This window comes from Amblyomma mixtum, chromosome 5 (assembly GCF_055824585.1).
Source record: "Amblyomma mixtum isolate Tamu chromosome 5, ASM5582458v1, whole genome shotgun sequence".
Taxonomy (NCBI): domain Eukaryota; kingdom Metazoa; phylum Arthropoda; class Arachnida; order Ixodida; family Ixodidae; genus Amblyomma; species Amblyomma mixtum.
In genome coordinates, this window is record NC_143016.1 from 99,265,272 (window position 1) to 99,387,167 (window position 121,896).

Sequence of the window (121,896 nt, forward strand, 5' to 3'; positions counted from 1 at the left end):
GAGAGAAAGAGGCGATGCAGAGAGCGCGGCAGCCGCCTCGACACGCTAGCTATGCGCCGCTACTGCGCATGCGCAACTGGCGAGCGCGGCGGTGGCACTTCCTGAGCCAGCCGCGCAGCGACGGCGGCGGTGCGCCAGCTGTGCGCTCGTGACGTACGTCTGTGCTCTTCGCGCATGCGCAGTATGGCCTTTCGTCAGCTCCGCGGAATGGCTCGGCGACTCGCGTAGTGTTGCTTTCGCAACAAAAAAAGGAGCATGCGGCTGTTCTTACGTGAGAGCGTCGGTGAATGCGCTTGCTTGGCCTACGCCGAGTCGAGCGGGGGGTGCGCTTCTTGTGCGGAAGGCGCCTCCTACGGTGCACTGGCTTCCGTGAACGGGCGACGGTCGTACCCCCATTGACCGAGGACCGCGCTTCGACCAATTCGCGGGCGTACTTTCCTCTAGTAACCAAAGGTTTGTCTTCCTTACCGTAGACACCCTGATACTCCAGGCCCGCCGTAGTGACGTCGCTGTCATCCAGAGTGGTGGAAGTGCGCTTATTCTTTGTCCGCTTCCCTGTTCTAGTCGTTATTTTCAACCCTTGCTTCTGCGTGCTCTTGTGCTCACTCGAGCCTCCCAACGGCTTCAGGCCTCCGAACTTCGCAAAATGTTTGCCTGCATCTACATCGTCCACTGCTTCGATGTGGCTGTCGTGCAGTTCGTCCTGAACCAAGGCGGTTGCCCAGATGGCAAGAGTGATGAAAACGCACAAGACCAACACGAAGACCAACAGCGGCATACAGTCGAGACCCTTGGAAGGCAGTCCCTTAGCGAGGGACGTGCTGGAAGATCCTCCTTCCGAGTCACCGATGGCCAGTGACGTCATCGAGGGTAGCGCTGGTGATGGCGAGGCCAACGACGCCAGGTGGGGGCAGGAATGGTAGACCTCGAACGGGGCACGCCCAGATGAGATGAGCTCAGCCGTGGAAGAGAGGCTGACGACGGCCGACGCGGGGGGTTGTGCAGAGTAGCCATGTCTCCGGACGGTGTTGAAAAACCCATCGGAGTAAATCGCCTCGTTCTGACCGCGTCGGAAATTTTCGTAGTTGTTCATGGTCGGCAGCGCACCAAGGGACGTCGAAACAGCGGCCTCTGTCTCTTTTTCTTTGTCGACGTTTACCGCGTGACCGGAAGCCACGCGACCTTGCAGGTCAGTTCTGTCTTTTTTTTTTGTTGTTGTATAACTGCTGAACTGGAGATATTCGCATTTTAACGACGTCTGCGAGGGGCATTTCGAAATGAAGGCGAGGACATCCGTGGATAGCTTATCATCACCAGATACCACATCGTGAAATTATTTCAGCGCACCTGCAGGTTTCTGGACCGAACACAACTAAAACAAATAAAAAGAAAAGCCATTTTCGCGCTTGTCGCACCTGTTATTCGCTTTCTCAGACTCCTCAATTTTTATTTATGAGCTGGTTGAGATAAGTCTGGTTGAATTTTTCTCCGGTTTGGTTCTGCACCTAATCCTGGCCAAAATCCCGCCGTGAGTATCCTCCATCGCTTCAGAGGCAACATCAACATTGCCAGAACTTTTTCACTTCAAAAAGAAAAGACGAAAACGTTTTCGTTTTTAGTTTTTTGCTGAAGCCCGCTATGAGCCATTGTCCAACATTACTAGATAGGGTCCCTATTTAGAAACATTGCCCTTGTGGGTATGCGCCATTTGCTTTAGACCAACAACAACGACCAACAGATAATTTCACCTATTTATAGGCCTCAATCACGTTTCCGCTAAGCAACGACGCTTTTATACGCAACTCCTGTCGCCAGCACTCAGCGCATGCGCCGTATCTGGTGAAACAGTGCAACGGCACAGGGCCAAAGGGAAGAAAGGGACGAACACAGCGCCGTATGCATAAGCAGTCTGTCTTGCTCCACTCCTTCTCTCACTTCCTCCAGAGCTCGTGCCGGCGCATGCGCGGACGCTTGACGTTGACTGCCCTGACTGTCACGCATAGGGCGGGAGCCTTCGCCTCAGAGGGACACTGATGGCATCCTGGTGCAGTTATTGTTCTGGGTAAAAAGTGTATTCTTTGGCTTCCTGTTCAAAGGAACCACAGAATAATTTTTTACTCGGAATAATATTCGCATAGCGACGTCAAAAGTGTCTCTTTAAACGCCAGTCAAGTGTCCTGATGCAGTTTATATGGCGAGGTGTTCCATCTGCATCATACGGTCTGAGTCTGTCATGCCAATCCCGGATTAGGTAGCATTTGTCAGCCAACGACCGAGGGGGAGGGAGGCGGCTCTGACCAGCTCGCACGTCGAGCAAGTCGGCTTCTCCACCGAGCAAGGGCAGTGAATGGGCTCCCGGTGTAAGGACCCCGACCATGTCAACCTCTCGCTCCTAAATGTCTTAATAAAGCAATTTCACCACATCTGGTTCCTTCTGGGTATGTTGACGTTTTACCGGCAGTAAAGGACGCAGTTTATCGCCGAGGAAGCAACATTTAGAAATTTTCCTGCCTGTCGATTATAACTCGTTACGACATACCCAAAAACTCGAGTTGCCACTGTTTTGGAGCGAATGGCGATGCAGAGTAGCCTCTGGGATACGAGCCCTTAAATCGTTTCCCGCGTACGCATTTCACTTGCGAAGTCGCCTGGTGGTGGCGACACCTCTGTTTCGTTATTTGGACTTCTCTTTCTCATAAAAGTTCCATTTTCGATGAGAGCGATCTCTTTGTAAATAGAACGCAGTATCCTCTCCAGCTCTCTTCGGTGGGTGGGTAGGCGAACGCCGAACATATGGCCGAACATGCACCCACCTCCGCCAACTTTCACCCTCCAGAAAAATTATGTTTGAATGTGCGTCGGCTTATATAAAAACATCCGTTACAGCGAAATCATCAAAGTAGTCACCGAAGGTAATCCAATTGGCAGCTTCCTGGCATCGGGTTCCATAATTGTCCTGTCATTCTCTTTAAATTGCTTAGTATACCTGGCAACACACTGTGAGGGACCGACCAGTCATGAACCAAGCCGACTAATAGGGATGAAGCATAATTTACCAGAGCGCATGTGCACACAGCATAAAGCTGGGCTAATTGATGGGGTGAAGCACATTTGGCAGGTTCTCTCAGATCATGAACGGCAGTTTACCACTGTCCCTCAAGAAAAAAGTACATAACAGTTGTATCCTACCGACACTCCCCTATGTGGCAGAAACGTGGAGGCAAACTAAAAGGATTCAACTTAAGTTAATGACAACATAGAGATCTATGGAAAGGAATACGAGAAGTGTAAAGGTTACGAGACAGGAAAAGGGCAGACTGAGTCAGAGAAGAAACGCGGGTTAATGACATCCTTGTTGAAGTCAAGAAGAATTTCGTTTAATGCGCTCCGGCCTTCTGCCAAACTCGTATCATCACGTTGACAGATAAGCAGAGTGCGAAATTCTCGCCGGGGCCCTATCATCTTCGGAAAAGATCCGTGTGTGAGAACTCCGGCGTTATGTCTTTCTTATGCGGATGAGAAGGAGAGAACTTATGCTTATATATTTATGCGCAAAGCTTATGCGTAAAAAAACATGTGCCACATATATGTTGATTTTGTAGAAGAGAGGCAGGCCCGCTGGTTTCTTCCTACCCCCTGAACACAAACCTGATTTCAGTACTCAAGTTTTATTGCCAACTACTGTGACAACAGAGGGTACTGCGTGATAACGACCGCGGCGAGAAGCATCTCAAAAAAGTTTGCAGTAAATTGTTTAGTGGCAGAAGAAGACATTTTTTCTATTTCGAACTTGCCATGCGGAATAAAAAGAGGCTGTCGATAAGCTAATGCAGGTTGCGGAGGCTGTTCTTTTCCAGAAACCTGAGCAGACTCCTTCTCTTAGTGTTGTCCGTTATCCGCAAGGAAAGGTGTTCCACCTGGTAGCCATAAGTCCAACTTACACTAATCGTCGTCTTCTTGAGTACTGCGTTCCTGGGCACATCCAGAAAAGGTGGCGAATGTCCACCTCAGCGGCCAGCGTGGAACATTTGGGACATTGGCTATAGGCACTGCATCATCCTCAGAACTCATTAGGCATGTCTCCGACGGGGTAAGGGCCACCACGGCCCTTATCTTCTAAGTGATACCTCCTCCGATCTTGTAAAAATATAAAGGAGGGGGTAAAGGCGCGGGCGAATAATGGCACGTGTACTCTTCACAGTGGACAAGATGGGAAGAGCGGAGCGGAGATCAGAAGAGAGGCCAGTGGAGGAGGCATTGCTATTTTGGGCTTGGTGTGTAGCGGCGTCTGCTTTCCTCTCGTCAACATCCCGAATACTTCCTTGTGTCCGATGTATCTGAATGCGTTGCATTTTTCATTACCTTTACATTGAGGGCATGTATCTCCTGAGTGATGCTTAGCGTCTTCGTCATTCTTGAGGCTTTGAACAGCCGCCGAGGAGCCCGTGCCGATATGGGCGTCTCATCTAGACGCTGTGTTTTTTATACACGCCATCGCGTCACGGATAGCGTAGCGCTCCCTCACAAGCGGGTCTGGATGGTCCGAAACGTACTCCCGATGTGTGATTACCTAAGAATGTGTATGGCTTGTGTTTAGATGCCAACCGGGCAGGTATATTCCAGCCAGGCGAATACCGGCACGAGCACGAGACAGCCTTCCGAGAGTCAGAGGAATCTTTGTCCGCAACCGCCTCCAGAGAGTGGATGTAGCGAATTTTCAATGGAGTTGACCTGTAGAACAAGAGGGTCCGATACAGGTCTTGGATGTTCATCACTGAAGTTTTGATGATTTTCACTGCAGCCGCAGCGAGCCTGGCACAAGCGCGCAGCAGCGCAGCGAAGCTAACCGGCCTAACCACTGCATGTGGCTACTGCCTACAACAGCTTGTAACCGCCGTGCATCCAGCCTTTTCTATGACTGATGCGTCCGTATAGAAGCTGTATACACGTTCTTGGATTTATATCAACCACTGTTTGAGTTATCGGCTTGAGTTATCGCCCACGAAGGAAGTCCATCATTTTCTGTGGTTGTGCTGTCACTTCATTGTATGCAGCTGCTACAGGCGTATGGTACTTTCCCTTCAGATGTCTTGTTACCTCTCGCTATGTTCAACTGCGCATATTCTTGTAAAATCGGAACAGGCCTGAGTTTTGGCAAGGCCGCGATGGCGCGCATTGCATTCCTATTTATTGTTTCTAGCGCCGCACAGCGCCGTCTTGTCAGTCAGTAGAACTGAGTCCGGTATAGTATCCCAGGTTGAAGTATCGAACGTACAAGACGTCTGGCAGACTGTACAGACTTGTTTTATACGTTGGCTGATTCTACGCATGCCTACTGCTCGGGCCAAAGAGCGGCAGTCCGATCTCGCGCGCCAGTTTCAATAGAAGAGGAAGACTGCCACCGCTACTGTAAGGGCGGACGAGACAATCGAAAAAGATGCCTCGCAGGAACAACTCGATGAGGAACGGCCCGTCATCCGACGTCCCACGAATCGTGCCGACTCCAAGCGCCTTCTCCTTCACGGGACTTGGTTCATCGGAGCCGGTCGCATCTACGGGCTTCCACCTCGCGTTGTCAGTGCCTCCAGAGCCGCCCCTCACCGATAGATCTGGGGTGGTAGAGGCCCGAAAGGCGCGCCACTCGCCGTCGGGCTTGCTGCCTCCGGTGCCTCCACCAACGCCGCTAGCCTCCGCATGGATCCCAGCCGAACCCTACGAGTGCACTGAAGACGAGTCTCTGCACCTGCTACCCACCATGCCCAGCGAACCGCTCCTCAGGCGGCGCACCACTGGCGAGAAGGGCACCGGTGTCCTGGCCTGCTTGCTTGTCACGCTAGGCATGTGTGCTTTCGCCTGGCTCGTAGCTTCGGGCTCTCTAGCCGAGCAGGCCGGCATTGCTGGCCGGGAGCCGGACAGTGCCATGGACGTGGTCACCGAGCCGCCAGCCGTGCTTCACCTGGAAGAAAACTCTGCGGCCATGCCGTCAGTAGCCATCAAACCAGGCGGCGGAGTCGTCGACGTGATTCGAACGCGGACTGTGAGGGCGACGACACGGGGCAGGGGTGGTCCCACGACGTCACAGGAGGCAACGCAGGATGCAAAGGACGAGATGTCCGGCTACAGCTGGCCCGCCCGCACAGTCGAGGACCTTACACGAGGAAGCACAACGTCAATCACTGGCCACGTGACGCTGGAGGCAGACAAAGCGCGAGGGGAAGCGGCTGCGAAGGGCGAGGATAAGTCCGAGACCCGTCCAACGTTTGATGACGGCTTCACAACTCGTGCCAAGCATCCACGGAAATCCTCGCGCAAGTGGAAGCGACGGCACCTCTATCCGAGGCGTCATGTAAGAAAGTAGAGCTTCGATGTCTTCTATATATTTAGATGGCTCAAGAGTTGCTTAAAGTTTACGCTACGGTTTGGTACAGCCCTTTCAATATTTGAACTGTATGAAGAGGCGGATTACATGACACAGATGCGGCGAGTTGGTTACAAAAATATGCTTCATGTTTGGAAAAAAAAAATCCTATTAAAAAGTTGATTTGACATTCACGAAAATTTTGTTTATGAAGATATATTTTTGGATTGCATGGTCGTCAAATTTAATTATCTTTGCTAATTTTTTTATCATGAGGCAGAGGAAAACGCTGTTCTGTTTATTTGGTCTATATTATATACTGTATATGCTGACATTGCAAACCTGGAGTCATCCTTATTATCAGCATTGTGCAATCTATTCCGCAGATTACTTAATTTAAATCCGGCTCGTCGTAGAACATTAACCATGTGGCCTTATGGTAAGCATCGGCCTCGCATTCGGGTGGTGCTGGGTTCGGTTCCCTGTGCCGCCGGATCCACACCAGTTTTCTAATGGGTGCAAGATTTCCCCCGAGCTGGTGACCGGCTTTTCTGGCGTGAAATTCTTGGGAAAAAGCTCTTGGGCCAAACCATTGCGTCACCACAAGGATTAACGGAAATCTGCCTCGTGCAGAAAACCCCATAAGCGGGCTTTACCGCATGAGCGTATTTAAGTTGTTTGGCGGCGGAACGAACCACTGTCCCGTCAACGCAACGGTTTAGCCCAGGACCCATTTTTTTTTCAAGCATTTTACCCACAGAAAAGCCCAGCACCGGGCAGGGGGAAATCATGTACCCATTAGAAACCCAGTGGGTGCCTGGCGTTTGTCAATTCGTCCGTTTTACTTTAGTTTCGCAGAACAGGCATGTGCTTCGATAAGGTCGGGAAGCAAGCCGTGTTCTAACCTATTGCTAGGGCCATGATGTCCTGGCAGTATGAAAGTCCTAAACTGGCAAGCATTTAAGCTAAAAACTCGAAAACAGGCCCTATCAAAAACATTCATGCCATACTCTTTTTTTATTTTGAGGAACAAACTGAAATACTATCAATCGTCAAAATTGCACTCAAATGTTCATAATCATACTGCTACAAAAAATACTAAAAAGGTAACAGTATAAAGATGACCACTTGAGTAAATTTGAGTAAGAAATCCGCTTTTGTTCTCCGCAAGCACATCCTTGCGCTTCGAAAAACATCCACGCTACACGAGGTTAGTGGTGCGAACCGGAATGATGAGAGTTGATGAGGGCATGAGGGCTCAGTGCTTCATTTCATCGCTGCTGAATCGCCTGCTCGCTTAGCGCTCGTAGCTGTCCCGGGTCAGCAACCGAGAACCAGCTGTTTTTTCACCTTGATTTTTTTCTTGTCCTTCGGTCATTTTTTGTGCAGATTCACCGAGAATCCAAGGAGTGAGCCCGTGGCGCTGATGCTACGAATCCATTTAGCACCAATAACGACCGCATATCTCATCTAGAACTTCACGGGAATAAATGCACTTATTTCTGTTCTTCTATGTAATCAGCGTTTCTTAACTCATTAGATTCAGTAAAGACCATGAAATAAACACATCGGACATCCAGATATTAGTTCCAAGAGCTGTATTTTGAGATAATCCTTGCTAATCAGTTTATCTCAATTCCTGCTTCAGGCAAGATCTTTATCAAACCCAATTCAGCGAAAAGTGCGAAAGTGCAAAGATCGGATACGACTGCATGGCGTCGAGATCTTGCCTTGACTATGATGTCGCAGTTCTTGAAGTCAAAAGTTATGAAATAGGATACCATCAGCAGGTAAGGTAACAGGAAAGAAATCAGAAGACATCACTGAGAGACAGGCAGAGTATTCCGACACCGACCATTCCGTTGTGCTGGAATGCTTCTGCTACAAGTCTGAACATATGACCCTGCGGTAACCATCTCACAATATGGAAAGAAAAGGAGGGAGAGTTTATTGGAAAAGATCACACAACCATAATTTGGAACAGGATAACTGCTGCGTGCCAGAAACATTACTATGATTAAGCGTTAAAATAATTCCTAGGTACTTCTGGCACAGAGCGCATTACTGTATTACCTATAACAGAGCTTGATATTGCGCATGAGTGGCATCGGTGATAAGCAACTAACAAAGTTCTGTTAACGTTTAAGTACATGAACCATGTTTTACATCATTTTTCTATGGCGCGTAACTCATTTTGAATAATGAGGACATATAATGCCAAGGCACTTCTGATACAGAGGGTATTACTGTGTTACCTGCAAGAGAGCTTGATGTTGCGTATGAGTGGCGTCGGTGAAAAGTACCTAACAAGTTCTGCTAATGTTTAAGTACATTAAGTAACGTTTAAGTACACCCAAACCACGCCGCAGAGAAGGGAGGAAGGTGGGAGTAAAAAAAGAATGTAATGATTGGTAAATTGTTTTTTTTTGAGAAAGGAAGTCGCAGTATCTGTCTCACATGAAGGTACCGTATTTGCCGGTGTATAAGACGCGGCTTTTTTTCGAAAATCTTGCTGGCGCGTCCTATACAAGGGTGCGTCTTATATGCGAATTTTTCATCTTTTTTTGCGAGTTCATCGATTACTCCGGTTCATGCTCAAGCTTTTTTCACCTAAAAAATATCACTACCAATAACGCGGTTGTAACACGGTTAATACTTCAATACCGGGACCGCCGTGCGCGACATTCTAGGTGATCTTTATCATGAAACGGCGGGGATGACGACTTCCGGGATCACAAACGCGCGGCTGTTTCGGAGTCCCCAAGCAAAAGTAATGAGAAGCGCCAAAAGATGGTGACAATCACGCTTCTCGCCATTGTCAAGACAAGCCGGCGTTCTTTTTTAGTCACCCTTTGCAACTTTTTTTGCTCCGTGTACGTAGTGCATGTTTCAGCCGAGTTGCTTCCAGAAATGGGTGAACCTTTTGATAGCGCATCTGAAGATGAAGACTTCGAAGGTTTCAAGTAGAAATAAAATGTTGTTATGGACATATGGGGAGCTATATCTTTTTTCTTTCTTTTTTGCTAAAATATGGACGGGTATGGCGTGAGTGTTGCCTTTTTCGATCACTTAGCGTTGCTTAAGAATTTCTCACAGGTACGGTGCATTTCGCGATAGTCACGCAAGCGTGTTTAATTAAGCCTCACTAGCCTAACTGGGTAAACTGGGGTGCGTCTTATACACGGGTGCGTCTTATATACGAACTTTTTCAGTGACAGCTTGCATATATGGCGGGTGCGTCTTATACAAGGGTGCATCTTATACACCGGTAAATACGGTAATGAAAATTGGAATCGAGGAAAGGAAATGACACAGTAACTGTCTCACATATCTCGGTGGAGACCCGCAGCCCCCGATTGCAGGTAGCCGGTTGGAATGCCTTCCGCAAGCTAGGCCCGAACTTAACAAGTTTATGCTGCACGAAACGCTGAATCGGTTTCGTTTGGTTTGGTTTATGGGGGTTTAACGTCCCAAAGCGACTCAGGCTATGAGGGGCGCTGTAGTGAAGGGCTCAAGAAATTTCGATTCCCTGGGGTTCAATAGAGAGTTTTAGTATAGCGTATGAGCGCTTACGTACGCTATACGCAAGCATTTAGCGAGAGGTTACTGTGGAAGTCGCAAGAACACTTTTAGTTTACCGTAGAACCGCACGAACGCAACGATAGCTAAGGCCGCGGTGGCGCCATCTGGTGTGATAATGTGAAAACATTTTGTGTCGTATTTTTCGCGGTTAGCCAATGCATTGGCCAAGCTGATCCAAGTCGTATCACGTAGATAGCCGGTTGCATGGCGTCCCCGATGAGTCGCGCACTGCGCAGTTGAGGCAGGGCCTAGCATTTCTTTAATTTTCTTTAGGTAATCGAACCGAGCAAGGTTTTTTTAAGAGCGTCATGGTATGTGGATGGATGGATGGATGGATGGATGGATAGGAGCGCCCCCTTTGAAACGGGGTGGTGGCAATTGCCACCATGCTCAGCTTTTCTTTATTTATTATTTTTTTTGTTTACTGTGTTGGCAATTCTCATTAATATTCTCCATCAACTTTGCCTACGGTTTCCTACTATTCTAACCTTATGCCACATCTCTGCTTTTCAGCCACCAATCCTCCAATCGCTTTTTGCTGACTTCCACTGCAGATTTATTTACATGACCATTGTTATCTTTAAACCCTAGGGCCTCAGAAAGAGTGACTGTGCCTGCATCGACATCCGGATGGATACCATCACATTTGATTATGAGGTGTTCAATTGTTTCCACAGATCTACCACACACTGCACATGTGTCATCTTCTTCGTTAAATTTCTTTTTGTAGCTGCGCGTTCTAAGACACCCTGATCTAGCTTCAAAAAGTAGGGCACTGCCTCTTGAGTTATCATAGAAAAATTCTTTCCTGATCTGCCTTTTCCAGAATCGATATAGTTCTACACTATGTTTCTTTTCCATTGAATTCATCCAATTTTTAACTTCCGCGTTTTTAACCTGTCGTTTAATGCTCTCTTTCTCCGTCCTCATGACCGGCATACTTACTGGTTAGTTTTCTAGTTCTTTTCCGCCACTGTGAGTCAACGTTCTTTCTGTATAAATATTTAAATACCTTAGCTGCCCATCTGTTATCGTCCAATTTCCTCAGGCGTTCTTCATATAGTATTTTACTCTTAGCTTCCCGTGCCTCGAACGATGCCCAGCCCATATCCCCTTGTACTGCCTCGTTTGTGGTTTTGCCGTGGGCACCTAGTGCTAATCTTCCAACAGCTCTCTGATTTACGTCTAATCTCGACTGAACTTCTGCCCTTAAGCACAGAACCGCATTGCCGAAAGTAAGTCCCGGCACCATTATTCCTTTCCAAATACCTCTTAGTACTTCATATTTGTTGTACCCCCATAATGCCCTATGTTTCATTATCCCGGCGTCTCTTCGTCCTTTTGCCCTAAGAGCCTGTTCATGCTTTTCCGTGTATATCTGCCCTTCATTTAGCCATATCCCGAGGTATTTGTATTCGGCCACTTTGGGTATTTCGTGGCCTTGTATTGTAAGCACCTGATCAGTTGTATCGTTAAAAATCATCACACCTGATTTAGTTGCGCTAAAACTGAATCCTAGAGCGTCTCCTTCGTCTCCACAGCAATTAACCAAAGTTTGTAAATCTTCCTGGCTATCTGCTAACAGTACAATATCGTCCGCATACATTAAACCCGGGAGTCGCTGCTCAACTACATTTCCGCCTAATCTGTACGATAGATTATAACCCAGATTACTTTCTTCTAGCCTTCTTTCCATATTTATCACGTAAAGCATGAACAGCAGCGGTGATAGAGGGCAACCTTGCCTTAATCCTTTGTGCACCCCTACAGTTGTGGTACTTTTTTTCCCTTCCCATGTAATTTCAACTTCATTATCTCGGTAGATTTCCTGTAGAAAATCAATTACCTCATCGCCAATACCTAAATCTTTCAATATGCTCCACAGGAGTTCCCTGTTCACGTTATCGTATGCACCGCTTATGTCTAGAAAGGCTATAAACAGAGGTCTATTTTCCGCCTTAGCTATTTCTATGCATTGGGTAAGCACGAACAGGCTATCATCTAACCGCCTACCCCTTCTGAACCCATTCTGAAGTTCCCCGAGTATCCTATTCCCTTCTACCCATGACTGCATTTTTAATTTCACCGCCTGCATTGCCAGCCTGTACATAACAGATGTTATCGTAATCGGACGGAAGGATTTTATGTTCATCTTATCTCCTTTCCCTTTATAAATCAAATTCATTTTACTCTGTCTCCAGCTGTGCGGAATTTGCTGATTTGTTATGACTGCCTCCAATGCTTTTATCAGCGCGTCCTTGCTTCTTGGGCCAAGTTCATTAATCAGCTTAATTGGAATTTCGTCTATCCCTGCGGATGTGGTTTTAGGAATATTCGCTTCCGCCTTTTCCCAGTTAAGACTAGTCAGTTCTAAGCTGTTCTCTTTTGTGCTGTCCTGTGTTGCCGCCTCACTTGGGGAGATTACCCCATTGGCGTCGCTAAAAGACGCAGCTATAAATGACGTAATGTAGTCCACAGCATCGTCTCCCTCCAAACATTTTCCCTCAGCATCTATAATCTGTTCCTGCTTTCTTTGATTTGTTTTTCCCAACCAGCTTATATGGTTCCAGAATTTTCTTGGCCCCCCTTTATTTGCCTCGCGAACTTCAGCCAGCCATTTATCAGAGGACTGCTTTATTTTAGCCTGGACTAGGACCTGAACTTGCTGTTTCTTTTGTCGATAAGATTCCCATTTTTTTCCTATTTCTTCTACAGATAACTGCGCCCTCTTTGCTTCTCTGTGTTCCCTTGAAGCCACCCGTCGTTGTTCGATGGCCTCCTTAATTTCCATATTCCACCAGCTTCGTGGCTTCCTCTTTCCTCTCCAGCGGTTAACTCCTTTCACTTGTTTCATTTTTGTAGCGATGAGCAGTTCCAACTGATTATAATCCCAATTTCCCATGTGGCGTTTCTCAATTATTTCTTCTATATCGGCTGATATTAGCGCTATTTGTTCATCATTTAATTTTGCGTTGTCTTTTGGACTTCGTTGCATTTCTCTTTTGACTAGGGCTCCCAACTGTAGACTAATACGTTTATGATCACTTCCTAGGCTGTCCTTCCCCTCTTCGTCTATTTCCATTATTGCGAGCTTGCTATAGATGCCCTGCGACATTAGACAGTAGTCAATGGTTGTTTGCCTGTTACGGGATTCCCACGTGATTTGTCCCTCACATTTAGTTTCTCTATTGACAATAACTAAGTTGTGCCGCTCACACAAGTCTAGCATTAACTTCCCGTTACAATCTGTGTATCCATCCAGATCCTCGATGTGGCCGTTCATGTCTCCAAGCAAAATAATATCGACACCGTCTCCAATCTGCTTTATATCGTCATTGAGGCACTTAACTAGATCCTTAACTAGATATGTACTACTATTCTCTCGGACCCCTAGTGCCCTACAGCCGAAACAGCCGAAACGGCTACTTTTGGCAAGGCTAAGACTATCTTGGCATAAAAATCCAAATCAAGCCAATCCACAGTCGGCGGTGTTTTGATAGGGTTAGGAACGGCGGAATCGTTACACAGAATCCAAAATAGGGCAAGTTTATCACTTATTCGTTCTGCTGTCGGCGAGAGGAGGCATAGCGAATATCACACGTTCCATTTAACGGCAACGAATGTGCCTAAAAACCCAATAACATGACATCTCTCCAAAGCGGGCGACGTGGGCGCCGCCATGTTGACAACGCTATTTTTCTTGGCGTACGCAAGAGCACGCACGCTAAATTCGAAAAATAGCGTTCGTAACGCGAACGTACGTAAGCCATCGGTTTGAAATAGCGTTTGGCGCATGCGCAGTACGACTGACGCTATTTTATAGCGTACGCTATGCCTTTGCGTATGTCTACGTACGCTATACTAAACGTGCACTGACATCGCACAATACACAGGCCTCTAGCATTTCGCCTGCATCGAAATTCGACCACTGCGGCAGGGATCGAACCCAAGTCTTTCGGGTCAGCAGTCAAGCGCCATAACCACTAAGCCACCGCGACGGTTAAACGCTGAATCGTATGACACCATCCGGAACATTCTGCGGCAAATGGTTGGCATGATAATTTTTTTCCGACGCGCGGTGCCGACTACTGCGAAGTCCGCCGACGGCTTTTCGACCGGACGAGCTTTACACGCTGTCGCGTATTAAGGCCGCTTACGCTGCGCACCGCACGGGCGGCATGCACAGTGTGTGCTGCACGCAGTACTTGGCTAACTGTGTATACTGGTGGCCAATCGCAAGCAGACGCTTTGCTTTGGCAAGTGTAGCATGACTGTTCAAGCACCTAAACCTTTTCATAACGTTTCGAAGCGCCATTTAAAGAATCTGGCTTTTTTAGTAGGTGCGTAATTGATATGAGCGGGAAAATTGAGGCTGAGGTATACCGCAGTGCGTATAGGCAGAGACAACATTTGCAATGTACGTATTTGTTCGACCTGGCGTGCAATTGACCATTGCAGTCATATGTAAAGGCGTATTGACTTCCGTGATGGCTGCGCAGTTTATGACAACCTCTTATTTCAGAACGTCCCGCCAACGGAATAACGATATATGTGCATATGTGCTGAACGAATATTTTTTACTTTGAGTGGTTAGCTCCAAACGTATTTCTTCAAAAGGACTGAAAGAGGTGATTTCGGAAAAGAAGATCCCGAAACCGGCACCCCGCATGTTCTTTCTTCAGTCCACAGCGTCTTCATAAGGCTGCTGCACAGCCTAGTCTTCAATGGAATCTTCGGGTGTAACTGCATGTTGCCGAACCTGAAAAAACGAATGCCACATAAATAATGCCACACTGCTTGAATGCATTGTCATTTGTAAATTCATGTAAAACGTAAGTCCCTATTAAGCATGGAGACTAACTTCCTATGGTCCATGCTTGAAACTTAAAAATAAAACAGCCTATGTCACGTGATACACGCGTGAATTATTCCGAACAACTGAGTGGTATTTTCTGTGTGAGTCTCCAAAAAATGGGCGTATGTGTGGATAAAGCAGTCTACAATATGACGAACATTGTAAAGAATGCAATTCTCGGTGACAAGTCACCGGTGATGCAGGCCAATTACACAAAAGAAAAATAACAGCTCCGTGATTTTTACTTCACTTTCCCTGAAGAGAAGGCAGTAGCTACGTATTGCCTATCGGGAAGCGCACCGCTAGCTGCGCAGAAAAAAAAAACGTCGTAAATCAACCATTGATTAGCTAGAAAGAAGCCTATTGCATCTGGTCACAATGTAAACACGTGATTGCGGGGTTTATATGTTATGACGCCAAAAGGTATTTCGTCGGCTGCAGCAAATCGTTACTTTCCTGACGCAGCGTTGCAGACTATAATGCCTGTCTATTATACAGCTGTCAAGGTAAAAACTTTCCTGGTGAAGAAAAATCTATAGCGCTGAAAGGAGCGGAAACAAAGAAGAAGCTTTTCCTTTCGTTTGGTGCCCTGCCATTGGTCACTGCTCCCGCGGACGTAGCCTGTGGGGAGTGACGTCGGACTGGTCGTGTCAGGACCACAAACATGATGCCAATTATTTGCATAAACGCTGCCCACGCTCATGCAGCACTGGAACACCAGCTCAAATACTGACAAATTCATATATATATATATATATATATATATATATATATATATATATATATATATATATATATATATATATATAGAGAGAGAGAGAGAGAGAGAGAGAGCACGAAGAGCGTTCGACATATGCTTCCCGAGCTTCATCGGTCGCACTTCCGCCTTGAGAGAAAAACTTTGCTGTGGTTGTTCGACGCATTGGTGAAGCATGCTCACTGTCACACAGCCGGATTGGATACGGCAGAGGCCGCGGGGTGGGCGGTTACGGCACCGGCCTCGGATTGGCGGCGGCTGTGATCGGTCGTTTGCTTCCCCACCTCCAGTTGGTTACGTCACGATTAACGTCATTCACGGCCAAAGGGAATGAAAACAAAATGAAGGGTATATATTGAATAAAGCCCCACTTGAGTTCATCGTCTCCACCATGCGCATTTTAATAAATTCTTTAGGCCCTGAGGGAAAAATTAAATCCGAAGCCCTTAGAGTAACAGCGCCGAAAGAGATTTTTACGTTCACCTGAAGCCCATGAACTTTTGTTGCCAAGTGCACCTGCCAGCGACTTTTTTCACGCCATGAGACAGCTTAGACGAGTATGGGGACATTCAAGGCCCAAACTGGTCCTCCCTACTCTGGTCGAAACACCTTCAAAGCCTTACCTTTAAGCCATTGCCTAAGTTCCCGTAGAGCGATACGTTTAATTGGGAGTGGTATCCCCCTGAGCTCACTTTTTTTTTACCTGGCTATGCATACGCAATAGTACAATGGTGGCATGACCCACTGAGGGCCTATCTTATACACAAGAGACACAATCGCCCTTCATGAGGACGCTTTTGGTTGAGGAGCTAAAACTCAACACTGCTTTTGAGCATAGGGAGCATAGGTCCGATTCGGCATATACGGGCATGTGGGCAGAACTTAGGCGACACAGAAGGAGTACTTGGGAGGGAAGGATCTCTAATGCTAACAAATTGTACCTTTAAAGGTTGGTTAAGCGTTTTCTGATAGTTGAAGAAAAAACAAGCGTCTGTGTCTACGCAGTGATACGCAAAGAGGACCTCATTCCGCTGAATGGCTCCATCAACGCTGCCGTGTCATGAAGTTTTTTTTAGAATGGGAAGCGTCAGACCGCCAGGCATCCGTTCCCTCACCAATCACTGGACTGTATTCAAAATGCACAACGACTGTTGATGTGTGTGGTATGAAGGCGTATACTACAGACTGATCCTCTTGCAACATAATAGTGTAAGAATCTTTGGCTGCTGCATGCCCAGACATTCTGAACAATCACATTTTTCAACGAGAAATAATTGTGAATCAAATTTTTCTAACTTGTATGTTTTCGTTACAAAAATCGATAGATCCGCGGATCTTACATCGGGAGGCTATCAGTTTTTGCTACTATAACGTTTTTGCTACCGTCAAAAGCGTTCCCGATTGCTTTTCCATGGAGGTCTTAACTACGTGGCGCGAGAGGTGGAGAAACTTTGAAAGAAAGATTTTTTTACGCATGCGAAGAATACCTTCTATATTTCTATAACATTACCTTATAAAATTCCATGTTGTCTCAAAACTAAAACTGACCTCTAATAATCCCGGACTTAAGTCGGACTTATCCACACAAGCCGTCGAAAATCCCGTTCTTTGAGCACTATATATGTTTGCCGTCGACATAAATGCTCTCCCACACGCTGAACTCATAGCAATGTTGTTCTTTCGCAAGTACCCTTACCCGCCGACGTCGCTTGTGAAGGCGCTTGGTTGAACCACTCCGCGTCGGACGACGGCCCGCTTTGTTTCGAGGCAGGCGGCGCCCCCGGCGAACGCGCCTCTCGGGGCGCGCCACTGTGGTGTCTTCAACCTCCGTTGTCCACGCTGCAGTCAGGTCACCGATGTACTCGCCATCGGCCTCAACAGACCACTGCCTGTCATCATCGTTGTCGACGGGCCGACCCTCACGGACTGCCGTTGCGATGTCGACGTCGTCCGGTGTTGGTGAAGTGCGCCTGCTTTTAAGTGGCTCCCTGGGTATTACCGTGATTTTCCAATCTTCCGCCCGCATTCTTTCACGACCGCTCACGCCCTGCGCTGACGGCACCCCTGCTCTGTTTCCCAAGTGAAGGCTGGCGTCTGCGTCGTCCACCGCGTCGATATCGTAATCCTGCAGTTCACCCTGAACCGCCGACGCCGCCCAGATCGCCAGTCCTATGAAGACGCACATGGCCAACATGGCGACCAACACGGCCGCATTGTCAATGCCCAGGCCCTGAAGACCCTTGATAAGAGGGACGCTCAAAGGCCTCCGAGCACGCTCGTCTTCGTAGTAAGCGGCGGTCGACGACGACATCGGTGGTGTCCCCTGTGATTCCGTGGATGCCGACACCCATTCCAGGCCGGAGTGGTAGCCCTCGAACGGCACCTCCAGGGGCGAGGCCAGCTCAGCTGTGGAAGCCGCGTTGAAGTGAGCCGGCTCCGGCGAGTCGTAACCCCCGTGGTCCGAGTAGAAAAAGCCGCGAGGGTAAAGAGCCTGGTTGTGGACGTACCGCAGATTTTTGTCGTTGTCCATGGTGAGCGGCGCAAAGCAGGGGAGCTATCTGCTTCTTCGTCGATGTGAGTCACGTGATGGTAAATTTCGCGGGAAGGCATGATGATGATGATGATGATGATGTCCTCGGGCTGAATGGCACATACCCACGGCGGGGGATTGGCCGGGGTGCATAGCGGATACACACGCACTCGTGTACAGGGAATGGAGTATAATTAAATCTAAAATTTTGGGACGCAGAGCTAGAATTTGTACAAAACAAAAAATACGGAGAAAGAAAAGTTGTGAATTCACATTCTAGCAGAGGAATCTACCAGATGAAATTATATAATCGTGAATAGAATCGAACACTGGTTTTAGGGCATATCCCTTGGCGCTTGCCCCGAAGGATAAGAGAATCGGAATAGATAGAGAAAGCCCAAGCCGAGCGAGGGGGATCTCCAAGTAAATTCTACGGAGAGCAGCGAGCATCCGGCAGGAGAGGAAAAAATGTTCTATCGACTCAATTTCGCCACAAGACTCACAAAGGTTGGATATCGAAAGCCCCGATCGGCATAAATAAAGATTTAGCCGCGGTATCCTGCAGCGCAAAAGGGTCATGGACACCTCACATTGCCTCGAACTGCACATCCGCACACTCCAAGGAAATGCCAGGTGTTGAAAATCCGCTGCAGCGAGGAGAGGCTCATGGCTCAAGGTATGGAAACGCTGGAATTGCTGAAAGCGTGCTAGAGTCAAGTGAACAGTATTTGGGATGAAAGGGACAATAGGACCATCAAGGGCAGACTTTGCTAAAAAATCTGCCCTCTCATTAGAAACAATGCCACAGTGCCCAGGGACCCAGTGAAAGCGAACTTCTGAAACATGTGGAGGAATAAAAAATTGAAGGGAACGGCTCATAAGAGTATCACTCGAGGTTTCGAGCGCTGCCAAAACAGAAAGGTTGTCTGAGAGTATAATAACCCGAGTGATACCGCAGGGAATCCTTATTAAGGCCATCTCAATAGCCAGAAACTCAGCTACAAAAATAGGGGTATAGTCAGGGGCCCGAAATGAGTAGCTCCAATCAAGAGCCCTTGAGTAAATACCAATAGCGGCCTTTTCATTTTGCTGGGAGGCATCTGTATAGACGGCAATATGGTTAGGAAAATTGTCTAGGTACTCCTCTATGAGCCCATTTAACATATTGGCGGGCAGGTTCTTAGCATTCCTTGGGAGGGTGTTATCAAAGAAGACTGCCGTGTCAGCCCGCCTGTGATTGACTAGTACTAAAGATCTACCAGTTCTCATCTGCTTTGTTTTTGTCTTTTTTAATGATACGTGACAATAGAATTTGCTGTTTGGCTTGTAAATACAGAGAGATAAATGAAGAAAAATTGAAAAGGGAAACGATATCTGATTTGAAACTGCTAACAGAACGTGCACAGCATATTCTTATTCTAAAGGGGAAAAATAAAGAAAGGATGTGGAAAGAAACAATAGAAAATGAGGACCACGATGCGGCGCACTTAGGCTGAAATACAGAGGAATGGTGTTCAATGGTCGCCGCGCATCACTGGCGGCAGCTATATTTTTTTTTAAATTTGGGATAATAATGAGGATTGGAAATTACCTGCAGCAAATTTACATGCACCTCACATAATTTAATGTCCTTCACGAAAAAAAGAAAGAATCAGTTTGCAGGTGCGAGACTCCAGCAGAAGCACATGAAGGCAGTCAGGTGAAGGAGCGGGAGCGTAAACAGCGTTTGATGACAAGTACCATCCTTAGCTGGCAACTCTTCTATAAAGCCAATCGCTTTATTCAAGAGTGAAAATGAAGTGCCCGAAAATTTTGGCAGCTGGATTTCTAGCTGCGTTGACTGCAGCTATAGACACCCCAGAAGAGGTTAGAATGGAAGAAGACGGAGGAGGTGGGAGAGTCGACGGGACTCGAGAAAACAAAGTATTGTAGATTTGCGTAAGTAGCAAGCCATGCTAGATACGAGGATTCAGAACGCAGTCAGAAAAAGAAGTTTCGGGCACTTGTAATCAGGGTTTTTGCGATTGTGCGTTCTAATGGGCTGATATTATCTGATATTTAGAGCTCATTTCCTGCTATCCCTGTCTGGGCAGTCACCTCCAGCATTGGGAATAAGACGGGGTGAGAAGCCGCGTCTGAGTTTCTGTGCGGTCGGAGGGATGTGACGAACGTTGAAGGGAGCTAAACTCCGCCTGTATATATGACGAAGTGTGTGACGATGTGGCTCTGATGAGGGCATTACGGTATGAATAATGGCCATAGAAGAGACAATACAAATGTCATACGTCAAACTCAAGTCCACAGCTAAGCGTAGTGGGGGACAATTTGCACTGCAAAGGGGGGTGAAGGTGACGATGATGATATCAACAGACTAAACAAAAAAAAATGAAGGGGGCGATCAGACAACCGATCAAAAAATTCTCTTAATGCAATTGGATTCAGTCTCGATGTATTCTTTGATGTTTTTACTATAATGAATCGTTTTACTCTAAGCCGAGGCTTCACACATGCAACAGAATATATTTTTCTGGCGGTTTCAAGTGGGTGGAGGTAACTCGTCGGGTAGGTAGCGGGTGACCATTTTGAAGAGTGAAGGTTCGCGGGTGACTTCTTTTTTATTTTTTTGACGCTGCTGCAATAAAAAATCACTGGACATCATTACAGGAAGGTCTCGCCGTCTCCAGTCTTGTCATTGTTCCAGGGATCTGTGGTATTTTTTATCATCGTCTGCTTTGGTTCTAGCAAAGTCCCAATTTTCTGCAGCAACGCAACGCTGCATCCTCGCCAGCAAATTCACCCGCCTGGCGTACGCCTCTCAACAGAGGCGGAAAATATACACTAGGTGGGTTATTGTGCCGCCTGTGCTACGCCTTTCAAGCGTTCATGCAAGTCGTGTCTATCGGCGCTAATATATTGACCATAATTATCCCCTCTCTGAAGGAAGAGGCACCTCCATCTATTATTAAATAAACAAACAACTCCATAAAATCTGGCTTATGGGAGTAGGTCGCTCTCCTTGTGTTTGGCTAAAGCCACGGACGTAGCATTCGGACTAAAAATGAAGAAGAAGAAGCCTTGTTCAACACAGCCTGCTTGGTACACAGGGTTCCGCAAGCCCGACTCTCCATGGACAGGTGGACTGGAGCTACCATTGCTTACTGGATGAAAAAGCCGAGGGTAGCATCGGCACCATTAATACCGAGGGACCCACCGCTGACTTTCGAGCAGAGCGGCTGGAATCCGGAAAGCAGCCAAATCAACCTCCCGGATCTAGCTTCGAACCTGGTAACCTTCACGCTGTTGCCTACCGACCTGGACGATGCGGCCAGGACACGAAGAGGTGTCGAAGAACCGAGCCCTCCTTCCTGCTTCCGTCTCGTCCTGGGCACGTGTCTCGTTATCGGCGTCCTGTCCGCGGTGACCGTCACCCTCAGCTGGCTCGACTGGCCGTTTCTACCAGAGGACGCTGGAAGTTCTTCTCCTGAGCGTCAGAGCGCCTCAGCGCCTACTTCGGGCTCGAGGAGAGCCGCTGATAGCGACCATGAGGAGATGCGAGCCGCCTCTGCAATCTTCAGTCGTGAAAATGACACCTGGACGCCGAGCTCGAACAAAACCCTGCAGACTCAAATCAGCAACGTCTCCTCGTGATGTATCGCGAATCTTGTCCATGAAAGTCGTCATTAAACCCCTGTATTCGTTCATATTTCCTCATGACTGAACACGAGATCGAGGTATGCCAATCATTGTGCAAAACGTATGAAAGCTCAACATTTCGTGGTGCCATAGTGTGCAGGAATTACACTTTCTCGCAATCTTGGTTTTAATATTTGCTCGTACATAAAACATGCTACGTCCAACAGTGTCTTCCTCAATGGACTTTTATCTACGAGATTAATGTTCTAAAGATCCCTAGTGTTTAAGATAGACCTAAAGCCAAAAGAGGGGCAGCTTGGTGTCTCTATCGGTTCATTCAAGTTTCTATTTAGAAGTGTCCGCCAAAGGGATTTCTTCTTCTATACATACTACTTGTAGACTCCGCGGTGGATCAGGGGTTATGGTGCTCGGCTGTTCACCCGAGAGACGCGGATTCGATCCCGGCCGTGACGATCGCATTTCGATGGGGGCAGCATGTACTGTGCGATGTAAGGTCATGCTAAGGAACCCCAGGTGGGTCGAAATTATCCAGAGCCCATTAACACGGCATCCCTCATAGTTAGTTTAGGCATGCTTTGTTGTTGTTGTTGTTGTTAGCCACATACAATGGCACATGCCCACACAGTGGGATCGATCGGCCAAGAAGTGGGGTGCACAGAGAATTTTTCAGGCGAATTTTTTCACAGAAGAAAAGAAAATGAATGCTGGGGAAGAGAGAGGTAAACAAAAAGATGAAATATCGAAATAAAACTGGAAATGCGTTGTCTAATACACGCGTGTCTCTTTTCTTTAAACATAACTACTGTTTTTCATTTTTCTCTCATCTATCCTTAAAACCTGTTTTGAAATTTTTCTTTACAATTGGAAGTTCCCACATCATAAGAAAGAACCACTGGAAAGAACTCAGCAAATGCGCCATTTCCTAAACATAGTTTCTCCGCAGCGCATATCTGTAAGAAGGCCGCTCATTGCCAACATTTGTCTACCAAACACACTCTGCCTCATTACGATCCCACGCCCATTTCCTTCTCGCAGCCCGTACTTTTGGTTACACCTGGCAGAAAATTTTCTCCACGCACAATGAAATTATTTTCGCTTCTTGTCCTTACGTGCATTTTTATATTCTCTTCTTTCAGACTACAACTGTGGTTCGACGACGAAGAAGGATCCACATGGCGAGTCACTACGCATCTTCGGGCACCTCCGGAATTCAGCATTCATCGTCGGATACGTACTACAGTCCTTCGACTCAAGGAGGTCAGAAGACGCCTAAGCCTTTTTCGGGGCAGGACACTCTGCACACCGCCCAAAGCGGGTTCTCGCAGTGGTCCTACAATGCGCAACAGCCAGCAGTTCACTCAAGCCTACTTCAACGCACCGGGCCGCAAGAGTACCGCAGCAGTCACGGCGACCCATACGCTACACCACAAAGTACAGGTCCCTTTTACGTCCTGTACAGTGACTCGGATCAAATTCCCTCCTTTGTTGACGCCGATCTACACTATCCCCGCGGTTACCAACCGGGTATGCACGCTTATCGCGGAGACCATTCGTTGTGCGCGCATCACGCCGGCGTTTGCTACGAAGTCCAAACTCCTCGCGACATCCATCCGCAGTCGGGATACGCAGGCGGACAAGGGACGAGGCTGTTCACCATGGAGTGCGTGCAGTTTTGTTGCTTCGTGCTTATGCTGTTCGTCTGCACCTTCCTGCTCATCCTGCTGATCATTCGCCTGATGACCGAAAGGGCGAAACCATCTACGGGTGCCCTCGCAACCGTCAACATTCTGGACTTTACTCGGCCGCATACGTAGTTTGTAAACCCCACGTTACCGAACATTAATGCGTTCAAGGCATGAACTTCTTGAGATGAAATTTTCATCAAATTTTCTGGCAAAGCTCAGCAAATGCATGTAGACACCGAAATATTCGAGGGCAAAGAAAGTATCGCGCAAGTCGTATCAGGCGCGAGTGCCGCATTTTTCCTTGCCTGTCTTGAAAACCAAATGGTGCAAAACCAAAAAGGATTTCCGCTGCATCGCATGCAGAGTGTTAGTCACAAAAGTGACGTGGGATGTGGGTGAGGATCTTTCTGTTGGCAAGGCGCTCCACCCGTACCCAACAATTCTGGACAAAAGCATTTTTAAACGGGAAAGCGTTTATGAACGCAATTTCTTCATATCATGTAGGATTTCATTATAGCGCTCAATATGGAGGAAAAATTCTAGAGGCCCGTGTACTGTGCGATGTCAGTGAGCGTTAAAGAACCCCAGGTGGTCGAAATTTCCGGAGCCCTCCACTACGGCGTCTCTCATAGCCTTAGTCGCTTTGGGACGTTAAACCCCATAAACCAAACCAAACCAATATATCCGCTGCCTACCAGACGACAGCCTTCAGTTTTTTTCGCTATTAGCGTGTTTGCCAACCTCAAAAGCGTTCATCATTGTTTTCCTAAGGCAGTCTTAACAGCTCGATGGGTAGCTTCTTTCGTGTAGCCTAGTTTTTGCCTAACACAGAACAAATGCGTCGGCGTCTGCGTGTTTTAAGCCTGTTTCACATGCAAGCGAAAATGCTAGCGAATCCTGTAGCCGCGGCGGAAAAACCTGTTTTCAGTCGTCGCGGCGAGTAGTAGTAGTAGAAAACTTTATTGGCAAGCAAAACAAAATGCTCGAGGAGAAATGTACAATGGGTGGTGTCTTCATTTCAAGACTCCACTGGCCTTGGCTGCCGCTCTAGCCTGCGCAACGAGTGAGCGCTGCTGATCAAGCTCTGAGCTGAGCAGAGAGGTCTCCCATTGCTCCTTCGTTCTATGTGTTGTGATGTCCGGGGGTTTCGGGCCCTTACATCCCCATGTAATGTGGTATGCATCGGGCCGGTCTTCGCACCACGGGCATTCTCCTTCATAGCGCTCGGGGAAAATGATGTTGTATTTGTGAAGATTGGGGAATGTATCGGTCTGGAGTTGCCTCCAGTCCCGAGATTCTTGAGCGTTAAGCTTTTTATGCGGAGGGGGAAAGTGCTGTCGTTGTGATCTTAGAAAGTGGAGTCGCGTGTTGTAGGTGACGGGAACTTCGGTAAGAGAGCTTGGGTCGGGGTTGGAGCCCGCTCGGTTGGTATGTCCTCGAGCTAGTGCGTCCGCGACCTCGTTGCCCTCTAATCCCGCGTGACCAGGCACCCACGTTATCTGATGCTTGAGGGAGGAATTAGCGCTCATAGAGTTGGTTACTATGCCCAACAGCCTTTTAGGTATTCTGCCTGCAAGTAGGAGCCGACAGGCTGCTTGGGAGTCTGTCATGACGTGCACACCCTGGTCACGGGCGTCGCCGTACTGGATCGCCAGTATAGGATTGCTGCCACTTCTGCTTCCACGATCGTCGTGTGTTTCAAAGAGGCGCTGACAACCTCGTTGTGGGAGGAGTTCACAGCAACTGCCGTTGCCCGCGTGGCCTCGCTGTGTGTTGCTGCGTCGACGTACACCGTGTGGGGGCTGCGTGCCGCCGTCCGCTTCACGTAGTCGATTCTGGCTGAGCGTCTGCCCGAGCCGGCTTCGCTCGACATGCTTTTGGGAATCGGGGCGACGTGCACCCGCGAGCGAAATGTTGTTGGGAGGTTGGTCGTGCTCTGTATTATCTGGACGTCTGCCGGGTAGCCCACCCGCTCCAGAGTCTGCCTACCGGTGTCCGTGCGAAGGAGGCGTGCACGTTGCGAGAGGAGAACAGCCTCCTGGATCTCCTCGAACGAGTTGCATAGGCCGAGGGCCTCTAGCTTGGCGTTTGAAGTGTAGATAGGAAGGCCCAGCGCATGTTTGTATGCAGTACGCAACATGGAATTGACTTTGGTGAGTTCTTGTCGAGTTAATTGCAGGTACGGTAGGCCGTAGGAAATGCGGCTCACCACAAGTGCCTGGACGAGGCGCAGCGTGTCCTCCTCCCGCATGCCTGTCCGGTTGCGTGCCACCCTCCTGATCATTTTGGCGACTTGCTGTGTTGTGGTGGATAAGAGCTTGATAGCGTGGGTGGATTTCCTATTACTCTGGAGCCATAAGCCGAGGATGCGGATCTGACGGGTCTCCCGGACGGGGACGCCGTGTAGGAGGACCTGAATGTCTCCTGGATACTTGTAGTTACGTCCTTCTATGCGGATGATCTCTGACTTTTCCGGCGCACAGCATAGTCCGCACTGGGCGGCTGCGTTCTCGACACAGGTGGCAGCTTTCTGCAGAGTTTCTTCTTTGGCCGCCAGAGAGCCTTTGGTAGTCCAGATTGTTATGTCGTCGGCGTACAGTGTGAATCCGATGTTCGATACGGTTTGAAGGCTGCGAGCCACTCCAACCATGGCGATATTGAAAAGGAGAGGGGAGATGATCGAACCCTGAGGCGTGCCTTTGTGCGGCATGTCCTGGGGTTCCGAGCGTGTGCCTCCTATGCCGATCGTAGCTGTTCTGTTGGATAGGAAATTTTGGACGTAGTGAAAGACACGTTCCCCACAATTTAGGTTGTTCAGTTCTGTGAGGATGGCATCGTGAGACACGTTGTCGAAGGCACCTTTGAGATCAAGGGCCATCACAAGGTGCTCCCCTCCGCTGGGAACGTGCGCCAGTACCTCCTCCTTGATTAGAAGGAAAGCGTCTTGAGTAGATAGCCCGGATCGGAAGCCTATCATGGAAGGAGGGAAGAGGTTGCTGTCTTCGATATAGTTCTGCAGACGAGTTTGGATCACCCTCTCGTATAGCTTGCCCAGACACGGCGATGAGCGGCGAGGTTCCAACAAGTTGTAAATTTTCGCCGCGACGCGCCGCTCAATCGCTCAGGCGCTTCCAGCCTTTACGCGACGTCTGAAGCTGCCACCAGCGTGCTCCACTGAAGCATGCGATCGCACGTAGGCCGTCTATTATTAATGCATAAGCATTTTTAGATCTGTAGCAGAAATGCGCTGAGTATAAAAAGAACAAGATGATACAGGACTGGACGAAGCGCCGCTATCAACTGAATTTTAATATGCAAAATGAGAAATATAAAGGAAGCGCAAGCATTGTACGGCTAAATTTGCGGCTTCGTGTCATGACAAGGTTGTCCGCACGACTACGTCCGAACGAATCGGTTCATGTGAACAAGAATGGTACCATCGGATAGAGCATCAAAAAATCTCGTACGGGAAACCGGGGGTTGAGGTTGGGGGGGAAGGAGGTTGAGGTGGGTTAATTAGTTCATTAGAGCCAAAAATCTCCAAAAAGTGGGCGGTGCCCGAGAAAAAGTGGCGCCAAATTTGAAAACGCCGGAAGTGTGGCAGTACGTGACCGGAAGTGTGGGCGGAGCCAACGCGTGGCGCCAAATTTGAAAACGAAGCGTGCCGCGAAGTTTAAAAACTCAGATGGCATCGATGGAACTTAAGACAATTGTGGTATCGATAAGGTATCGATAAGGTATCGCCAATGCTCACGCTTTCTCCAGTGCGGCGACGCATTGATCTCTAACGTTTTTCCAAGGTTCCAGCCAGCGATTCTTCAGCCCAGCGTAGGGCGTATACCGCAGTAGCAGCGACGACTGCATTGTTCCGCTCTCCATCTATAATAACTTCTTAAAAATCGCTGTAACAAAAGATTTTATTCTGACACCAGTATAAAAGTGAGTACACAATGCGCTTTTATGATGGCTCAAGTTGCGAGTCAATTGGTCGACTGAGCAGGCGGCTTCAGTTATGCGTGGTCTTCATAATGTTAACAAATAGGCTACGTGATTTAATACAAGTTGCGACTATTAAAAAGAAACGAATTTTTCTGCCAGTGTGAAGGCGGCCGTGTTGTCGTCGGCAGGGATCAAGCAGCTAACTTCATCGCCATCTCGACAAATCTGCCGAGAGCAGCAATAGAGCTCCGAAGTGCCAGATAAATATAAGCGCACTTATGACGTGCATTTCAACTGCGTATATTTTGAAATATTTAGCCTGCAAATGTGACAGGGCTCAAAGAAGGTCGATTACGATGTGACATCTTTGGCGTGCCGTTCCCTCTTCTGTCGCCATCAGGATCTCATTTCTCGCCGTAAGCAGACGTTGGAACTGCTTGCTTGCGAACCTGTAATAAAAAAGCAACGTATATTAAATTAACCATATTTGACTGCAGTTGCGAACGCATTCACAGAAATTTCTGTATGCATTTCTGCTTGGGAGAAATTTAGTAACGCCAAAATTAGAAAATCCTCCTGTGCTCCCTGGTTTCAGGGGCTGTTGGCTTTCTTCACACATCTGAGCTAATTATGCGCGGATATTGTGAAGCGCTCGATTCCTCCGCAAAGTTCAAAACAATAAGTTGCTGTTCTGGTCTGCTTAGCGTATCTGTTCTGTCTTGCTGACCTGCGCATTATCGTCTAGATGATAATTCGCCAGAGTTTCGAATCTCGCTAAGCAGAGGGAGGCATGCCTATTTTGATATCGCGAACGGACCAATTTCCATCCCCAGAACCTCAGCAAAGTACACCTGGGGTTTGACGTCTCGAAGCGACACATGAAATATGAGGAACGCTGGAGTGAACGGCTCCAGGTTGATTTAGACCGTCTGGGTTTTTGTTTTTTTAACTTGCGCTGACATCGCGCATAGCATGGGCGTGTTCGCATTGCACCTCAACTGAAATGCAGCCGGCGTGGACGAGAATCTCGAAAAAAATTCAACATACAAACTATGTGGATCGTGGTGCTGCCGTATACAGTCTAACGCCTCTACAACGAACGCCTCTACAGCGAAACGGCCTGTATTACGAAGGATTTCGTTTGTCCCGGCCGATTTCCTCTTTCCTATGTATTGTGAACGCCTCTACAGCGAAGACCATTGCAATGAATTTGCCTGTAAAACGAAGGAATTTAGGCGCCCCTAACTACTGATTTGTTGCTTTACAAGGAAAATACGCAGCGGCACCGCGGTTGCTCTCCGCAGCCGTGCCAAAGTCGCGGTGCACACGGAGAGCACCGCTCCACATGGCAACAAAACCACGCGGGAAAATTACCGACCTCTTTCATTAAATATCTCTTGAATTCCAGTTATATAAATATTTTCTTTTGCTGAACGTGCTTAGGCTTTCTCTATTGCGTGAGATACGGCGGGCGACCTTGACAACGAAGTGACCTGTATAACGAAGGACTTTGAAGGTCCCGACCGTTCGACTGTACCACGAATGTTTCAAGACGTATTCGAGTCGCAAGGAAGACAAGTTCAGTGAAAGCCACTGCATAACGACGTCACTTAAAAATAAAAACTCAACCTGAACTATAATTTGAAGGCTATCGAAGGGTGCTCCATTCTAGTTCATCCTCATCAGGAATACTGGAAAAACACGGCATCATGGAATTCATGGCGTGCCTTTTGAGTGCCGCACTCGAGTTGTAGGAAAAATTGCCGGTGGTTTAGCTGTGGGTAAACCTGAAGGATTGCGAAAGCAACGAGGAGAGAGAGAGGCGATGGAGAGCGCGCGGCAGCGGCTTCGGCAGGCTAGCTATGCGCCGCTACTGCGCATGCGCAACTGGCGAGCGCGGCGGCGGCACCGCTGAGCCACCCGCGCAGCGACGGCGGCGGCGCGCCAGCTGTGCGCCGTGTGACGTCACTGGTCCTCGCGCATGCGTAGTAAGGCCTTTCGTCAGCTCCGCGGAATGGTTCGGCGGCTCACGCAGTGTTGCTTTCGCAACAAAGAAAGGAAAACGCGGCTGTTCTTACTTGAGATCGTCGGTGAATGCGCTTGCTTGGCCTCCGCCGAGTAGTAGAGCGGGGAGTGTGCTTCTTGTGCGGAAAGCGCCTCCTACGGTGCACTGGCTTCCGTGAACGGGAGACGGTCGTACCCTGATGATCCGAGGACCGCACTTCGACCAATTCGCGGGGGTACTTGCCTCTAGTAATCAAAAGTTTGTCTTCCTTACCGTAGACACCCTGATACTCCAGGCCCGCCGTAGTGACGTCGCTGTCATCCAGAGTGGTGGAAGTGCGCTTACTCTTTGTCCGCTTCCCAGTTCTGGTCGTTATTTTCAACCCTGGCTTCTGCGTGCTCTTGTGTTCACTCGAGCCTCCTGACGGCTTCAGGCCTCCGAACTTCGCAAAATGTTTGCCCGCGTCTACATCGTCCACTGCTTCGATGTGACTGTCGTGCAGTTCGTCCTGAACCAAGGCGGTTGCCCAGATGGCAAGAGTGATGAACACGCACAAGACCAACACGAAGACCAACAGCGGCATACAGTCGAGACCCTTGGAAGGCAGTCCCTTAGCGAGGGACGTGCTGGAAGATCCTCCTTCCGAGTCACCGATGGCCAGTGACGTCATCGAGGGTAGCGCTGGTGATGGCGAGGCCAACGACGCCAAGTGGGGACAGGAATGGTAGACCTCGAACGGGGCACGCCCAGATGAGATGAGCTCAGCGGTGGAAGAGAGGCTGACGACGGCCGACGCGGGGGGTTGTGCAGAGTAGCCATGTCTCCGGACGGTGTTAAAAAACCCATCAGAGTAAATCGCCTCGTTCTGACCGCGTCGGAAATTTTCGTAGTTGTTCATGGTCGGCAGCGCACCAAGGGACGTCGAAACAGCGGCCTCTGTCTCTTTTTCTTTGTCGACGTTTACCGCGTGACCGGAAGCCACGCGACCTTGCAGGTCAGTTCTGTCTTTTTTTTTTTTGTATGACTGCTGAACTGGAGATATTCGCATTTTAACGACGTCTGCGAGGGGCATTTCGAAATGAAGGCGAGGACATCCGTGGATAGCTTATCATCACCACATACCACATCGTGAAATAATTTCAGCGCACCTGCAGGTTTCTGGACCGAACACAACTAAAACAAATAAAAAGAAAAGCCATTTTCGCGCTTGTCGCACCTGTTATTCGCTTTCTCAGACTCCTCAATTTTTATTTATGAGCTGGTTGAGATAAGTCTGGCTGAATTTTTCTCCGGTTTGGTTCTGCACCTAACCCTGGCCAAAATCCCGCCGTGAGTATGCTCCATCGCTTCAGAGGCAACATCAACATTGCCAGAACTTTTTCACTTCAAAAAGAAAAGACGAAAACGTTTTTGTTTTTTGTTTTTTGCTGAAGCCCGCTATGAGCCATTGTCTAACATTACTAGATAGGGTCCCTATTTAGAAACATTGCCCTTGTGGGTATGCGCCATTTGTTTGAGACCAACAACAACGATCAAAAGATAATTTCACCTATTTATAGGCCTCAATCACGTTTCCGCTAAGCAACGACGCTTTTATACGCAACTCCTGTCGCCAGCACTCAGCGCATGCGCGTTATCTGGTGAAACAGTGCAACGGCACAGGGCCAAAGGGAAGAAAGGGACGAACACAGCGCCGTATGCATAAGCAGTCTGTCTTGCTCCACTGCTTCTCTCACTTCCTCGAGAGCTCGTGCCGGCGCATGCGCGGACGCTTGACGTTGACTGCCCTGTCACGCATAGGCCGGGAGCCTTCGCCTCAAAGGGACACTGATGGCATCCTGGTGCAGTTATTGTTCTGGGTAAAAAGTGTATTCTTTGGATTCCTGTTCAAAGGAACCACAGAATAATTTTTTTACTCGGAATAATATTCGCATAGGGACGCCATAAGTGTCTCTTTAAACGCCAGTCAAGTGTGCTGATGTAGTTTATATGGCGAGGTCTTCCATCTGCATCATACGGTCTGAGTCTTGTCAGGCCAATCCCAGATTAGGTAGCATTTGTCAGCCAACGACCGAGGGGGAGGGAGGCGGCTCTGACCAGCTCGCACGTCGAGCAAGTCCGGCTTCTCCACCGAGCAAGGGCAGCCAATGGGCTCCCCGTGTAAGGTCCCCAACAATGTCAACCTCTCGCTCCTAAATGTCTTAATAAAATAATTTCACCACCACCATCACATCTGGTTATTTCTGGGTATGTTGACGTTTGACCGGCAGTAAAATACGCAATTTATCGCCGAGGAAGCCTCATTTAAAAATTTTCCTGCTTTTCGATTAAAACTCGTTACGGCATACCGAAAATCACGAGTTGCCACTGCTTTGAAGCGAATGGCGATGCAGAGTAGCCTCTGGGATACGAGCCCTAAAATCGTTTCCCGCGTACGCATTCACTTGCGAAGTCGCCTGGTGGTGGCGACACCTCTGTTTCGTTATTTGGACTTTCCTTTCTTATAAAAGCTCTATTTTCGATGAGAGCGATCTCTTTGTAAATAGAACGCAGTATCCTTTTCAGCTTTCTTTGGTGGGTGGGTAGGCGAACGCCGAACATATGGCCGAACATGCACCCACCTCCGCCAACGTCCACCTTCCAGAAAAATTATGTTTGCATGTGCCTCGGCTTATATAAAAACATCCATTACAGCGAAATCATCAAAGTAATCACCGAAGGTAATCCAATTGGCAGCTTTCTGGCATCAGGTTCCATGGTTGTCCTGTCATTCTCTTTAAATTGCTTAGTATACCCGGCAACACACTGTGAGGGACCGACCAGTCATGAACCAAGCCGACTGGATGAAGCATGATTTACCAGAGCGCTTGTGCACACAGCATAAAGCTGGGCTAGTTGATAGGGTAGAGCACAAATCTGGCAGGTTCTCTCAGGTCATGAATGGCAGTTTACCAATATCCCTCAAAAGAGAAGTATAAAACAGCTGTATCTTACCGGTAATCACCTATGAGACAGAAACGTGGAGGTTAACGAAAAGAGTTCAACTTAAGTTTAGGACAACACAGAGTTCTATGGAAAATAATATGAGGTGCAACGTTACGAGACAGGAAGAGGTCAGAGTGGGTCAGGGAACAAACGCGGGTTAACGACATCTTTGTCGAAATCAAGAAGTGTTTCGTTTAATATCAGTTCCTTCCTTCTATCAAACACGTATCATCACGTTGACAGATAAGCAAATCGAGTGCGAAATTCTCGAAGCGGGCCTTATCACATCCGAAAAAGATCCGAGTGTGAGAACACCAGTCTTTCTTATGCGCTTGTATGCATGCGAAGGAGTGAACCTATGCCTACATGCTTATGCACAAAGCTTATGAGAAGAAAGCAGTGCCACATCTTGATTTTGTAGAAGAGAGGCAGGCTCGCTGGTCTCTCTTAACCCCCTGAATACCAACTTGATTTCAGTACTCAAGTTTTATTGCCAACTACTGTGACAACAGAGGGTACTGAATGGTAACTACCGCGGCGAGAAGCATCTCAAATATGTTTGCCGTAAATTGTTTAGTGGTAGAATAACAGACTTTTTTTTCTATTTCGAACTTGCGATGTGGAATAAAAAGAGGCTGTCGATTAGCTAAAGTAGGTTGTTGAGGCTGTTCTTTTCCAGAAACCTGAGCAGACTCCTGCTCTTAGTGTTGTCCGTTATCCACAAGGAAAAGTGTTCCACCTGGCAGCCATAAGTCCAACTTCCAGCAATCGTCGTCTTGAGGCCTGCATTCCTGGGCACATCCACAAAAGGTGGCGAATATCCACCTCAGCAGCCAGCGTGGAACATTTGGGACATTTGCTATAGGCACTGCATCATCCTCAGAACTCAATCGGCATGTCTCCAACGGGGTAAAGGCCACCCCGGCCCTTATCTTCTAAGGGATACCTCCTCCGATCTTGTTAAAATATGAAGGAGGGGGTAAAGGCGTGGCAGAATAATGGCACGTGTACTGTTCACACCGGACGACAAGATGGGAAGAGCGGAACAGAGATCATAAGAGAGGCGAGTGGAGGAGGCATTGGTATTTTAGGCCTGGTGTGTAGGGGCGTCTGCTTTCCTCTGGTCAACACCCCGTATACTTTCTTGTGTCCGGTGTATCTGAATGCGTTTCATTTTTCATTATCTTTAAATTGAGGGCATGTATCTCCTGCGTGATGCTTAGCGTCTTCGTCATTCTTGAGGCTTTGAACAGCCGCCGAGGAGCCCGTGCAGATATGGGCGTCTCATCTAGACGCTGTGTTTTTTATACACGCCATCGCGTCACGGATAGCGTAGCGCTCCCTCACAAGCGGGTCTGGATGGTCCGAAACGTACTCCCGTTGTGTTATTACCTAAGAATGTGTATGGCTTGTGTTGAGATGCCAACCGGGCAGGTTTATTCCAGCCAGGCGAATACCGGCACGAGCACGAGACAAGCCTTCCGGGAGTCAGAGTAATCTTCGTCCGCAACCGCCTGCTCAGAGGGGCTGCCGGCAATTTTCAATGGAGTTGACCTGTAGAAAAAGAGGGTCAGATACGGGTCTTGGGTCTTCATCACTGAAGTTTTGATGATTTTCACTGCAGCCGCAGCGAGCCTCGCACAAGCGCGCAGCAGCGCAGCGAAGCTAACCGGCCTAACCACTGCATGTGGCTACTGCCTACAACAGCTTGCGGCCGCCGTTCTTCCACCCTTTTCTATGACCGATGCGTCCGTATACAAGCTCTATACACGTTCTGGGATTTATATCAACCACTGTTTGAGTTATCGACTGTGCTTTTCGATGGAACTTGGTCGCCATGTATGCAGTGGATGCCCACGAAGGAAGTCCATCATTTTCTGTGGTTGTGCTCTCACTTCATTGTATGCAGCTGCTACAGGCGTATCGTACTTTCCCTTCAGATGTCTTGTTACCTCTCGATATGTTCAACTCCGCATATTCTTGGAAAATCGGGATAGGCCTGAGTTTTGGCAAGGCCACGATGGCGCGCATTGCGTTCCTATTTATTGTTTCTATCGCCGCACAGCGCTGTCTTGTCAGTCAGCGGAACTGAGTCCAGTATAGCATCCCAGGTTGAAGTATCGAACGTACAAGACGTCTGGCAGACTGTACAGACTTGTTTTATACGTTGGCTGATTTTACGCATGCCTACTGCTCGGGCCAAAGAGCGGCAGTCCGATCTCGCGTGCCAGTTTCAATAGAAGAGGAAGTCTGCCACCGCTACCGCAAGGGTGTATGGGGCATTCGAAAAAGATGCCTCGCAGGAACGACACGATGAGGAACGGCCCCTCATCCGACGCCCCATGCATCGTGCCGACTCCAAGCGCCTTCTCCTTCCCAGGCCTTGGTTCATCGGAGCCGGTCACATCTACGGGCTTCCACCTCGCGTTGACAGTGCCTCCAGAGCCGCTCCTCACCGATAGATCTGGGGTGGTAGAGGCCCAAAAGGCGCGCCACTCGCCGTCGGGCTTGCTGCCTCCGGTGCCTCCGCCAACGCCGCAAGCCTCCGCGTGGATCCCAGCCGAACCCTACGAGTACACGGAAGACGAGTCTCTGCACCTGCTACCCACCGTGCCCAGCGAACCGCTCCTCAGGCGGCGCACCAGTGGCGAGAAGGGCACCGGTGTCCTGGCGTGCTTGCTTGTCACGCTAGGCATGTGTGCTTTCGCCTGGCTCGTAGCTTCGGGCTCTCTAGCCGAGCAGGCCGGCATTGCGGGCCGGGAGCCGGACAGTGCCATGGACGTGGTCACCGAGCCGCCAGCCGTGCTTCACCTGGAAGAAAACTCTGCAGCCATGCCGTCAGTAGCCATCAAACCAGGCGGCGGAGTCGTCGACGTGATTCGAACGCGGTCTGCGAGGGCGACAATGGGCCGGGTTGGTCCCACGACGTCACAGGGGACTGCACAGGAGTCGACGCAGGATGCAAAGGACAGGATGTCCGGCTACAGCTGGCCCGCCCGCACATTCGGGGACCTTACACAAGGAAGCACAACGTCAATCACTGCCCACGTGACGCTGGAGGCAGACAAAGCACGAGGAAAAGCGCCGGCGAAAGGCGAGAATAAGTCCGAGACCCGTCCAGCGTTTGATGACGGGTTCACAACTCGTGCCAAACGTCCACGGAAACCCTCGCGCAAGTGGAAGCGACGGCACCTCTATCCGAGGCGTCATGTAAGAAAGGAGAGCTTCGATGTCTTCTATATTTTTGCATGGCTCAAGATTAGGTTAAAGCTTACGCGACGTTTTAGTACAGCCCTTTCAATATTTGAACTATATGAAGAGTTGGATTAGACGACTCAAATGCGGCGGGTGGGTTGCAAAAATATGCCCCATGTTTGGAAAAAAAAATACTATTTCAAAGGAGATTTGATAGTCACGAAAATTTTGTTTATGAAGCTATAGTTTTGGAGTGCATGGTCGTCAAATTAAATTAGCGTTGCTACTTTTTATATCATAAGGCAGACGAATACGCATTTCTGTTTATTTGGTCTGTATTATACTTTATATGCTGACGTTGCAAACATGGAATCAGCCTCATTATCAGCATTGTGTAATGGAATCCGCAGATTAACTAATTTAAATCCACCTTGTGGTAAGCATCGGCCTCGCATTCGGCACGTGCTGGGTTCGATTACCTGTGCCGCCGGGTGCACATCTGTTTTCTAATGGGTGAAAGATTTCTCCCTACCTCGTGATCGCCTTTTCTGGCGTGAAATGCTTGGGAGAAGGGTCTTGGACCAAACCGTTGAGTCACCACAAATTCTTGTGGTGACTGAACGTAAATCTGCCTCGTGCAGAAAAGCCCATAAGCGGGCTTTACCGCATTAGCGGGTACAAGTTTGGCGGCGGAACGAACCACTGACCCGTCAACGCAACGGTTTGGCCCAGGAACCTTTTTCGAAGCATTTCATCCTCAGAAAAGCACAGCACCAGGCCGGACGAAATCATGTACCCATTTGAAACCCGGTGGGTGCCTGGTGTTCGTCCATTTGTCCGTTTTACTTTAATTTCGCAAAACAAGTACGTACCTCTATAAAATCGTGAAACAAGCCTTGTTCTAACTTATTACTGAGGCCAGGATATACTACTGCCAGTATAAAAGTCCTAAGTTGGCAGTCATTAAAGCTAAAAATTTGAAAACAGGCCCTATTAAAAGCATAGGTGACATGCTTTTTTGTTATTTTGAGGAACAAACTGAAATACTATCAATCGTCAAAAATGTACTCAAATGGTCATAATCATACTGCTACTAAAAATACTAAAAAGGTAACAGTATAAAAATGAGCACTTAGTTAATTTGAATAAGAAAGCCGCCTTTGTTCTCCGCAAGCATAGCCCCTGCGCTTTGAAGAACATCCACGCCACACGAGGTTAGAGGTGCGAACCGGAATCATGAGAGTTGATGAGGGAATGAGGGCTCAGTGCTTCATTTCATCGTTGCTGAATCGTCTGCTCGCTTGGCGCTCGTAGCTGTCTCGGGTCAGCAACCGAGAACCAGCTGTTTTTTCACCTTGATTTTTTCTTGTCCTTCGCTCATTTTTTATGCAGATTCACCGAGAATCCAAGGAGTGAGCCCGTGGAGCTGACGCTACGAATCCATTTAGCACCAATAACGACCACATATCTCATCTAGAACTTCACGGGAATAAATGCACTTATTTCTGTTCTTCTATGTAATCAGCGTTTCTTAACTCATTAGATTCAGTAAAGACAATGAAATAAACACATCGGACATCCAGATATTAGTTCCAGGAGCTGTATTTTGAGATAATCCTTGCTAATCAGTTTATTTCAATTCCTGCTTCAGGCAAGATCTTTATCAAACCCAATTCAGCGAAAAGTGCGAAAGTGCACAGATAGGATACGACTGGCGTCGAGTTCTTGACTATGATGTCGTAGTTCTTGAAGTCAAAAGTTATGAAATAGGATACCATCTGCAGGTAAGGTAACAGGAAATAAATCAGGCTGACGAAGAAGACATACTGAGAGACGGGCAGAGTATTCCTACGTGGACCGTTCTGTTGGTCTCGAATGCTTCTGCTACAAGTCTGAACAAATAACCCCGCGGTAACCATCTCATAATATGGAAAGAAAAGGAGGGAGAGTTTATTGGAAAAGATGACACAACCATAATTTGGAACAGGATAGCTGCTCCATGCCAGGAACGTCACTATGATTAAGTGCTAAAATAATGCCTACCATGCTTTACACCATTTTTCTATGGCGCGAAACTAATTTTGAATAATGAGGACATATAATGCCTAGGTACTTCTGATACAGAGGGTATTACTATATTACCTATAAGAGAGCTTGATATTGCAGATGAGCGGCATCGGTGAAAAGCAAGTAACAAAGTTCTGTTAACGTTTACGTACATTAACTATGCTTTACACCATTTTTCTATGGCGCGAAACTCATTTTGAATAATGAGGACATATAATGCCTAGGCACTTCTGATACAGAGGGTATTACTGTATTACCTATAAGTGAGCGTGATATTGCACATGAGTGGCATCGGTGAAAAGCAACTCACAAAGTTCTGTTAACGTTATTAAACGTGCTTTACACCATTTTTCTATGGCGCGTAACTCATTTTTAATAATGAAGACATACAACGCCTAGGCACTTCTGATACAGAGGGTATTAGTGCATTACCTGTGAGAGAGCTTGATGTTGCGTATGAGCGGCGTCAGTGAAAAGCAACTAACAAGTTCTGCTAACGTTTAAGTACATTACCAAGCTTTACACCATTTCTCTATGGCATGTAACTCATTTCGAATAATGAGGGCATCAGAAGTATTAATAATAGGTCGAGAAATAATAGTCATCTTCAAAAGACGTATGTTAGAAGACACGTCACTGTAGGGTGGCCGCTAATAGTATAGGCTTCGAAAAGAAGGGGGCCAAGAACAAGGCCTTGAGGTACACCAGAAATCAGAGGGTAAATAGCGAAGGATGGATTACTCGAAAAAACTAACTGGTGCCACATGTAACCAATTATAAAACACGATTAACATTTAGGCGCAAAAGTTTCGAGGAAGACTTGGTTGTAGGGACACAGTCAAATACTTCTAAGTCTAAAAATGTAGTGTACATATCTATGGTCTACCAGAGAGCTGATATCGTTAATGAATCAGGAGGAAAATGGCGCAAAAAAAAACGTGAACAGAAGAGACAAACACGACAGGATCAGCGCTGACAGTGGCGCACGACAGCATGACAGTGGCGCTGGTCCTGTCGCGTTTGTCTCTTTTCTCCACGTTTTTTTGCGCCGTTTTCCTCGTGAATCAGGAAAAAACTAGCCCAAACTAGTGTTCTTCGGTAATGAAAAGCGCCAGTTGTTGTTCATCGCAAGTAAAATTCATAAGAAATCCGTGCTGACTTTAATGAAAGAAGTTGTTAGAGAAAAAGAACTTCAGCACGTGGGAAAAGATGACGTGTTCCATGAGTTTAGACAAATGCTACAAAATTGTTCGGTAATCAAGACATCGGAAGACAAGAACTGGATGATCATAACCACTTTCTAATCTAGCGGCACCATACCAAATGAAGGTGTCTGCTGAAAAACGCTCGACAAAGTTGCACTATAGTTATTTCTTTAGTATTTTTAAGTACTTTCGCTTTGAATTCATTTCCAACAGATTACGTTAGTTTCAAAGAATTATTTCATTTATAAATGCCAACGTTGTTCCTGGCAACGCGGACACACTTGCGAGCATTCCTTGGGCACGACAGTATGAAGCATTGATGGCTTTCACCTTAATACTTTCCCCTCCTCGAGGTTTGCAGCTTTCGAATCCAGACCAGTCGGAGGCCGCATTGGTCAGTTCCGACTAGGACACACAGATCCGGGTTGTGACAAGAGCCCTAGAAGTCGCCGAATGCCACGGGCCCTTGGCCACTTGATGGGGCTATATATAACCCCACACCGTCGCTACATTTGTCGGCGGAAATAAAGTTTATCCTCCTCCTGTACGCAACGCATTTTAGAGCGCCCGTTCCTGCGTTTCGCGGCGTCGCCGTCGCAGTCGCCGTTGTCCGTTGTAACCAGCAGTGGACACCTGAGCTAGAGCTTGGAAAGCAGAGGGTAAAATGGGTAAATTGGTTTTTGGGGAAAGGAAATGGAGCACTATCTATCTCACACATCTAGGTGGACACCTGAACCAGAGGGAAGGCGCATAACTGCCCTCTTGGAACAGTGGACAACTCAATCATGCTTTAAGCTATGTGACGGTAGTGACAGATGTGCGCTGTATGCGTTGGCATTGACAACGTTGTGCCAGAAACGCGGCGCTGAAGCCATAGGACTTCGGCATTCGTTCTGTTTTGGCGTGACAAATTTTTTCCGACGCGCGGTGCCGACTACTGCGACGTCCGCGGACGGCTTTTGGACCGGACGAGCTTTATACGCTATCGCGTAATAAGGCCGCTTACGCAGCGCGCTGCACAGGCGGCCTGCACAGTGTGTGCTGCATGCAGTACTTGGCTAACTGTGTATACGTACTGGTGGCCAATCGCAAGCAGACGCTTTGCCTTCGCAAGTGTAGCGTGATTGTTCAAGCACTTAAACCTCTGCATAACGTTTTGAAGCGCCATTTAAAGAATCTGGCTTTTTTAGTGGGTGCGTAGCGGAAAAATTGAAGCTGAGGTATACCGCAGTGCGTATAGGCAGAGACAACATTTGCAATCTATTCGTTCGACCTGGCGTGCAACTGACCATTGCGCTCATATGAAAACGCGTGTTGACTTCCGTGGTGGCTACACAGTTGTTGCCGACCTCTTATTTGAGATCGTCCAGCCAAAGGAATAACGATATATGCGCATGTGTGCTGAACGAATGTTTTTTTACTTTGAGTGGTTAGCTCCAAACGTATTTCTTCAAACGGACTGAAAGAGGTGATCTCGGAAAACAAGATCCCGCAACGGGCACCCCGCATGGTCTTTCTTCGGTCCACAGCGTCTTCAAAAGCCTGCTGCACAGCCTAGTCTTCAATGGAATAGTCTGATGGAACTGCATGTTGCCGAACCTGAAAAACGAATGCCACATAAATAATGCGACACTGTTTGAACGCATTGTCATTTGTATATTCATGTAAAGAGTAAGTCCCTATTAAGCATGGGAACTAGCTTCCTATTGGCCATGCTTGAAACTTGAAAATAAAACAGCCCGTGTCACGTGATACACGCGTCAAGTATTCTGAACAATTGACTGGAGTTTTCTGAGCGAGTCTTCAAAAAATTGGCGTACCCCCTTTGCCAAAAGTAACCGATCAACAGGTTCTTGATTCTCAAACGTATAACGGAGCATTTACAGCAGCCCTAAAGACCGAACGGTGCCAGAATGCAAGGACAAGGTCTCACCTTTCTTTACACAGCTAGAATCAGGGCTCAAGGGCTGCCATGAGTGCTTCGCTACGCGGCTAAGAAACAAACCCCCTTTGCCGGGTTACTTTTGGCAAAGACTGTACGTATGGATAAAGCACTCAACAAGATGACGCACATTGTAAAGAATGCAATGCTCGGCGACACGACACTGGTTATGCAGGAAAATTACACAAGACGAAAATAAAAACTTCGTGATTTTTACTTCACTTTCACTGAAGAAGAGAAGGTAGTAGCTATGTATCACCTATCGGGAAGCGCGCAGCCAGCTGCACAGAAAAGGTCCACAAAAGGTCCACAGAAGGTGCACAGAAAAAAAAAGGTCCTAAATCAACCATTGATTAGCTAGAAAGAAGCCTATTGCATCTGGTCACAATGTAAACATGTGATTGTGTGGTTTAAGTTACTGACGCCAAAAGGCGTTTCGTCCACCTCAGAAAATCGTTACTTTCCTGACGCAGCATTGTACACTATGTAATTCCCGTCTATTATACAGCTGTCACGATAAAAGAAAAAAAAAACTCTCCCGGTGACGAAAAATCTATAATGCTGAAAGGACCGGAAACAAAGAAAAAGCTTTTCATTTCGTTTGGTGCCCTGCCATTGGTCGCTGCTCCCACTGACGTAGGCCGTGGGGAGTGACGTCGCATTGGTCGTGTCAGGACCACAAACATGATGCCACTTATTTGCATAAACTCTGTCCACGTTCATGGAGCACTGGAAGACCAACTCAAACACCGACGAATTCATATATATATATAGCACGAAGAGAGTTCGACATATGCTACCCGAGCTTCATCGGTACCACTTCCTTCACGGCTCCCTTCCCACTTCCTTCTCAAAAAAACTGTGGTGTGGTTGTTCGACGAGTTGGTGAAGCATGCTCACTGTCACACTGTCGGATTGGATACGGCAGAGGCCGCGGGGTGAGATTATCGACGGCACACCGGTCCCGGATCGGCGGTGACTGTGTTCGGTCGTTTTCTTCCACACCTGAAGTTGGTTACGTCACGATTAACGTAATTCACGACCAAAGGGACCGAAAGCAAAATGAAGGGTGCTTGGGTTCATCGTCTCCACCATGCGCATTTTAATAAATTGTTTGGGCCCTGTGAGAAAATTAAATTCAAAGCCCTTAGAGTAACAGAGCCGAAAGAGATTTTTACGTTCACGTGAAGCCCGTGAACATTTGTTGCCAACAGCACCTGCCAGCGACTTTTTTCACGTCATGAGACAGCTTAGACAAGTATGGGGACATTCAAGGCCCCAATCTGGTCCTTCCCTCTCTGATCCATACACCTCCAAAACATTACTTTTGAGCCATGGCCTTTGAGCCTTGGCCTAAGTTCCCGTACAGCGATACGTTTATTTGGGAGTGATATCCCTCTAAGCTCACTTTTTTTTACCTGGCTGTGCAGACTCAAGAATACAATGGTGGCATGACCCACTGAGCACCTATCATATACACAAGACACGCAAACGCCCCTTATAAGGACGCTTTTGGCTGAGGAGTTAACACTCAACAACGCTTTTAAACATGGGGAGCATAGCTCTTCTTCATATCGCAAGAGGAAAGTTAAATTCAGGTCCAACAATCATGTTTAATCCTCAGAGTCATTTCTGGGCACCCTGTCTGTACACACACACAAAAAGAATGTTACTCTGAATTGCAGCTACTGAAAAACCCAACTTCAATCTTTTGCACACCCGCCGCGGTGGCTCACCAGTTCCGCATATATAAGGACATGTGGGCAGAACCTAGGCGACAGAGGAGGAGTACTTGGGCGGGGAGGATCTCTAATGCTACCAGACTGTACTTTAAAAGGTTGGTTCAGCGTTTTCTGATAGTTGAAGTAGTAGTAGTAGTAGAAAACTTTTATTGAGATCTTTTAAGAGATTCCCGGATTCGAAGCCTCCGTCGTCTTTCGTGGCGCCGGCTACTTGAGGCTTCTCTTCAGCAAGGTTGGGCCCCTAGTCCAGGGCTCCACTGAGTCGCGCTGCATCAGTAGCGTGCCGCACTAAGGCCCTTTGGGCCGCGAGCTCGCTGCTGGTGAGCCGGCTCTCCCATTGCTCCGCACTCGGGAATTCGTGTTGGTGGAATGCTTTATTTCGTTCGCACTCCCATGTGATGTGGTATAGTGTGGGTGTGTCGCCGCACCAGGGGCAGTTTTCTCTGTATTGTGTTGGTGACATCTTGTTATAGATGTACAAGTTGGGGAAGGAGTTTGTTTGTAGCCTACGCCAGCCGACTGCTTCCTAAGAAAAAACAAGCGTCTGTGTCTACGCAGTGATACGCAAAGAGGACCCCATTCCGCTGAATGGCTCCATCCACGCTGTCGTGTCATGAAGTTTTTTTTAGAATGGGAAGCTTCACTCCGCCAGGCATCCGTTCCCTCACCAATCACTGTACGGTATTCAAAATGCAGAACGACTACTGACGTGTGTGGTGTGAAGGCGTATACTACAGACTGATCCTCTTGCAACGTAATCTTGTAAGAATCTTTGGCTGCTGCATACCCAGAAATTCTGACAATCGCATTTTTCGACGAGAAACAATTGTGAACGCAATTTTTTTCACATGTATGTTTTCGTTATAAAAATCGATAGATCCGAAGATGTTACCTCGGAAGGCTATCAGTTTTTGCTATTATAACGTTTCTGCGACCGTCAAAAGCGTTCCCTACTGGCTTTCCATGGGAGTCAACTATATGGAGCGAGATATGAAGAAAGATTTTGCTACGCATGGGAAGAATGGGCCATTACCTTCACTATTTCTATAACATTAACTTGTAATATTCCATAGTTGACTCAAAGGTAAACCTGACCTCCAAGAATCCCTGACTTGAGTCGGACTTGTCCACACAAGCCGTCGAAAAAAACATTTACATTGTGAGACAGCGAACCTGTTTCCCTTCCTTGTCCTCCGCCGTTCTTCCGAGCGCTATGTTTGCCGTCCACATAAATGCTTTCCCGCACGCTCAACTCATAGCAATGTTGTTCTTTCGCAAGTATCCTTACCCGCCGACGTCGCTTGTGATGGCGCTTGGTTGAACCACTCCGCGTCGGACGACGGCCAGCTTTGTTTCGAGGGAGGCGGCGTCCCCGCCGAATGCGCCTCTCAGGGCGCGCCACTGTGGTGTCTTCAGCCTCCGTAGTCCACGCTGCAGTCAGATCGCCAGAGTAGTGGCCATCGGCCTCAACAGACCATTGCCGGTCATCATCGTTGTCGTCAGGCCGACCCTCACGAATTGCCGTTGCGATGTCGACGTCGTCCGGTGTTGGTGACGTGCGCCTGTTTTTAAGTGGCTGCCTTGGTATTACCGTGATTGTCCAGTCTTGCGCCTGCATCATCTCACGACCGCTCACGCCCTGCGCTGACGGCACCCCTGCTCTGTTTCCCAAGTGAAGGCTGGAGTCTGCGTCGTCCACCGCGTCGATATCGTAATCCTGCAGTTCACCCTGAACCGCCGACGCCGCCCAGATCGCCAGTCCTATGAAGACACACATGGCCAACATGGCGACCAACACGGCCGCATTGTCAATGTCCAGGCCCTGAAGCCCCTTGATGAGAGGGACGCTCGAAGGCCTCCGGGCACGCTCGTCTTCGTAGTAAGCACCGGTCGACGACGACATCGGTGGCGTCCCCTGTGACTCCGTGGATGCCGACACCCATTCCAAGCCGGAGTGGTAGCCCTCGAACGGCACCTCCAGGGGCAAGGCCAGCTCAGCTGTGGAAGCCGCGGTGAAGTGAGCCGGATCCGGCGAGTCGTAACCCCCGTGGTCCGAGTAGAGAAAGCCGCGAGGGTAAAGAGCCTGGTTGTGGACGTACCGCAGATTTTTCTCGTTTTCCATGGTGCGCGGCGCAAAGCAGGGAAGCTATCGCCTCTTTTTCTTCGTCGATGTGAGTCACGTGATCGTAAATTTCGCGGGAGTGCCTGATGATGATGTCCTCAGGCTGAATCTGACTACCTTGCTAAAGCTTTCAGTATTTTCTTTTTATACTTCATTATTTTTCGAATTATTCTCTTTTCTCTCTTTCACTCTCTCTCCAATGCAAACTCCTTTATATATATATATATATATATATATATATATATATATATATATATAATGATTATTATTATTATTTATAATTATTATTATTATTATTATTATTATTATTATTATTATTATTATTATTATTATTATTATTATTATTATTATTATTATTATTATTATTATTATTATTAGTTTTTTGTTTTTTCATCCTCTCTGTGCCCTTCTTGTGGTAGACTCCCCAGGTGCTCCTCTCCCGTGTGCTTTCCTTTTGCCTTTACTACGTACAGGTGAATACCAACCTTTACCACCCGATTCTTGGCCGATCCCCCAGAGTGGGTATGTGCCATTCTGTCATAGGCTACAACAACAACATCAACATACCCACGGCGGGGGATTGGCCAGGGTGCATAGCGGATACAAACGCACTCATGTACAGGGAATGGAGTATATTTAAATTTAAAATTTTGGGACGCATAGCTAGAATTTGTACAAAACAAAAAATACGGAGAAGGAAAAGTTGTGAATTCACATTCTAGCAGAGGGATCTACGAGATGAAATTATATAATCGTGAATAGATACACACACTGGCTTCAGGGCATATCCCTTGGCGCTTGCCCTGAAGGATAAGAGAATCGGAATAGATAGAGGAAGCCGAAGCCGAGCGAGGGGGATCTCCAAGTAAATTCTACGGAGAGCAGCGAGCCGCCGGCAGGAGAGGAAAAAATGTTCTATAGACTCAATTTTGCCACAAGACTCACAAAGGTTGTATATCGAAAGCCCCGATCGGCATAAATAAATATTTAGCCGCGGTATCCTGCAGCGCAAAAGGGTCATGGACACCTCACATTGCCTCGAACTGCACATCCGCACACTCCAAGGAAATGCCAGGTGTTGAATATCCGCTGTAGCGAGGAGAGGCTCATGGCTCAAGGTGTGGAAACGCTGGAATCGCTGAAAGCGTGCTACAGTCAAGTAAACACTATTTGGGACGAAAGGGACAATAGGTCCATCAAGGGCAGACTTTACTAAAAAAATCAGCCCTCTCATTAGAAACAATGCCACGGTGCCCAGGGACCCAGTGAAAGCGTACTTCTGTAACATGTGGAGGAATAAAAAATTGAAGGGAACGGCTGATAGGAGTATCTCTCGAGGTTTCGAGCGCTGCCAAAACAGAAAGGTTGTATGAGAGTATAATAACCCGAGTGACACCGCAGGGAATCCTTATTAAGGCCAACTCAATGGCCAGAAACTCAGCTACAAAAATAGCGGTATAGTCAGGGGCCCGAAATGAGTAACTCCAATCAAGAGCCCTTGAGTAAATACCAACAGCAGCTTTTTCATTTTGCTGGGAGGCATCTGTGTAGAGGGCAATACGGTTAGGAAAATATTCTAGGTGCTCCTCTATGAGCCCATTTAACGTATTGGCGGGCAGGTTCTTAGCATTCCTTGGGAGGGTGTTGTCAAAGAAGACTGCCGTGTCAGCCCGCCTGTGGTTGACTATTACTAAAGATCTCATTGATACAGAAATATTTGACAGCAGGGAGTTAGTGAACACCACCTTAGGGAGCTTATACCGAGGCCAGGGAGTACCAAAGAAGAGAGTTGGCATACCAGTTCTCATCTGCTTTGTTTTTGTCTTTTCTAATGTTACGTGACAGTAGAATCTGATTTTTGTTTTGTAAACAGAATGAGATAAATATAGAAAATTTGAAAAGGGAAGCGAAATCTGATTTGCAACTGCTAACAGAACGCGCACAGCATATTCCTGCTCCAAAAAGAAAACAAGAAAGAAAGGATGTGGAAAGAAACAAGAGAAAATAAGGTACGATGCGGCTAATTAAGTAAGCCTGAAATAGAGAGGAATGGTGTTCGAAGAAAGTTATTTTTATCGCTGTCGCCGCATCACCGGCAGCGGCTTTTTTTTTTGTCAAAAAAAAAAAGTGGGATAAGAATGAAGATTGGAAATTACTTGCAGCAAATTTACATGCACCTCATATAATTTAATGCCCTTCACGAAAAACAGAAAGAATCAGTTTGCAGGTGCGAGACTCCAGCAGAAGCACACGAAGGCAGTCAGATGAAGGAGCGTAAACACCGTTTGATGACAAGTAACATCCTTAGCTGGCAACTCTTCTATAGAGGCAATCGCTTTATTCAAGAGTGAAAATGAAGTGCCCGTGAATTTTGGCAGCTGGATTTCTAGCTGCGTTGACTGCAGCTATAGACACCCCAGAAGAGGTTAGAATGGAAGAAGACGGAGGAGGTGGGCGAGTAGATGGGACTTGAGAAACCAAAGTATTGTAGATTTGCATAGGGAGCAAGCCATGTGAAACACGAGGATTCAGAACGCAGTCACAAAAAGAAGTTTCAGGCACTTGTAATCAGGGTTTTTGGATTTTGCGAACTATGTGTGCTCTGATATAGCGAAGTGGCCGGAGACGCGTTAATTGTTGGAATTAAATTTTGGGGCTGTCGGTATAACGTTTTGTAATTGTGCGTTTTAATGGGCTCATATTAACGGATATTTAGAGCTCATTTCCTGCAACACCTGTCTGGGCAGTCACCTCCAGCATTGGGACTGAAGACGGGGCCAGAGAATGCACAGCCTCGTCTGGGGTTCTGTGAGGTCGGAGGGATTTGACGAACGTTTAAAGGAGCAAAACGCCACCTGTGTGTATGAAGAAGTGTGTGACGAAATGTATGAACTGTGTATGACGAAGTGGCTCTGATAAGGACATTACAGTTTGAATAATGGGCATAGAAGAGACAATAAAAATGTCATACGTGAAACTCAAGATCACAACTAAGCGTAGTGGGGGACAATTTGCACTGCAAAGGGGGATGAAGGTGACGATTATGATATCAACAGACTAAACAAAAAAAATGAAGGGGGTGATCAGACAACCGATGAAAAAATTCTCTTAATGCAATTGGATTCAGCCTCGATGGATTCTTTCATGTTTTTACTGTAAATAATCGTTTTACTCTAAGCCGAGGCTTCACACATGCGAGAGAATGTATTTTTCTGGCGGTTGAAATGTAACTCGTCGGGTCGGTAGCGGGTGACGATTTTGAAGAGTGAAGGTTTGCGGGTGACTGCTTTTTTTTTGACGCTTCTGCAATAAAGAATCAATCGACATCAATACAAGAAGGCTTTGCCGTCTGCAGTCTAGTCATTGCTGCAGGGATCTGTGGTATTTTTGTCATCGTCTGCTTTGGTTCTCGCAAAGTCCCAACTTCGTGCAGCAACGCAACGCTGCATCCTCGCCAGCAAATCCACCCGACTGGCATACGCCTCTCAACACAGGCGGAAAATATTCACTTTTTGGGTGCTTGTGCCGCCTGTGTTACGCCTTTCAAGCGTTCATGCAAGTCGTGTCTATCGGCGCTAATATATTGACCATAAATACCCCCTGTCTCGAGGAAGAGGCACCTCCATCTATTATTAAATAAACAAACAACTCCATAAAATCTGGCTTATGAGAGTAGGTCGCTCTCCTTGTGTTTGGCTAAAGCCACGGACGTAGCATTCGGACTAAAGACGAAGAAGCCTTTTTCAACACAGCCTGCTTGGTACACAGGGTTCCGCAAGCCCGACTCTCCATGGACAGGTGGACTGGAGCTACCATTGCTTACTGGATGAAAAAGCCGAGGGTAGCGTCGGCACCTCTAATACCGAGGGACCCACCGCTGACTTTCGAGCAGAGCGGCTGGAATCCGGAAAGCAGCCAAATCAACCTCCCGGATCTAGCTTCGAACCTGGTAACCTTCACGCTGTTGCCTACCGACCTGGACGATGCGGCCAGGACACGAAGAGGTGTGGAAGAACCAAGCCCTCCTTCCTGCTTCCGTCTCGTCCTGGGCACGTGTCTCGTTATCGGCGTCCTGTCCGCGGTGACCGTCACCCTCAGCTGGCTCGACTGGCCGTTTCTACCAGAGGACGCTGGACATTCTCCTCCTGAGCCTCACAGTGCCTCAGCGCCTACTTCGGGCTCGAGGAGAGCCGCTGATAACGATCAAGAGGAGATGCGAGCCGCCTCTGCGATCTTCACTCGCGACAATGACACCTGGACGCCGAGCTCGAACGAAACCCTGCAGACTGAAATTAGCAACGTCTCCTCGTGATGTATCGCGAATCTTCTACGTAAAAGTCGTTATTAAACGACTGTATTTCTTCATATTCCTTCATGACTGAACATGAAATCGAGCTTTGCATTTATTGTGCAAAACGTATACATGAAGGCTCAACACTGGTCTTCTGTGGTGCCATAGTGTGCAGGAATTGCACTTTCTCGCAATCTTGGTTTTAATATTTGCTCGTACATAAATCATGCTACGTCAAACAGTGCTTCCTCTTCCTCGATGGACTTTTATCTACGAGATTAATATTATAAGGATCCCTAGTGTTTAAGATAGACCTAGAGCCAAAAGTGGGGCAGCTTGGTATCTGTATCGGTTCATTCAAGTTTCTATTTAGAAGTGTTCGCCGAAGGCCGCTCTTCTGGTATACATACTACTTGTAGACTCCACGGTGGATAATTGTCCAGAGCCCATTAACACGTACGGCGTCTCTCATAGTTAGTTTAGGCATGCGTTGTTGTTGTTGTTAGTCTCATACAATGGCACATGGCCACACAGTCGGATCGATCAGCCAAGAAGTGGGGTGCACAGAGAATTTTTCAGGCGAATTTTTTTATGGATGAAAAGAAAATTAATGCTGGGGAAGAGAGAACTAAACAAAAAGAAGAAACATCGAAAAAAAAAAACTGGAAATGCGTTGTCTAATACACGCGTCCCTCTTTTCTTTAAACACAACTACTGCTTTTCATTTCTCTCTCATCTATCCTTAAAACCCGTTTTGAAATTTTTCTTTACAGTTGGAAGTTCCCACTTCATAAGAAAGAACTCAGCAAATACATCATTTCCCAAACATAATTTCTCCGCAGCGCACATACGTAAGAAGGCCGCCCATTGCCAACATTTGTCTACCAAACACACTCTGTCTCATTACGATTTCACGCCCATTTCCTTCTCGCAGCCCATACTTTTGGTTACACCTGGCAGAAAATTTTCTCCACGCCCAATGAAATTATTTTCGCTTCTTGTCCTTATGTGCATTTTTAGATTCTCTTCTTTCGGACTACAACTGTGGTTCGACGACGAAGAAGGATCCTCATGGAGGGTCACTACGCATCTTCGGGCACCTCCGGAATTCAGCATTCATCGTCGGATACGTATTGCAGTCCTTCGACTCAAGGAGGTCAGAAGACGCCTAAGCCTTTTTCGGGGCAGGACACTCTGCACACCGCCCAAAGTGGGTTCTCGCAGTGGTCCTACAATGCGCAACAGCCAGCAGTTCACTCAAGCCTACTTCAACGCACCGGGCCGCAAGAGTACCGCAGCAGTCACGGCGACCCATACGCCACACCACAAAGTACAGGTCCCTTTTACGTCCTGTACAGTGATTCGGATCAAATTCCCTCTTTTGTTGACGCTAATCTACAGTACCCCTACGGTTACCAACCGGGTATGCACGCTTATCGCGGAGACCATTCGTTGTGCGCGCATCACGCCGGCGTTTGTCACGAAATCCAAACTCCTCGCGACATCCATTCGCAGTCGGGATACGCAAGCGGACAAGGGACGAGGCTTTTCACCATGGAGTGTGTGCAGTTCTGTTGCTTCGTGCTTATGCTGTTCGTCTGCACCTTCCTGCTCATCCTGCTCATCATTCGCCTCATGACCGAAAGGGCGAAACCAGCTACGGGTGCCCTCGCAACCGTCAACCTTCTGGACTTTACTCGGTCGCATACGTAGTTTGTAAACGTCACGTTACCGAAACGCGGTTAGCCAATACATACATTAATGTGTCCAAGGCATGAACTTTCAAATTTTCTAGCAAAGCTCAGCAAATACCTGTAGACACCGAAATATTCGAAGCAAAGAAAGTATTGCGTAAGTCATATCAGGCGAGAGTGCCGCATTTTTCCTTGCTTGTTTTGGAAACCAAATGGTGTACAACCACGGAGGATTCTGGTGTGGGCTAGTTGGTTCATGCTTAATAAACAGATTCACAACAGCGCTATGGAACGAGGACAGAAGGAACACGCCATCCTGTGTTTTTCGTGTTCCTTCTGTCCTCGTTCCGTAGCGCTGTTGTGAATCTGTTTATTAACCACGGAGGATTTCCGCTGCATGTCAAGCAGAGTGTTTGTCACAAAAGTGGCGTGGGATGTGGCTGTGGATCTTTGTTGGCAAGGTGCTCCACTCATAGCCAGCAATTCTGGACGAAAGCGTTTTTGAGCGAAAAACAGTTTATGAACGCAGTTTTTTTTATTTAAATTAAGATTTCAGTATACACTACATATCCGCTGCCCACCCGACAGCACTCTTCCCTTTTTTTCGCTATTAGTGTTTTTGCGGTCGCCAAAAGCTTTCCCCATTGGTTTTCTACACTAAAAAAACCTGCACCCTCCCGAAAGGGTGCAAAGTATGCTTGTCACACCCATAGTAAGGGTGGGATCGTTAGAGTTGCACCCTTTTTACGATTGCTTAACAGTTTCATAGGTTTTGATAGCTTTAAAAGGCGCTGATCATTTTTTTTTTGGGGTGCACTCTTGAAGGGAAGCTAAACATTTCCTACGAAGAGCTGCCGACGGCCTAACTTTGCACTACAGTTACGGCATCTCCAACTATAATTGCAATACACATATGTCTTTCGCGGTGTTTCTGGACCTCCTTGCTGTGGAGTCACATATCTGATGTCTACATGATGTTTATGGCGTTATTTTGCTGAATTTTTTTTAAAGAGAAAAAAGTTGGAGGACGCTTAATCTTGGCCTTCAAGAATGGGACGCGACAGCGTGTCGCAGCCTGCCAGGGAGTCCGCGGAACGCCATCGACCGTTCGGCGTGACGCCCAGCCGGTTGGACAAATCGCTCGGAGTCTCTACGAGGCCTCTCAACAAACCCGATGCCACGAACGCCGACATAGCTTCGCCGCTGAACGAACGGTCAGCAAGCCTCAAGCTTCGTGGTGGTGGTGGTGGTGTGACATTTTTTATTAACAGCCTTTATGTTAGGCGTTCAATAGGGCCTGGGCTAAGGTGACGAGGGCGCATTGCAGGGGGCGCCGGGGATCCCATGGACGAGCCCACCGACGGAGCAGGCGGTCAGGGCTTACAGACACACTGTCGACAAATATGCTGCCGACGCAGCAAAAATTAGACTTAGCTGATTTACCACCACCACACCCATCCTAATCGATCCGTGAAGCTCGCATTCTTCGCGAAATACAGTTTAATCTCCTACGTACACCAGCTTCGTGGTGAACGCGCCTTGGATGTGCGCTGCGTTGTTCGCCGTTCACCGCGTGATTCCTACGTCCCCGCACGGCCTCACTGCCCCCGAACAAGACGAGCGGGAGGCGCTAGGAGGCGCTGCCGTCGCGCGCTATCGGTTGAGGCCGGTTGGGGCAGTGGCGTACATTGCGAGGAGAAGGCTTTAGTGGGCGCCGTCTGATGGCGCTACGTGCGCGCCAAGCGTTTAGCCAAACGAAGAGGAAAAGTAGCGGGTTCTGGGATTTTTCGCTCACGGCCAACGCCGCCGACGACGACACCGGCTTTTCTGCGACACGTCGCGTTAAAAGGGCTTGCTAAGGGAGGCGAACTTTCAGCAAACCCACTCGCACAGTAACACGATGCTATAATGCGGCACGTATTTTTTGCAAAGAAACACACAGGTATGAGCGTAACAGCGATGAGTCATACAAAGCTACTGCGGAGACAAATTCAACAAGGAATACAGCACTGCTGTGCGCAATACTTACTTGCCATAACGCGCATACTATCTCCAAGTTTATATATGCCATCTCAGCAAACCCCTATTTGGAGTCAGTGATGCTTAGCACTTCAGCTGAAATAATACAGTTAACTATCACATTATGAGGGCGCAAATCGCAGTCATAGCTGCTCGCATCAAGGCTGCAGCTGTCATTCAATGGAAAGCTCGAATAGCTCGCATTTTAAAATTTCGCTTCATTGAACTACTGGAGTGTTGTTCGACAAGTCAAAGAACAAATGTACACATTCACACACCCTTGCACCCGAAGGAGCTACAACAGCCTTGCACCCGTGCACCTTTGAAGGTTGCATGCGTGTATTGAAGCTGCTAACGTGCTCAACGCACCCTTTAAAAAACAAGGAAAATAAGGGCGTGGAAAGGGTGCAGTTATTAGCGCTGCACCCTTAAGGGTGCAATTTTTTTTACTCTGCATGGCAGTCTTAACCGCTCGATGTGTAGCCTACTTCGTATAGCCTAGTTTTTGCCTAACACAGAACATGTGCGTCGGCGTCTGCTCGTTAGATCTTATCACTTCTTAAATATCGCTGAAACAAAAGAGTTTATTCTGGCACCAGTAGAAGAGTACACAATGCGCTATTATGATGGCCCAAGTTGCGAGTGAATTGGTCGCCTGAGCAGGCCGCATCAGTTCACATTGTTAACAAATGGGCTACGTGATTTAATACAAGTTGCGACTAATAAAAAGACTGGAATTTTTCTGTCAATATGAAGGCGGCCGTGTTGTCGTCTCGAGTGATGAAGCAGCTAAGTTCATCGCCATGTCAACAAGGCTGCCGAGAGCAGAAATAGAGCTCCGAAGTGCCAAATAAAATATAAACATACTTATGACGTGCGTTTCAACTGCGTATATTTTCAAATATTAAGCCTGCAAAAGTGACATGGCTCAGAGCGGGTTGATTACGATGTGACATCTTTAACGTGCCGTGCCCCCTTCTGTCGCCATCACGACCTCATTTCTCGCCTCATTCAGACGTTGGAACTGCTTGCTTGCGAACCTGTAATAAAAAGCAACGTGTATTAAAGTATCAATGCTTGACTGGAGTAGCGCACGCATTCAGAGAAATTTCCGTACTCATTTCAGCTTAGGAGAAATTTAGTAATGCCAAAAATTAGAAACATTTCCTTTGCTCATTGGTTGCAGGGGCTGTTGGCTTCCTTCATACGCCTGAGTTCTACGTAATGCATACTACCTGGTCACCTCATGATGCGCGGATATTGTGACGCGCTCGATTTCTCCGCAAGGTTCAAAACAATAAGCTTCTGCTCTAGTCCGCTTAGCGTATCTGTTCTGGTCTTGCTGACCTGCGCATTGTTCTCTGCATGATAATTCGCCGGAACAGAGCGTCGAGTCTCTCGTTAGACAGAGGGAGACATGCCTATTCTGATATCGCGAAACAGACCAATATTCATCGCCAGAAGCTCAGCAAAGTGCATCTGGGGTTTAACGTCTCGAAGCTACACATGGACTACGAGGAACGCCAGAGTGAACGGCTCCAGGTTCATTTAGAACATCTGAGGTTATTTAATTTGCGCCGACATCGCGCATAACACGGGAATTTTACTTGAATTGAAATGCTCCACGCATGGCCGAGAATCTCAGAAAAGAAATTCATCAGACGAACCCTGTGGATCGTGGTGCGGCCATGTTGCGAATGTTTCAAGACTTATTCGAGTCGCAATGAAAACGAATTCAATGAAAATCATTGTTATAGAATTTCGCTGAAAAATAAAAGCTCGACCTGAACCATAATTTGAAGAATGTCGAAGGGTGCTCCATTTCCAGTTCATCCTCACTAGAAATACTGAATAAACATGGCATCGTGGTATTCATTGCATGCCTTGTGAGTGCCGCAGGTGAGTTGAAGGAAAAAATAAATGCAGCTGTTCTTACGTGAGAGCGTCGGTGAATGCGCTTGCTTGGCCTCCGCCGAGTAGTCGAGCGCGGTGTGCGCTTCTTTTGTGGGAGGCGCCTCCTACGGTGTACTGGCTTCCGCGGACGGGCGAAGGTCGTACCCTGATGATCCGAGGACCGCGCTTCGACCAATTCGCGGGTGTACTTGCCCCTGGGAACCAAAGGTTGTTCACGGTCGTGTTCCTTATTGTAGACGCTGCGATACTCCAGGCCCGCCGTGGTGACGTCACTGTCATCCAGAGTGGTGGAAGTGCGCTTCCTCTTTGTCCGCTTCCCAGTTCTGGTCGTTATTTTCAACCCCTGCTTCTGCGTCCTCTTGTGCTCACTCGAGCCTCCTGGCGGCTTCAGGCCTCCGAACTTCGCAAAATGTTTGCCTGCGTCTACATCGTCCACTGCTTCGATGTGACTGTCGCGCAGTTCATCCTGAACCAGGGCCGTTGCCCAGATGGCAAGAGTGATGAACACGCACAAGACCAACACGAAGACCAACAGCGGCATACAGTCGAGACCCTTGGAAGGCAGTCCCTTAGCGAGGGCCGTGCTGGAAGATCCTCCTTCCGAGTCACCGATGGCCAGTGACGTCATCGAGGGTAGCGCTGGTGAGGGCGAGGCCAACGACGCCAGGTGGGGGCAGGAATGGTAGACCTCGAACGGGGCACGCCCAGATGAGATGAGCTCAGCCGTGGAAGAGAGGCTGACGGCGGCCGACGCGGGGGGTTGTGCAGAGTAGCCATGTCTCCGGACGGTGTTGAAAAACCCATCGGAGTAAATCGCCTCGTTCTGACCGCGTCGGAAATTTTCGTAGTTGTTCATGGTCAGCAGCGCACCAAGGGACGTCGAAACAGAGGCCTTTTTCCCTCTTTTTCTTTGTCGACGTATACCGCGTGACCGGAAACCACGCGATCTCGCAGTTCAGTTCTGTTTCTTTTCTTGTTCGGAATGAAGGTGAGGACATCTGTAGATAGCTTATCGTCACCAGATACCAGATACCACATCCTGAAATAATCTCAGCGCACCTGCAGGTTTCCGCACCAAGCACAACACAAACAAATAAAAATAAAAGCCATTCTCGCGCTTGTCGGGCCTGTTATTCGTTTTCCCAGATTCCTCAATTTTTATTTATGAGCCGCTTGAGGTAAGTCTAGATGAATTTTTCTCCTGTTTGGATCTGCACCTAACCTTGACCAATCCCCAACCGTGGGTATGCGCCATCGCTTCAGAGACAACATCAACATTGCCAGAGTTTTTCACTTCGAACAGAAAAGACGAAAACGTTTTTTTTTTTTGTTTTTGTTTGCTGAAGCCAGCAACGAGCCCTTGTGCAACGTTACTAGATAGGGTCCCTATCTAATAACATTGCCCTTGTGGGTATGCGCCATTTGTATGAGACCAACAACAACGACCAACGATATTTTCACCAATTTATAGGACACATTTACATTTCCTCTAAGCAACGACACTTTTATACAGAACTCCTGACGCCAGCGCTCCGCGCATGCGCTGTATGCGTAAGCAGCGTGTCTTCCGCTCTGCTCCACTCCTTCTCTCACTTCCTCCAGAGCCCGGGCCGGCGCATGCGCGGACGCTTGACTTTGACTGCCCCGACTGCCACGCATATAGGCTGGGAATATTCGCCTCAAAGGGAGACTGATTACATCTCTGTGCAATTATCGTTCTGAGTGAAAAATGTGTTCTTTGGCTTCCCGATCAAAAGAACCGTAGATAAATTTTGCTCAGAACAATATTCGTATAGAGACGTCATACGTGTTTCTTTAAGCGCCACTCAGTGTCCTGATGCAGGTTCTGTGGCGAGGTCTTCCATCATATGGTCTGGGCCTGTCAGGCCACTCCCAAATTAGTGCGCATTTGTCAGCCAAACAACGAGGGGTGGGAAGGGTGGCGGCTTTGACCAGTTCACAGCTCGAGGAGCAACTTCGGCTTCTCCACCGAACAACGGCACCCAACAGACTCACGGAGTAAGGATCCCGACCATGTCAACCCCTGGCTCCTAAATATCTTAACAAAACAATTTCGGCACGTTCCCATTTGGTTCTTTCTAGGTATTTTGACGTTTGCTCGGCGGTAAAAGACGCTGTTTATTGCCGATGAAGCTACATTAAAAAATTTTCCTGCCAGTCGATTCAAACTCCTTACGTCATACCGAAAAGCACGGGTTGCCACTGTTTTGAAGTGAATGGCGATGCAGCGTAGCCTCTGGGATAAGAGTTCTAAAATCGGTTGACGTACAGATTTTACTTGCGCAGTCACCAGATGCCTGTGGCGACACCTCTGTTTCGTTATTTAGACTTTTTTTGCTTATAAATGCTCCGTTTTCGATGACAGCGATCTCTTTGTAAATAGGACGCAGTACCCTCTTCAGCTGTCTTCGGTGGGTAGGTAGGATGACGCCGAACATGCGGCCCAACATGCACCCACCTCCGCCAGCTTTCATCCTCCAAAAAATTAGGTTTGCAGGTGTGAAGCCTCGGCTTATATAAAAGCATACATTACAGTGAAAGTATCAAAGTAATCACCGAAGGTGCTCCAACTAGCAGATTTCTGGCATCAGGTTCCATGATTGTCCTGTCATTCTCTTTAAACTGCTTAGTATACCCGGCAACACAGTCATGAACCAAGCCGACTTACAGGGATGAAGCATGATTTACCAGAGCGCTTGTGCACACAGCATAAAGCTGGGCTAGTTGATGGGGTGGAGCACATTTGGCAGGTTCTCTCGGATCATGAACGGAAGTTCACCAATATCCCTCAAGACAAAAGTATATAACAGCTGTATCCTACTGATACTCCCCTATGTGGCAGAAACGCGGAGGCTAAGGAATATGAGAGGTGTAACGTTACGAGACAGGAAGAGGGCAGAGTGGGTCAGGGAAGAAACGCCGGTTAATGACATCTTTGTCGAAATCAAGAAGTATTTCGTTTAACGCGATCCGGCCTTCTATCAAACACGTATCATCAAGCTGACAGATAAGCAAAGTGAGTGCGAAATTCTCGAAGCGGGCCTTATCACCTTCGGAAAAGATCCGTGTGTGAGAACTCCGGCGCTATGTCTGTCTTATGCGCTTGTGCGCATGAGAAGGATAGAACTTATGCATGTATACTTATGCGCAAAGCTTACGCGTAAGAAAGCAGTGCCACATCTTGTTTTTGTAGAAGAAAGGCAGGCCCGCTGGTCTCTCCCCACCCCCTAAACACGAACCTGATTTCAGTACTCAAGTTTTATTGCCAACTACTGTGACAACAGAGGGTACTGCGTGATAACGACCGCAGAGAGAAGCATTTCAAAAATGTTTGCAGTAAATTGTTTAGTGGCAGAATAAAACTTTTTTTTCTATTTCAAACTTGCCATACGGAATAAAAAGAGGCTGTCGATAAGCGAAAGCAGGTTGTGGAGGCTGTCCATTTCCAGAAACCTGAGCAGACTCCTGCTCTTAGTGTTGCCCGTTATCCCCAAGGAAAGGTGTTCCACCTGGCAGCCATAAGTCCAACTTCCAGTAATCGCCGTCTTCTTGAGTCCTGCGTTCCTGGGCACATCCACAAAAGGTGGCGTATATCCACCTCAGCGGCCAGCGCGGAACATTCGGGACCTCTTTTTTCGCCACTGAATCATCCTCAGAACCCCATCGGCATGTCTCCGACGGGGTAAGGGCCACCCCGGCCCTTATCTTCTAAGGGATACCTCCTCCGATCTTGTTAAAATATGAAGAAGGGGGTAAAGACGTGGGTGATCAATGGCACGTGTACTCTTCACAGCGGACCACAAGATGGGAAGAGCGGAGCGGAGATCAAAAGAGAGGCCAGTGGAGGAGGCATTGCTATTTTGGGCTTGGTGTGTAGGGGCGTCTGCTTTCCTCTGGTCAACATCCTGAATACTTTCCTGTGTCCGATGTATCTGGATGCGTTTCATATTTTCTTATCCTTACAATTAGGGCATGTATCTCCTGAGTGATGCTTATGTCTTCGTCATTCTTGAGGATTTTAACAGCCGCCCAGGAGTCCGTGCAGATATGGGCGTCTCATCTAGACACGGTGTTATTTATACACTCCATCGCGTCACTGATAGCGTACCGCTCCATCACAGGCGGGTCCGGATGGTCCGAAACGTATTCCCGATGTGTGATTACCTCAGAATGTGTATGGGTTGTGTTGAGGTGCCAACCGGACAGGTTTATTCCAGCCAGGCGAATACCGGCACGAGCACGAGACAAGCCTTCCGGGAGTCAGAGGAGTCTTTGTTCGCAACCGCTTCCCCATCGATAGTTCAGAGGGGCTGTAACCATTTTTCAGCAGAGTTGACCTGTAGGGCAAGAGGGTCAGGTACGGGTCTTGGGTCTTCTTCATTGAAGTTTTCATGATTTTCACAGCAGCCGCTGGGAGCCTCGCGCGAGCGCGCAGCAGCGCAGCCAAACTAACCGGCCTAGCCACTGCACGTGGCTACTGCCTACAACAGCTTGAAGCCGCCGTTCTTCCAACCTTTTCTATGACCGATGCGTCCGTATAAAAGCTGTAAACATGTTTTTGGATTTATATAAACCACTGTTTGAGTTATCGGCTTTGCTTTTCGATGGAGCTTGGTCGCCTTGTTTGTAGTGTATGCCCACGAAGGAAGTCCATCATTTTCGGTGGTTGTGCTGCCACTTCATTGTATGCAGCTGCTACAGGCATATGGTACTTTCTCTTCAGATGTCCTGTTACCTCTCGCTATGTTCAACTGTGTATATTCTCGGAAAATCGAGATATGCCTGAGTTTTGGCAAGGCCGTGATGGCGCGCATTGCGTTCCTATTTATTGTTTCTAGCGCCGCACAGTGCCGTCTTGTCAGTCAGTGGAACCGAGTCTGTTATAGTATCCTGGGTTGAAGTATAGAACGTACAAGACGCCTGGCAGACTGTACAGACTTGTTTTATACGTGGGCTGATTTTACGCATGCCTACTGCTCGGGCCAAAGGGCGCGGGTGACCATTCCGATCTCGTGCGCCAGTTTCAAAAGAAGAGGAAGACTGCCACCGCTACCGTAAAAGCGTACGGGGCATTCGAAAAAGATGCCTCGCAGGAACGACACGATGAGGAACGGCCCGTCATCCGACGCCCCATGCATCGTGCCGACTCCAAGCGCCCTCTCCTTCCCAGGCCTTGGTTCATCGGAGCCGGTCGCATCTACGGGCTTCCACCTCGCGTTGTCAGTGCCTCCAGAGCCGCCCCTCGCCGAGAGATCTGGGGTGGTAGAGGCCCAAAAGAAGCGCCATTCGCCGTCAGGCTTGCTGCCTCCGGTGCCTCCGCCAACGCCGCAAGCCTCCGCGTGGATCCCAGCCGAACCCTACGAGTACACGGAAGACGAGTCTCTGCACCTGCTACCCACCATGCCCAGCGAACCGCTCCTCAGGCGGCGCACCACTGGCGAGAAGGGCACCGGTGTCCTGGCCTGCTTGCTTGTCACGCTAGGCATGTGTGCTTTCGCCTGGCTCGTAGCTTCGGGCTCTCTAGCCGAGCAGGCCGGCATTGCTGGCCGGGAGCCGGACAGTGCCATGGACGTGGTCACCGAGCCGCCAGCCATGCTTCACCTGGAAGAAAACTCTGCGGCCATGCCGTCAGTAGCCATCAAACCAGGCGGCGGAGTCGTCGACGTGATTCGAACGCGGACTGTGAGGGCGACGACACGGGGCAGGGGTGGTCCCACGACGTCACAGGAGGCAACGCAGGATGCAAAGGACGAGATGTCCGGCTACAGCTGGCCCGCCCGCACAGTCGAGGACCTTACACGAGGAAGCACAACGTCAATCACTGGCCACGTGACGCTGGAGGCAGACAAAGCACGAGGGGAAGCGCCTGCGAAGGGCGAGAATAAGTCCGAGACCCGTCCAACGTTTGATGACGGCTTCACAACTCGTGCCAAGCATCCACGGAAACCCTCGCGCAAGTGGAAGCGACGGCACCTCTATCCGAGGCGTCATGTAAGAAAGTAGAGCTTCGATGTCTTCTGTATTTTTAGATGGCTCAAGAGTTGCTTAAAGTTTACGCTACGTTTTGGTACAGCCCTCTCAATATTTGAACAGCATGAAGAGGCGGATTACATGACACAGATGCGGCGAGTTGGTTACAAAAATATGCTTCATGTTTGGAAAAAAAAAATCCTATTTAAAAGGAGATTTGACATTCACGGAAATTTTGTTTATGAAGATATATTTTTGGATTGCATGGTCGTCAAATTTAATTATCTTTGCTAATTTGTTTATCATGAGGCAGAGGAATACGCTGTTCTGTTTATTTGGTCTATATTATACTGTATATGCTGACATTGCAAACCTGGAGTCAGCCTTATTATCAGCATTGCGCAATCGATTCCGCAGATTACTTAATTTAAATCCGGCTCGTTGTAGAACATTAACCATGTGGCCTTATGGTAAGCATCGGCCTCGCATTCGGGAGGTGCTGGGTTCGGTTCCCTGTGCCGCCGGGTACACACCGGTTTTATAATGGGTGCAAGATTTCCCCCGAGCTGGTGATCGGCTTTTCTGGCGTGAAATGCTTGGGAAAAAGCTCTTGGACCAAACCATTGCGTCACCACAAGGATTAACGGAAATCTGCCTCGTGCAGAAAACCCATTAATCGGGCTTTGCCGCATGATAGGATTTAAGTTGTTTGGCGGCGGAACGAACCACTGACGCGTCAACGCAACGGTTTAGCCCAGGACCCATTTTACAATTAAGCATTTCATCCACAGAAAACCCCAGCACCAGGCAGAGGGAAATCATGCACCCATTAGAAACCCAGTGGGTGCGTGCAGGTGTTCGTGCATTTGCCCACTTTACTTTAATTTCGCAAAACAAGCTGGTACTTCTCTAAAATCGTGTAACAAGCCTTGTTTTAACTTATTACTAAGGCTAGGATATACTGGCAGTATAAAAGTCCTAAGCTGGCAGTCATTTCAGCTAAAAACTTGGAAACGGGCCCTATTAAAAACATACGCGACATGCTCTTTTTTTATGTTGAGGAACAAACTGAAATACTATCAATCGTTAAAAATGTACTCAGATGGTCATAATCATACTGCTACTAAATATACTAAAAAGGTAACAGTATAAAGGTGACCACTTAGTTAATTTGAATAAGAAAGCCACTTTTGTTCTCCGCAAGCACAGCCCTTACGCTTTGAAAACCATCCACGCCACACGAGGTAGGTTAGAGCTGCGAACCGGAATCATGAGAGTTGATGAGGGAATGAGGGCTCTGTGCTTCATTTCATCGCTGCTGAATCGTCTGCTCGCTTAGCGCTCGTAGCTGTCACGGGTCAGCAACCAAGAACCAGCTGTTTTTTCACCTTGATTTTTTCTTGTCCTTCGGTCATTTTTTATGCAGATTCACCGAGAATCCAAGGAGTGAGCCCGTGGAGCTGACGCTACGAATCCATTTAGCACCAATAACGACCGCATGTCTCATCTAGAATTTCAAGGGATTAAATGCGCTTATTTCTGTTCTTCTATGTAATGAGTGTTTCTTAACTCATTAGATTCAGTAAAGACGATGAAATAAACACATCGGACATCCAGATATTAGTTCCAAGAGCTGTATTTTGAAATAATCCTTGCTAATCAGTTTATTTCAATTCCTGCTTCAGGCAAGATCTTTATCAAACCCAATTCAGCAAAAAGTGCGAAAGTGCACAGATAGGATACGACTGGCGTCGAGTTCTTGACTATGAGGTCGTAGTTCTTGAAGTCAAAAGTTATGAATTAGGATACTGGATAGGATTTGTGGGTCTGGCAGCGGCATGGCGAACGGTTCTTGCAAACACGTGTGCTTCATTTTGCAGATAGCCGCAAGCATCGCTGGACCATACTTCCTGAGCAATGCTTCTTCTTCAAGCTTCCTTCATGGAACATGCACGCTCACGGGCCCTCCATTCAGTTCCTGCTGTCAACCGATAGATGGCAATGCAACCATAACCTCATCTTCCGTCGATCTCGCTTGTCTCGACCACGCATGGCACAACCCCGGAACGTCATCGACACGGACCCGATGGGATATAAAAGCAACACACCGGCCAATCCTCTTCAGTGGGTCTGGCAGCGGCATGGCGAACGGTTCTCGCAAACACGTGTGCTTCATTTTGCAGATAGCCGCAAGCATCGCTGGACCATACTTCCTGAGCAATGCTTCTTCTTCAAGCTTCCTTCATGGAACATGCACGCTCACGGGCCCTCCATTCTATTCCTGCTGTCAACCGATAGATGGCAATGCAACCATAACCTCATCTTCCGTCGATCTCGCTTGTCTCGACCACGCATGGCACAACCCCGGAACGTCATCGACACGGACCCGACGGGATATAAAAGCAACACACCGGCCAATCCTCTTCAGTGGGTCTGGCAGCGGCATGGCGAACGGTTCTTGCAAACGCGTGTGCTTCATTTTGCAGGTAGGCCACAAATACGCTTTCAAATGTTATAGGAGCGATAATCGTTTTTTATTGCTGCTGCCAGACCCTCAGCACTTTGTGTGTATTTTTTCTTGCCTACTGCATTCGTTAAGAATTTTGTTGCAACTGTCCGGCGATGTCGAGACAAATCCAGGCCCAAAGTCAGAGGAAATGCTAACGGAGCTGCTAGCTGGACAAGCACGAATCAGCGCAGAGCTTTCCGCGCTCAACTCTAGAATGGCTACCTTTGAACAGCGTATTACGCACATAGAGGCGTTGGCTTCAACTGCTAACGACGCTCTTCAGCGTGTTCATGATTTTGAGATAACTGTTGAGAATCTTAAAGATGTCATTACCAAACTTGACCGCAAAAATGATGACCTGGAAAACCGATCCCGTAGGAATAACTTAATCATCTATGGCTTGAAGGAACCATCAAATGAAACTTCTGAGGGGCTATTGGCTTCTGTATCGGAGTTACTGTATTCCAAACTTGGAATCCAATGTGAAGGTATTGAACGCTGTCACAGGCTTGGCAAGCAAACAACTGAAAAGACGAGACCTGTCATTTTTAAACTGCTAGACTTTAGAACCAAGCTTTCGATCCTTAAAAGCGCCAGAAAACTAAAAGGATCTGATACGCACATTAGCGAAGACTTTTCTGCGCGTGTACGGCACATTAGGAAGGCTCTCTGGGACAACTCGGTTGATATCCGCAAAGAAGCAGATAAGTATAGGTTACAATACGATTCCCTGATAGTCGACAGTGTTCGTTACACTTGGGATGATGTTTCCAAAAGGCTTGTCAAGGCTGCACGTGCTGCAGTGCCTAGGGACACAGAGTGACTCGTTAATGAGCAGAAAGGTAGAAATGAGCAGAAAGAAAAGCAGAAACTGACTCTTTTGAACTTAAATGCTAGAAGCTTGCTTAATAAGATTGAAGATTTCAATTGGCTTGTAGAATGTTACACTCCGTCAGTTATTTGCGTAACAGAAACATGGTTGGACAACTCCATATCAGATGTAGAATTTTTGCCTCCAGATTACTCGGTTATCAGAAACGACAGGCAGTTTGCTAGAGGAGGGGGCGTAGCTCTGTTCATTAGAAAAGGCATCGAAATTTTTGTATTGCCAGAACTTCCGAATACTGAGTCTGTTTGGTGCCGGCTAAACATTTCTGGTTTCGTGACAGTCGTGGGTGCTGTGTACCGCCCGCCCGGTTCGGAAAATATTTTCTCGCACATTACAGAATACATAGCGGAACACAGGCTCCACAAGTATAAAATGACCATTACAGGTGATTTCAATGCTCCTTGTATCGATTGGAAATTGTTAATTTCAACAGGTCGTGACAAGGTTGTTTGTGAATCCCTAATCAATATGGCTATATCATATGATTTAACACAAGTCGTTGAATGTCCAACTCGAGTAAACTCTGTTCTTGACCTTGTTTTTGTTAATGAACAGTTGCTGCAATACGGATTTCAGTGTGATGTAGTCGACGGACTGTCAGATCACAAGTGTGTTTTCATGCAATTTAATGTGGTTTGTGAGCCCCATAAGCCGAATTTCAATATTGTTAAAGATTTTACCCGTGCCAACGACCGTGCTATTACTGAACTGCTAGCGTCGTCTTTCGGAGATTTCGTGACAGACAGTGAAACGTGTGGTGTTGATGCTTTGTTAGAGCAGTTTTATAATTTAGTACATAGCTGTGTGCTTCATTTCGTCCCCACAAAATGTGTGAAACATAACCCGAAGCATCCGTGGTACACAAGAGACATAATTCATCTCATAAGACGCATCAAGCGCTTGCGCAAGCGCAGCCGGCCAGGAAACGAAAGCCGCGATTCACTACTACTTTCACTCAAGTCGGAGCTAAAGACAAAAATGACACAAGCTAAACACTTTTACTTCAACACAACATTGTCAACATTCATGAAATAGAACCCATCGAAATTTTGGAAAACAATATTACCCTCTTCCCATGACTCTGTATCTTTCATTATCAACGAGCAGCCTTGCACTGATCCCGTAACCATTTCTGAAGCCTTCAATAGCTACTTTCACTGTCTTTCATCTTGATGATGGTACCAATCCTCCCTTCATTCATAGCTCGGAACACCAGTTACCCAGCCTCCAAGTAAGTTACCCTGGGGTTCACATCTGTTAGTAAAAATTGACACAACTAAAAGTGCGGGACCAGACGCCATACCTAACATGTTTTTAAAGAGGTACTCGGAATGGAGTGCCCGTTACCTTACAGTGATTTTCAACAAATCACTGGACACATCCTCCGTTCCCCGGGCTTGGAAAATTGCCAATGTCATCCCGGTGTTTAAATCTGGCGATAAACAACGAATTAGTAATTACCGACCGATCTCCCTAATTTCCACTTGCTGCAAGCTTCTTGAGCACATTATTCACAAGCACCTTGTTCAGTTCTTAACTTGTCATAATCAACTGTCACACTGTCAGCACGGTTTTCGATCTGGTTTTTCCACGGTCACTCAGCTCATTGAATTTACTCACGACATCGCTTCCGCTTTAAATAACCGTGATCAAATCGATGCAATATTTATAGATTACTCCAAAGCATTTGACACGGTCTGCCATAATAAGCTTCTTCGTAAACTACGCACCATGTTTAACGGCAATAAGTTACTGGACTGGATAACCGACTACTTACACTTAAGATCCCAGTTCGTCACTTTTAACCATGCACAGTCATCGTCAGTCACTGTAACTTCAGGTGTGCCCCAAGGGTCGGTGCTTGGGCCTCTACTCTTTATAATTTTTATTAATGATGTAGCTAATGTTAATAACGACACCGCAGTGAAGTTACGCCTATATGCCGATGACTGTGTGCTTTACCGCAACGTTGCTAACGCCGATGATCAACAGGAACTAAAGAAAGTGTTTTCATTGTTCTGTGAATGGAGTAATGCATGGCAAATGAAAATTAATTTCACTAAAACAGTTGCAATGACCTTTGGTAACAAAAAGAATCCGCTGCATTTCTCTTACAGTAACAACGGTAACTGCTTGACCCACGTCAGCGAGTTCAGATACCTGGGCGTTATATTTTCGCATAACTTAAAATGGAATGCTCACATAAATAACATATCTGGGAAAGCACTTCGCAAACTTGGTTATCTCAAACGGACCTTAAAAAATGCCACGAAGGAATGTAAATTAACTGCTTACAAATCACTAGTTCGACCCTGGAGTACGTCTCAATTGTCTGGTCCCCTCATTACGCGCGCGACATTGACCGTTTAGAATCAGTTCAAAAAAAAGCAATAAGATTCATCTTCAGCCGGTATGATCGCAAGTTTTCACCTTCTTCCCATATGCACAGTTTATCTTTACAAACTTTAGAACATAGGCGCACACGTGAACGCATCATTATGCTGCACACGATCGTCCACACATCATCTGGCATTCAGGCACCCTTCACATTTGTGTCATCAAGCGCACGTGCAACCCGACGGAACCACCCATTAAACATTGTTCCCTTCAAACCACATATAGATTGTTTTAAATTTTCTTTTTTCCCTCTAACCGTTGAAATTTGGAATGGATTGGACGGCTCACTTCGTTCATTGCCAATTGAAGAGTTTGTTGTTCAGTTGCCTGTCAATTTGACCCGTTGATCTGTTTTTAATATTTCTGTGTTATCTATTTCTATGCTACCCATGTTATTTGTTTTTTCTCATGTATTCACCCACTCCTGCTATGTCTCTCCTCAGAGACAGCAGTATTTATAAATAAATAATAAATAAATAAAATACCATCTGCAGGTAAGGTAACAGGAAATAAATCAGGCTGACGAAGAAGACATACTGAGAGACGGGCAGAGTATTCCTACGTGGACCGTTCTGTTGGTCTGGAATGCTTCTGCTACAAGTCTGAACAAATGACCCCGCGGTAACCATCTCATAATATGGAAAGAAAAGGAGGGAGAGTTTATTGGAAAAGATGACACAACCATAATTTGGAACAGGATAGCTGCTCCATGCCAGGAACGTCACTATGATTAAGTGCTAAAATAATGCCTACCATGCTTTACACCATTTTTCTATGGCGCGAAACTCATTTTGAATAATGAGGACATATAATGCCTAGGTACTTCTGATACAGAGGGTATTACTGTATTACCTATAAGACAGCTTGGTATTGCAGATGAGTGGCATCGGTGAAAAGCAACTAACAAAGTTCTGTTAACGTTTACGTACATTAACCATGCTTTACACCATTTTTCTATGGCGCGAAACTCATTTTCAATAATGAGGACATGTAATGCCTAGGCACTTCTGATACAGAGGGTATCACTGTATTACCTATAAGAGAGCTTGATACTGCACATTAGTGGCATCGGTGAAAAGTAACTAACAAAGTTCTGTTAACGTTTACGTACATTAACCATGCTTTACACCATTTTTCTATGGCGCGTAACTCATTTTGAATAATGAGGACATATAATGCCTAGGCACTTCTGATACAGAGGGTATTACTGTATTACCTATAAGTGAGCTTGATATTGCACATGAGTGGCATCGGTGAAAAGCAACTCACAAAGTTCTGTTAACGTTATTAACCATGCTTTACACCATTTTTCTATGGCGCGTAACTCATTTTTAATAATGAGGACATACAACGCCTAGGCACTTCTGATACAGAGGGTATTACTGTATTACCTCTAAGAGAGCTTGATATTGCACATGAGTGGCATCGGTGAAAAGCAACTAACAAAGTTCTGTTAACGTTTACGTACATTAACCATGCTTTACACCAATTTTCTATGGCGCGTAACTCATTTTGAATAATGAGGACATATAATGCCTAGGCACTTCTGATACAGAGGGTATTACTGTATTACCTATAAGTGAGCGTGATATTGCACATGAGTGGCATCGGTGAAAAGCAACTCAAAAAGTTCTGTTAACGTTATTAACCGTGCTTTACACCATTTTTCTATGGCGCGTAACTCATTTTTAATAATGAAGACATACAACGCCTAGACACTTCTGATACAGAGGGTATTAGTGCATTACCTGTGAGAGAGCTTGATGTTGCGTATGAGCGGCGTCAGTGAAAAGCAACTAACAAGTTCTGCTAACGTTTAAGTACATTACCAAGCTTTACACCATTTCTCTATGGTATGTAACTCATTTCGAATAATGAGGGCATCAGAAGTATTAATAACAGATCGAGAAATAATAGTCACCTTCAAAAGACGTATGTTAGAAGACACGTCACTATAGGGTGGCCGCTAATAGTATAGGCTTCGAAAAGAAGGGGGCCAAGAACAAGGCCTTGAGGTACACCAGAAATCAGAGGGTAAATAGCGAAGGATGGATTACTCGAAAAAACTAACTGGTGCCACATGTAACCAATTATAAAAAACGATTAACATTTAGGCGCAAAAGTTTCGAGGAAGACTTCGTTGTAGGGACACAGTCAAATACTTTTAAGTCTAAAAATGTAGTGTACATATCTGTGGTCTACCAGACAGCTGATATCGTTAATGAATCAGGAGGAAAATGGCGCAAAAAAAAACGTGAACAGAAGAGAGAAACACGACAGGACCAGCGCTGACAGTGGCGCACGACAGCATGACAGTGGCGCTGGTCCTGTCGCGTTTGTCTCTTTTCTCCACGTTTTTTTTGCGCCGTTTTCCTCGTGAATCAGGAACCAACTAGCCCAAACTAGTGTTCTTCGGTAATGAAAAGCGCCAGTTGTTCATCGCAAGTAAAATTCATAAGAAATCCGTGCTGACTTTAATGAAAGAAGTTGTTAGAGAAAAAGAACTTCAGCACGTGGGAAAAGATGACGTGTTCCATGAGTTTAGACAAATGCTAGAAAATTGTTCGGTAATCAAGACATCGGAAGACAAGAACTGGATGATCATAACCACTTTCTAATCTAGCGGCACCATACCAAATGAAGGTGCCCGCTGAAAAACGCTCGACAAAGTTGCACTATAGTTATTTCTTTAGTATTTTTAAGTACTTTCGCTTTGAATTCATTTCCAACAGATTACGTTAGTTTCAAAGAATTATTTCATTTATAAATGTCAACGTTGTTCCTGGCAACGCGGACACACTTGCGAGCATTCCTTGGGCACGACAGTATGAAGCATTGATGGCTTTCACCTTAATACTTTCCCCTCCTCGAGGTTTGCAGCTTTCGAATCCAGACCAGTCGGAGGCCGCATTGGTCAGTTCCGACTAGGACACACAGATCCGGGTTGTGACAAGAGCCCTAGAAGTCGCCGAATGCCACGGGCCCTTGGCCACTTGATGGGGCTATATATAACCCCACACCGTCGCTACATTTGTCGGCGGAAATAAAGTTTATCCTCCTCCTGTACGCAACGCATTTTAGAGCGCCCGTTCCTGCGTTTCCCGGCGTCGCCGTCGCCGTTGTCCGTTGTAACCAGCAGTGGACACCTGAGCTAGAGCTTGGAAAGCAGAGGGTAAAATGGGTAAATTGGTTTTTGGGGAAAGGAAATGGAGCACTATCTATCTCACACATCTAGGTGGACACCTGAACCAGAGGGAAGGCGCATAACTGCCCTCTTGGAACAGTGGACAACTCAATCATGCTTTAAGCTGTGTGACGGTAGTGACACATGTGCGCTGTATGCGTTGGCATTGACAACGTTGTGCCAGAAACGCGGCGCTGAAGCCATAGGACTTCGGCATTCGTTGTGTTTTGGCGTGACAAACTTTTTCCGACGCGCGGTGCCGACTACTGCGACGTCCGCGGACGGCTTTTGGACCGGACGAGCTTTATACGCTATCGCGTAATAAGGCCGCTTACGCTGCGCGCCGCACAGGCGGCCTGCACAGTGTGTGCTGCATGCAGTACTTGGCTAACTGTGTATACGTACTGGTGGCCAATCGCAAGCAGACGCTTTGCCTTCGCAAGTGTAGCGTGATTGTTCAAGCACTTAAACCTCTGCATAACGTTTTGAAGCGCCATTTAAAGAATCTGGCTTTTTTAGTGGGTGCGTAGCGGAAAAATTGAAGCTGAGGTATACCGCAGTGCGTGTAGGTAGAGACAACATTTGCAATCTATTCGTTCGACCTGGCGTGCAACTTTCCATTGCGCTCATATGAAAACGCGTGTTGACTTCCGTGGTGGCTACACAGTTGTTGCCGACCTCTTATTTGAGATCGTCCAGCCAAAGGAATAACGATATATGCTCATGTGTGTTGAAGGAATATTTTTTTACTTTGAGTGGTTAGCTCCAAACGTATTTCTTCAAACGGACTGAAAGAGGTGATCTCGGAAAACAAGATCCCGCAACGGGCACCCCGCATGGTCTTTCTTCGGTCCACAGCGTCTTCAAAAGCCTGCTGCACAGCCTAGTCTTCAATGGAATCGTCTGATGGAACTGCATGTTGCCGAACCTGAAAAACGAATGCCACATAAATAATGCGACACTGTTTGAACGCATTGTCATTTGTATATTCATGTAAAGAGTAAGTCCCTATTAAGCATGGGAACTAGCTTCCTATTGGCCATGCTTGAAACTTAAAAATAAAACAGCCCGTGTCACGTGATACACGCGTCAAGTATTCCAAACAATTGACTGGAGTTTTCTGAGCGAGTCTTCAAAAAATTGGCGTACCCCCTTTGCCAAAAGTAACCGGGCAACAGGTGTTTGCTTCTCAAACGTATAACGGAGCATTTACAGCAGCCCTAAAGACCGAACGGTGCCATAATATAAGGACAAGGTCTCACCTTTCTTTACACAGAATCAGGGCTTAAGGGCTGCCATGAGTGCTTCGATACGCGGCTAAGAAACAAACCCCCTTTGCCGGGTTACTTTTGGCAAAGACTGTACGTATGGATAAAGCACTCAACAAGATGACGCACATTGTAAAGAATGCAATGCTCGGCGACACGACACTGGTTATGCAGGAAAATTACACAAGACGAAAATAAAAACTTCGTGATTTTTACTTCACTTTCACTGAAGAAGAGTAGGTAGTAGCTATGTATCACCTATCGGGAAGCGCGCAGCTAGCTGCACAGAAAAGGTCCACAAAAGGTCCACAAAAGGTGCACAGAAAAAAAAAGGTCCTAAATCAACCATTGATTAGCTAGAAAGAAGCCTATTGCATCTGGTCACAATGTAAACATGTGATTGTGGGGTTTATGTTACTGACGCCAAAAGGCGTTTCGTCCACCTCAGAAAATCGTTACTTTCCTGACGCAGCATTGTACACTATGTAATGCCCGTCTATTATACAGCTGTCACGATGAAAGAAAAAAAAACTCTCCTGGTGACGAAAAATCTATAATGCTGAAAGGACCGGAAAAAAAGAAGCTTTTCCTTTCGTTTGGTGCCCTGCCATTGGTCGCTGCTCCCACTGACGTAAGCCGTGGGGAGTGACGTCGCATTGGTCGTGTCAGGACCACAAACATGATTCCACTTATTTGCATAAACTCTGCCCACGTTCATGCAGCACTGGAAGACCAACTCAAACACCGACGAATTCATATATATATAGCACGAAGAGAGTTCGACATATGCTACCCGAGCTTCATCGGTACCACTTCCTTCACGGCTCCCTTCCCACTTCCTTCTCAAAAAAACTGTGGTGTGGTTGTTGGACGAATTGGTGAAGCATGCTCACTGTCACACTGTCGGATTGGATACGGCAGAGGCCGCGGGGTGAGATTATCGACGGCACACCGGTCCCGGATCGGCGGTGACTGTGCTCGGTCGTTTTCTTCCACACCTGAAGTTGGTTACGTCACGATTAACGTAATTCACGACCAAAGGGACCGAAAGCAAAATGAAGGGTGCTTGGGTTCATCGTCTCCACCATGCGCATTTTAATAAATTGTTTGGGCCCTGTGAGAAAATTAAATTCAAAGCACTTAGAGTAACAGAGCCGAAAGAGATTTTTACGTTCACGTGAAGCCCGTGAACATTTGTTGCCAACAGCACCTGCCAGCGACTTTTTTCACGTCATGAGACAGCTTAGACAAGTATGGCGACATTCAAGGCCCCAATCTGGTCCTTCCCACTCTGATCCATACACCTCCAAAACGTTACTTTTGAGTCATGGCCTTTGAGCCTTGGCCTAAGTTCCCGTACAGCGATACGTTTATTTGGGAGTGATATCCCTCTAAGCTCACTTTTTTTACCTGGCTGTGCAGACTCAAGAATACAATGGTGGCATGACCCACTGAGCACCTATCATATACACAAGACACGCAAACGCCCCTCATAAGGACGCTTTTGGCTGAGGAGTTAACACTCAACAACGCTTTTAAACATGTGGAGCATAGCTATTCTTCATATCGCAAGAGGAAAGTTAAATTCAGGTCCAACAATCATGTTTAATCCTCAGAGTCATTTCTGGGCACCCTGTCTGTACACACACACAAAAAGAATGTTACTCTGAATTGCAGCTACTGAAAAACCCAACTTCAATCTTTTGCACACCCGCCGCGGTGGCTCACCAGTTCAGCATATATAAGGACATGTGGGCAGAACCAAGGCGACAGAGGAGGCGTACTTGGTGGGCGGGGAGGATCTCTAATGCTACCAGACTGTACTTTAAAATGTTGGTTCAGCGTTTTCTGATAGTTGAAGAAAAAACAAGCGTCCGTGTCTGCGCAGTGATACGCAAAGAGGACCTCATTCCGCTGAATGGCTCCATCAACGCTGCCGTGTCATGAAGTTTTTTTTAGAATGGGAAGCGTCAAACCGCCAGGCATCCGTTCCCTCACCAATCACTGGACTGTATTCAAAAGGCAGAACGACTGTTGACGTGTGTGGTATGAAGGCGTATACTACAGACTGATCCTCTTGCAACGTAATCTTGTAAGAATCTTTGGCTGCTGCATACCCAGAAATTCTGACAATCGCATTTTTCAACGAGAAACAATTGTGAACGCAATTTTTTTCACATGTATGTTTTCGTTATAAAAATCGATAGATCCGAAGATGTTACCTCGGAAGGCTATCAGTTTCTGCTATTATAACGTTTCTGCGACCGTCAAAAGCGTTCCCTACTGGCTTTCCATGGGAGTCAACTATATGGAGCGAGATATGAAGAAACTTTGAAAGATTTTGCTACGCATGGGAAGAATGGGCCATTACCTTCAGTATTTCTATAACATTAACTTGTAATATTCCACAGTTGACTCAAAGGTAAACCTGACCTCCAAGAATCCCTGACTTGAGTCGGACTTGTCCACACAAGCCGTCGAAAAAAACATTTTCGTTGGGAGACAGCGAACCTGTTTCCTTTCCGTCTTCTCTCCCGTTCTTCCGAGCGCTATGTTTGCCGTCCACATAAATGCTTTCCCACACGCTCAACACATAGCAATGTTGTTCTCTCGCAAGTATCCTTACCCGCCGACGTCGCTTGTGATGGCGCTTGGTTGAACCACTCCGCGTCGGACGACGGCCCGCTTTGTTACGAGGGAGGCGGCGTCCCCGGCGAATGCGCCTCTCAGGGCGCGCCACTGTGGTGTCTTCAGCCTCCGTAGTCCACGCTGCAGTCAGATCGCCAGAGTAGTCGCCATCGGCCTCAACAGACCATTGCCGGTCATCATCGTTGTCGTCAGGCCGACCCTCACGAATTGCCGTTGCGATGTCGACGTCGTCCGGTGTTGGTGACGTGCGCCTGTTTTTAAGTGGCTGCCTTGGTATTACCGTGATTGTCCAGTCTTGCGCCTGCATCATCTCACGACCGCTCACGCCCTGCGCTGACGGCACCCCTGCTCTGTTTCCCAAGTGAAGGCTGGCGTCTGTGTCGTCCACCGCGTCGATATCGTAATCCTGCAGTTCACCCTGAACCGCCGACGCCGCCCAGATCGCCAGTCCTATGAAGACACACATGGCCAACATGGCGACCAACACGGCCGCATTGTCAATGCCCAGGCCCTGAAGCCCCTTGATGAGAGGGACGCTCGAAGGCCTCCGGGCACGCTCGTCTTCGTAGTAAGCACCGGTCGACGACGACATCGGTGGTGTCCCCTGTGACTCCGTGGATGCCGACACCCATTCCAAGCCGGAGTGGTAGCCCTCGAATGGCACCTCCAGGGGCAAGGCCAGCTCAGCTGTGGAAGCCGCGGTGAAGTGAGCCGGCTCCGGCGAGTCGTAACCCCCGTGGTCCGAGTAGAAAAAGCCGCGAGGGTAAAGAGCCTGGTTGTGGACGTACCGCAGATTTTTCTCGTTGTCCATGGTGCTGTTGTTGTTGTTGTTGTAGCCTACGACAGAATGGCACATACCCACTCTGGGGGATCGGCCAAGAATCGGGTGGAAAAGGTTGGTATTCACCTGTACGTAGTAAAGGCAAAAGGAAAGCACACGGGAGAGGAACACCGGGGGAGTCTACCACAAGAAGGGCACGGAGAGGACGAAAAAAAAATCAACGAAACTGAAAACAAATAATAAGAATAATAATAATAATCATAATATATATATATATATATATATATATAAAGGAGATTGGATTGGAGAGAGAGAGAGAAAGAGAGAAAAGAGAATAATTCGAAAAAAAATGAAGCATAAAAAGAAAATACTGAAAGCTTTAGCAAGGAAGTCGATGAGATTCCAGCAAGAAATTTTGAACAGCGGCACAGACAGACCTGTGGCTGAACCCAAGTGTGGTGGCACCAAATGATAGCAAGTGTGGGCTGCTCAAACTGAGGCCAAGTTGCTGTAAGGGCAACTCCAGCAGTCTTCTTCTCAAAGAGGTGAAACGACGACAATGGAGCCAAAAATGATCGATAGATTCAGGCTCACGGCAAAATGCACAGAGGGGAGATAGCGCCAAACCAGATCTGTGCAGATAGAAATTTAGAGGGGGGATGCGGCAGCGCAACCGCGTCAGAGATACTTCTAGCTGCCGAGATGGACAAATTTTCCTGCTCCATGAATATTTCAGATGCTGATATTCCACCGATGTTAAAAGAGTTGTGTCTTGCACACTTAATAACGCTCGACGCCGGAACCTAGATGCTGTGATATACGCTGTAGCCGGGATGATGGGCAACACAGGGCCGCCTAGGGAAGCCTTTGCAAGGTTATCCGCGATCTCATTGACAGTCACGCTGCTGTGGCCGGGTACCCATATCAAGTGAACAAGGCTCAAATGCGAAGGAAGAAGCGATAAAAAAGTGCTTAAAGTGGGACAGTCAACATGCGACGCGAGGGACGAACACAAAGATAAAGAATCGGAAATGACTGCCACTGCAGAAATAGAAGGATCAAGCTTGCGCAGAGCAAGAACTACTGCCAGAAACTCAGCTTGAAAAATAGGGGTGTAATCCGGAAGGCGCAGCGAAAAGGACCAGTCTAAACTCGGACAGTAAATTCCCACCCCTGCCTTTTCGTTGCACTGAGAGGCATCGGTTGCTATTGCAATTTTTGTAGGTAGGGACCTTAAGTGATCCTCTAATAGACCATTTAAAATACGGGGTGGTAAAAGTTTCGCGTTTTGAGGAAAAATGTTGTCGAAAACAATGTGGACAGAGGACCCACTGCTTAATGCTGGAAGGATGTTGTAAATCTGCACGTTTAAAGGCTCAAGCAGCCTTTGCACGAACACAACCTGTGGGGTATGAAAACGAGGCCAGTGGACACCAAAAAAGGAGGTCGGCTGGCAACAGAAAATGCTTTGCGAACGGTGAAAATGGGATTCAAAGATTTTGAGGAAAGTCTGCACAGTTAGAAAGTGAAATCGGGTTAACAGAGGAGGAATGCGGGCCTCAAGGTACAGCACATTGGTAGCCACGAATTTGGGGACGCCAAGGCACATCCGAAGCACCTCCCTCTCCAAAAGGATGAGAGGACGAAGTTTGTATGAAGCCGAGCCTGAAAACAACACAGAGCCAAATTCTAAAATTGGCCTAACATACAATACGTAAATCATTAGGAGCGTATCCCTGCGCATGCCGTACCTGTGACTACATAACCTCCGTAACATGCCTGCGGCACGAGTCCCTTTTACAGCAACATGGTCGATGTGAAGCCGCCAGGTGAGTTTGTCATCATAAATGACGCCCAGGTATTTTAGGGATTGAACTTGAGGAATTGGTTGAAATTTGCATGAAAGAGAGAGCACGACAGGATCCTGTAGAGGAAAAACAAGGACGGCACACTTGTTAACATTTAATGAGAGGTGTAAACTGCTCAACCAGAGCTCAAGAGAACTCAAATATGATTGCAACTGATCATAGAGGGAATGTATATCAGGCGCAGCCGCAAAAAATGCTATGTCGTCCGCGTAGACATAAGTGCGAACATGGTGGTGGAGAGGAATGGAGCTCATGAGAATATTGAACAGCACAGGCGAAAGGACAGCTCCCTGCGGAACATGCGCGGCGCAAAGCAGGGAAGCTATCGCCTCTTTTTCTTCGTCGATGTGAGTCACGTGATCGTAAATTTCGCGGGAGGGCTGATGATGATGATGATGTCCTCAGGCTGAATCTCATTGACTACCTTGCTAAAGCTTTCAGTATTTTCTTTTTATACTTCATTATTTTTCGAATTATTCTCTTTTCTCTCTTTCACTCTCTCTCCAATCCAAACTCCTTTTATATATATATATTATTTATAATTATTATTATTATTTGTTTTTTGTTTTTTCATCCTCTCCGTGCCCTTCTTGTGGTAGACTCCCCAGGTGCTCCTCTCCCGTGTGCTTTCCTTTTGCCTTTACTACGTACAGGTGAATACCAACCTTTACCACCCGATTCTTGGCCGATCCCCCAGAGTGGGTATGTGCCATTCTGTCATAGGCTACAACAACAACAACATCAACATACCCACGGCGGGGGATTGGCCAGGGTGCATAGCGGATACAAACGCACTCATGTACAGGGAATGGAGTATATTTAAATTTAAAATTTTGGGACGCAGAGCTAGAATTTGTACAAAACAAAAAATACGGAGAAGGAAAAGTTGTGAATTCACATTCTAGCAGAGGAATATACAGATGAAATTATATAATCGTGAATAGATACTCACACTGGTTTCAGGGCATATCCCTTGGCGCTTGCCCCGAAGGATAAGAGAATCGGAATAGATAGAGGAAGCCCAAGCCGAGCGAGGGGGATCTCCAAGTAAATTCTACGGAGAGCAGCGAGCCGCCGGCAGGAGAGGAAAAAATGTTCTATAGACTCAATTTCGCCACAAGACTCACAAAGGTTGTATATCGAAAGCCCCGATCGGCATAAATAAAGATTTAGCCGCGGTATCCTGCAGCGCAAAAGGGTCATGGACACCTCACATTGCCTCGAACTGCACATCCGCACACTCCAAGGAAATGCCAGGTGTTGAAAATCCGCTGTAGCGAGGAGAGGCTCATGGCTCAAGGTGTGGAAACGCTGGAATCGCTGAAAGCGTGCTAGAGTCAAGTAAACAGTATTTGGGACGAAAGAGACAATAGGTCCATCAAGGGCAGACTTTACTAAAAAAAATCAGCCCTCTCATTAGAAACAATGCCACGGTGCCCAGGGACCCAGTGAAAGCGTACTTCTGTAACATGTGGAGGAATAAAAAATTGAAGGGAACGGCTGATAGGAGTATCTATCGAGGTTTCGAGCGCTGCCAAAACAGAAAGGTTGTATGAGAGTATAATAACCCGAGTGATACTGCAGGTAATCCTTATTAAGGCCAACTCAATGGCCAGAAACTCAGCTACAAAAATAGGGGTACAGTCAGGGGCCCGAAATGAGTAGCTCCAATCAAGAGCCCTTGAGTAAATACCAACAGCAGCTTTTTCATTTTGCTGGGAGGCATCTGTGTAGAGGGCAATATGGTTAGGAAAATATTCTAGGTGCTCCTCTATGAGCCCATTTAACGTATTGGCGGGCAGGTTCTTAGCATTCCTTGGGAGGGTGTTGTCAAAGAAGACTGCCGTGTCAGCCCGCCTGTGGTTGACTATTACTAAAGATCTCATTGATACAGAAATATTTGACAGCAGGGAGTTAGTGAACACCACCTGAGGGAGCTTATACCGAGGCCAGGGAGTACCAAAGAAGAGAGTTGGCATACCAGTTCTCATCTGCTTTGTTTTTGTCTTTTCTAATGTTACGTGACAGTAGAATCTGATTTTTTGTTTTGTAAACAGAATGAGATAAATGTAGAAAATTTGAAAAGGGAAACGAAATCTGATTTGAAACTGCTAACAGAACGCGCACAGCATATTCCTGCTCCAAAAAGAAAACAAGAAAGAAAGGATGTGGAAAGAAACAAGAGAAAATAAGGTACGATGCGGCTAATTAACTAAGCCTGAAATAGAGAGGAATGGTGTTCGAAGAAAGTTATTTTTATCGCTGTCGCCGCATCACCGGCAGCGGCTTTTTTTTTTTTTGTCAAAAAAAAAAGTGGGATAAGAATGAAGATTGGAAATTACTTGCAGCAAATTTACATGCACCTCATATAATTTAATGCCCTTCACGAAAAACAGAAAGAATCAGTTTGCAGGTGCGAGACTCCAGCAGAAGCACACGAAGGCAGTCAGGTGAAGGAGCGTAAACACCGTTTGATGACAAGTAACATCCTTAGCTGGCAACTCTTCTATAGAGGCAATCGCTTTATTCAAGAGTGAAAATGAAGTGCCCGTGAATTTTGGCAGCTGGATTTCTAGCTGCGTTGACTGCAGCTATAGACACCCCAGAAGAGGTTAGAATGGAAGAAGACGGAGGAGGTGGGCGAGTAGATGGGACTCATGTGCCATTCAGCCCGAGGACATCATCATCATCATCAGATGGGACTCGAGAAACCAAAGTATTGTAGATTTGCATAGGGAGCAAGCCATGTGAAACACGAGGATTCAGAACGCAGTCACAAAAAGAAGTTTCAGGCACTTGTAATCAGGGTTTTTGGATTTTGCGAACTATATGTGCTCTGATATAGCGAAGTGGCCGGAGACGCGTTAATTGTTGGAATTAAGTTTTGGGGCTGTCGGTATAACGTTTTGTAATTGTGCGTTTTAATGGGCTCATATTAACGGATATTTAGAGCTCATTTCCTGCAACACCTGTCTGGGCAGTCACCTCCAGCATTGGGACTGAAGACGGGGCCAGAGAATGCACAGCCTCGTCTGGGGTTCTGTGAGGTCGGAGGGATTTGACGAACGTTGAAAGGAGCAAAACGCCACCTGTGTGTATGAAGAAGTGCGTGACGAAATGTATGAACTGTGTATGACGAAGTGGCTCTGATAAGGACATTACAGTATGAATAATGGGCATAGAAGAGACAATAAAAATGTCATACGTGAAACTCAAGATCACAACTAAGCGTAGTGGGGGACAATTTGCACTGCAAAGGGGGATGCAGGTGACGATTATGATATCAACAGACTAAACAAAAAAAAATGAAGGGGGTGATCAGACAACCGATGAAAAAATTCTCTTAATGCAATTGGATTCAGCCTCGATGGATTCTTTCATGTTTTTACTGTAAAGAATCGTTTTACTCTAAGCTGAGGCTTCACACATGCTAGAGAATATATTTTTCTGGCGGTTGAAATGTAACTCGTCGGGTCGGTAGCGGGTGTCGATTTTGAAGAGTGAAGGTTTGCGGGTGACTGCTTTTTTTTGACGCTTCTGCAAAAAAGAATCAATCGACATCAATACAAGAAGGCTTTGCCGTCTGCAGTCTAGTCATTGCTGCAGGGATCTGTGGTATTTTGTGATCGTCTGCTTTGGTTCTCGCAAAGTCCTAACTTCGTGCAGCAACGCAACGCTGCATCCTCGCCAGCAAATCCACCCGACTGGCATACGCCTCTCAACACAGGCGGAAAATATTCACTTTTTGGGTGCTTGTGCCGCCTGTGTTACGCCTTTCAAGCGTTCATGCAAGTCGTGTCTATCGCCGCTAATATATTGACCATAAATACCCCCTGTCTCAAGGAAGAGGCACCTCCATCTATTATTAAATAAACAAACAACTCCATAAAATCTGGCTTATGAGAGCAGGTCGCTCTCCTTGTGTTTGGCTAAAGCCACGGACGTAGCATTCGGACTAAAGACGAAGACGAAGAGGCCTTTTTCAACACAGCCTGCTTGGTACACAGGGTTCCGCAAGCCCGACTCTCCATGGACAGGTGGACTGGAGCTACCATTGCTTACTGGATGAAAAAGCCGAGGGTAGCATCGGCACCATTAATACCGAGGGACCCACCGCTGACTTTCGAGCAGAGCGGCTGGAATCCGGAAAGCAGCCAAATCAACCTCCCGGATCTAGCTTCGAACCTGGTAACCTTCACGCTGTTGCCTACCGACCTGGACGACCCGGCCAGGACACGAAGAGGTGTCGAAGAACCGAGCCCTCCTTCCTGCTTCCGTCTCGTCCTAGGCACGTGTCTCGTTATCGGCGTCCTGTCCGCGGTGACCGTCACCCTCCACGGGCTCGACTGGCCGTTTCTGCCAGAAGACGTTGGACATTCTCCTCCTGAGCGTCACAGTGCCTCAGCGCCTACTGCGGGGTCGAGGAGAGCCGCTGATAGCGACCAAGAGGAGATGCGAGCCGCCTCTGCAATCTTCACTCGCGACAATGACACCTGGACGCCGAGCTCGAACGAAACCCGTGGAGACACAAATTAGCAACGTCTCCTCGTGATGTATCACGAATCCTCTACATAAGAGTCGTTATTAAACGACTGCATTCCCTCATATTCCCTCATAACTGAACATGAAGTCGAACTATTCCAATGATTGTGCAAAACGTATGAAGGCTCAACATTGGTCTTTCGTGGTGCCATAGTATGCAGGAATTGTACTTTCTCGCAGTCATGGTTTTAATATTTCCTCTTACATAAAACATGCAATGCCCTGCCCAACAGTGTATCGCCTTCCTCAATGAGCGGTAGCATTTCGATGGGGGCGGAATGCTAGAGGCGCGTGTACAGTGCGATGTCAGTGCATGTTAAAGAACCACAGGTAGTCGAAATTATCCAGAGCCCACCAACACGACGTCCCTCATAGCCTGACTCACTTTGGGACGGTAAACCCTTCAAAGCAAAACATTGAGAAACCAAGTGTCTAAGTCAGCAACTCCAGTAACGAGTAGGAAACACGTTAGAGTTACGAACAAGGTTAATTCAAGGACCGGTACGTGTATTCGCCAACTGCAGCCTGTCTCGCCACAACCGTGGGGCTCTAATCCAATGCTCCATAACGACTATGCCAAGACGTCCTTTTGAATGTGTCATTATAGTCACCTTCTTTCCTTTTTCGTGTAAATAACTGCGCTCTAAATCACTACCTAATGTGGGGCCTGTGTTAGACCATTGAACGTCCGTAATGTTTCTAGCTAAAGTTAGATCAAGGGAGGTATCCACGCTGACGCTACTGCCTATACGTGTGCATACGTGGGGGTTATTCAGGATGGATAGCCATAGATTATGTATTCTTTCCCATATTTTAATCCCTTTAGGGGTAGCTGAACTATATCTCCATGCCATGCTGTTGCGCATTACGGTCGCCGACAATCAGCAGCTGTGCTTGGGCTGCAAGTATAAGGGTTTTGACCATCAGGTTGGTCAGGCCCGTGCCCTTGTTCTTCGGGGAGCAATGCACGTTTACAGGTTTAGGACGAAAAGGTTTGCGTCCCCCTTCTTCTTAGGTATTATTTCCACTAGTGTGTAGTCTTCTTTAGTGTGCTCTAGTGTGGGTTGTATAACAGTGATGTTGCGATGCTCAAAGGAGGCAGTAAACGAGCCCGACGGCGCCGTCGCGTCGCAACCCTGTGGCAGGTATGCCATAAAACCCGGAAATTTCGCTGCGCCACCACCTTCCTGGAGTGCTAATATATCCGGTGGACTATTGAAGCTTTTAATGCGTAGCTGCAGGTTCCCTCGCTTATGACGAAAGCTCCTGCCGTTCAATTGCCAGATCTCAATTAGTTGGCGAGGAGCCATGTTGACGAGTTTTGATAGGAGATTTGATCACGGCGGTGGGGGGCGCCATCGCAGTGGAGACTGCCTCCTTTAGGGCCTTCAGGTCGTTCGCTAATTGCTGCATCCAGGCGGTGACCTGGAGCTTCAGAAGCGAAATCGCTGGACAGAGAGTCCATGCGACCTGTTGTGGTATTAACATCTGTGCGCAGTTCTTCCGCTCTGCCGTGGGGCAGTTGGGCACTGCTCTCCTGGCTCGACGCGCCCGACGACTGCGCGGTGTCATTTACCGATGTCCCTGCCATGCGTTTGGTGTCCTCGACTTCCTTAGGGGAGGCCGGGTGTCTTGTAGTGCTGCGCGCGTCAACCTCCATCGCGTTGTGGTTGCCAACATCTGGGGAGGCGCATCGCTCAGGAGTTATGCACGCGCACACGAGAAGAAGTGTAGAGGTAGTGTTACCGTGACCTTGATTTGCTTTAATGAGACGCTTTATCTCAGCCATCTCTTTCCTGAGTTCCGCGTTTTCTTTTTCTCGCGCCTGTAGCTGCGCCTTTAGTTCCTTCTCTCTGGCGGTATAACGTTGCTGGGAGGCCATTTCCGGCCAGCCGAACTTTTTAATTCGAACGACTCGAGCTGCTTTCCCGGCTGGAGCTTCTGCTTCTTCCGCTGCTGTCCAACGCTGGGTAGTGCCGGAAAGGAGCTCGAACGGTCTCGGGACTTGTTGCTGCTGCCCCCTCTGGATCGGCCTAATGATGAGGACGTCGATCAGGTTCTGGATCGCGACTGGCGGCCGGCACCCGGACACTGGGCGCCGTTGCCCCGTTCTCTTCTTTCTTCTTTTTGTTCAACACTTGTTGTTGGGCTAGTTGGTAATACATACTTCTGAAGGAACCAGCGCACAAAACACAACGGACAAGAAAAAGGCGGAACACGACTGTCCGTCGTGTTCCGCCTTTTTCTTGTCTGTTGTGTTTTGTGCGCTGGTTCCTTCAGAAGTTCTTTTTGTTGTTTGGTTTTTGCGGCACCACTCGGCGCAGCTTACAGTTCCCTTACAAAAATGCTCCCTGAGATAGTGTTGAAGTTCTCACGAGCGTACTCAACATGCCATGTTGAATTTTTGTTCGGATGGCCTAGTGTTGGTGAATTATTGAGGCCGAGTTGAAACTCTACGGAAAAGTTGCCACCGTGCTAGAGTTGAGCCTTCTCAATAAAATTTCCGCATCGCTTTCATGCTGAATTAATGTTGAAATTACTGGGATGAATCAGCACATCATTCTGATTCTTGGCTGTGGTAAAAAATGGCTGAGGCTTAGCTAAGGTTAAGCCTACTCAGATGCGAAGCATATTGATGGCTAGGCTTGGTAATACATGGCTTTCCTTGGTAGAATACTTGGTCATTTTAATACAACCACTAGAAGTGTAGCACGCCGCTTAGCCAGACGTTCATCCCGCTCTTCATCGGTCTCTGCGGCACGCTGAAGCTTTCGCTTCTCGTTCAAATCAGCCCTGCTTCTAGGCGGCACCCCAACACCTGGCCGCCTCGTAAGTGCCCGGAGAGCGAGGCAAGCTCAGCTTTATACCGCTGCTGTAGCGTCACGTGGTCAGCTGCAGCGCCTCTGATGTGGAGCCTCCACCGCCGCGGCCGACCGCGCGAGCCGGCAGCCCATCTCTCCTCTGCTGTGACGTCATGTTGTCACGTGGTCAGCCGCCGCACCTCTGATGTGGAGCCTCCACCGCCGCGGCCGACCGCGCGAGCCGGCAGCCCATCTCTCCTCTGCTGTGACGTCATGTTGTCGCGTGGTGTCACGTGGTCACGCTAAAGGTCAATGGTAGCTCCACCACCGCGCTCGACGGGCTGTAGTGTAGCTCTAGTAATATGCTTCGCATAAAAAACAAAAAACCCTAGGAATACATTCTCATTGCGCCAGATGGACCACTACCCATGGAATTTCCGGCGGTATATTCACAATTATTGCTGCAATTTCTCGTTAACGTGACGCTGACATCCCCAGTCGTGCAGGGCTCCACACATACGCATAAACTCAGGCGCTCGCGCGCGCGCGCGCGCGCGCGCGTGTGTGTGTGTGTGTGTGTGTGTGTGTGTGTGTGTGTGTGTGTGTGTGTGTGTGTGTGTGTGTGTGTGTGTGTGTGTGTGTGTGTGTGTGTGTGTGTGTGTGTCTGTCTGTGTGTGTGTGTGTGTCTGTGTGCGTGTGTGTGCGTGTGTGCGTGCGTGTGTGCGTGCGTACATATATATGAGTTGCATGCTGCCAAACATGAAAAAGAAAGCATGCGCTCTTGGTATCCCATCGCTGCATACTTTAATCCACACTATGTTACGAAGCTCAAGCACGTTCAACTCAAGAACTCAGCAACAGCCGAAACAGATACCAAGCTTGGCTCCCTCTGTTAGCATCTCGCTGAATTAAGCGCATGAAGACATACATTGACCGGCCGCATTTTTGTTTAGTTTATAGGCATGCGCTGTTGTTGTTGTCGTTGTTGTTATCCTCATACAAACGTACATGCCCACCCACACAGGGGGATCGGCCAAGAATTGGGGTGCAAAGAGAATTTTTCAGGCGAATTTTTTTCATGGACGAAAAGAAAATGAATGCTGGGGAAGAGAAATGTCGCAGTCGTGGCCTAGTGGTCTGGGCGTCCGCTTCGGCTGCGGGTGGTGGTTGGTTCGAAAACCACCGCCGGACACCCACCGGTAAAAATGGGTGCAAGCCACCCCGTGCCCGGCACCCGAATTCCACAGGGGTGTGAGCTTGGAGGAGGCTCCGCCAATTCCGCTGCGCCCTTTAGGGGGCAAACCCAGTTTCGAGCACTCAGTCTGTAAAGGTGGTTCGTGTTTCACTGCAAAGCGAAGAGTTCGACTCAAAACTCGTACGCTCTAACCAGCGTGTCTCAAGACGTACCGGTTCAAACACTACTGTAAGCGATCCTTCGTTCCGAAGAGAAAACTTCAGACAAGAAAAAACGAAATAAAACGGGACATGCATTGTCTAATACCTGCGTCCCTCTTTCTTTCCTTTAAACACAACCACTGCTTTCTTTTTCATGTCTCTCTCATCTATCCTCAAAACTTGTTTTGAAATTTTTCGTTAGGATTCGAAGTTCGCATTTCATAAGAAAGAACTCAGAAAATATATCACTTCCCCAACATACCTTCTCCACAGCGCATATCTGTAAGAAGGTCGCTCATTGCCAACATTTGCCTACCAAACACATTCCGTCTCATTCCGATTTCACACCGATTTCTTTCTCACAGCCCATACTTTGGTTACACCTGGCAGACAATTTTCTCTAAGCGCAATTAAATTATTTTCGCTTCTTGTCCATTTGCATTTTTATATTCTCTTCTTTCAGACTACAACTGTGGTTCGACGACGAAGAAGGATCGTCATGGCGGGTCACTCATCTGGTAGATTCCTTTGCTAGAATGTGTATTCACAACTTTTCTTTCTCCGTATTTTTTGTTTTGTACAAATTCTAGCTCTGCGTCCCAAAATTTTAAATTGAAATATACTCCATTCCCTGTACATGAGTACGTTTGTATCCGCTATGCACCCTGGCCAATCCCCCGCCGTGGGTATGTGCCATTCAGCCCGAGGACATCATCATCATCATCACTACGCATCTTCGGGCACCTCCGGATTTCACCATTCATCGTCGGATACGTATTACAGTCCTTCGACTCTAGGAGGTCAGAAGACGCCTAAGCCTTTTACGGGGCAGGACACTCTGCACACCGCCCAAAGCGGGTTCTCGCAGTGGTCCTACAATGTGCAACAGCCAGCAGTTCACTCAAGCCTACTTCAACGCACCGGGCCGCAAGAGTACCGCAGCAGTCACGGCGACCCATACGCTACACCAGAAAGTACAGGTCCCTTTTACGTCCTGTACAGTGACTCGGATCAAATTCCCTCCTTTGTTGACGCCGATCTACACTATCCCTGCGGTTACCAACCGGGTATACACGCTTATCGCGGAAACCATTCGTTGTGCGCGCATCACGCCGGCGTTTGCAACGAAATCCAATCTCCTCGCGACATCCATCCGCAGGCGGGATACGCAGGCGGACAAGGGACGAGGCTGTTCACCATGGAGTGCGTGCAGTTTTGTTGCTTCGTGCTTATGCTGTTCGTCTGCACCTTCCTGCTCATCCTGCTGATCATTCGCCTGATGACCGAAAGGGCGAAACCATCTACGGGTGCCCTCGCAACCGTTAACATTCTGGACTTTACTCCGTCGCATACGTAGTTTGTAAACGCCACGTTACCGAACATTAATGCGTTCAAGGCATGAACTTCTTGAGATGAAATTTTCATCAAATTTTCTGGCAAAGCTCAGCAAATGCCTGTAGACACCGAAATATTCGAAGGCAAAGAAAGTATTGCGCAAGTCGTATCAGGCGCGAGTGCCGCATTTTTCCTTGCCTGTCTTGAAAACCAAATGGTGCAAAGCCAAAAAGGATTTCCGCTGCATCGCATGCAGAGTGTTTGTCACAAAAGTGACGTGGGATGTGGGTGCGGATCTTTCTGTTGGCAAGGCGCTCCACCCGTACCCAACAATTCTGGGCAAAAGCGTTTTTAAACGGGAAAGCATTTATGAACGCAATTTCTTCATATCATGAAGGATTTCAGTATAGCGCTCAATATGGAGGAGAAATTCTAGAGGCACGTGTACTGTGCGATGTCAGTGCACGTTAAAGAACCCCAGGTGGTCGAAATTTCCGGAGCCCTCCACTACGGCGTCTCTCATAGCCTTAGTCGCTTTGGGACGTTAAACCCCATAAACCAAACCAAACCAATATATCCGCTGCCTACCAGACGACAGCCTTCAGTTTTTTTCGCTATTAGCGTGTTTGCCATCCTCAAAAGCGTTCATCATTTTTTTCCTATGGCAGTCTTAACAGCTCGATGGGTAGCCTCTTTCGTGTAGCCTAGTTTTTGCCCAACACAGAACATGTGCGTCGGCGTCCGCGTGTTTTAAGCCTGTTTCACATGCAAGCGAAAATGCTAGCGAATCCTGTCGCCGCGCCGGAAAAACCTGTTTTGAGTCGGCGCGGCGATGAGCGGCGAGGTTCCAACAAGTTTGAAATTTTCGCTGCGACGCGCCGCTCAATCGCTCACGCGCTTCCAGCCTTTACGCGACGTCTGAAGCTGCCACCAGCGTGCTCCACTGAAGCATGCGATCACACGTAGGCCGTCTATTATTAATGCATAAGCATTTTTAGATCTGTAGCAGAAATGCGCTGAGTATAAAAAGAACAAGATGATACAGGACTGGACGAAGCGCCGCTATCAACTGAATTTTAATATGCAAAATGAGAAATATAAAGGAAGCGCAAGCATTGTATGGCTAAATTTGCGGCTTCACGTCGTGACAAACTTGTCCGCACGACTACGTCCGAACGAATCGGTTCATGTGAACAAGAATGGTACCGTCGGATAGAGCATCAAAAAATCTCGTACGGGAAACCGGGGGTTGAGGTTGGGGGGGAGGGAGGTTGAGGTGGGTTAATTAGTTCATTAGAGCCAAAAATGCCCAAAAAGTGGGCGGTGCCCGAGCAAAAGTGGCGCCAAATTTGAAAACGCCGGAAGTGTGGCAGTACGCGACCGGAAGTGTGGGCGGAGCCAACGCGTGGCGCCAAATTTGAAAACGAAGCGTGCCGCGAAGTTTAAAAACTCAGATGGCACCGATGGAACTTAAGACAATTGTGGTATCGATAAGGTATCGATAAGGTATCGCTGATGCTCACGCTTTCTCCAGTGCGGCGACGCAGTGATCTCTAACGTTTTTCCAAGGTTCCAGCCAGCGATTCTTCAGCCCAGCATAGGGCGTATACCGCAGTAGCAGCGACGACTGCATTGTTCCGCTCTCCATCTATAATAACTTCTTAAAAATCGCTGTAACAAAAGATTTTATTCTGACACCAGTATAAAAGTGAGTACACAATGCGCTTTTATGATGGCTCAAGTTGCGAGTCAATTGGTCGACTGAGCAGGCGGCTTCAGTTATGCGTGGTCTTCATAATGTTAACAAATAGGCTACGTGATTTAATACAAGTTGCGACTATTAAAAAGAAACGAATTTTTCTGCCAGTGTGAAGGCGGCCGTGTTGTCGTCGGCAGGGATCAAGCAGCTAACTTCATCGCCATCTCGACAAATCTGCCGAGAGCAGCAATAGAGCTCCGAAGTGCCAGATAAATATAAGCGCACTTATGACGTGCATTTCAACTGCGTATATTTTGAAATATTTAGCCTGCAAATGTGACAGGGCTCAAAGAAGGTCGATTACGATGTGACATCTTTGGCGTGCCGTTCCCTCTTCTGTCGCCATCAGGATCTCATTTCTCGCCGTAAGCAGACGTTGGAACTGCTTGCTTGCGAACCTGTAATAAAAAAGCAACGTATATTACATTAACCATATTTGACTGCAGTTGCGAACGCATTCACAGAAAATTCTGTATGCATTTCTGCTTGGGAGAAATTTAGTAACGCCAAAATTAGAAAATCCTCCTGTGCTCCCTGGTTTCAGGGGCTGTTGGCTTTCATCACACATCTCAGCTAATGATGCGCGGATATTGTGAAGCGCTCGATTCCTCCACAAAGTTCAAAACAATAAGTTGCTGTTCTGGTCTGCTTAGCGTATCTGTTCTGTCTTGCTGACCTGCGCATTATCGTCTAGATGATAATTCGCCAGAGTTTCGAATCTCGCTAAGCAGAAGGAGGCATGCCTATTTTGATATCGCGAACGGACCAATTTCCATCCCCAGAACCTCAGCAAAGTACATCTGGGGTTTGACGTCTCGAAGCGACACATGAAATATGAGGAACGCTGGAGTGAACGGCTCCAGGTTAATTTAGACCATCTGGGTTTTTGTTTTTTTAACTTGCGCTGACATCGCGCATAGCATGGGCGTGTTCGCATTGCACCTCAACTGAAATGCAGCCGGCGTGGACGAGAATCTCGAAAAAAATTCAACATACAAACTATGTGGATCGTGGTGCTGCCGTATACAGTCGAACGCCTCTACAACGAACGCCTCCACAGCGAAACGACCTGTATTACGAAGGATTTCGTTTGTCCCGGCCGATTTCCTCTTTCATATGTATTGTGAACGCCTCTATAGCGGAGACCATTACAACGAATTTGCCTGTAAAACGAAGGAATTTAGGCGCCCCTAACTACTGATTTGTTGCTTTACAAGGAAAATACGCAGCGGCACCGCGGTTGCTCTCCGCAGCCGTGCCAAAGTCGCGGTGCATACGGAGAGCACCGCTCCACATGGCAACAAAACCACGCGGGAAAATTACCGACCTCTTTCATTAAATATCTCTTGAATTCCAGTTAAATATTTTCTTTTGCTGAACGTGCTTAGGCTTTCTCTATTGCGTGAGATACGGTGGGCGACCTTTATAACGAAGTGACCTGTATAACGAAGGACTTTGAAGGTCCCGAGCGTTCGACTGTACCACGAATGTTTCAAGACGTATTCGAGTCGCAAGGAAGACAAGTTCAGTGAAAGCCACTGCATAACGACATCACTTAAAAATAAAAACTCAACCTGAACTATAATTTGAAGGCTATCGAAGGGTGCTCCATTCTAGTTCATCCTCATCAGGAATACTGGAAAAACACGGCATCATGGAATTCATGGCGTGCCTTTTGAGTGCCGCACGCGAGTTGTAGGAAAAATTGCCGGTGGTTTAGCTGTGGGTAAACCTGAAGGATTGCGAAAGCAACGAGGAGAGAGAGAGAGTCGATGGAGAGAGCGCGGCAGCGGCTTCGGCACGCTAGCTATGCGCCGCTACTGCGCATGCGCAACTGGCGAGCGCAGCGGCGGCACCTCTGAGCCACCCGCGCAGCGACGGCGGCGGCGCGCCAGCTGTGCGCCGTGTGACGTCACTGGTCCTCGCGCATGCGTAGTAAGGCCTTTCGTCAGCTCCGCGGAATGGTTCGGCGGCTCACGCAGTGTTGCTTTCGCAACAAAGAAAGGAAAATGCGGCTGTTCTTACTTGAGAGCGTCGGTGAATGCGCTTGCTTGGCCTCCGCCGAGTAGTAGAGCGGGGAGTGCGCTTCTTGTGCGGAAAGCGCCTCCTACGGTGCACTGGCTTCCGTGAACGGGAGACGGTCGTACCCTGATGATCCGAGGACCGCGCTTCGACCAATTCGCGGGGGTACTTTCCTCTAGTAACCAAAAGTTTGTCTTCCTTACCGTAGACACCCTGATACTCCAGGCCCGCCGTAGTGACGTCGCTGTCATCCAGAGTGGTGGAAGTGCGCTTACTCTTTGTCCGCTTCCCAGTTCTAGTCGTTATTTTCAACCCTTGCTTCTTCGTGCTCTTGTGCTCACTCGAGCCTCCCGACGGCTTCAGGCCTCCGAACTTCGCAAAATGTTTGCCTGCGTCTACATCGTCCACTGCTTCGATGTGACTGTCGTGGAGTTCGTCCTGAACCAAGGCCGTTGCCCAGATGGCAAGAGTGATGAACACGCACAAGACCAACACGAAGACCAACAGCGGCATACAGTCGAGACCCTTGGAAGGCAGTCCCTTAGCGAGGGCCGTTCTGGAAGATCCTCCCTCCGAGTCACCGATGGCCAGTGACGTCATCGAGGATAGCGCTGGTGAAGGCGAGGCCAACGACGCCAAGTGGGGGCAGGAATGGTAGACCTCGAACGGGGCACGCCCAGATGAGATGAGCTCAGCCGTGGAAGAGAGGCTGACGACGGCCGACGCGGGGGGTTGTGCAGAGTAGCCATGTCTCCGGACGGTGTTGAAAAACCCATCGGAGTAAATCGCCTCGTTCTGACCGCGTCGGAAATTTTCGTAGTTGTTCATGGTCGGCAGCGCACCAAGGGACGTCGAAACAGCGGCCTCTGTCTCTTTTTCTTTGTCGACGTTTACCGCGTGACCGGAAGCCACGCGGCCTTGCAGGTCAGTTCTGTCTTTTTTTTTTGTATGACTGCTGAACTGGAGATATTCGCATTTTAACGACGTCTGCGAGGGGCATTTCGAAATGAAGGCGAGGACATCCGTGGATAGCTTATCATCACCAGATACCACATCGTGAAATAATTTCAGCGCACCTGCAGGTTTCTGGACCGAACACAACTAAAACAAATAAAAAGAAAAGCCATTTTCGCGCTTGTCGCACCTGTTATTCGCTTTCTCAGACTCCTCAATTTTTATTTATGAGCTGGTTGAGATAAGTCTGGCTGAATTTTTCTCCGGTTTGGTTCTGCACCTAACCCTGGCCAAAATCCCGCCGTGAGTATGCTCCATCGCTTCAGAGGCAACATCAACATTGCCAGAACTTTTTCACTTCAAAAAGAAAAGACGAAAACGTTTTTGTTTTTTTGTTTTTTGCTGAAGCCCGCTATGAGCCATTGTCCAACATTACTAGATAGGGTCCCTATTTAGAAACATTGCCCTTGTGTGTATGCGCCATTTGTTTTAGACCAACAACAACGACCAACAGATAATTTCACCTATTTATAGGCCTCAATCACTGTTCCGCTAAGCAACGACGCTTTTATACGCAACTCCTGTCGCCAGCACTCAGCGCATGCGCCGTATCTGGTGAAACAGTGCAACGGCACAGGGCCAAAGGGAAGAAAGGGACGAACACAGCGCCGTATGCATAAGCAGTCTGTCTTGCTCCACTCCTTCTCTCACTTCCTCCAGAGCTCGTGCCGGCGTATGCGCAGACGCTTGACGTTGACTGCCCTGACTGTCACGCATAGGGCGGGAGCCTTCTCCTCAGAGGGACACTGATGGCATCCTGGTGCAGTTATTGTTCTGGGTAAAAAGTGTATTCTTTGGCTTCCTGTTCAAAGGAACCACAGAATAATATTTTACTCGGAATAATATTCGCATAGCGACGTAAAAAGTGTCTCTTTAAACGCCAGTCAAGTGTCCTGATGCAGTTTATATGGCGAGGTGTTCCATCTGCATCATACGGTCTGAGTCTGTCATGCCAATCCCGGATTAGGTAGCATTTGTCAGCCAACGACCGAGGGGGAGGGAGGCGGCTCTGACCAGCTCGCACGTCGAGCAAGTCCGGCTTCTCCACCGAGCAAGGGCAGCCAATGGGCTCCCGGTGTAAGGACCCCAACAATGTCAACCTCTCGCTCCTAAATGTCTTAATAAAATAATTTCACCACCACCATCACATCTGGTTCTTTCTGGGTATGTTGACGTTTGACCGGCAGTAAAAGACGCAATTTATCGCCGAGGAAGCCTCATTTAAAAATTTTCCTGCTTTTCGATTAAAACTCGTTACGGCATACCGAAAATCACGAGTTGCCACTGCTTTGAAGCGAATGGCGATGCAGAGTAACCTCTGGGATACGAGCCCTTAAATCGTTTCCCGCGTACGCATTTCACTTGCGAAGTTGCCTGGTGGTGGCGACACCTCTGTTTCGTTATTTGGACTTCTCTTTCTTATAAAAGTTCCATTTTCGATGAGAGCGATCTCTTTGTAAATAGAACGCAGTATCCTCTCCAGCTCTCTTCGGTGGGTGGGTAGGCGAACGCCGAACATATGGCCGAACATGCACCCACCTCCGCCAACTTTCACCCTCCCGAAAAATTATGTTTGAATGTGCGTCGGCTTATATAAAAACATCCGTTACAGCGAAATCATCAAAGTAGTCACCGAAGGTAATCCAATTGGCAGCTTCCTGGCATCGGGTTCCATAATTGTCCTGTCATTCTCTTTAAATTGCTTAGTATACCCGGCAACACACTGTGAGGGACCGACCAGTCATGAACCAAGCCGACTAATAGGGATGAAGCATAATTTACCAGAGCGCATGTGCACACAGCATAAAGCTGGGCTAATTGATGGGGTGAAGCACATTTGGCAGGTTCTCTCAGATCATGAACGGCAGTTTACCACTGTCCCTCAAGAAAAAAGTACATAACAGCTGTATCCTACCGACACTCCCCTATGTGGCAGAAACGTGGAGGCAAACTAAAAGGATTGAACTTAAGTTAATGACAACATAGAGATCTATGGAAAGGAATACGAGAAGTGTAAAGGTTACGAGACAGGAAAAGGGCAGAGTGAGTCAGAGAAGAAACGCGGGTTAATGACATCCTTGTTGAAATCAAGAAGAATTTCGTTTAATGCGCTCCGGCCTTCTGCCAAACACGTATCATCACGTTGACAGATAAGCAGAGTGCGAAATTCTCGACGGGGGCCCTATCATCTTCGGAAAAGATCCGTGTGTGAGAACTCCGGCGTTATGTCTTTCTTATGCGGATGAGAAGGAGAGAACTTATGCTTATATACTTATGCGCAAAGCTTTTATGTAAAAAAGCATGTGTCACATGTTTATTTTGTAGAAGAGAGGCAGGCCCGCTGGTCTCTTCCCACCCCGTGAACACAAACCTGATTTCAGTACTCAAGTTTTATTGGCAACTACTGTGACAACAGAGGGTACTGCGTGATGACGACCGCGGCGAGAAGCATCTCAAAAAAGTTTGCAGTAAATTGTTTAGTGGCAGAAGAAGACATTTTTTTCTATTTCGAACTTGCCATGCGGAATAAAAAGAGGCTGTCGATAAGCTAATGCAGGTTGTGGAGGCTGTTCTTTGCCAAAAACCTGAGCAGACTCCTTCTCTTAGTGTTGTCCGTTATCCACAAGGAAATGTGTTCCACCTGGTAGCCATAAGTCCAACTTCCACTAATCGTCGTCTTCTTGAGTACTGCGTTCCTGGGCACATCCAGAAAAGGTGGCGAATGTCCACCTCTGCGGCCAGCGTGGAACATTTGGGACATTTGCTATAGGCACTGCATCATCCTCAGAACTCAATCGGCATGTCTCCAACTGGGTAAAGGCCACCCCGGCCCTTATCTTCTAAGGGATACCTCCTCCGATCTTGTTAAAATATGAAGGAGGGGGTAAAGGCGTGGCAGAATAATGGCACGTGTACTCTACACACAGGACGACAAGGTGGGAAGAGCGGAACGGAGATCATAAGAGAGGCGAGTGGAGGAGGCATTGGTATTTTAGGCCTGGTGTGTAGGGGCGTCTGCTTTCCTCTGGTCAACATCCCGTATACTTTCTTGTGTCCGATGTATCTGAATGCGTTTCATTTTTTCAGGGCATGTATCTCCTGAGTGATGCTTAGCGTCTTCGTCATTCTTGAGGCTTTTAACAGCCGTCGAGGAGTCCGTGCATATATGGGCGTCTCATCTAGACGCTGTGTAATTTATACACTCCATCGCGTCACGGATAGCGTAGCGCTCCATCACAAGCGGGTCCGGATGGTTCGAAACGTACTCCCGATGTATGATTACTTCAGAATGTGTATGGCTTGTGTTGAGATGCCAACCGGGCAGGTTTATTCCAGCCAGGCGAATGCCGGCACGAGCACGAGACAAGCCTTCCGGGAGTCAGAGGAATCTTTGTCCGCAACCGCCTCCTCAGAGGGACTGTAGCCAATTTTCAATGGAGTTGACCTGCAGAACAAGAGGGTCATATACGGGTATTGGGTGTTCATCACTGAAGTTTTGATGATTTTCACAGCAGCCGCAGCGAGCCTCGCACAAGCGCGCAGCAGCGCAGCGAAGCTAACCGGCCTAACCACTGCATGGGCTACTGCCTACAACAGCTTGTAGCCGCCGTTCATCCACCCTTTTCTATGACTGATGCGTCCGTATGCAAGCTGTATACACGTTCTTGGATTTATATCAACCACTGTTTGAGTAATCGACTTTGCTTTTCAATGGAGCTTGGTCGCCGTGTATGTAGTGTATGCCCACGAAGGAAGTCCATCATTTTCTGTGGTTGTGCTGTCACTTCATTGTATACGGCTGCTACAGGCGTATGGTACTTTCCCTTCAGATGTCTTGTTACCTCTCGCTATGTTCAACTGCGCACATTCTTGGAAAATCGGGATAGGCCTGAGTTTTGGCAAGGCCGCGATGGCGCGCATTGCGTTCCTATTTATTGTTTCTAGCGCCGCACAGCGCCGTCTTGTCAGTCAGCGGAATTGAGTCCGGTATAGTATCCCAGGTTGAAGTATCGAATGTACAAGGCGTCTGGCAGATTGTACAGACTTGTTTTATACGTTAGCTGATTTTACGCATGCCTACTTCTCGGGCCAAAGAGCGGCAGTCCGATCTCGCGCGCCAGTTTCAGTAGAAGAGGAAGACTGCCACCGCTACTGTAAGGGCGGACGAGACAATCGAAAAAGATGCCTCGCAGGAACAACTCGATGAGGAACGGCCCGTCATCCGACGTCCCACGAATCGTGCCGACTCCAAGCGCCTTCTCCTTCCCGGGCCTTGGTTCATCGGAGCCGGTCGCATCTACGGGCTTCCACCTCGCGTTGTCAGTGCCTCCAGAGCCGCCCCTCACCGATAGATCTGGGGTGGTAGAGGCCCAAAAGAAGCGCCACTCGACGTCAGGCTTGCTGCCTCCGGTGCCTCCGCCAACGCCGCAAGCCTCCGCGTGGATCCCAGCCGAACCCTGCGAGTACACGGAAGACGAGTCTCTGCACCTGCTACCCACCATGCCCAGCGAACCGCTCCTCAGGCGGCGCACCACTGGCGAGAAGGGCACCGGTGTCCTGGCCTGCTTGCTTGTCACGCTAGGCATGTGTGCTTTCGCCTGGCTCGTAGCTTCGGGCTCTCTAGCCGAGCAGGCCGGCATTGCTGGCCGGGAGCCGGACAGTGCCATGGACGTGGTCACCGAGCCGCCAGCCATGCTTCACCTGGAAGAAAACTCTGCGGCCATGCCGTCAGTAGCCATCAAACCAGGCGGCGGAGTCGTCGACGTGATTCGAACGCGGACTGTGAGGGCGACGACACGGGGCAGGGGTGGTCCCACGACGTCACAGGAGGCAACGCAGGATGCAAAGGACGAGATGTCCGGCTACAGCTGGCCCGCCCGCACAGTCGAGGACCTTACACGAGGAAGCACAACGTCAATCACTGGCCACGTGACGCTGGAGGCAGACAAAGCACGAGGGGAAGCGCCTGCGAAGGGCGAGAATAAGTCCGAGACCCGTCCAACGTTTGATGACGGCTTCACAACTCGTGCCAAGCATCCACGGAAACCCTCGCGCAAGTGGAAGCGACGGCACCTCTATCCGAGGCGGCATGTAAGAAAGTAGAGCTTCGATGTCTTCTGTATTTTTAGATGGCTCAAGAGTTGCTAAAGTTTACGCTACTTTTGAATATTTGAACAATATTTGAACAGCATGAAGAGGCGGATTACATGACACAGATGCGGCGAGTTGGTTACAAAAATATGCTTCATGTTTGGAAAAAAAAAAATCCTATTTAAAAGGAGATTTGACATTCACGAAAATTTTGTTTATGAAGATATATTTTTGGACTGCATGGTCGTCAAATTTAATTATCTTTGCTAATTTTTTATCATGAGGCAGAGGAATACGCTGTTCTGTTTATTTGGTCTATATTATACTGTATATGCTGACATTGAAAACCTGGAGTCAGCCTTATTACCAGCATTGCGCAATCGATTCCGCAGATTACTTAATTTAAATCCGGCTCGTTGTAGAACATTAACCATGTGGCCTTATGGTACGCATCGGCCTCGCATTCGGGAGGTGCTGGGTTCGGTTCCTTGTGCCGCCGGGTACACACCGGTTTTATAATGGGTGCAAGATTTCCCCCGAGCTGGTGATCGGCTTTTCTGGCGTGAAATGCTTGGGAAAAAGCTCTTGGACCAAACCATTGCGTCACCACAAGGATTAACGTAAATCTGCCTCGTGCAGAAAACCCATTGCACGTTAAAGAACCCCAGGTGGTCGAAATTTCCGGAGCCCTCCACTACGGCGTCTCTGATAGCCTTAGTCGCTTTGGGACGTTAAACCCCATAAACCAAACCAAACCATTAATCGGGCTTTGCCGCATGATAGGATTTAAGTTGTTTGGCGGCGGAACGAACCACTGGCCCGTCAACGCAACGGTTTAGCCCAGGACCCATTTTACAAGCATTTCATCCACAGAAAACCCCAGCACCAGGCAGAGGGAAATCATGCACCCATTAGAAACCCAGTGGGTGCGTGCAGGTGTTCGTGCATTTGCCCACTTTACTTTAATTTCGCAAAACAAGCAGGTACTTCTCTAAAATCGTGTAACAAGCCTTGTTTTAACTTATTACTAAGGCTAGGATATACTGGCAGTATAAAAGTCCTAAGCTGGCAGTCATTCCAGCTAAAAACTTGGAAACGGGCCCTATTAAAAACATACGCGACATGCTCTTTTTTTATGTTGAACAAACTGAAATACTATCAATCGTTAAAAATGTACTCAGATGGTCATAATCATACTGCTACTACTTAGTTAATTTGAATAAGAAAACCGCTTTTGTTCTCCGCAAGCACAGCCCTTGCGCTTTGAAAAACATCCACGCCACACGAGGTAGGTTAGAGGTGCGAACCGGAATCATGAGAGTTGATGAGGGAATGAGGGCTCTGTGCTTCATTTCATCGCTGCTGAATCGTCTGCTCGCTTAGCGCTCGTAGCTGTCACGGGTCAGCAACCGAGAACCAGCTGTTTTTTCACCTTGATTTTTTCTTGTCCTTCGGTCATTTTTTATGCAGATTCACCGAGAATCCAAGGAGTGAGCCCGTGGAGCTGACGCTACGAATCCATTTAGCACCAATAACGACCGCATATCTCGTCTAGAACTTCACGGGAATAAATGCACTTATTTCTGTTCTTCTATGTAATCAGCGTTTCTTCATTAGATTCAGTAAAGACAATGAAATAAAAACATCGGACATCCAGATATTAGTTCCAAGAGATGTATTTTGAGATATTCCTTGCTAATCAGTTTATCTCAATTCCTGCTTCAGGCAAGATCTTTATCAAACCCAATTCCGCGAAAAGTGCGAAAGAGCAAAGGTCGGATATGACTGGCGTCGAGTTCTTGCCTTGACTATGATGTCGTAGTTCTTGAAGTAAAAAAAAAATGGCTGAGGCTTAACTTGGTTAAGCCTGGAGAATGCGAAGCATCATCGTGTCGCGTAATTTGGAGGCGCACAACCACAGCGACGGCGCGAGGTGGGCCCCCGTTTCTCCACTGTCGTGACGTCATCGTGTCACGTGATTTGGAGGCGCACAACCACAGCGACGGCGCGAGGTGGGCCCCCGTTTCTCCACTGTCGTGACGTCATCGTGTCACGTGGTGTGACGTCATGTATCACGTGATTTGGAGGCGCACAACCACAGCGACGGCGCGAGGTGGGCCCCCGTTTCTCCACTGTCGTGACATCATCGTGTCACGTGGTGTGACGTCATGTATCACGTGATTTGGAGGCGCACAACCACGGTGAAGGGCTGAAGTGGTAGCTAAAGTAGTATGCTTCGCATAAAAGTTATGAAATAGGGTACCATCATCAGGCAAGGTAACGGGAAATAAATCACGCTGACGAAGAATACATCACTGAGAGACAGGCGGAGTATTCCGACGCTGACCGTTCAATTGTGCTGGAATGCTTCTGGTTCAAGTCTGAACAAATGACACAGCGGTAACCATCTCATTACATGGAAAGAAAAGGAGGGAGAGTTTATTGGAAAAAATAACAACCATAATTTGGAACAGGATAGCTGCTGCATGCCAGAAACATTACTATGATTAAGTGTTAAAATAATGCCTAGGCACTTCTGATACAGAGGGCATTACTGTATTACCTGTAAGAGAGCTTGATATTGCACATGAGTGGCATCGGTGAAAAGCAACTAACAAAGTGTTAACGTTTAAGTACATTAACCATGCTTTACACCCTTTAAATACCCGTGCCACACGCGCATAAGAAATGGCAGTAAATGCTTAAGGCTTTAAGTTTATTAATGCCATTATTTTCGGAGTTGGTGCTACACGTCCACTAATTTTAATGCCATTATCGAAAGTGACGATGACGATAACGCTTGCAAGGTAGTCAAACATTCCTAATGAGCAGAATATATCGGGAATGATGTTCAAGTGTAATGTAAAAGCGATTTTCCAGAAAATACGGCCGTTCCTGCTTTACAAGTCGAAAAAGTAGCCATAAACTCGCATGTCAGCACATAAGTCGAGAGTACCAGTCAATAAGGTTGGTTAAAATGGCGCTCTTCGCATCGAAAATGCGGTTTAGGTACCTCGTCTGGCTGAAAGTTAAGAATTAACCATTTTATAGTGAGCTAGGCAGTTGTAACTGACAAAGCTGCATGCTTTTCTGCGTGTGGAATGGGAACGAGAGTACACATTGCACGGGCGAATGAGTTCTGGCGAACTAATACCCGTGCCACACGCGCACAAAAAATGGCAGTAAATGCTTAAGGCCTTAAGTTTGTTAATGCCATTATTTTTGGACTTGGTGCTACACGTACACATTCAATGTCATTATCGAAAGTGACGATGACGATAACGCTTGCAAGGTAGTCAGAAGTTTCAACTGAATATAAACATTCCAAATGAGAACAATATATGGGAAATGTTGTTCAAATGAAATGCAAAAACGATTTTTTAGAAAGTACGGCTGTTCCTGCTTTACAAGTCGAAAAAGTAGCCATAAACTCGCATGTCAGCACATAAGTCGAGAGTATCTGTCAATAAGGCTGGTTAAAATGGCGCTCTACACGTCGAAAATGCGGTATGGATGCCTCATCTGACTGAAAGTGAAGAATTAACCATTTCCTACTGGTTAGAAAGTTGTTACTAACAAATCTGCGTGCTTTTCTGCGTGTGGAATGGGAACGAGAGTACACATTGCACGGGCGAATGAGTTGTGGCGAACTCAGTAGGTCGCGAATGGCAGCAAGGCTAATGCCATTAAATTTACGCGTGTGGCACCGCACGAATGCCATTAGAACTTAAGGCAGTAAGCACTTAATGGCATTAAATCTGCCCGTGTGGCACGGGTATAAGTAGGTCGCGAATGGCAGTAAGGCTAATGCCATTAAATTTATGCGTGTGGCACCGCACGAATGCCATAAAACTTAAGGCAGTAAGCACTTAATGGCATTAAATCTGTCCGTGTGGCACGGGTATAAGGCGCGTAACTCATTTTGAATAATGAGGACATGTAATGTCTAGGCACTTCTGATACAGAGGGCATTACTGTATTACCTGTGAGAGAGCTTGATGTTGCGTATGAGTGGCATTGGTGAAAAGCAACTAACTAGTTCTGCTAACGTTTAAGTACATTACCAAGCTTTACACCATTTCTCTATGGCGCGTAACTCATTTTGAATAATGAGGACATCAGAAGTATTAATAATAGGTCGATAAATAATAGTCGTCTTCAAGACATTTCACTATAGGGTGGTCGCTAATATAGGCTTTGAAAAGACCAAGAACAAAGCCTTAAAGTACACCAGAAATCAGAGGGTAAATAGCAAAGGATGGGTTACTCGAAAAAACTAACGGTGCTGTGTGTAACCAATTATAAAACCCGGCTAACATTTAGGCGTGAAAGTTTTAGGAAGTTTTAGGAAACGGTTGTAGGGACACTGTCAAAGACTTTTAAGTCTAAAAACGTAGTGCACATATCTATGGCCTACCAGAGAGCTGATATCATTAATGAAAAGCACCAGTTTTTTATCGGAAGTAAAATTCTTAAGAAATCCGTGCTGACTTTAATGAAAGAAGTTGTTAAAGAAATGAGCTTCGGCATGTGGGAAAAGACGTGCTCCATGAGTTTTGACAAATGCTAGAAAATAGTTGGGTAATCAAGACACGAGAAGTCAAGAACTATGGATGATCGTAACCACTTTCTAATCCAGCAGCACCACACCAGATGAAAGTGCCGGCTGAAAAATGTTCGACAAAGTGACACTATAGTTATTTCTTCAGTATTTTTTAGGTACTTCCGCTTGGAATTCATTTCCAACAGATTACGTTAACTTCAAAGAATCATTTCATGATTTCATGACAGGAGCCACAAAGCCCCTTACTCTGCATACAAAGCATAAAGACCTCATGCTTTATCTACGTCACAGGGCCCCTTTAACGGAGCACAATTACGCGTGCAAATAATTGGAAACTTTGTTTTACGTTCTGAATTTTTCATAAAGCTATTATTTTAGGGCAAGCAAGAGTTAAAGATATCTGTACGTTTCTAAAGATCTTAAGATGACGTAGACGAGTAATGCATGTGCCGGCCGACAGCGTCGCATGGTCGTTTCATGAGCGCAAAAAGGCAGTGATTTCGAACGGGCTTTATTAAATGCAGACTCAATATTGAGCCGAAATATTTCGGAATCGGCGTGTCTAGTGGAAGCAGTAAAAATTAAAACCAGGCAGCTTCATTTTCTTTTCACAACCCCTTTAATGAACAGAAGACTTCGAAGAATTGTGCCACATAGCATTGGCTCGCTACGAACTGTTGAGGATGCCACCCCCATAAAATGTACATTCAGTGCTCCTTACAACGGGGTCCCAACAGGAGAATATCGCAGCATTTATTCTTATACCCGCTATTGAACAAGCGCTTCAAAATACCTTGCGTGAAGCCTGGTACGTATGCCAATACTCAAATGGGCACAAGCCATGCAAAAGCTAGCAGGCACACTGCGAACCAGTTCACTACAGTTTTGCACCCATAACTTGAAGCACAAGACGAAACAGCATACCCATACATCAGCACGCGCTCTTAGAAACAAGCGGGTTGCAGTGCTTCTATGCCCCGCTCATTATCCAGAAAAGCTCAAACAGCACATGGTGGCTGCAGCTGCGCTGTTTAAAAAGCAGATGTGTGCTTAAGCGGGTTGCAGTGCTTCTATGCCGCGCTCATTATCCAGAAAAGCTCAAACAGCATATGGTGGCTGCAGCTGCGCTGTTTCAAAAGCAGATGTGTGCTTAACACAATGTGCATATAGCGATGAAATATTGACTCAAATTCACTTAGTTTCTCCTTCAAGTGCCACCTGAACAGAGCAGTGAAGAGGTGGTTCTTGCATGCAGATACAATAACCTAACGCTATTAGAAAAATCAACGAAAGCAACGAGTGCGCTCAAAGTAGGAACTATTTCAATGAAACATCTTCATCAACAAGCGCAGGGTACATGAGCGAGCCTCATAATGAAATGTAAGCCATATCTTGTCGAGGTGACCTTTACTCAGCTGGAACCAAATGGTCCCAGTTGGTTCCAAATAGAACCAAGTGGGAATCATTCCATACGCCTGTTTAACTGGTCAAGATTTTCACCCGTCTAACTGACACTCAAATTTTTTGTTTACTGGTATACTTGAAATCTGAGGAAGTGGAATCTTAACGTTTGATATTTATTCAAATGGTTTAGCAAATATTGGTTGGTTCCTAACATTAAAAATTTGGAGTTACCTATCCCAATTGGACTATATGACACCAATTGGAAGCTCGGAATCAACTTGAATAACCAGTTGGATAATCCAACTGGACCAACCAATTGCTTTGCTATTTCCTATTGAATCCAATTGGATCTGCAATCAGTTCAATCTGGATCCAATTGAAATTCCCAATTGGTCCCACTGGCTTTTTTTGACTGGGGTACCATGGCTAGCATGCGGTCCAGTTCATAGATTCTAATATTTTAAAGTTTATAGAATACCGTACCAACTATGCCCCCACCATACTCCTCTGGTACCCATTAAGCTCACTCTTTACACTATTACAATACGCGGTCGTTGGTCTGGCATGACAGACCGGTGTGTCAGCAACGATATCTGCATACCGACCTGCCCACTGACCATCGATCAGCGCAGTGTGACTGATCCTACCTACACCAAAGAAAAACTACATTACTTTTATCGACTGCTACTTCAATTGCCTGTAAAAGTACAGGGGTCAAGAGACTCGCTGTCCACATTGCAGCAACGATAGCAGACGACATTGCTCCATGTATTCCCTTGCGACCTCACTGGCGGTCGCTGCCAGTGAGGGGAGTTTCCTGGTCTCAATTTTGATCGCATTTTTTTGGAATAAATAGTGCGTCCTGGGCACACAAATTTTGGATATTGAACCTTAGGCTCTTGTATCAATTGCTAAAGTACAGAACTGTAATATGAAGAACGACCATGACACGGCCCCTTTAAGCTATAGTCTATGAAGTTCTCATATTTTCGCCCAGCATCCGTAGTGTCTACCATCCTCCGTTAGTGTTTTGTGCGCGCAGGAAAGACGAGTCATGTTTCAAACCGCCAATTAGCCCAGCTGTCTATGCTAATGAATGCCATCCAGAATCAGCGATGGTTGGCCGCGAGTAATGAAAAATCCCGCAATTCCTGAATGATCAGAATGGTTCATATTTAAAATAATTAAATTGTGGTACAGACCGGATCGAATACAAGTGCAGACCCAGGTCTGCAATATTCACGCAAGCCTCCGAAAATCAAATTTGTGACACAGTACGCAAAGCACCATGTCAGGCTGGCTTAGTACTTGGCTTAACAAGGCACAGAAAATCTCATTTGTATCAAAATGGTACAGTGTACCACCCCTGCATGCCTTCCACTTGCCCACCACAACCAAGCTTGACAGGCATGCAAATCAGTTTTCTGCCAGCAGCAGTCACGTTAGGACTACAACGAACAGAGCAAGTCGGCAAGACCTATCAAACTATGTACTAAAAACTTATTTCCCTGAGAACACATTTTCAAGTTTCGGAAAACAAATTTCACATCAGTACATTGTTTCACATTCGGAACTAGGAGTGGAAAGTGCAGAGGCGACTGCATAGCAGGTTCACTCCCATTGCTTCCAGATAAGCCTTTTTTCACGGCTCAGTGCTGAAAATTCAGGGTGTTCAGAGTGTACAGAGTTCCTACTAAGCTTTGTTCCGCAAGAGTGAGGCATCATGCAGCATGAGCAACAGCTGCCTTTGCAATATCAGGAAGCATGCTCACCTTGAAGAAACGAGAGCTAAAGTACCTGTCGTGTCTGTTATAAAATTTAGTGTTCGCAAAATATTATTCAAATGCAACCTTGGCCAAATTAATGAAATAATGAGTTCATAAAACAAGAAGTTGTTTACAGTATGAGAAAACAGTTGAATTCCAACCTTGTACAAGCTCATGGCCCACAATAACACAGCCACACTTTTGATTTGGTCGAGGTATCTCTCTTTTTTTTATTATTAGCGGCAGGAAAACCCGGAAACAGTCTAATCGTCCTTGCTCTGGGTAGTGACCTTGCCACCACGGATACGACCCGTCCGCCTGGCAGCAATGAGACCAACCTGTAAAAGGACACCATGTCAGCTTTTATCAGTCGCGTGTCAAACAGCCACTTTGAGAACACTATCAATGACACTTCCATATAAACATTACTGACAAAGCATAACATCAGCTCCAAGTTTTACAGACTCAGAACCCCCATGTTTTTTAAGCACAACTTGCCCCTCTACTTTGCTCAAAGACGACTCCCCAAGGACAGCAAAAAAAAAAAAAGCATCACCTTGCCTATGGTCACTCAAAGACAGTGGTTTGACTGTATCAGATATCAAAAATGTTGCTACAAGCTTAGCATCACCAATGCACAGCACAGCTTTACAAAATGTCACATGAGTCGAAGTTAACATGAGGATAGACTGAAGATCTGGCGCTTGAATGAAAGTAATATTGCCTTGGGCGACGCTTTCTATGATGTGATCATTTTAATGTGAGGTCATTGTGTGATGGTAAACTGCCAACATGGCTAGACCTTTTATGATAAACTGTGACTAGATGCAATGCTCTTTCACAGAAGCTTTGACGTAAAGCACGCTAGGCCTAAAACATCAAGCGATCAGTGCGTCGCCAGAAGAAAACGTGCTGCCAGCACGAGTACTCCCTACTGGTAGTCACTGATGACACTGTTTGCAGGCTAGTATCTTTCACCTGTGATCAACCTAAAAATGAAACAGCTTCACAAGTACTGTTGCCATAGTTCCTCCGATGAACTGCCAATATGCACACAAGATGGCGCCACTCACCTTGCGACCAGCCGAGGCATCTCTCCTGACAGTCGAGGCCTTGCCGATGTGCTGGTGGTTGCCACCACCGTGAGGATGTTCGACGGGCTGCACAGAAGGCAAGGAACAACATCAGCGAACAGGTGACATGCACACCATGAAACTTTCTGAATTGGCCAGAAGTACTGTTGTTACAAAGCACTGCAAAATTAACTACTAGCTTCCATGAAACAGACAACAGACATGACTATGCTTGCCCTTGCACAGCTTAGGCTGCCTCAGCAATGTATTCTAGAGCTGTGCACGGGCTCGGGCCGGCCCGAAAGCCCTACCCGGCCCGGCCCGCGGGCTGGGCTCGGGCCTTGCGGAAGTCTATTCACCCGAGCCCGGGTCGGGCTCGGGCCACGGTACATTTGTCTTGGACGGGCCGGCCGGGCTTCGCGATCGCGACTGCTCCTGCGTGGCTCCAGCCGCCCTACTGCTGCAAGGTTCAAAACTAATCTCCACATGAGTGTCTCACGAGCCCAAATGACACTGCACAAAGGAAGGTGAGGTGTGTCGAACCGAGGACACTTGCAAAAGTACCCTCCGCCACGCGTTGACGGGGGCCGGGTGGGAGGGGTGGGTCATTATCACATGTACGGGACAACAGGACTCTCGCTCGTGTGGCACCTTAGGATGCTTTCCGCCGAGGAGCGCGATGAAGTGTACGGGCACATACGAGAGCTCGTCGCGTCGACACCACAGGAGTTGCCGGAAACTATGCAAGAACACCCTTCGAAAAAGCCGCGCATGGATTTGTTCAGCGAGTGGAGCGACGAAATCAGCAATCGGAGTGCCGAAAGAGACGAACTGAGCGAGTACTTGGCCACAGAGTCGACCCCTTGATCAGAGTTTGAGCTATCACAGTTTTGGAGAAGCAAGGCAGCGACGTATACCCAGAGCTTTCTCTTCTTGCCAAGAAAGTGTTAGCCATTCCGGCTACCAGTTCAAGCAGAGAGAGAAATTTCAGCGCTGCCGGGTTCATTATGCAGGAGCGCCGCACTTGCCTCAAGCCGTCATCAATGGACGATTTGTTGTTTTTACATAATAACTTGGAGTGATAACTCTCTACGTGCGCCGTGTTTGCATATACTCACTAATTTTCATCTAGACACTGAGAGCCGAGCATTTTAAAAACATTGAAATAAATTGATTTTCCTTAAATTATCTTTTTCTGTTTCATCGTCACTTCAATTTCAGTTTTGCAGGTCGGGCCGGGCCGGGGCGGGCTTAGGTTTCTTCAGTGTCGGGCCGGGCCTCCGTCAGTATTGTAGGGCTCGGGCCGGGCGCGGGCTAAAATTTGCGGCCCGTGCACAGCTCTAATGTATTCCACACAGTCAAGCCCAGGATGCACAGCTTAAGATTCATCACTGGCTCTGTACCAACATGAACTGAACACCATAACGCTAATATGCTTAACACTGTAGCACGTTTTTTTCCATACAGCAACAAAAGAAAGCTATTATTTGCTCCCTGTAACTGCTTGGGTAATCCAAGAGAATTAATCGACACTGACTTATAGTTCAGATACTTCAATGTAGATCAGTTCACTTGCTCTATACTTAAATGGCTAACACAATGGAAGGGGTGGAAGTCCACTGCTCAGAAACAGCCTCTAAAGACTCCACAGCATTTAGTTCGGCAACAGAAATCATCACAGCAGGGACCCAACCACCATCCACCGTATGTGCCAGAACACAAACCATTTTCCCAGAAGAAACATCAGAATTACCATACCTGTCAGTTAACGAGCTAGTTAACATCTGATGTAACTAACTGTTCTGTATGCACAGCTGTCACAGACATAGAACAACTGAAGCTCAAATAAATTAAGAGCCTAATACAGCTGAAACTTGCCAATACATGCATGGTTTCAGCCTCAAGCATGGCTGAAACAATTCCGTGACTGCCGCTATCAAACCCAACACAGACAATGACAACCTGAGCCAGAGTGACTCAGACACTAATCCGTTGATTTTTTTGTTTCACGATAGCTCAACATGCAGCTTCGTCCACAATGCACAGCACTAGCAGCACATGGTGGGGTCACTTCCCTGCATTACAGCTGTGTCGCAAAAAAACTGGACGCCAGAACAAAAGCAGCCTCTCAAATCGGCTATCCCACTCGCCTCGAAAATTCTGCATGCAGACAACTCCAGTTTTTTGCAGATTCCGGGCAGTTCAGGAAAGTTCCGATGTTAAATTATTTGTCAAAAAACAGACTACCATAAGCTACCCTGTGGTCTCTGCTTAAGCAGAAATAGACCAGTAGTCTGCGCAGGAGAATTTTTAACCACTTAGACCGACAAATACGGAACACCCTGTATATACACTCACATGCACTCCCGTGGAGTTTGTTCCCTATCGCTAGACATTGCCTGTTCTGGCAAGAAATGAACTTGTGGAAATTTTCACATTGCCATTAGCATTACTATCTGCCAGATCAAAATAAAGCTACGAGCAAACTTCACTGACCTGCCTCCACTTAACTGCATGCAAAAACATTTAGCACTGCAATACAGACAATATGTCTAGCAAGATATTAGGCACACTCAGTTTGCAGCTCACGAAAAACATCTTCAGTAGGCAATGCCCGGTTTAGTGCTCATGAGATAGCCAACTATCAGAAGTCAATACAAAATGCCAGAATTTTTTAATGCCACAAATGCCAGGTAGCCAAAGAAGTACTTTTTGCCAACCTTCTCATGCATGAATTCTGCAACAGCTATCAGCCATTCAAAGATTCTAAAAATGCGAAAGTAACTATTATATCACAGCACAGTGCCTAATAACGGGTGAAATCATGGCCTTGAAAACTTGCCAGTAGCCAAGCCCGTGCAGGCCAAGAAGGGGGGTACTCACGTTCATGGCAACACCTCGGACCTTTGGCCACGAGTTGCGCTTGGCCTTGTACTTGTGGTAGGCACGGCCTGCCTTGAGGATGGGCTTCTCAACACGGCCACCACCCGCAATGATGCCCACCATGGCCCGGTTGGCCGAGGGCAGCACCTTCTTGGCGCCCGAGGGGAGCTTGATGCGCGTCTTGCGTGTGTCGGCATTGTGTGCAATGACCGTGGCATAGTTGCCCGAGGTGCGCGCCAGCCGGCCACGATCGCCAGGTTTCTCCTCCACATTGCAGATCACTGTGCCTTCAGGCATGACGCCCACAGGCAGCACATTGCCAACCTGCCAGCCACAAACATGCATGCGGTCAAGACAGCGGACACTTCCAAGAGAACTTACGCCCACATCTAGAAAGAAACATTCTTTTATGACGGTAACTGTACTAAGGACTCTAACAATCCCATAGCATTCCATTCAGGCAGACTTCTAGCTTCTCAAGTAACTAAGCACTGGCTCTAGACTGGCTACATCAAACTCTGCCATCCAGCCTGCTGCTGACACAGCAAACAAGACTGTCCCCGCAACAGCCAGCATCACTACATACCACTTAAACCATTACATACTCAACTATGTGCTACACACGACTTAAACCATTACATACTCAACTATGTGCTACAACTGCACATTACACATCACAACTGCCAGAGCTAAAAAGGTCCCAGCCAAGTTCCCCAAGCAGAGGACAGCAGCCGCTCAGAAACAGCCTCTAAGAAACCTCCACACAGGTGGTTAACCCTTCAGATGCAGAAATCATCACTGCAGCTGCTGCCCATTTGCACAGAGGAGCTAGAAACACCTCTTTCATTTCATCATGTCTTAAACAACTGCTTCCTGAAGACATTTAGAAGGCTCAGAAGCTTTCCCAACGGGTATTTGTTGAGGCATGCACAACATATTTTCACCCCCCTAAATATAATTTGTGCCTTTCTATAACTACATTTACCCCTCAGTGCAGCTGATTAAAAAAAAAAGTATGTCCACCTTGCTTTCAGAGCAGCCAGCTTTGGATGGTAAAAGGGTATACAGAAAGCAATAAAATGACTGAATAATAAGGAATAAAATGAGCTGTGCCTGAGGCCATTCATCTGAAAGTGGATAAAGCCTCCAACATGCCCGGAGTGCAATTTTCATACCAGCTGCAAAGCATACACACCTGGAGGGCAGCCTTCTTGCCACAGTAGACAAACTGGCCAGTGTGCATGCCTTCTGCCGCCAGGAACAGCTCCTTCTTCAGCTTGTACCGGTACGGGTCACGGAACACCACCCGAGCAAGGGGGGCACCACGACCAGGGTCATGAAGGATCTCCTACACACACAAAACGACAGTTGTTATAGGAAGATGGAGAGCACTCCGAGTGCACAAAGTACCAAGGAAATATTTTGAGGTACCTCGCCATTGCTGTGATCATGTAAAACTTCAAATTCATAACTTAGCCTCCTCATTACCAGGCAAACAATCCCCATTGTGCAGACAAAACAAATTTCATGTAATCTCAGCTATTTAAAACACCTCTTGGAGTTAAACAAAGAATGAGAACACATCAGCATAAGGCAATATTCATGCCATCTGGCCCCAGTCTCTTCAAAAGGCATTGTATACAAGAAAAGTTGCGTGTTCTGATGCCAGGCTCATTCAAATTACCTCAATTATACAGCCAAAACACCTTTCAAACCTTGAAACAAGGCAACACTTCCACAGTCCATGTCACAGAACGTCACACACAAGCACACACTCATGCCGTGCCTGAGCTTGCTTAAAACAATGCCCTTCCTTGCAGACCGCATCCTGTCTGCACTACCATCCTGTCTCTTCGATTTGGCTGCACTTTCGTATCAGTTCGAGTGCAGCACTTTCGCATTTGTTTCGCCACTGCTGCACGCTCCCACTGCACTTGTCATCGTTTTGCAAAAGTGCCAGCCTAGTGCAGCACAAGCTCTCGGCTGGCTTGCACTCTCCGAAATGGAAGCACCGCTGTAGTGCAGCAATATGGCGGCCTCCCTGTGTAGGTTGGAGAAGCGAAGATGTGACAGCTGTCTCTTAATGAAATGATGACAGTTGCGTCTTGAGAGGAGGTGAGGAACTGCTCGTGGCATCATAATTATAAACCTAAGGGGTCAAGTCAAGCCGAATGGGCAGCATTTCAGCACATATTCGTGAATTTTCTTGGCGTGTACATGCAACTTTTCTTTTTTCAGTGAAAAGATGATTTCCTAGGGCTAGTTTATGGCGACACTCCACTGCGATTTACTGTTTGAAAATTCTTCACGTGGTTCAGGATTTCGCCATCGGCGGCACGCAGTTGACTGCAATTGGTGGCAACGCCAAGGCGAAGAGAAGAAAAGGCCTGCACTCGACCATTAGTTTGGAAATCGGCCAGTGCCAAGCTGCACTTGAACTGACGCCGCATGCTGGCGGCACCGCCGCGGAAATTCATGAAACTAGTGCAGCCAAATCAAAGAAACCTCCAATTTCAGACCTACAAGCCCAGATCTAAAGGTGGTACACATGCTGTGCAGTGACATCACACAGCATAGATAGCAAACACACTTTGGGACGAAAAGAGCAGACACATGCTCCCCCGTGCAAAAGAACCTATTGATCTTAAATTACATGACATGGCACCGATGGGAAACCAAGTAAATTACTTTGCCGGTCACCTAAAACATCGCAAATGGGAACCTTTCGTTGTATTAACACTTGGTCACCTCAGTGTACATGTAACTTTAAGGAAATGAAATGAATATGCGATCCACTGGTTTTCAAGCACTCAGAAAATACGTGCAACTGAAATTCCCTACACTTGAGAAGTACGACGAAGCCCGCCAAAACAAATGTTACGCACTCCCTCGAAGTAGCCGAATGGCAAGCATACCTTGATAATCCCCTTGATGTAGCCATGGCGCTCGGCGTAGTCCACCGCTCGGAGCTTCGGCGCTCCTTTCCTGTGCTTGTTGTGGGAGCGGAAGACACTTCCCGCTCCCTTACGCTGAGCCCGGATGACTCGTCCCATCTACGGTAATCGTCAAGACAATGTCAGCGCCACAGATGATTAGTTCGCCGCAGTTGGCAAGCATGTCACAGCGCGCATTGCAGACCTCCGCTACTGGCCATAGAAGTGGCCGTCCATCATGCAAAACTCATCAAAACGTTCCACAAACACGAAAACAAATAACCGGCACAACGTATGTGGAACGTAAATTGCCGTTATAACGTCCACGTAATGCAAGAACACGTTGTATTGCCGTACACAGTGAAGTGTTGCGAGAGGTGCCGGATAGCTTCATAACATGCACACCATAAAATGCATATCTGCACCTCAATATCAAAATAATGATGTGATAGCGTCGAGGAGATATTACTGCACCTGTTACAGCCTCAGATGGTTAACGCTCAAAGTATTTCGCATAAGATTTTCAATGATTGGAAAACTTACATCGACGGGTGCGTATCCCTCGTCTTGAGCGAACGCAAAAAGAGATCCAGGCTGGCTAGTTTGCGCCGAAGTGTCGCATCCGACTGCTTCAAAATATCAATCGCACTTAAGTTCAAAATTGTTAAAATATTACAAAATAACTAAGTTTTAGGTTGAAAAATAATGGTTACATTTTTAAAGTTTATAAAGTACAACCTAAATTAATAAATGGGTGGTAGGTATGAACTATCATCAACATCGTATAGAAGCAGACGATACGAAAACTAGATGCCTGTAGAGACAGAAAATCGCTCGTTCACAGTATCGCAGTGAGCTATGAACGCATAAAACATTTTTTCAATCTAATAAAAATACATGAATAAGTCCAAATGTTGTCCAAACGAGGATGAAGGAAATGTTAGAAATCCAGTGCCTCAAGCGCGGGATTTTCAAAAGCGGCCGCTGCATAATTACGGACAACGGGCTTGTTGAATTTGATAGTTTATATAATTTGCGTACAGTTCCTCCGAAGCACAGGCAAGCCGAAAGCAAGAGGCAATCTAGGTCCCAGTCAACGCTGGCACAGCTGAGTCAGAAGCGTGCATGGCCATGAGAGCGTCAAACACCGTGAACCATCGCGTCTTCCTCAACGCTCACACATCGTTTTACGCTCTTTTGCTCGCTTTGTTCGAGATGAACGGGGAAGGTCAGATCAACACCTCTTAATCGGAGGCGTTCCTCATAGCGGCTCCTGCAACGCATTCTGTGTGAAGAACAAAAAATAAAGCGACAGTCAACAGCCGCTCGCGCTAACATGGAAGATACTTCGACATACTGTCATGACAACACACAGTTCTAGCACCAACCGTACGGTAAGCGCTGCAACTGCCGTAACTGCTACCGTACGGCAAATGTGTTAGGCAAGCTTGGCAACGGTAGCAACGGAAACATATTACCGCGTTTGCCGTGCGCTAAAACTATCTCTTAAATAACTCGTTCAGTATATCGTGCGTGAGGTGTACGTGTTACTAATGTGCCAAGTCGAAGGTCAACGAGCTTGCGAGTTTAAAGCGGCCATGCAATTTACACAGCGCAAGAGATTCAAGCATTTCTTTGCTTACGTCTATACACCGATCTGCATCGAGAGAGTCTCAACCCACAGGCTAGAAGCTCGTTTGTTTGCTCGTTCGTTCGCTGGTTCGTTCGCTCGCTCGCTCGTTCGCTACTCGCCGCGGTGGTTCAGCGGCTGGGCGCTTGGCTATAGCCGGAGTACCGGTCCGAACACGGCCGTGGCGGCCGCGTTTTGATGCTTGCAAAACGCAAAAGGCACCCGTGTGTTGTGCATTGTCAGTCAGTGCATCTTGAGGATCCCCAGGTGCATGGTCGAAATTATTCCGGAGCCCTCCACTAAGGCGCCTTTTTTTTTCCTTTTTCTTCTTTAACTCCCACCTTCCCCCCTCGTCCGCTCCGGCCAACGTAGGAGCGGCCAACATTGGGAGCGGCCACGTGACAGTGGTGTCTTGTAGATGATACCCTCCATGCAATCACACACCTGTTGGCATGCCGTGTGTGACAGCCTACATTTCGATTCACTGATATGGGTTCGTCAGCCTACGAAGCCTGCCCAGTTTAAGGGGGTGAAAGAACGACATTTGCATTGACCCATATCAGGGAATCGAAATGTAGGCTGTCACACACGGCATGCCAAAAAGGTATGTTGATTGTATGGAGGGTATCATCTCCAAGATACGATTGTCATGTGGCCGCTCCTGTACGTTGGCCAGAGCGGACGATGTGTAAATGATAGAGTGCGTGAGCATGCCATTAATGTACGAAGGATTCGTGAAACTCTTGCGATTCACTGTCGTGATTGTGATTTCAAGGGCGGCGGCCACTGTGCTTCTGATTTTGAGAGATGTATTACTATTGACAACCATCGCACACAGATCACAAGAGAGATACCCCAGTCAAAAAAAACCATTGGAACCCATTGGATTTCCAACTGGTTCCAAAAGGTTCCAATTGGACTAGTTGAGTTTCCAACTGGTTCCAATTGGAATGGTGTTCCAATGGATGGTCCAATTGGACTGTCCAATTGAACCATGGTCTAATTGGACTATCCAAATGGACCATTTGGGTTTCCAATTGGTGGGCCCAATTGGTCTTACCCGTTACATCCAATTGGACCGCCCAACTGCACCCAATTTTTCCTATGAATGTTTGCAGTTTTGACAAACAAGGTAGAACCAATATGGTTCCTATAATAAGAAATATCAGCAGCTTAACCTACTAAATTGTACTCATCATCTGCACCACCACTGCAGCCGAAATTAAATTAAATAACTGCGCTCAGTGGGCGAGCGCCACTGGCCCCAGCATGAGAGCCTCACAAATGGGGTATATAAGTTGCAGCAGAAGTATGTTATCTGGATGTACATATTGAGCTAATATATGCTACTAGTCCCTGAATGTTGCTTGCGTCTGATGTATTTGTGCCTGTTGACTTTGATTTCCATAAAAACATGTTAATCTCAATTCCGTAGAACAATGTTCATTGGCACTAGGCACGACATCTCCCTGCAGTCCTCATAAATGAGTTTTCCTTTTGCATATTATAATATGCTCAGTTGTAGAAATATTTGTCCAAGATTCTAGAGCATATTATTCACAAACATTTAGCTACCTCTCTCAATGAACATAACATAATTTGTGAATATTTTCTGGGTAAAATAACTGCCTGGCCTAATGGGTCCAATTGGCTAGTCCAGTTGGGTCCAATTGGTCGGGAGTCCAAAAAACACCACTGGAACCAATTGGTTCCAATTGGGAAATCCTATTGGAACCAATGGGAATGTCCAATTGGTTCCAATGGTTTTTTTTTTTTTTACTGGGACTTGAGGCGCTGCAGATGCGAGGGGAGATCAAAATTTTTTGCAACTTGGCTATAACCAAATATCTGACCGTGATCGCCCTAAACATTATGTTTAGGTCATCTCTGCAGCCAAGGAAGGCCTGAATATCAACGTTTCCAGCTCGTTACTTGGTCTGCACCAGTCATAAAAACACAGGGTCCTCCCACGATTTCAAACTCGAGCATTGGAGCGTAAGTTTTTATGCAAAGAAGGAAGTTTTGCTAAAGAAATCCACAGTAGGATGATGAATGTGTATTGCCTGCAGTTAATGTCCTTCGTATGCTACAGCGACTCGGTGGTTCAGTAAGTTTAAAGTGGCTTTGTGCACGTGGAAGAAAGACGACCCAAGGCAAGGTCGGGGCGGTAGACCACTTCAACTTATGCCCCAGCGACTTTCGAGCGAATGATGGACTCCATTTTACGCGGCCTGAAGTGGACCACGTGCCTGTGCTACTTAGATGACATTGTCGTCTTCGCGCCTGATTTTGAGTCGCACCTTCACCGCTTGGAGCACGTGTTGACATGTTTAACTGCCGCGGGGCTCCAACTTAATCTCAAAAAGTGTCGCTTTGGCGCCCGCCAACTGACAATTTTAGGTAACGTCGTCTCTAAGGACGGCGTGCTTCCTGACCCAGCCAAACTTCGTGCCGTCGCTGAGTTCCCCAAGCCGTCGACTCAGAAGGAACTTCGCAGCTTTCTCGGCCTGTGTTCTTATTTCCGACGTTTCGTCCGAAATTTTGCCTCTATCATCGCACCACTTACGAAACTTCTTCGGGGCGCCAACAACCTGTCCGATTGGTCACCTGACTGCGACGACGCCTTCATCACCTTACGCCGGCTGCTCACAGCGCCTCCTATTTTACGCCACTTCGACCCCACTGCTCCCACTGAAATTCACACCGATGCCAGTGGCGTTGGCCTCGGCGCTGTCCTTACGCAACGTAAACCCGGATTTCCCGAGTATGTCGTTGCCTACGCGAGCCGTGCACTGACAAAAGCGGAATCCAACTACTCAGTAACCGAGAAGGAATGCTTGGCGATTGTTTGGGCGATCGGAAAGTTTCGCCCTTACGTTTATGGCCGCCCTTTCGATATCGTCACGGACCATCATTCCCTGTGCTGGCTGGCCTCCTTGAAAGACCCTACAGGCCGCCTCGCTCGCTGGGCCCTACGCCTACAGGAGTATGATATCCGTGTCACCTATCGCTCCGGCCGAAAACATAACGACGCCGACGCATTGTCCCGCTCTCCACTGCCGCCAGACGTTGTCTGCCACTCGCCAACCGGTTGCGCTTCGCTGTCGTTTTCAACAGATACCATGGGCAGCGAGCAAAATAAGGACCCCTGGATATCTTCGCTTGTACGTTTTCTCTCAAATTCCTCGGCGGCACCCGTGCCTCGTGCCCTCCGCCGCCTGGCTGCTCACTTCGCAATTCGTGATGGTCTATTGTACCGCCGCAACTACGTCCCTACCGGCAGGAAGTGGTTGCTTGTCGTCCCTGCCCATCTGCGGTCGACATTCTGCGCCCTGTTTCACAACGACCCGCAGTCTGCTCATGCCGGCGCCTTTAAAACATACACGCGACTCCGTCTCTGCTATTATTGGCGCGGTATGTCCACCTACGTCCGCAAATACGTCCGCTCGTGCCCTGACTGTCAACGTCGCAGGCCGGCTCCTCACCACTCAGTCGGCCAGCTGCAGCCTCTCCCTTGCCCTTTGCGTCCTTTTGACAGAGTTGTAATTGACCTCTACGGCCCCCTTCCTTACACTGCTGCTGGCAACCGCTGGGTTATTGTAGCCGTCGACCACCTCACGCGTTACGCTGAAACCGCGGCTCTTCCTGCTGCTACGGCACCACACGTTGCCTCTTTCATCTTGCATCACTTCATTCTTCGCCATGGAGCGCCCCGAGAACTGCTGAGCGATCGTGGGCGCGTTTTTCTGTCCGAGGTCGTGGAATCTCTTCTCAAACAGTGTACGATCACTCACCATACCGCCACGGCCTACCATCCTCAGACTAACGGTTTGACGGAACGGTTTAACCGCACCTTGGGCGATATGCTGTCGATGTACGTGTCTTTCGACCACTCCGACTGGGACAGGATCCTGCCGTTCATCACCTACGCCTACAACACCGCCACGCAGACCACCACCGGCTTCTCGCCATTTTTTCTCCTCTACGGGCGCGAACCTTCCTCACCACTCGACACAGTACTTCCTTACCGGCCCGACGTGTCCGAGTGCACCACTCTTTCGGAGGCGTCCAAGCATGCCGAGGAGTGCCGTCAGCTCGCTCGGTCGTTAACATCCGGCGAGCAGGGGCGTCAAAAATTCCGTTTCGACACAAGCCACACTGATGACAGTTTTCTACCCGGCTCTCTCGTCTGGCTTCACGTGCCGTCTACCTCACCTGGCCTTTCGTCCAAACTTCTCCCCAAGTACCACGGACCTTACCGCATCGTAGAGCGCACTTCCCCGGTTAACTACATTGTCGACCCGGTGACACCCTCCACAGATCAACGCCGACGCAGCCGCGAGACTGTTCATGTGTCACGCCTGAAGCCGTACTATGACCCGTGTGTGTTGTCGTCTCCCTGACTCGCCAGGGTGGCTTCGCCTTCAGCCCGGGGGTGATTGTAAAGAGGAAGATGAGCAGCGGCGGCCGCCGCTCCGCTAGCGCGCGGCGCGAGATCGCTGGCTGGATGACCGAAGCTCGGACCGGCCTTTTGGCTATCTGTCGCTAAGTTCCTTTCCCCGGAAATCCTGCTACAGGACCTTTAATTCAGCCCTTATCACGAATAATCGCCGAATCAAGGTGTCCGAGGTTGCCGGAGAAGGTCTTATGGCAGTGCTGTCACTATCATCCACGATGATTTGGGTATGTCGAAGGTCTCGGCACGATGAATACCACGTAGCTTCAGTGCAAGATCGACACCACCGCCTGCATTCATCAAGGGAGCTTTCGCACCTCTATTCAAGCGACCCAGAAGATTTTCTCTCGCGCCTTGTGACTGGGGGTTAGACGTGGCTGTACCAGTGGGACCCAGAATCAAAACAGCAGTCTAGAGAGTGGAGGTATTCGGAGTCCAATCCCCAGAGAAAATTAAAGACCCATCGCTCAGGGAGGAAGGTGATGGCAACACTTTTTTGGGACGCAAAGGGGATTCTGCTCACTGAGTACCTTGAAAAACAGTAGGACAATGACAGGCGAATATTACGCCAACGTGCTCCGAAAACTGCGTGAAGCCAATTGTGGGAAAACGCCTAGGATTGGAGACAAGAGGTGTCCTCCTCCTGCGCGACAACTCCCCGGTTCACAAGTCTCGTGTTGCCCAGGCTGCCATTCGAGAGTGTAGCCTTCTACCATCTGGACCACCAACCCTACAGTCTCGATCTGGCCCTGAGTGACTTTTATTTATTTCCACATTTGAAGAAACGCCTCAAGGGAACGAGTTTCGATGACTTGAACTCGCTTCAAACTGGAGTGGCTTGGGAACCAGGAAGAGTTTTGTTTGTTTGTTTTTCAAGGTATCAAAAGCCTTCCAGGAAAATGGGAGAAGTGCATTAATGTGAGGGGAGATTATGTTGAAAAATAATTTTTTTTTGCAAGGTCTGGCAGTTTTTCTTACATGTGAGTTGCAAAACTTTTGGTCACCCCTCGTAGATGGGATGGGCGGTGACTGCGTAAGCGCGCCTTCAGTCGCTCTCTAGCAAAAGGGTATGTGTCCCAACCACCTGATTACTCGACTTTGGTGTTGTAAGCCATTTTTTTCCCCTTGTTTTCCTTGCTTTTCCTTCCCCCTTCCTATTATGTTCCTATATATTTCGACCGAATAAAAATTCAATTGGAAGTTGGTTGGTTGGTTGGTTGGCCTCAAGTAGAATGGCACATACCCACTACGGGGGAGTGGCCAAGACACAGGCGGTGAACTGTTGGAATGATTAGGAGTTTTAGAGGAAAAGGAGTATTAATAGGGTATAGGCTGACAATTTGGACGACGCAACGGAAGGGGTCCTGTTAGCTGGGAGATCGAAGATGGGACGACGGCTTTATGTGCAAATTTGAATGCATCATATGGAATGGTTCCATTTTGTAATGACTGAAAGAGAGACAGAAAAAAATTATAAATAAATAAATAATAAATAAAATAATATTAATAATAAATGAACTGTTTGATAATCAGAAAAATGAAAAAAGTAGAAAAATAAATAAGTAAAATTAATATTAGCATGGGAGTCGCTGTTTCTAGAAGAAATTTTTGAACTGCACAGCGCGCACTCCTGTTGCTTCGTCCAAGCGAAGTAGCGCCAAAGGAAAGAACAACCTCAGTGGACACAGGCAGACCCAGCTGGTGAAACGGAATTTCTAATAGGCGCCTCCTCTAAGAAGAGAATCGGCGGCAGAACAGCAGGTAGTGATCCACTGTCTCAGGCTCGGCACAAAATGGGCACAGTGAGAAACCGCCAATCCAGATCTGGGAAGGTAGAAATTTAGCAGAGGAACTCGGCATCGCAAACGCGTGAAAGAGACCTCCAGTCTTTGCTACTCCAAGGGTGCAGAAAGTGCTGATATTCGGTAGATGAAGTGAGCGCCGAGGCTGAAAATTCCTGAAATATTGTGTAACTGCGAAACCTCACCGCAGCTGTATATGCGCAGGTTGCTAATTGGGTTCTATTCACGATTATATAATTTCATCTGGTAGATTCCTCGGCTAGAATGTGAATTCACAACTTTTCTTTCTCCGTATTTTTTGTATTGTACAAATTCTAGCTCTACGTCCCAAATTTTAGATTTAATTATACTCCATTCCCTGTACATGAATGTGTTTGTATCTGCTATGCACCCTGGCCAGTCCCCCGCCGTGGGTATGTGCCATTCAGCCCGAGGACATCATCATCATCAAGTTAGCGCTTGTCAGTGTCTTTTCTCGTCTTCATTCTCGTCGTTTTCTGCGTGTTTGTTTCTTCCTTCATTTGTTTCTTTGTTCGCTCGCTCGCTTGTTCATTTCCCAGCTCCAAGCAGGGACGGCGCCAGGGAATCTGTAGTGGGGTTGCGAGAAGAGCGGAATTAGGTTTTAAACAGGCATATATGCCACTGGCATTGCTGCTTATAATTATAAAATAAATAAAACGCTGCGATTAAGAACATGAGGCACTCGCTCTCCACTCATGTGCCCTAATACAGCCTGCATTGCCAGGTAACATCTGCTTTGTCAGCGCTTAAACGCAGCACTCGGCTACTTTTTATGCGGCCAAGCAAATTTTGGGGGTGGCCGCCGCCACCCCTCGCCTTCTCTTGGCGCTTTAATTCCAAGTCATCCCCAACACAACGAGCTCAAACGGACACGTGCGAAGTGTACGCATGGAAGAAGAAGAAGAAGAAGAAGGGGCAAAGAAAAATCCATGGCAGTAAGTTGCTTTCAAGCCTTGTCCGTCGGAGATAAAAGCGCATGGCCGTTTCTTTTTTGCGATATTTGCTGTGTAATAACACTGTCAGGGGCTCCTTCAAATGTGCGGCTTGCATTGCTGCGTCTGAGAAAAAACATCTGAGTAAAAGTCAGGTGCGGCATTTGCAGAAGGGCCCACGCAGCGAATTGCTCGAACTGCTCCGCTCGGGACCAGTGTTTTTCAAGTTCGTTTGCACTCAAGTGAAGAAGGGTATCTACACCAGCGCGGCAGTGACAGCTTGTAAAGGTGTCGCTTTCGATGCAAACCCTTCTACAGTTATAGCTGCTTTGGCAACGCCGAATGCTGCAGAGCGCCTATAGTGGCGAATTAAGGCTCCACTAATTCTGCTTATGACATCTGCAACCGCGCTTCTTGCAATGCCGAATAAGCCCTCTCTAATTAAACTGCCCAACCTGCCAATCCTGGCATACGTACTTCTCCACTTCAGGAGTGGTCATTTCATTTGACTTGCATCCCTGGCTCAGAATGTGTCCCGGACATGCATGGAACACGATGCGCTGATCCTCAGACGTTGTGGGCCACGATCAGTGAGTTCGATGCTGTAGCTTCTCCGTGTCCCTAGCCAAAGTTCACGAACCAAAACCACTTAATTCTTGCTGGTTAGCCACGTGCCTCCCGATCTTCTGCCCATACTCAAATGTGGGTGACGACTTTACCATAAAGGAGAGGCGCTTCGTCCCGAGAAAGACGACGGGCAATAAAATGGGAGGAGGAGGGGAGGGGTGGTTCCCCCCTCCCTGCCTCCCTTCCGCAGCCCCGTGCGAGAAATTTTCAACGGGAAGCCACACTGACGCCCATATTTTTCAACGACGAATGTTCAAGAAACGCTCTGTATAAATATAGAGCCAATATCCCCCCCCTCCCCCGATTTCTTCAACAGTTTCCCATCAATCCGCCCCAGCTGTACCATCCGCATAATCTGGTCGTCATGCCGCACGTCTATATCCCTGAAATCTTTTCTTTGTTGGGTATAGCAGAGCATCTGGAAGGCCGCCACTCCTTGTAATCACGAAACACGAAAAGTGCTGGCAGAAATCTAAAGATAATCTACGCAAAGCCGTTCATCATTGAAACGAAAGGGCAATCTTATTATGCTAGTAGTCGACGAAGTTTTGAAAACCTTCTTTAGCATGTGCTAACGCAGTGACGCTATTTGGCGACAAAAAGAGTTCTGCTGCGATTAATAACGCGTACCAGATGGAATTCTTTTACTCCTCGTAACTGTGGTGATATTAAATGCTAGTATTCAGCTATAAGAGTACCACAGATTAGATCTTTGCCTAGCAACAGTGCAGAAGAAACTGCTGCTTCGTCTCGTGTGCCCCCCTCTCCTGTACCTCTGCTCCGAGCCCGCATGCATGCTGGCTGCGGTAGGTCGGCTCGTCGAACCCCGTCTAGAGCGCCCCATAAGCGACAGAGCGAGCAAGCTTCAGTGTGAGCACCGCTTGCAACGTGCAGCGCGACAGGTTTCAGTGTGGTTTTTCATTCTCTCCTTGCAGCAGTTCGTGCACATCCCCGTGATGGCCGCGTCCAATTACTCGCCGTCGCCGCCCGCACCCACCGTGTCGATGAACACGGGCAGCGCAGACGCCCCGCGGCGACGTCGCGAAGATACCGTCTACACATGGCCCGAGCTTCTGGAAGAGGCTCGACCGCCCGGCCAGTCGCCCATCGACACCGCCATCGCCGTCAGGAACCGCACGTACAGCTTACTGTATGTGGTTCTGAGCGTCACGGTCGTCGTCCTGCTGGCCGGCATCGCCTCAGTGCTTAACTGGCACCACGGCCTGGGCGTCGCCCTGATCATGACGGGATCCGTACTCGCGATCGCCTGCTGGGCCGTGTTCCTGTGCAGCTGCGCCGAACGGTCGCGCATGTTCCTCGCGGCCATCATGCCCAGCTACTTCTCGCGCTGTGCGGCCACTGCCGCACACCGGGGCCACGTTGACGTCGGCGACAAGCTCCTCTGATTCGAACCAACCAGGACGCGGCCTCTGCGTTCGATTCGGCACGCTTCTGAGGCCACGTGTCTCATAGTTATTTCCCTCCCCAGTCGTATAGCTTGCAATATATACGACTTTTATTTTCTTGATCAAGCTTCCACTTGTTTATTTTCAGTATACGACCTCGTTAATTCGAGCCCAGTTAACTCGGGAATCAGGATAATTCGGACTGCCCGCGCGGTCCCGGTAAGTTTGCATGCTCGTTACTGGGCTCGTGCTGGCCACTTTGGACGGGCTCAAGAATGGGGACCTCGTCGACGTATGACCATGGCGCGGCATGCAATGATCCGAACATTCCTCATGAAGATGAACTGCTTGTTGCCCAACGGC

At 47.7% G+C, this 121,896-nt stretch overlaps 13 protein-coding genes across 13 annotated transcripts in view; 6 read left to right on the plus strand and 7 right to left on the minus strand.

Annotated features, from left to right (window-relative positions):
- LOC149343160 (uncharacterized) overlaps positions 1–1,093 on the minus strand; it is a 2,500-nt gene extending 1,407 nt beyond the window's left edge. Inside the window, exon 1 of the mRNA XM_089546901.1 lies at positions 272–1,093. Within this exon, the coding sequence (XP_089403027.1) occupies positions 272–1,093 (822 nt within the window). The remainder of the gene's footprint in view (positions 1–271) is intronic.
- Positions 1,094–5,458: 4,365 nt separating this feature from the next.
- Positions 5,459–7,771, plus strand: LOC149343161 (uncharacterized). The gene is made up of 2 exons (XM_089542310.1): positions 5,459–6,346; positions 7,748–7,771. Exons 1-2 carry the CDS (start codon positions 5,459–5,461, stop codon positions 7,769–7,771), a joined length of 912 nt encoding a protein of 303 aa, XP_089398436.1.
- Positions 7,772–14,654: 6,883 nt separating this feature from the next.
- On the minus strand, positions 14,655–18,082 carry LOC149343162 (uncharacterized). Its single transcript, XM_089542311.1, has 2 exons — positions 17,249–18,082; positions 14,655–14,699 (listed from the first exon to the last, which is right to left on the minus strand). Exons 1-2 carry the CDS (start codon positions 18,080–18,082, stop codon positions 14,655–14,657), a joined length of 879 nt encoding a protein of 292 aa, XP_089398437.1.
- A 16,581-nt stretch (positions 18,083–34,663) lies between these two features.
- Positions 34,664–36,961, plus strand: LOC149343163 (uncharacterized). The gene is made up of 2 exons (XM_089542312.1): positions 34,664–35,560; positions 36,938–36,961. The coding sequence occupies exons 1-2, from the start codon at positions 34,664–34,666 to the stop codon at positions 36,959–36,961; spliced, it is 921 nt and encodes a 306-aa protein (XP_089398438.1).
- Positions 36,962–40,371: 3,410 nt separating this feature from the next.
- On the minus strand, positions 40,372–44,623 carry LOC149343164 (uncharacterized). Its single transcript, XM_089542313.1, has 2 exons — positions 43,790–44,623; positions 40,372–40,416 (listed from the first exon to the last, which is right to left on the minus strand). Exons 1-2 carry the CDS (start codon positions 44,621–44,623, stop codon positions 40,372–40,374), a joined length of 879 nt encoding a protein of 292 aa, XP_089398439.1.
- A 9,011-nt stretch (positions 44,624–53,634) lies between these two features.
- Positions 53,635–55,397, minus strand: LOC149343165 (uncharacterized). Its single transcript, XM_089546902.1, has 2 exons — positions 54,564–55,397; positions 53,635–53,667 (listed from the first exon to the last, which is right to left on the minus strand). Exons 1-2 carry the CDS (start codon positions 55,395–55,397, stop codon positions 53,635–53,637), a joined length of 867 nt encoding a protein of 288 aa, XP_089403028.1.
- Positions 55,398–59,665: 4,268 nt separating this feature from the next.
- Positions 59,666–61,982, plus strand: LOC149343166 (uncharacterized). Its single transcript, XM_089542315.1, has 2 exons — positions 59,666–60,553; positions 61,959–61,982. Exons 1-2 carry the CDS (start codon positions 59,666–59,668, stop codon positions 61,980–61,982), a joined length of 912 nt encoding a protein of 303 aa, XP_089398441.1.
- A 958-nt stretch (positions 61,983–62,940) lies between these two features.
- Positions 62,941–64,019, plus strand: LOC149343167 (uncharacterized; the record flags this gene model as incomplete). Its single annotated transcript, XM_089546903.1, has 1 exon — positions 62,941–64,019. A coding segment is annotated over one exon (924 nt), but the record flags the coding sequence as incomplete, so codon positions are not given.
- Positions 64,020–70,394: 6,375 nt separating this feature from the next.
- LOC149343168 (uncharacterized) lies at positions 70,395–74,239 on the minus strand. Its single transcript, XM_089542316.1, has 2 exons — positions 73,406–74,239; positions 70,395–70,439 (listed from the first exon to the last, which is right to left on the minus strand). The coding sequence occupies exons 1-2, from the start codon at positions 74,237–74,239 to the stop codon at positions 70,395–70,397; spliced, it is 879 nt and encodes a 292-aa protein (XP_089398442.1).
- Positions 74,240–88,195: 13,956 nt separating this feature from the next.
- On the minus strand, positions 88,196–90,759 carry LOC149343169 (uncharacterized). The gene is made up of 3 exons (XM_089546904.1): positions 89,923–90,759; positions 89,749–89,765; positions 88,196–88,268 (listed from the first exon to the last, which is right to left on the minus strand). The coding sequence occupies exons 1-3, from the start codon at positions 90,757–90,759 to the stop codon at positions 88,196–88,198; spliced, it is 927 nt and encodes a 308-aa protein (XP_089403030.1).
- A 4,389-nt stretch (positions 90,760–95,148) lies between these two features.
- On the plus strand, positions 95,149–97,530 carry LOC149343170 (uncharacterized). The gene is made up of 2 exons (XM_089542317.1): positions 95,149–96,036; positions 97,507–97,530. The coding sequence occupies exons 1-2, from the start codon at positions 95,149–95,151 to the stop codon at positions 97,528–97,530; spliced, it is 912 nt and encodes a 303-aa protein (XP_089398443.1).
- A 6,439-nt stretch (positions 97,531–103,969) lies between these two features.
- Positions 103,970–111,273, minus strand: RpL8 (ribosomal protein L8). Its single transcript, XM_089545693.1, has 6 exons — positions 111,203–111,273; positions 110,642–110,779; positions 108,922–109,074; positions 107,727–108,050; positions 104,844–104,930; positions 103,970–104,108 (listed from the first exon to the last, which is right to left on the minus strand). The coding sequence occupies exons 2-6, from the start codon at positions 110,777–110,779 to the stop codon at positions 104,034–104,036; spliced, it is 777 nt and encodes a 258-aa protein (XP_089401819.1). The 5' UTR covers positions 111,203–111,273; the 3' UTR covers positions 103,970–104,033.
- Positions 111,274–121,032: 9,759 nt separating this feature from the next.
- Positions 121,033–121,591, plus strand: LOC149343172 (uncharacterized). The gene has a single exon (XM_089542318.1). The coding sequence runs from the start codon at positions 121,084–121,086 to the stop codon at positions 121,531–121,533; it is 450 nt and encodes a 149-aa protein (XP_089398444.1). The 5' UTR covers positions 121,033–121,083; the 3' UTR covers positions 121,534–121,591.
- Positions 121,592–121,896: the final 305 nt, after the last annotated feature.

What these genes read in the sequence shown, in the direction of transcription:
- LOC149343161 (XM_089542310.1), top strand. Translation starts at nt 5,459, where the DNA reads ATGAGGAACGGCCCGTCATCCGACGTCCCACGAATCGTGCCGACTCCA. An exon ending in ACCTCTATCCGAGGCGTCAT is followed by an intron (nt 6,347 to 7,747) that starts GTAAGAAAGTAG and finishes TTTTTTGTGCAG; the next exon opens with ATTCACCGAGAATCCAAGGA.
- LOC149343162 (XM_089542311.1), bottom strand. Translation starts at nt 18,082, where the DNA reads ATGGACAACGACAAAAATCTGCGGTACGTCCACAACCAGGCTCTTTAC. An exon ending in TTCACAAGCGACGTCGGCGG is followed by an intron (nt 14,700 to 17,248) that starts GTAAGGGTACTT and finishes TCGTTTTTTCAG; the next exon opens with GTTCGGCAACATGCAGTTAC.
- LOC149343163 (XM_089542312.1), top strand. Translation starts at nt 34,664, where the DNA reads ATGAGGAACGGCCCCTCATCCGACGCCCCATGCATCGTGCCGACTCCA. An exon ending in ACCTCTATCCGAGGCGTCAT is followed by an intron (nt 35,561 to 36,937) that starts GTAAGAAAGGAG and finishes TTTTTTATGCAG; the next exon opens with ATTCACCGAGAATCCAAGGA.
- LOC149343164 (XM_089542313.1), bottom strand. Translation starts at nt 44,623, where the DNA reads ATGGAAAACGAGAAAAATCTGCGGTACGTCCACAACCAGGCTCTTTAC. An exon ending in ATCACAAGCGACGTCGGCGG is followed by an intron (nt 40,417 to 43,789) that starts GTAAGGATACTT and finishes TTCGTTTTTCAG; the next exon opens with GTTCGGCAACATGCAGTTCC.
- LOC149343165 (XM_089546902.1), bottom strand. Translation starts at nt 55,397, where the DNA reads ATGAACAACTACGAAAATTTCCGACGCGGTCAGAACGAGGCGATTTAC. An exon ending in GCATTCACCGACGCTCTCAC is followed by an intron (nt 53,668 to 54,563) that starts GTAAGAACAGCT and finishes TTTTTATTACAG; the next exon opens with GTTCGCAAGCAAGCAGTTCC.
- LOC149343166 (XM_089542315.1), top strand. Translation starts at nt 59,666, where the DNA reads ATGAGGAACGGCCCGTCATCCGACGCCCCATGCATCGTGCCGACTCCA. An exon ending in ACCTCTATCCGAGGCGTCAT is followed by an intron (nt 60,554 to 61,958) that starts GTAAGAAAGTAG and finishes TTTTTTATGCAG; the next exon opens with ATTCACCGAGAATCCAAGGA.
- LOC149343168 (XM_089542316.1), bottom strand. Translation starts at nt 74,239, where the DNA reads ATGGACAACGAGAAAAATCTGCGGTACGTCCACAACCAGGCTCTTTAC. An exon ending in ATCACAAGCGACGTCGGCGG is followed by an intron (nt 70,440 to 73,405) that starts GTAAGGATACTT and finishes TTCGTTTTTCAG; the next exon opens with GTTCGGCAACATGCAGTTCC.
- LOC149343169 (XM_089546904.1), bottom strand. Translation starts at nt 90,759, where the DNA reads ATGAACAACTACGAAAATTTCCGACGCGGTCAGAACGAGGCGATTTAC.
- LOC149343170 (XM_089542317.1), top strand. Translation starts at nt 95,149, where the DNA reads ATGAGGAACGGCCCGTCATCCGACGTCCCACGAATCGTGCCGACTCCA. An exon ending in ACCTCTATCCGAGGCGGCAT is followed by an intron (nt 96,037 to 97,506) that starts GTAAGAAAGTAG and finishes TTTTTTATGCAG; the next exon opens with ATTCACCGAGAATCCAAGGA.
- RpL8 (XM_089545693.1), bottom strand. Translation starts at nt 110,779, where the DNA reads ATGGGACGAGTCATCCGGGCTCAGCGTAAGGGAGCGGGAAGTGTCTTC. An exon ending in ACATCAAGGGGATTATCAAG is followed by an intron (nt 109,075 to 110,641) that starts GTATGCTTGCCA and finishes TTGTGTGTGTAG; the next exon opens with GAGATCCTTCATGACCCTGG. An exon ending in ATGCCTCGGCTGGTCGCAAG is followed by an intron (nt 104,109 to 104,843) that starts GTGAGTGGCGCC and finishes GTCCTTTTACAG; the next exon opens with GTTGGTCTCATTGCTGCCAG.
- LOC149343172 (XM_089542318.1), top strand. Translation starts at nt 121,084, where the DNA reads ATGGCCGCGTCCAATTACTCGCCGTCGCCGCCCGCACCCACCGTGTCG.